Source organism: Arvicanthis niloticus, chromosome 23 (assembly GCF_011762505.2).
Source record: "Arvicanthis niloticus isolate mArvNil1 chromosome 23, mArvNil1.pat.X, whole genome shotgun sequence".
NCBI classification, from domain to species: Eukaryota; Metazoa; Chordata; class Mammalia; order Rodentia; family Muridae; genus Arvicanthis; species Arvicanthis niloticus.
Genome location: NC_133430.1, coordinates 29,647,370 through 29,790,566, shown reverse-complemented (window position 1 = coordinate 29,790,566; position 143,197 = coordinate 29,647,370). Strand labels below are relative to the sequence as shown.

Sequence of the window (143,197 nt, the reverse complement as noted above, 5' to 3'; positions counted from 1 at the left end):
AGAGAGAGAAGAAGATAGTGACTAGCTATAGTCACAATGAAAAGTTATAATTTTCCTTGGCAGCCAAAATGGCCTCCTTCCTGACACCATCTTTGATAAAGCTGAGCCTCCGGGGTTTCTTTGGCCTTGGCCTCTTTAACGCTCCCAGCCAGATGCAGGGATATTTTTCCATTCACATGACACGGGGTTAAGGCGGAAGAAAAGACGAGCTGTTCCCCGTTAGCAAATCTTTCCACCCCTTGATAGAATCTGCAGACCATTTGTGCAGCTGGCAGCGAATAAAGCAGCTGGGGTCGGGGCTACAAGCTTCGGGAAGCTTGGGCGCTTTTTCCATCTGGAATCCCGAGGCTGTCGGAGGCAGGGCCAATTGGAACCACGTTCTGTTTTGGGAGACAAAGCTTCCCTTGAAACTGACCGTGCCAATAAGAATATGAGGTTTGCCGGTACCCACAGCCAAGAGATAGTAGACTGAGATTTGGCTGGGAAATGCCATGGGCACGTGGCTCTGACGATGGGGAACTGAGCCCCGATTGTAACTTCTCAAAGGGCTTCCTTGATTTGATGAAAAAAAAAGAGAGAGAGAGAGAGAGACTTTAGAACTTTAAATTCAAGCGGGGGCATTGGAAAAACAGTTCGCAGCCAACCAATCTCCATCTCTCTTGCTGTCATCTCTCAGCTTGAGAGCAAACCTGCTACCAGAGCACAGGAGCACCGGAGCAAGGCTGGGACTCAAGTTACCGCGGAAAAATTTGTAAACGCTGAGTGTCCCTGTCGACACAACAAATGAGCATCCTCTACGATGCACCCAGCCAAATTCCGAGGTCTAATTAGAGACAGCGAACAATGATTTAATATAGATCCGTGTTTGCTTACAACTCCCGGCATCCAATTAGAGGTTTGGGGAGCAGATTTCCTGAGCACTGGAGATGAAAGCCATCTGTCACTGCCTGCTTCCCTAAGTCCACCCTTCCAGGAAAGCCCTCTGTGTCACCTAATAGAGCCAAAGAGAAACACCTCCTCCGCCTGGTCTCAAAGCCAGTCAGTCTTCTAACCTGAAATCAACGAACAAACGCAGGCCCCAGACCAGCTCAGCATCAGATCTGATTTTTAATTTTTTTCTCCCATAAAATGAGGTTGTTGGATGTGGCCTGGTGACTTTCAAACTTGTTAAGACAGTGGACACTGTCCCCGTGAGGAAAACTTTACAAGAGGACTCAATTTCTAAATATATCTATGTCACCGGGAAGAAATGTAGTGAGCGTCCCATCAGTCCGACAGCTGGAGGCAAAGAGCTTAGCTCTCCATGTCTTAAATTCCCAAGTAGATTATCAGGCCCTGTGTGCTGAATCACTGCCTAAATCACTGCCTGCGAGTATTAAGTGCACCGTAAATGTGGCGTAGGGAGGAGACTCGTGTAACATTGAAGCACATCCTTCCAGGTTATCCAGTTGTGATGCTAAGAGCGCTCTGGGGCTTTTGTTGCCTTTGAGCTGCTTTATGTATCAGTACCTGGAGAGAACCCATCTTTATTTCCAAGGCTTACGGATCAGTTCTGTCCTGTGGAGGTTCAACTGACTCCTTTTCCATCCCACAAGAGAATCATTTTCTTCTGTTGGTTCCAATTTACACTGGTTCAACTTATGATTTTAATTTTTAGATAGGGTAGCCCAGGCTACCCAAGCCTGGCCGGGGTAGCCTCAAACTATGTATGACGAAGTATGACCTCAAACTTCTGATTCTCCTACCTCCCAAGTACTAGAATTAGAGTTGTACAACACCACACCTGCCTTATTGTGGGGCAGTGGTCAGTGAGAGGAAGGCTGGTAAGGTCGAGCTAAGGCTTGAAGCCCTGAGGACCCTGAAGGAAGGGTAGGAGTTTTGCCTGCTCCGGGCACCAGGCCCCTGCCACGTCCCGCTCCCCCCTTAGAGAGAATTGTGGCCATCAGTCACGTAGGGGCAGCGCCCCCTAGCCCTTCCTTATGTAGATGAGGCATCCCTAACATCTCAGACCAAGCCAATAGGAAGCACTTACTGTGAGACTCCAACCCACCCCAAAACTGTATATAAGATCACAGTGTGAGAATTACTCCGTCCATCGTCCATTGTCTGAGAGCTGTAACGTTACCTAGGAAGAGAAGTGCTCTCCGGGAGCTTTCGCCACCAGAAGCTCCTCTGCACTCCACTCGCTGGCTAGCCAGCACCCCCTCAGCCCCCACCCCACTCCCCTGTCGGCGGCTCAGCCTGACTCTGCTCTGTGCAGCCAGTGCACCCTGTTCATGACCTTTCTCCTTCGCTTGAACCCTTCCACCTGGCCAGGCCAAAGATCTCTATGGATAGCCTCCAGTACACAGACCAGCTAGCAGCTTATGGAGTGCTCGGGGAGTGAAATCCCCAGATGTGGGCATGCTAGTTGGGACCCAAACTCAGGGCAAGCATTCTACTAGCTGAGATACACTCCCAGCTTCTAAACTTCAGAATTTTTTATTTCACCAATGGTGTGACAGACACACGAGCTCACTAGAAACCATGCTTCAAATTTTGAATTGTTGTCTTTTCTTAAGCTTGCCATTATGCAGTAAGGTGATTTCCCATGATGCTAGGCGGCAGCAGCGAGCTGCAGCCTTGTGGTCAGATGCGAGACTGTGGTACTCTGTGCTGTGTATTATTTGGAGAGTATGCATCCTGCTTAGCTTTTATTTTCAATTTAACACAACCCAGAGTCAGCTGATATCGTAGTTACTTTTCTATTGCTGTGAAGCGATACCATGACCAAGGTAGACTGACAGAAGAAAGGGTTTATTGGGCTTACAGTTCCAGAGAATAAGTTCAGGACCATCACGGTGGGGAGCATGGCAGCAAGCAGGAAGGCCTGGCACCAGAGAAATAGCTGCTGGCTTACATCCTTGTTTGCAGGTAGGAGGTAGAAAGAGATGGAGAGGGAGAAAGAGAGAGCTTGCATGCTCAAGAGAGAGTACTAATTTTGAAACCTCAAAGCCCACCTTCTCAACAAAGTCACACTTCTATTCCTTCCCAAACAGTTCCACCAGCTGGGGACCACACATTCAAACAGGTGAGCCTGGGAAGGAGGGCAGTGTTCTCGTTCAAACCTCCATACCTGGGATGATGGAAACTCGATTGTAGAATTGTCTCCGCCAGATTGGCCTGTGGGCATGTGTACGGGTCATTTTCTTAAATGCTAATTTATGTAGAAGCGCCCAGCCCACTACGGGCAGTGGGTATTATGCCTGGGTAGGTGTGGCTGAAGGTGGATTAAACCCACCATCAGGCTACTTCTGCATGGAAAGGAAGTTGGCAGTAACACAGAAATAAAAGGGAAAGCTGCTGCTAAGAAGATGCACAAGGAGAGTGGTGCTCATATCAACTTCCCAGAAGGGAGTTGTCCCGAGGGAATTATCGCTTTGGCTGGACAGACTAATGCCATCCTCAAAGCCTTTGCTACCACCATTGACAACTGGGAGAGGACATAAGCAGAGTTGTCAGGAGACCCCCAGTTACCTTACAGCTGGTGGTCCTTCCTAGTCAGTGTAGCTCTCTTATTGGAAAAGTTGGTTGCAGGGTCAAGGAAATGGCAGTCCAGGGCTTCAGGTCTAGGTGGCAGGGGATATGCTCCCCAACTCTACTGAACGAGAAATCATTATTGGTGGCATTCTGCAATACATCAGTGAGTATGTCAAACAGATCTGCATGGTCATATTGGAGACTCTCCCAGTATCCCTCCCCCACTCCAGGGGATGACCATCTCCATATGGGCCCAAGCCCTCCCTCAAGTTCTCCATTCATCTTTGTGTATGGTCAGGACAGACAGTGACAGTTTGAGCTTTCCCTACACCACCCTGTCCATGTGTCTCAACCCTGACCTGGAGGAAGCCATCTCTAGAGGCCTATACCATTCAAGGACAGCATGCCATTCCACACCCGGATATGACCAAGCTGCTGCAGTAGACAATGCTATAGTCTCATTTTCCCATGACCCATGGCAACACTTTATTCAGTGGCATTGAATCCTGCCCTCCAGAGGTGAAAGGCTATTGGGCAGGTTTGGATGTCTCTGTTCAAACTACTTCTCGTGAGTTCACCAATTCCAAATGATTTGATTGGCTACATAATTGGTTGCCAGGTTACCAAAATCAATGAGATCCATCAGATGTCTGGGTCAAAGATCAAAACTGAAGACCCAAAATGGAAGGACAGGAAGGTTTCCATTGCTGGATCTGCTGCCAGCATGAGCCTGGCTCAATGTCTAGTCAGGCTTTCCTCAGAGACAGGTGGCATGCAAAACAGCGAGAACAGTGCAGATTCATCCATGGTCCCTTTCTGGTGTTTACCACCACCCATGATCCATCTGTATAGTTTCTGAACACTCAGCGATTCAAGGGTTTAAGTTGTTTGTAAATTTTCAGTTTCCAGACACTTTGTCATCTACCTATGATATTTTAATTAAAGTGTTTAAATTCCTTCCTCAAAAAGAAAAGAAAAAAGATAACACAGCTTACCAAGAGTAAGACATTTTGAGGGGAAGTGATGGGGCCAACAGGACAGTAGATAGAGTCCCCTAAGGTGAAAGGTCAAGAGGAAGAGGAGTGACTCCAGCCTAAGGGGGAGGTCTGAGGCTCATGGCAGGAGCTAAGAGTTGAAATAGGAAAGCCACTAATAGGGCAACCCTAGTTGGGGCAACGTGGATAGAAACTGGTGTTCTGGTCTCTTCTCTTCCCTGCCAAACCCAGGCAGAACCAGGGTACTAACGAGAATTGATATACTCAGTGGTTTCAGCCTCTAGGGAACAGGGCAGGAGACATCACCGTCTTCAAGACAGACATGGGTAGCTTTCAGGTAAGAATCAAACCTTCCCAACTCATGTGACTCTATTCTACTATTTTCGTGAAACCAACCCTGGGATTCTGGAAGATGCTCACCCTGGGAGATAAGAACTAGTTCATCCCAGGAAGCTGACACGCCATTTCTTCTATTGGAAAAGAAGCATCCAAAAGCACTTTACACCAGAATTCTTTGAGGCCCCCAGATGGAAATCCTCACTCAGCTGCCTTGCCAGTCCTGGTCCTCACCAGCCACTTACTGCTGCGTTCTTTTCTCTCCTGCGCCTGCGCAGGGAGAGAAAGCCAAGGCTCTGAGGACCCAGGGACTCTCCTTGTTGTAGCCAAAGAAAGCCCAGCCTGGGTTTCCCAACAGTCTTCTCTGGCAACTGAGGCAGCTTCTGACAGAAAGGAACGCATTGGGATGCAGTGGTGTGCAGAGCCTGAACCACCCTGGGGACTTCCTCCCCCCTGGAGTTCAGTGGAGGAACGAGGCATTATTAGTCTTCCTATTTTCCCTATGCAGATGCAAAATCCAGAGTGCCAGGGCTGGAAAGGGTCCCAGAAATGATCTCATCTGTTCTTCCTTAAGGGATTAGGTCATTGGAGGGAGGTCAGCCAGTGGCTGGGATTGGAGCTCGTCTGAGCCAGGGGTCCTGCTTTCCTCGTTCTCCTGCCCACTCGTTTATTCTCCAACAGTCTTTTTCAGAACACCGGGCATGGTGCCACATGACAAGTGCTGGGAGTGAGGTCACTTCTTTGTGTTAAATTCCCTGTTTTTGCTTTCTGTACCTTTTAAGCAGATGTTGGGCTCCACTGTCTGTCCTCTATCCTGCAAGAGTTCCTAGCTTCCAAGCCTTGGGGTCCACACACATGTGAAGAGTGGAGAAGCAAGAGGAGAGAGAGAGAGAGAGAGAGAGAGAGAGAGAGAGAGAGAGAGAGAGAGAGAGAAAATCATCTTGGAAAGATTAATAATCTAGTCAAAGAAATCCTAGGTTGGAATTGGAAAAGAGAGGGTGGGAACAAAGAAAGAAGGAAAGAAAGAGGGAGGGAAGGGAGGGAGGATGGGAAGGAGGGATGGAGGGAGGGAAGAAAAGAGTGGTACCAGAATAGACTGTATCCTGCTCTGGGGCAAAGTTCCAGGATGCCCACAACAGACCTCTGGATGCCTGTGTGTCTGGGACCCTCCTGGGCTTAGAGGACAGAGTGGCCTCCATAACTGTCCAGGGCTATAGGGAAAAAGACCAAAGGACACATAAGGAGTGGCCAATAACAAATAATCAACACTCTGATGCTGCGAGGGTCTTGGTACCATTCAGACAATGAAACTGTATTGCACTGGTACTGCAGACACCAGAGCTGAGGAGACAGCACCTCTGAAACTGGAGAAAGAGGATAGAGCAGCTGTTCCCAACCTGTGGGTCACAACCCCATTGAGGGGAGAATGACCCTTTACAGGGACTGCATGTCAGACATCCTGCATATCAGATATTTATATTGTGATCCGTTACAGTTATGAAGTAACAACAAAAATAGTTTTACTGATGGGGTCACCACAACATGAGGAACTGTATTGAAAGGTCACACCATTAGGAAGGTGGAGAATCGCTAGGTAGAGAGAGATACCCCTCTCCTCTGCTGGTCTGCTCTGAGAACCGATACTAGAGGAAAGAGGACACCCAGCCTTGCAAAGAATTCCAGTCTGAACAAAAAGAAAGAAAAGGTTTGGTCCTTAACAAAAGGTGATCTGGAGCTGTGGATGAAAGAGTGAGTGAGAGATGCTTTGGAGAAGAGTTACCACCTTCTCTGTGGACAGGCAGTTTGTTTTGTTTTGTTTTGTTTGTTTTTGTTTTGTTTTGTTTTTGTTTTTCGAGACAGGGTTTCTCTGTATAGCCTTGGCTGTCCTGGAACTCACTCTGTAGACCAGGCTGGCCTCGAACTCAGAAATCCGCCTGCCTCTGCCTCCCAAGTGCTGGGATTAAAGACATGCGCCACCACCACCACCGCCCAGCCGGCCATGCAGTTCTCTGAGGGATTTACAAACTGCTTCTTTTCTGCCGCTGAGGGAGGACTCTCGAATGTGAGAGTTTTTAATCTCCATTTACAGAAAGAGGCAGAGCTGAGATGCCCTGCTTGCATCTGTTGTTCTTAGCTCAAAATGGTCCTGATGCCAAAGTGGCAGATTGGAAGAGAGCATACTCTGACACCCTTGCCCAGGAACAGGTTGGTCCAAAGGGTAACATGGTAGGCTGAGTCTGTCCTGGGAATCAGGGAGGGGGCCAAGGGAGGGAGGGAAGCCTGTGCATCCTCCCTCCCCCTCCCCCTCCCCCAGATTATTGACAGGACTGGGTATGATCTTGTGTGATCTTGTAGCTGTTTCCTGTCTCTCTATTTGCTGCCAGCCAGGTTGCAGGTCACAATCTTCCCTGCAGCTAATTAAGAGGACCAGAGCTTTAAAGTAAAGGAAGAGGGCCTAGAAGAGAGGAAAACAAGAGTGGAGCAAGCCCACAGACTGGCAGACAATGCAGACAGGAGGAGACAGAGGAAGTGAGTCACTAGTTAAGACTTTGTGGTGTCTGGGGCCTCTCATCCTTTAGGCCCTGAACTCTCACCTGGGGCCTGCCATCCGGGGCTTGGGAGGCCATTTGCTGTCTCTCTTCCTTGCAGCTCTGGAAATTTATACCTCCAATATTGGAAACCTCCAAGTGAAGTACCCTGAGATACCAGAATGCACTTGCTGAAGACAATGCTCAGCCTTTAGCTCTGAGGCGCCCCAACCCTGCCCTGGCACACCAGCTGAGGGACACCAGAGGCAGCTCTTTCCCAAAGTCTGCTGAAGATAAACCTTAAAACCAACCACGGAGTGCTCGCTTCAGCAGCACATATACTAAAAGTGGAACAATACGGAGAAGATTAGCATGGCCCCTGTGCAAGGATGAACGCAGTTCATGAAGTGTTCCATATTTAAACAACAACAACAACAACAAAACCCACAGAGTCAGGGACGATAGTAAATGCCTTCAGTTCTAACACTGGGGAGGCAGAGGCAAGTGGATCTCTGCAAGTTTGAGGCCAGCCTGGTTTACATAATGAGTTCTAGACAACCAGAGATGGCAAGACCTCATCTCACAAAAACAACAAGTGTGTGTGTGTGTGTGTGTGTGTGTGTGTGTGTGTGTGTGCGTGCGCACGCGCGTGCGAGCGTATGTTTATGCATGTATATATTCACAAATCACAGAGCTGGGGATATGGCTCAGTGGCTAAAGGATATGTTATATGACCATGATAATATGAATTTGGATCTCCAGAACCCACATTACAGCTGGATTTGGTAACATGTATCTGGAACCCCAGCACAACCACAGTGAGATGGAAGGGGAAGGCAGGAGAATCCCAGGCATATACAGTGATGAGCAAGAGACCCTGGTTTGAACAAGATGGAAGGCGAGAATTAACATGAGGTTATCCTCTTACCTCCAGATGCATGCCATTACACACACACACACACACACACACACACACACACACACACAGAGAGAGAGAGAGAGAGAGAGAGAGAGAGAGAGAGAGAGAGAGAGAGAGACTGTACATCTTAGGTCCTTTTCTGTTGCTGTGATAAAACATCATGACTGACCAAGGGCATTTACAGAAAGAAGGGTTTATTTGGAGCTTACAGTTCCAAAGGGATAGAGTTCACTGTCATCACTGCAGGGAGCATGGAAGCAGGCAGGCAGGACTGGCACTAGAGCAGCAACTGAGAACTCACCTCTTCATCCTCAAACAGGAAGCAGAGAAGCCAATTCAAAATGGCACTAGTCTTTTGAAACCTCAAAGCCCGCTCCAGTGACATACTTCCACCAGCATGGTCACACCCTCTAGTACTCCCCAAACAGCCACCAACTGGGGACGAAACATTCAGATGCGAGAGACTTTGTGGGACATCTCATTTAAGCCATCACACATTGCTAGGGTACCTTTCTTTTGCTTGTAATTTATAAATTAGGGAACATGGAGTGTAGGGGCTGGAGAGGTGGCTCAGTGGTTAAAAGCACTTGCTGCTCTTCCAGAGGACTAGAGTTAGGTTCCTAGTAGCCAGGCTGGATGGCTCACAATCAGCTATCACACCAGTTCTAGGGTGATACAGCACCCTCTTCTGGTACTCTGCGGGCACTGCATTAATGTACATTAATGTATCCCACCCACTCCCACAGACACAGTAACATAAATATTTTGAAAAATGGAGTGTAGGGATGAAAATTCCAAAGACGCACCTTTCCAGCCTTCTTTGCAAACAGAAGTAGCTTGGTGCACAACTCTAGTTAATGAAATTGGAGATGTGACCTGAACTTCCCAAAAAGAAGAAGGAGGGGGAGGGGGAGAGGAGGGGAGGGGGAGGGGGAGGGAAAGGGGGGAGGGGAGGGGGAGGGAAAGGGGGGAGGGGAGGGGGAGGGGGAGGGGGAGGGGAGGAGGAGGAGGAAGAGGAGGAGGAGGAGGAGGAGGAGGAGGAGGAGGAGGAGGAGGAGGAGGAGGAGGAGGAGGAGAAGAGCCATACCTGTGTTAAACAATCCACAAACCTGATTAGAACCTCCTGACTGAGGAGAATGGGGATGTTGCAAATATGGAAACGAACTTATAGAGTTATCTTTAGCCCTAAAAGCCATTCTCTATCACCTCTGTGTCTGACTTTACATGTTTGTGACTAAAGGGTAAAGCCTTTTGTGGTATCCTGGAATTCACCTATAGATCAGGCTGACCTCGAACTCAGAAATCTGCCAGCTCTGACTCCTCAATGCTGTGGTTAAAAGGGGGTCCCACCATGGTTCTGTCCTTGGGAATGTATTAACAGTCCACTAGCTTCCACCAGCCTCAAAACAAAGAATGTCATCAGACAGCACCTAAGACCTATTACAGAGATTTCCCTACTTGGCTACAACCCGTCTACCTGATATTCGCACCAATGTATTTGGAAAAAAAAATGTCTTTTTTCACTATCTTCTCTTGTCCCATGACCACAAAAACTTCCTGAAAACAATCCCACACTGGAAGATGTTGGAAGTGGGAAGAAACTGAATCTGTGTTCTGGGATACCGTCAGTCATAGTTGGTTCAAGAATAACTTGTCATTTCCTTTGCAGTGAAGGCTGTGTTTTAAACACTCTTGGGTGGCTTTGGGGAAAGTATCCTCCTCTCTGGTAGCAACAGGGGCAAGAGAAGACCTTTATTACCATGCTTGTCAGGAATGACAGTGGGAAGACACCATGCCTGGTGATTCCACCACAGAGAGCTGGCCAGCATGGAGACAGGGTGAGTGCTGAAGGAAGGCTGGCAGAAGCTGTCACCACCCAGCCCTCCTGCTGTTCAAGATAAGTGACTGGCTTTCTGACTGAAGCTACGCTTAGGTTCTACTTGTAGAACAGCGTTTGTAATGCCCAGCGCTGTGCTGGGATTGGCAGCAGGTACAAGACACAGGGAACCTGGGCTCTACCTTCTGTACCACAAGTTTACCACCGAAGCAGAGAAACTAGACCCGGGCGCCTGTGCTCAGCATCCTTTCAAATGAAACTTAAACCCAAGGCAACGGGAAGTCCGCTGCTGGAGAACTGAACTGCAAGGCAATTTGAGATGAGGATGCCTCCCTTAGGGTTCCTTCCCAGGCAAAGAACCAAAAGCTACAGGAGGAAAAAAGGTGGGGGAAGCTTTAAATGAAGCCAAGATATAAGGAAGGATGACACAGTCCTTTCCATTCTACTCCTGGGAGCTCCTAAAAGTGACGGCCTGCCTGCCCTGGGGGTTTTCTTTTAAACTCTAATAAAATTGTCCTCTTTGAATAAACGTTGGTTTTGTTTGACTTTATATTTATTAAATATGTATAATACCCAAGTATATACATATTTGTATATATATATTTGTGTGCATACATATTTATGTATATATACATATGTATATACATCTATATGTACATACTTGGATATGCACATATATATTTGTATATATGTATATATACATATGTATATACATCTATATGTACATACTTGGATATGCACATATATATTTGTATATATTTGTGATTTTATATATTATATATTTATTTTACATATTATAAATATATAAATACATGTATATTATACACAAATATAAATATGTTATATTTAAATATTTATATACTTATGTTTATATATTATGCAATATAGAAACATATATGTGTTTATAATAACATAAAATATAATATGAAAACAAATAAAATATAACATAAAAACATACAAAAATATAAAATAAATAGAAATACTTCATATATTTTTTATAAATATACATAATGCAATCAATTGGTAAGACCAGACATGTACTATGTACAATAGCTTATGATGTCCAGCTTATTAAAATTTACCAGTACTTATTGGGTACCAATTATATGCAAAGCAGTATGTTATATGAGAACAGGGATACACTTTCTGAGCTCTAGAACATTTGTTATCTGCCCACGCTCCCTGAAGTGATGCTATCTATATATGGAAGCAAAGCAGTGGATTGTAAATATTTGACTCATCTTAAAATTTTGAAGAAAAGCATGCTGTATTGTGTATGTTATATGCGGAGGAAGTAAGCCAGGCCTGGTGAATAGCACGGAGGTCCTGCCTAGAAATTGTCTCCTGCCTGATAAATTGCTGTCGGTGTAACATAGAAACCCAGTACAAACCAGAACAGTCTGTCATTCTCAAAGTCACAAACCTAGCAAACAATCTCTCGATGTCTAGCACACTTCACATCATAAGCAGAATTGTCCGCCTAAGTCCTGTGATGTACTGCCGGCTCTTTCACTTCAGCTGGTCTGACTTAACTCTTAACTCTTCTGCTTGGCCACTGGGTGCCAGCAAAACAGGTAGGTGTGAAAGAATGATTTCTACCAAAAATAGCCCGTATTTTTCTAACCCTCTTCCCCTTTGTGTTCACTAGCCAATTGTATTGGATTGTGAAGTCAAACTTGAACCAAGGAGCTGAAACATAGTCAACACCTGGGATGAACACATAAGGGATGAAAGACAGCAGCCATTTTGGCCGAGTGTGCTGCTCACTAGAGCAGTTTGCATTCTGGCACACACTCCTGTTTGCAAAAAGAAATCCTCTTGCTAAATTACCTCACTTTGTTAGTGTGTTCTGTATGCATAAAATTTATGCAGCCTACTTTTAATAAGGGTTCAATCTCTCCTCTAACCCATCATCCAGCAGAAGTGGTAGTGGAAGAGAAAAGTTATTAGGCCATGGGGGAAGTGGACCTGTTCAGCAATAGTTCTTTGGGGCAGGGGGCGAACTTGATCTTCTTTGGCAGAAGTTTAGTCCTGTAGCAGATACCAAATATGACTCAGTAGCAGCAGACCAGTCCTCCAGGCAGGCAGACAGCACACACAAACTGACAGCTAAAGATCTGTACTTTTGGCAGGCCGACACCAGGCACGAACCAGCATCTCTAGTTCAATCCTGAGGAAATGGTTAGACTTGTCAACCGGCCTGAAGTGAGGCTGCAGAATCAGCAAACTGCTGCAGAACCCTCCTGGGCAGTTCTTGGGCAAGCTTCTCTCAGTGGCAGCATTACCACAAGTTGAGCTCAACAACGCTATGTAAGGCAAACCAATACATGTGTGTCATTAGGGAAGAACAGTGAGGCGGAGCAAACCAAGCCAATGCTTAGTGCTCACCTCCCACTGTCTGTGGGGTCATATATATACCCCTTCATCAAGTGTCGTTTCGCTATATCAAAACAGCCTTTCACCTGTGTGCCCCAGCAAAACATCATTTGACATAACTAACTTTCCAAAGAAATGAGATGTTTCTACTTCAGTGTTTCCTTGTGGGACACCAAAATTATCCATTTCCTACAGCCTACATTAAAGTAACTGTTGTCACATTTAACACTGGAGAGTGGGGCAAGACGGCTGATATTTATTTCAGCAGCCAACTGGATCCGAGATCCACATGACTGGGATCAGCCCATGGTTGTGGGGTCTTTCTGGTTCTGTGCCTCTGAGTCACATCTGCTGAATTCTGTACTTTAGGGATCACCTCTCCTTCCACCTCCTATGACCACCCCAGATCTAGTGTGTTGGTGTGTGTGCACTGAGAGTTCTACCAAACATCGATGCATCACTGTTTTCTTGCTGTTTTGTTCTTACTCCCAAAGGCAGGACTCTCTTTTTCTGCTTAGGCTCTTGGTGGCTACCTTCAGAATCCCAACTTCTTCCTTTATTCGCTGAGCAAAAGGGTGTTGGAAGCCTGGCATATACCAGGCATTGTGTTAAATGCCAAGGAGAACACGGCCCTTAACTTCAGGAAGTTCATGGTTTCCTGGGAATGGGTGTATTCAAAAAGTTCAGTTAAACTCTTCTAGGTGCTCTGTAACCTCGGAAGTAATTTCAGAAGTACTGTAACTTCCTGCGTACTCCTTCCCCACCTTCCTCCACAGGTGACACCTTCTCTACAGTCACAGCACAAAAATTAAATTTCCGTTCCTCATACATTATCCAGCCTCAGGTGTAACAGCTTGAATGAACTATGTAGACACTAAATGTTCACTACGTTGGAACTATAGCCCATATGTAATTAGTGGGTAAGAAATCTACCGGGGTGTAACTATCCACTAACCTACAAGCCCTATTGGAAGTGAGCCATCTGTAAGTGCCCTTTAGTGGGCTAGTTAGTAATTACAACAATCTTAGGAAGTATCCAGGCAGTCCAGCTATAAGGCTCTGCCTCACCTCTTAGCATCAGCCAAGGCAGTGGGAACCTGCTCCTTTGCTCCTTCCTGCAGATCCTAACTGTGATAGCCCTACAACAAAGGCTGGAAGCCACTAACAGCTGTAGCACAATTGTTGTAGGCCCCCTCCTCTCTCAGACATTCACATCCAAGCTCCAAGTTTGTTTCCATGGCAAAGGCCTCCCAAAGGAAATGACCATTTCAATCAATGTCAGCGGAACAATGTCGGTGGGCTAACAAAGGCTGAGTTTGCAAACATTTCCCTGCAGGGGTTGGGGGCCACAACTTGACTTGAAATATTGTGACTCTCTAAAGGAAGTCTCTCTGTGAAAACCTTTCCAGAAACACAGGTGCAGTTAAAACAAACCCAAAACAAAGGCTTGAGGAAACAGGGTTTTCCCCTCAAAAATCAGACATTGTTCCTCACTGCTTCCTTCCCACAGAGGGAGTTAGGAACATGCCACATCAAAATAGGCCATCTGGCTGTAGCAACTATTTTGAGTCAGAGGCAAATGTAAAGCCAAACAAGGAGATCCCTCAAACCTTCCTTCTGTTTCTTGAAGCAGGAGGTGACATTTCCACACCACCAAGGCACTTACTACATCTGTCCGGTGGTACCTTCAGCAACAGTAGAAGTTCACAGTGGAGATGCTGGCTACTCAGAAGGCAGGAACAAGAGGATCAGGAGTTCTAGGTCATCCTCAGCTACACTCCAAGCTGGAATCCAGCTTGAGCTACACAAGACCCTGTCAAAAAGAAAAGAAAAGAAAAGAAAAGAAAAGAAAAGAAAAGAAAAGAAAAGAAAAGAAAAGAAGGAAGGAAGGAAAAGGGAAAGAAAGAAAGAGAGAGAGGAAGGAAGGAAGGAAGGAAGGAAGGAAGGAAGGAAGGAAGGAAGGAAGGAAGAAAGAAAGAAAGGAAGGAAGAGGGAAAGGGAAGAGGAAAAAGGATTAACAATGAGGAGGAGACTCTGTACAGACTGTTGTGCTCTCACCCCACCCCCTCCCTGACCCTTCCCATGTAATTTATTTCTACGAGACCTGACTACTCTCTATACAGTGTATAAATGTTCAACTCTAACTGCATTTGGGGGTCTTCTTCTTCCTCATGAAAGCTCCTGGATCATGTAAAACTTGCATGATGTAAGTCTGTATGCTTCCTTCTGTGTGTACACATGATTAATGTCATTTAACTGTCAGGCCTAGGACAGGAGAAATGGCTTAGTCGGTGAAGAAGCAGGGAGACCCGAGTAATCCTCAGAACCTACATAGAAGAAGCCAAGGGTGGTGGCCTACTTGTAATTCCAGGGTTTGGGAGACAGAGGCAGTGTTGGATTCTAAAGATCTAATACCACGGGACACACTCCCCCAGAGATACCCATGGACAGGACTCGCTGTAATAACATGAGGTTTATTGATGAATTGATAATAGCCGGCACCGGGGTTCTCCTTTATGAAGGCAAGAACCCTGAGCCAAAATTGGGAACAGTATTTATACCATATTCACAAGGCTCATAAAGGCAGTTTTACCTCTTAATCAATAACTACAAGGGCTGACTTTAACAGCTGTTCCCAAGCTTAGTTTTCGCTTCCAGGCCCAGTTGCTAAGTAACTTAAATTTACATCTTATTTTTAAAAGAAGGTCAGCTTAAGTAGCTTCTATTTACCCAGGTTTTACTGTGTTAAGGGCTAATAAACTCCTATCTTGGGTCTTTCTTCCTGGAATGTCTGTTTGAGTCTTTGGAATGTGCTCTTCCCGGGATGTGTCCCTCGGGGAAGTTAATGTTTGAGTGTAAAACCAAAATCAGAGCTTTTATTAATTTTAAGTTTCTACAGCAGGAGGATCCCTGGTGCTCACTGGCTAGCCAGCCTTGCCTGGTTAGTGAACCCTAGGCCAATGAAAGATCATGCCTGAAAAAAAAGAAAAGAGGAAAAAGATGGATGATTTCCCCGGCCTCCCAACTCAGATGGTAAAGATGTTTCTCTCCTGACAAAGGGAGGACCTTTTCCACTCCAGATTTCTTCTCCTTTGAGTGAGAAAGAAGTACCAAGTCTAAAGTTCTTCACAAGGCTACTGTCTTCCACCTGCCTTTACCTCAGAGTAGTCCACATGCCAGAGTATTGTCTTTAGGCGATGACACATACTTAACTCCTTCCAAATCAAATTTCAAATCTACACATCTAGACACTAACCCCAAGGAGATGGGGAAAGACAAAGCGCTAATTTTATTAGCACAGTGCCCAAGTAAATGCTATATATCATAGCAAAAGCCTGGGAATATCAAAAACAAGCTAACTACATGAATGGTAACCCATGTATTCACTGGAACAGCATGAAGGCACGAAGAATGAGGCCAGATACATTAATTTTATGGTGAGAAATAAAACATTAAAGAAAGACACATTTAAAGTGCATCCAGAGGTCAAACTGTCTGCCACCAAGCCTGGCACCTTAAATGAACCCAAGGACCCACATGGTAGAAGGAAGGTACAAATTCCCTCAAGTTGTCCTCTGACCTCTAAATGTGCAACCGTGGTTATGTGTGTGCATGCGCGCGCACACACACACACAAAACTAATTAATTAATTAATTAATTAAGTGTAGTTTTAGGATCTAAGCACACTCATTAATATAGGAAGGCAGGGAAACCTATTGTACAGTTAACACCACACAGCTGCAAATACAATCCTTTGTTTTTAAAAAAATGATACAAATGTGATCCTGTGTACTAAGGAGTGTCATATACCTACTGGGAAACTGGGATCATAAAACCACCAAATCATTAAAACTGGTGGCTTGTCCAGAGCCGTCACATGATGACTTTTATGAGCATGGGGCACCTTTGCCTTTATGAGCTGAGAATTCTATTTCATGATAGCATTGACATAAAGATGAGAGTAATCAGGTTTAAAGGACAGGCCTTCCCAGCGCCTGTGCAGTATGTTGCACCTTGCTAGAGGCATTATCCTATGTCAGGTTCGCCATTCATTTTCTCTGCTTTTAAGAGAAATGAAGACAATCTGTGGACCCTAGAGGACTGTGCTCTCCTGCTTGTTGGACATGTAGACCCTGGATTTTGTGTACTAGAACAGCTAATTTTTATTTTCTCTTCTACCTCCACCTTCATTTTCTAATTTTTAAATACCAGGGATTCTTTTATGCAAAACACTATTTGAGCCAAAAAAATTTTTGATAAACATAATTGCCCATTTATGTCATGTCAGCACACAACGGTGGAAGAGGTTGTAGCCTCTAGGGCAGGCAGCAGTTCTCAACCTGTGGATGACGACTTCTTTGTGGGGGTTGAACGACCCTTTCACGGGGGTCACCCAAGACCATCAGCAAACCCAGATGTTCACAATATGATTCATAATGGTAGCAAAATTACAGCTATGAAGTAGCAACAAAAACCAGTTTATGATTGGGGGGGTCACCACAACACGAGGGAATGTATTAAAGGGTCAGCATTAGGATGGTTGAGAACCACTGCCCCAGAAACAGCACCCTTCAGAGATCTTAAGTCACTGAGTTTGGCGTTTCTGATTTCATCCTTGCTAGGACCAACCAGCAAGACCAAACTTGTGGTTTTCCAGGCAAAGTATTCAGTGAGAATGGATCTGTCTGGTTCTTCAGCTACAGTGATGACACTGTCAGTCCACACTGGCCTTATTTCCAGGGGTGGGGGAGGGGCTGGTTTTATTCCATCCACGTTCTTTCATCCAGTCTGACAAGCATTTGGACAAGGAGGGCAGGTTTGGGTGACACTGGAGAAGCACTAGCCCAGCCCTTTCCCAGAAGTTCAGACATGAAACCAAACACATCATAAACTTGTGATCTTTGCCAAAGGTAGAGTTAGGTAAGACTTGATGGGTCTGATACTACAGGATCAGTCTGCCAAACATGTATTATTAATTTATACATCCACTCATAGGGTAATATGTTCAGCCACTTGATTGAGCACTTACTGGGCTCCAGACATGGTTCTAGGAGCAGGTAACACAATGGTACGTCACACAGACAGCCCCTGATCTCTCTCGTGATGTTAGAAGGACAGAAGTTGGGAGCAATGAAGGCTTAGAGGGTGTATGACAGCCAATAAATAGGAGTTGGCCAAGGAAGGAAAGGAAAGAGGAAAAATGGAGCAGGCAGGGAAACACACAAATAAATGCATAGAATCTAAGGCTCTAAGTCACTGAAGCAACTGAGGGTGTCTCCATAAGGTTTGAAGAGTTTTGTTGAAGGCAAGGCTAGAAAGGCAAGCAGGCAGAGCCAGAGACTGGGTGGCCATCTCTTTGAGCCTAGCTAAGGACCTGAGACTGTGTGCTGGCTAGTTTTATGTCAACTTGACACAAGCTAGAGTCATCAGAGAGGAGGGAAGCTCAATTGAAAAAAATGCCTCCGTAACACCAGGCTGTAGGCAAGCCTGGAGGGTTTTTTGTTTTGTTTTTAATTAGTGGTTGATGGAGGAGAGCCCGGAGCATTATGGTGGTGCTATCCCTGGGTGAATAGTTCTGGATTTTATAAGAAAGCATGATGAGCAAGCCAGTAAGCAGCATTCCTCCCATGGCCTCTGCGTCAGCTCCTGCCTCCAGTTCCTGCCCTTGCAGCTTTTGGTGATAAACTGTTGTTATATATGGAACAGTGAGTAAAATAAACCCTTTCCTCCCCAAGTTGCTTTTGGTGATGGTGTTTCACCACACCATTAGTAACCCTAATTAAGACAATTTTTTTTTTCATTGAAAGCCATCGCAGTTTGAAATGCCAGAGTTATGTTAGCTTTCTACCGCTGTGATAAAACACCCGAGACAAACAACTTAAAAGGAAGAAAAAGGTTTTATTTGGCCCACGGTTCCCGAAGTTTCGTTCCATGATCATTTGGGTCTGTTGCTTTGGGCCTGTGGCAGCACATCATATCACTGTGGAACACACGGAGAGGTTGCCTCTTCATCTTCTAGAGACCGAAAAACAAAAAGAGTGAGGGTCGAGGCACCAGTATGCCCAACTCCTAAAGGTTCTACCACCTCCCAGTAACACCACAGACTGGTGAGCAAACCCTCAATGCATAAAACTCTGGGGACACCCAGATCCAAATGAAAACAAAGGGCTTTGTTGGTATTTGGTGTAGTTCTTGGGTTGTGGGTAGAAGATGTCCCCTAGTGTGGTTCCCACCTGACAGGGAGCCTCCAGCCCAGTATGTGGTGAAACTCAGGCATTGATGGCAAGAGAGACACAGGGGGATGTGGATGCAGGAAAGCCTGGGCTTCGATAGCAAGAGCTCTTACTGTGACCAGACAGGAAAAGCAGCCAGTGGCAGCCTGCAGTGAGAACCCCTAGTAACTGGAACTGAGAGTAACTTTTTGACAGCTCTTCTCTTATTAGCCTTGTCCATCTCCATAGCCAGTCAGCGTCCAGCTGACTCACCATAAATGAAGATGTTCTATTGGCTACACTATGGGAAACCACCAGATCTCCACACACAAAAAAAGGAAGAGAGCTGCAGCCTGGCTCACTGAGTGAGGCTTCTACTGCCCACAGGGATCTGGCTGGAGCCAGCCTTCAGGATTTGACCAGTAGTAACAGGCAGAGGGATTTGGTTCTGCCCCAGCACCAGAGACATGTGACTTCAGCCTTAGAGACCCACTAGAGTCAGGACCTCTACTGCTAATCCCATCTGAGGCATACAGACTTGTTCTGTGAGGGACTCCTCAGCTGGTGCCTCAAAGCCCTCCAAGGGTACAGGGCTGTAACACCTGCAACAGCACAGCTCAGCAACCCAAAGCCTGATGAGAAGAACCAAGCTGGAGACAGGAGGCAGGATCTACCAACCACATCCTTTGGTAGTAGTCCTTGGCTCACTAGTGATGTCTGACATGAACACAAGTCCTGTGATTATGCACATTCCAATCTGGTTGAGACAATGACGAGATCCCATAGATGTGTCTGCAACCTTAGCTTTGTTCACACTACAATTCCAGGACCAACCCTCAGAACTACATAAACACTTAAAGCAGGCAAGGAGAGCAACACTGCATTCTCCTGCCACTACAACTTACAGTAAACCTTGGTTATTCCAGCATATTATATTCCTTCCCACTTTCTTCTTCTTCTTCTTCTTCTTCTTCTTCTTCTTCTTCTTCTTCTTCTTCTTCTTCTTCTTCTTCTTCTTCTTCTTCTTCTTCTTTTCCTTCTCCTTCTCCTCCTCCTCCTCTTCCTTCTCCTCCTCCTCCTCTTCTTCTCCTCCTCCTCTTTTTCCTCCTCCTCCTCCTCCTCCTCCTCCTCCTCCTCCTCCTTCTTCTTCTTCTTATTATTATTATTATCATCATCATTTTCTTCCTCCTCTTCCTCCTCCTTCTAAATTCTCATATTCTTCTTGGTCTTTTAAATAAATACTGTGTGTTTTGTATATGAGCTTATGAATTTCAACAAAAATAAAATCTACCAGAATACAGCAATAGTGGTACATGCCTTTAATCCCAGAGATCAGGAAGCAGAGGGAGGCCAGGTTCTGTGAGTTCTACATAGTGAGTTCAAGGCCAGCCAAAGCTAAATGGCTAAATGATGAAATGCACTCTCTCTCTCTCTCTCTCTCTCTCTCTCTCTCTCTCTCTCTCTCTCACACACACACACCAGTGTTTTGATAAGGATTACTTAGAATGTAAAGATTAATTCCAGTGCAACTCACATCTGTGCAGTCTTGAGTCTTTCTGTCCATAAACATGGAGTAGCCGTCAACTGATGAGCTCCCAATCTCTTTCAATGATCAACCCATTTTCAGTGAAGGGATCTTTTATTGGAAAAAACATTGTTAGGATGTTGCAATACACAAACATTAACAAAAATATTAATTGAATCAGATAATGTCTGGAGAAAATGCTTTGCAAACTGGCAAACATTATATGAACTTGGGGCGTTTTTCTTAACCAACATCACTAAGCACATCGTTTTGGAAAGCAGAATCACCCAGTGACTACCGATCAGGCCAGATGCTGAGGCCACACAACCAGTAAGGCATGTTGGTGACCAGGAAGAGAATTAATTTACTGCCTTGAAATAAACTAAAAAATTTCTATCTGAATGTCTTTTGTCCAACAGCCACTAGATGGCCTTGGAAGAAGAAATGTCATTATCCCTTATATCTCTAAAAGGGCTCACTGAATGGAAGAGCTCTCCAAACCACAGCTGAGGACCCAGCAGCTCTCGGTGAAGGGTTGAATTCTTTGAGATGATCCAATCTCTCCTGTCTTCACAGGGACCCTCAACTGCTAAAGGATAAAGATAAGGCATTATTGCTTCATTGCCTCCTGGAAACTCCTTGTTCTCTGACACTTGATGTCTCTGGGTCTAAACAGTGTGGCTCCCACCTCTCACAAGCCCCCCAGTGCCCTCCATCACTGACCCATCTCTGCCAGCCACATACAACCTAATTTCTCATCTCCTTCCTTGCTCCAATAATCTAGGGAAGAAAATGGCAAAGAACGAGTCTTGGGGACAGTCACATGACTTAAAAAACATATTCGAGTCTCTTGGGTCAAAGTAGCAATGAGTCTAGGATGGTGGCCCAGCAATTATGTCCAGATGACTGAGGGGCTCTCTAATCCAATCTGATTCCACAGAGACACGTGCGTTTGATTGACTATTTTATTTACCCTGTAAGGATAGAACTTAAATAGCAGAAAGATGATAATAATACAAATTATTCTTATTCATAGACACGTCTGATAGTCAGATTTTTAGCAATATAACGAAATACCTGAGGTAATCTACTTATGAAGCAAAAGGGCTTATTTTGGCTCCCACTTTGTCAGGTTTTAGGTGTCGATTGGTTGGCCTTTGCTTTTGGACCTGTGGCAGGCAGCGTGTCATGGAACCTGGAAGAGCAGAATTGCTCAGTTCATGAATAGGAAGCAAGAAGTGGGGCAAGGATCCCACAGTCCCCTTTGAGGACACACCCCTAATGGCCTAAGGACCTCTCACCAGATCCTATCTCTTAAAGGTGCCACCAACTCTTTTTAGTACCTCTCTGAGGATTAAGATAGGAGTCCTTGGGTCCACTCAAGACCCAAACTTTAGCACTACGCAAGTGAGTTTTGCTCAGTAGACTGTCTCTCTCTCTCTCTCTCTCTCTCTCTCTCTCTCTCTCTCTCTCTCTCTCCCTCTCATCTCTGTCTCTTTCTTATGAATGTTCATGTGTGTGCAGGTTCACAGATAAGCCAGAAGACAATCTCGGCTGTCTTCCTTAGACACCATCCCTATTGAGTTTTGATACAAGGCCTAATGCTGGCCTGGAACTCATGATCCAGTTAGGCTATCTGGCCAGTGGGCCCCAGGGATCTGCCAATCTCCACCTCCTAAGCTCTAGGATCACAACCGTGCACCTCTGCACTTCAGGCTTTTTATATGGGTAATGGGTTTGAACTCGGGTCCTCATGCTTGGCAGGCAAACACTCTAATGACTACGCTATCTTCTTGGCACTATATATGTCTCTTTAAATGTATCAGATTTTAATGACTCTCTAGTTCACTCATTAAGAAATGAAGTAAAATTTCTAACCGAAATTTATTTTATTTATTCATTCCATAGTCTTGCCCCCACTCCCTTTAAAGATTTGCTTATTTTATTTTATTTTATTTATTTTATTTTATTTTAAGTGCATGGGCATTTTCTCAGGATGTATGTCTGAGCACCACATATATACTTGCTTGGTCTCTGCAGAGGCCAAAAGAGAGTATCAGATCTTCTGGAAAAAGAGTTACAGACAGCTGTGAGTGCCATGCAGGTTCTGGGAATTGAACCCAGGTCTTCTGGAAGAGCAGACAGTGTTCTTAACCACTAAGCCATCTCCCCTGCTCCTTGCCTCTCCTTTTTAAATTTTCTGTTTATAATTTGTGTGTGTGCACGTGTGCACACACACACACACACACACTAATACACATGCATACACATGTGCTCACACATACACGTTCACACATACATGCACATGTGAACACACACATGTGAGTGCGCGCGCACACATGTGCATGTATGCACATACACTCACACATGATCACACGTGTGCACGTGCGCACGCGTGCATACACACACGCACACACACGCACTCACACACGCACAGGTGCGCACACACATGTGCACGAGTGTGTGCCTAAGCATGAGCTCATGAGATCAGCAGGTCACTTGTGGGACTCATTCTCTCCTCCTCCTGTATAGATCCCAGGGATTAAGCTCTGGTCGTCAAGCTTGGCTTCAAGCACCTTTACATGATGAGGAATCGCCACTGCCAAGTTCTGCCTTCTTGAGAATTATATTTTAGCATAATTCCCAATGTGCAGTCTCGGGCCAGCCAAAGGCTGCCTAGAGCTGATCAGAAATGTAGATTCTCAGAGGTCACCCAGACGTGGAAGAGTGATTTGTAGGGCAAAGCCCAGCCACAGTGTGTGAGAGGCCTAGAGATTATTCTGGAGTGTGCTCAATGTGAAGATGTGACTTCACACGCCAAACATTGTCAAGATGTCACTTTGGTCCTGGTTTGGTTGACTAAAACCCTAGAAGCTGATGGTCTTATGGTCTTTGACATAACCTGCCAGTGATGGGCAGGAACGGGCCAGTGATCCTTCCTTCTCATCTCCATGGACTGACTCAGTGATCCCATGCCTCACTCCTGTGCCTCTTCCCACAGTTGTCATGGAGTAAACGAAGGCCATATACAAACTTGACAGAACCTGAATATTGTCTGAATTGAAGGAAGTTGGCACCTGCTACCCTGTCCCTGAGAGGGCAAATCACCTCCCATAACTTTTATCGTCAGCATTCCCACAGGGGCTGTGTTCCCAAAGAGAAGAGATACAGACGGTCTCGGGGCCCAGTCCCACATACTGTGATTATTCTCTGCATCCTGCAATGATAGACTGTTATTTCACTGTGTGCAGATGCACAACCATAAGCCCATTGTGTGTCGAGCTGGAACACATATGCCACCCATTTGCCTGCCTGGGCATTCTGCCCTATTCCCAGGAAGCCCTCCCTGACTGCAGAACAACATACAAACTAGATAATTGCAGGGCACTGGGGGAGGAGCCACTAGAAACTGCCTTTCCTTCCTCGGCACAACTGATGGGCTACCTCCCACTCGATGCCTCACCACCAACCACTCCATCCTGCCAAGCCTGTTGGAACCAGCTGCCTCCCATAGGCCTCCTGTGCCTTCATTACAGAGAGACAATAAAGTCAGAGGTCAGCATACTGGGAAAGGGCATCCTGGGAAGCTAGCAAAACACAATGTTTTTTTTTTTTTTTAAGTGCTTAGCCAAGCTGTATTCAAATTATGTTTCTCTGCCACATCTAGCAAGACTAGAAACCTGGGCTTGTTGCATTTTTCTTCTGATGCTCATATTGTCCAGTGTAGAAAGAGACGTCAAGGACATCTTCTTCTGGGTGCTGTGAAGACCCCAGACCTCACAGTAATAAATTGTCGTCCTAGAACTGCTCCCCACCGTGCTGGGTGAGCATCTGTCGTTAGTGGTTATTGTTCATGATGAAGTGTATTCACTAAAAGGACCTTGAAGAGAAGGGACTTGAATCACAAACTGATCCCACAAGGGCTAGGGAGGAGCTGGGTACAGAAAAACCGTGATAGTTTCTGTTGCTGACTTCATGAAGTGGAGAGTCATCTGGGAAGAGAATCCCATTGAAGAACTGCCTAGATCAAGTTGGTCCTAGGGCATGTCTGTGGGAGATTATCTTAATTACCTGAAAGACCCGCCCACTATGGGTGTCATCATTCTCTAGGCAGGAGATTCTAAGCTGTATGAGTGGAGAACGAGAGCTGAGCATGGCAAGTTAATAAGTGAACATGCACTTATTCAATACCCTATCTTCCTGATTATGGATGTGATATAACTGACTCCCTCAAGCTCCTACCTCTGGGACTTCCTCCGTGATGGACTGTAACCTGAAACAGTGAACTAAAATAAGCCATTTCTCTCCTAAATGTACCTTTTGTCTGGATATTTTATTACAGCAGTAGACAATAAGGGAAAACAGAAATTGGTGCTCGAAGTGGGATTTTTTGTGATAAACCTGACTATTTGGCTTTTACGCCATTAGACTGTTTTGTGGGAGAAACGCAGAAGAAATTGGGATTTTGTGCCAGAAAAGCTATGGCAAGCCTTGGGCAGAGCTTAACTGGCCACTCTTACGGGAGCTTGGGAGATAAGAATGTCAGGAAAAGACATAGGCAGTGGAAGTGCATGTGGTTCAGTAAGAACAGGATTCTGTAAGGGACTGGGATGGGGTCATTCATGTGACGTTGTGGCCAAGAGTCTAGCTGCATTCTGCCTGTGTCCTGACAGCGTCAGAATGAAGGTGATGGGCTGATTTGTCTGGCAGAAGAAATTTCAAGGTGGGATAATGTCTTAGTTACTTTCTACTGCTGTGATAAAATATTCTTTGGTGTGATTATCCCTTGCTACGCCCTGGATCTTCCATTTTGAAAATAGAATGAGTGTTGAAAGTGTGTACTTGCTTTTTTGGTTCATAGGAACTCACAGTTAAGAAAATTTGGACTTGGAATGTTCTGGGATTTTTAAAGATAGTTTAGATCAAGTTGGCTTATAGGTGTGTCTGTGGTGGCAAGTCTTAATTACCTTAATTGGGGTGGAAAGCCACAGCCACCATTCACTGGGTGGAAAGACACGCCCACTATGGGTAGCACCATTCCCTAGGCAGAGATATTGAACTATGTAAGTGGAGAAAGTGAACCAAACACTAACATGCATGTATTCACACATTGCTTTCTGTTCTTGATTATAGATGTGATGTGACCAATTCCCTCAAGCTCCTGGCATGTGACTCTCCCACAGTGGATGAACTATAACCTGAAACTATTGGGGGAACTAAAACCTTTTGGACTAGAAAGGTGGCTCAGCAGTTAAGAGCTCTTGCTGTTCTTGCGGAGGATCTGGGTTTGGTTCCAACAGGACAGTTCATACCTAATGTAGCTCTAATTCCAGGAATTTGACACCCACTTCTGGCCCACATGCACTCAGAAATCACCATGCACATGGTGTGCACATATGCATGCAGGCAAAACACTCACACATGTAAAATTGAAATACTTTTTAAAAATAAATACATTGAAACTCTTTCCCCTAAGTTACTTTTGTCCACTATTTTTTTAATCACAGAAACAAAAATGAAACTAAAAGAGAAATCTTGTAATCCACGAACAGCCCTGAGTCTGTGGCCACTACAGGTTACCCTGTCCCCTGGAGTGAAAAGGACTTTCTTCTATAGGCACTAACCTTGTCTCTCACGGCTCAGCCACACCCGAAACAAACTCTCTGTGTCCATCGCTTCTGCCAAATTCTCAAGAGTTCTCCTCCTAGAGCCAACCTCTCCACAGCTAAAGAACACCTTAGGGAAGGTAGACTGAGCCAGGAATGAGTGGGGCCCAGAGTTCTGGTATGGTCCCACCACTAATGTCCATGGTATATGGATGTTGTATGGTTTGTTTATGGTATAGGGTTCGGTTCTTTTTAGTTTGTTTGTTCTTACTAAATGTATTTCTTTTTGGTGTGGGGGAGTACATGCAGAGGTCAAAGAGCAACATGTGAAGTTAATTCTCTCCCTTTGCCTTGTGAATCCCAGGGATTGAACTTAAGGAGTCAGACTTGGTAGCACCTCATCTGAAAGCCATCTTAACTGGCCTTTCTTTGTTTCTGGAGACAAGGTCCAATGCCATCCAGGATGGCTCTGAACTTACTCTGCAGCTGAGAATGACCTTGAACTCCAAATTGCCCTGCCTCCAAATGCTGAAACAGGTTGGTAATATGGTGCCTGGCTCCCTACCTGATCTGTCTGTGCAACCCTAAGCACATCGTAACACTTTGCTGAGCCTCAGCTCCCATCTGTGAAGCGAGAGCCAGGCAGGGAGCCTTTGTAAAGCTTCTTCCAGCAGTGACATCTCTCATTCTATCACTAGCCATTGCTTTGATCCCAATGTAGACCTGTTAAATGACAGGCAGACAAGACCTGATCCGTTCTGAGTCTGTCCCTTCCCTTCATCTAAGGTATAGATCTCCTATCATTGTATGAGGTGGTTCTCGGAGGACAACAGGGGGTAGTGTTCTTTGGAGTGGAACACAATGTGTCCTGTCTCTCCTGGGCCCTGGGAGACAAGGCCAGGCTGCCCAGGAAGTAAGTTCCTGGGTAGGGGCTCAAATTGCAAAGATACATGATGACACAGACAGACACTCTACCATCTCACAGGAATCCAAGCCAAGAATAGATAATGCATTCATTAAGCATGCACCCTAACTATTGGGTGCCTAGAGCTAAACTGCTCCAGGTACAGCAGTGTTCTCAGCTGCCTCTCCCAAATCCCTACGAGGAAGGAATTCACCAGCTTAAATAACTCCACTCCTAATCTCTCACCCCACATATCCCCAAATATCGCTCCCTTCTGGGATCCTCAGACTCTTGCTAAGAACAGGTGACAACTGTCAAGATTGTCTCAGCATTGGGACTTCCACTGACACACACAACAGGGGCTACACCTCACCTAACCGGAGATTTCTTCCCTAGGAGGGCCCAGGGCAGATTGAAGCTGCAAGCCTAGCTCATACTCTCAGCTATGGGATAGTGAGGGAGAAAGGGGAAACCCTGGACAGGGAATACCGGTTGCTCAAACTTAGACAAGTTAGAATCTTCAGCACTTATGACTCTACTTGTCTGGAAACTGGCGTCAGCTGTACTTGCCTTGCAAGGCTGCCCTGTGGCTTATTGAAAGCTGTGGGTGGAGCAACTGCCCTGTACAGTGTATTTGGTAAAGGGTGGTTATTTTTATAGAGATATCTCCCACTTAGCTTAGTAATGAACAAACCACAGAAACACTTTGAGAAAAAGTAATTGAAGTAGACCCCAAAGCAAGAAGCTTTCTTGGTGCTTCATTATAGAATAGACTAAATTCTCTTTGGATAGATGAAGGGTACATTTGTTCTCTAAAAATTCTGCTTTCAACTCAGGCAGATGCCAAATCTACAAAGGACTCTCTTGAGTTCATCTGAAGAACCCCGAGAAGGGGCTGGAGAGATAGTTCAGTGGTCAGGAGCATTGGCTTCTCTTTCAGAGGACCCAGGTTTGATACCTGGGTACATGGCAGCTCACAACTCAGTTGCCAGCACCCACATGGGAGCTCATAACTCCAGTTTCAGAAGATCTGATGCCTTCTTCTGGCCTCTGAAGGCAGCAAATATAACACATGGTGCACATACATACATCCAGTAATAATAATTTAAAAATTCAGAGTACTCAGGAGGGATGCAGGAGCATAAAATGTTGCTGGTCAGGCCAGAGTTCGTCTGCACAGTAGCATCATTCTCAAGTGTTCCTAGATTCTGGATACCAACCCAGTCCCAACCAATTTTTCAGCATCCTGCTGTTGGCTGGAGCTCAGGTATCGGTAACTTTGAGATCTCCCTAGGTGAGTCTAACTCGAGATCCACTTTGTCAAAGGCGCTCTAAGGTTCCTCCCAGGTGTCCCTGGAGACTGCGGTCCTGCTTGATGCTGGAAGTAGACACTTTGCATAAGTGAGTAAAGAGCACAACGACCCACAGCTTTTGTTGTTCCTATATTCATAATTAATGAGGTGAGACGGAAAAGGAGAAGTTACTGGGTGTGGTGGCACATGCCTGTAACCCCAGCACTCAGCAGGTGGAGGCAGAAAGATCAGGAGTTCAAGGTCAGCCATGGCTGTATAGTGAGTTTGAGAATAAATCAGATCTATGTGATTGTCAAACGAAGATTTGGGGTGGGAGAGCAGACGAAAGAAAGAAAACTTGAATTCTAAATGGAAATTGAAGAGAGCTTGAGTCTCCATGGTAATGAAAAGGTTCAGTAGCCTTTGCTCTTTCATCACAGTAACTCTGAGACATGACTACTAGATATTAGACACATAGGATATAGCTAGTGTGACTGGGGCTCTAGCTTTCCAACTTTATTTGGTGTTAAGTTTAAATTTAAAGACTTGCATATGACCTGTAGTCACATAGTAGATAATATACATATGGAGTGTCAATCAATTATAAACTCCATCTCTGCCTGTGCACTTCCTAACCTCTCTTTTACTAATAGCACCCCATTACTTTTAGGGCAGCCTCCTGCCCCCAATATCTATAGTCTGTAAAAGTAAGTTTTAATCACTTGATGTAATTGTTATCTCAGAAGTTTACTGACAAATAAACTCACCCTTACTAGTTCCTTCTGAACTCTGGCTGGCTGGTTCAACTCAGTTATTCTACCTGAAACTCTTCTCCAAGCTGACTGATTCAATCTGGCTTCTCTCAGATTCTCATTGCATTGCTCTGCTTGGCCTCAAGCTAACTCTGGCAATTTGTTCTAATCTTTTGGCTTCTTCTTATTCTCTGGCTTCAACTGCCTCTGTTGACGTGCACTGATCTACATGAACTCACACACGAACTCAACTCCACTGTACTGCTCTCACTGCACTGACTCCCAACTGACTGAACAGAAAACTAACTGAGTCTCTCTACCTTCACTGCTCTTAAATAGCCTCCCTTTCCTGTCTGTTCTCATGAGAATTGAGTGTATCCTATCTCTGACTCATTCTGTCAAATCTTTCTCTTATTCATCACTTTGTCTGCCTCTCAATTATACTGTCAAACATGGTTACTTCCATCTGCTAACTCACCTTACCTACATTGTTTGGGATTAAAGGTGTGGACTAAGAGTGTGACTGTATTCCAGCCAGAGCAGCTGGATTAAAATCTCTCTACAATGGTAATAGCTTGACATCTACTAAAATTGTCCTCCAGACATGTGATGGGCCCAGGACCCAAGCTAAGCCAGATTCTTCTCTCTGGGACTCTCAATCTAGGTTTATTGTCACAAATATAAAAAATGAGGGCCAAGGTGGGGTGCATGCCTTTAATCACAGCATTTGGGAGGCAGAAGCAGGCAGATTTCTAGGACTCAAGACCAACCTGGTCTACATATCAAGTTACAGGCCAGCCAGAGTTACATAGTGAGATTCTGACTTAGGGAAAGAAAGGGCAGGGGGAGGAGAGAAGAGGAGAGGAGAGGAGAGGAGAGGAGAGGAGAGGAGAGGAGAGGAGAGGAGAGGAGAAAAGAATTAATCAAAGTAGTCTGATATGAGTGCTAGTGCCCTAAGACACTTCATATTCATCTCTAGAGCTGTAGTTTAGAATGTAATAACTGTGATGTATATAATACGAACTTTATCTTCATCATCAAAATCACAGGTACCCAACTCTAATGTGCCAGCTCCTCTAATAGAGACACAATCTGTGCAGCCTGTTTTCATCTGCAACATGTAAATCACAACTCTTTGTTTTGAGATAGAGTCTTATGTAACTCAGACTGACTGTGAGTTCACTGTATATCTGAGGATGACCTTGAACTTCTGATCCTCCTGCCTCCACCTCCCCAGAGCTGGTGTGTACTACCACAACTGTTTTATGCAATGCTGGGGCCAAATTCAGGGCTTCATGCATGCTAGACAAACACTCTTTAACTAAGCAACACACCCCACCCCTTCTTCCCGAGATTTTATTTGGCTAGCAAAGAGGATCATGGTCATAACCACTTGGAACCAAAATAAGGAGTGGCGCAAGTGTCTCTTATAAATGTTGTTCTCAGGACACAAGGCTTGGAGGATTCCTGAGAAGGTCTGACAAAGAACCTAGGAGCTGGTCCCACTTCCCAAGCTATGCAACAATAGGCAAGACCCTTGTCCTCTCTGGACCTTTGTCTGAGACTGAGTGAGAGACATCCTCCAGGTTCTCCATTACCTAGTATGTTTGCACATCCCTTGCTGGACACATATCTCCTCACACTTCTAAACACACACACAAGCCAACCAATCCCCAGCCTGGACCATGCAGCTCTGTAGCCCTTTTCTTCTTTCTCCAGATTCCACCTCATTGAGAAGTGACCCTAGCTGTACACTCTCACAGTTGTCTACTCTCTGTCAGAGGACTTCATGGGAATCATGCCCAGCCTTCTCCTCCATTAGAAGACCATAAGGTCTGTTAGGACTAAGACCACATCCTTCTTGTTCATATCTGTATCCACAGTGCCTGGTACCCTTGTAGGTGTTCCCTAATGCTTATCCTTTGACGGTCTGAGTGAATATTCTGAGTCTATTTAGTATGCATTATGAACATACTGGGATCAAATCTATTTCCTTTTAGGAAATCTGCAGTGATAATTATCTGATGCTATGTCACAAATTACTGCTCATATTTACTTGCTTTATTAAAAAAAAAAATCACTTATTTCTATTTCTGTAAAATTCAGAAAGGATCCATATCGTTGATTTGTCTCTTGTTCCAGGCCTGAGACCTTGGGTATAAAAGCCAGAGGCAGGGGATGAATCTTCCATAAATTCAGTCTACCACCTATGTTGATTATCTTGGTTGTCTGAGGGTCTAGTGGGGGGGTCTCAGCCCAAACGCGTCACTTGACATTTGTATTCTTTATGCTTCCCCACAGCATGGAGGCTGGTGTCCTTTGACTGAAGAAAGCATCTCATTTCTGTGACATGGCCTTTAAGGGTCTCAGAGTATCACCTCCTCTAAGTCTGTTCATTAGAGACAAGACCTTAAGTTTAGCACATGGTCAGAGGAAGGGGGATCAGACTCAGATATTCACAAACGGATGACAGAGAACTTGCAAACATACTTTAAATTCCCCATGGGCATTGGGCAAACATGAAGCACCGGTGTCATTAGGCAAAAAGGAAGCATTGTAAGGAAGTCTCCTACTCATATTCTGGTTCTGCCCCTTGTCTCTGTGTGAGCTTGGGGAATTTACATCCTGAGATTCAGGCTTTCTTGTTTACACCATGAGAAGGTGACAGTTGTTAATCTCTGGTGGCATCTGCATGCCCAGACTCTTCTTACATCAGTGAGCTTAGGATGAGCCAGGCCTAACTTCCTTAGAGCCCTGGAACCTGGCCTTCTGGAAACATCATTAGCATTGACCACAGCTGGTTCCCAACACTGAAGGGGGTGAAAGGTTGTGACTGAAGCTCAGAAAGAAGACCTGACACCATGAGGAGCTTTAAGGAGCCAACGGGGAAGAGCTGAGGACCTGAGGAGTCTCCGGGGTCGTTTCTACTCTTGCTGTGGGTGCATGGCTTGGTATGTAATCCCAGCACTCCAGAGGCAGAGGCAGAAAAATCTCTGAGTTTGGGACCAACCTAGTCTACATACCAAGCTCCAGACCAACCGGTGCTATGTAGTGAGATCTGGTCTCTAAGTAAATAAATAAATATAAATGAGTAAACCAGTAAGCAGCACTCCTCCATGGTTTCTGTCTTGAGTTCCTGCCATGACCTCCCTCAGTAATGGACTGTGACCTGGAAGCATAGATCGAAATAAAGCCCCCTAAGTTGCTTTTGGCCAGTGTCTTATCATAGTAACAGAGATGAAATTAGGGTAGAGGGGATACTTGTAGCGTCCTAAACACACACACACACACACACACACACACACACACACACACACACAAAATGCCTCACCTCCCAAAGGTTGTGTGTGCCATGGTCAAACAGCACTATCTGGGGACACACAGGTTTTGGGGAGACCTTTAGTATCTAAGCTATGTATCAGTCAGGAACAGAAACACTTTTCCCAGATAACTGCCATTCGTACCAACTACTGGTAAGAGGAAAGAAAGTCTTACATTGCAAACTCAGTTGTAGACTCTTGGTAAAGTTCTTTTGTTTGGGAGTTACCTGCAGATTTCTGCTACTGGGAAAGGAGAGAGTACGTTGGGTCTCCAGAGTCCATGGGCCACACACAACTGTACTAATTCTGGGCAGGTCGACATTCCCCAAACACTGCTTCCCACCCTTATGTTGCTGTCCTGGTCCCATGATTGGGAAGGCTCATGTCTCCAGCCAGATGTCCAGGGCCAGAACTAGGGACACACTCCCAGGATCCCTTGCAAGCAACCAAGTGAAATGGAATGACTGCCAACCTCTACAAACCCTCCCTGAAGGAGCACTGCCAGAGGGCTAAGTTCATCCAGTATGATCTCTTGGTTGACAGATGGGGAAACTGAGGCCTGCAAAGGGGAGGGATTTACTGGAAGTCCCAAAGGAAGACAGGCATGAACGCCATCTAGAACTCGGGTCTTCAGGTCAGCATTCTTGCTTCTATAGCTGAAGTGTCTTTTCAGGAAATTCCCAACCGCCCGCCACAATTCCTTCCGCGCTAGGAATCCCCCAGGAGTTTGCGCTGTGTGGCAAGTTATAAACTTCCTTCGCAGCTCTGCAGTTCTCGGCACCCTAAGAGAGAGGTGAGACGCAAAAGAATGTCCAGGGCATCCCAGCAATAACTTGTAGCTGGAGGGTCCGGGGATGGTGGCAGCGGGACGACTCGGTGGGAATGCGCTGGCCCTTTAAGGGGGGGACGGAGCGCATGCGCGGCGCGGGCCGGAGTCGAGCCGGGTGGGCGGCGGGAGGACTGGTGACCCGGCCGGCGGCAGCGGTGGCTTCTGCTTCGCCGAGCTGGGACGCAGCGATCGGCCGATGGGCTGCACCTTCTCGGGCTGTTGCTCTCCCCGGGGATCCACGCACCGGCGCCCGCCCGGGCTTTGTCAGTCGATTCCAGCTGCCGCCGCGGGCGGAGCCTGAGGACCTGCGCTCGCGCCCCACACGCCCAGCTTCGCTCCGCTTGGCCGCGGGAGCCCTAGCGCAGCATCCTTTGCCCGCTCATGCTGCAGCTGGTGGCCAGCGGCGAAGCTGCGGCTGGAGCCTGCCTCTCAGTGACCTCAGCCCGGTCCCCGAGCTTCGCCCGAACCGCTTTCCACGATGGCTGAGCTTGGGGCTCCGCGCCCCGCTTTGGCTTGGCTGGGACCGTTCCGCGCCAGGTGCCCCCGGTGCCCCCGCTAAGCCGCTCCAGACCGGGTATCGCAGGGCCCGGCGCCCCTAGCCCTCGCCTCCCCGCCGCGCCCTTCCCCTCCCGCCCTCTCCGCTGCTGCTCCCCGGGGTTAGGGGCTAGGAGACCCAGACAAAGCCCCACTTTGTGAGGGAGGCAGGCTTGGAATGTGCGCGGCGGCGCGCGCCCCCTCCCCGCCCCACCAGCTGCGAGTCTTAGCTCCCGGGAGGGTCGCGACAGAGAAGTCACCTCGGGCGTCGCCCTCTACCCTTGCATCCCCGGCCCCCGTGGTCCAGACTTGGAGCTCACGCGGGCCCCTTCCACTCGCGCCAGTGTGAGTGAGCAAGGATTTCGTAGAGGAATTTGTTCTCTCCAAAACTGGGAGTGGGCACCGGTGCCTTGGCCCGCCTTTTTGGTGTAGCTGCAGGTCTGAGCTGTCTGGCCTCAGTCTCCCTACCCCGACCCCCACTTTTCTCCTCTCCTAGCCATCCTAGATCGCTGTGGGTCATTGTTCTCGCTGCCAAATGGGGGTGATTTGTACAGGCTGCCAAGTTGGGGTGTGTTCTCTTTATCCTGTTTTCCAAACAAAACAAGGCCTCTAAGGCCGACCCTGGGCAACCCACCTGGCCATCACTCCAGGTTGATGCTCTGAGTCTTACCAACTGGTATTTTATTGTACAGGAGCCACGCCCTGGTTTCTTAAAGGCGCCAGGCACTGTTTGACCATGTGTTATCTTTATAGCGGGTGTGTGGGAGGCCTCCTGTGAGGCACTTATCCCCACCCCACCCCACCCCCGCCTCCCTGATCATCCTCCCACCCCCCTCTGAGGATTTAGGAATGCCAGGGGGAAAGAAGGTGGTCCCAAGTGGCAGCAGCAGTGCCTCCCCGAACGCAGCCGCCACCACCACCGCCGCCGCTGCTGCTGCTGCTGCTGCCCACTCTGGCATTAAACGTTTGGAGACCACCGAAGGGGCCTCAGCACAGAGAGACGAGGAACCCGAAGAGGAAGGGGAAGAGGACCTACGAGATGGAGGTGTCCCTTTTTTCATCAACCGAGGTGGACTGCCCGTGGACGAGGCCACCTGGGAAAGGATGTGGAAGCATGTGGCCAAGATCCACCCAGATGGAGAGGAAGTGGCCCTGCGGATCCGTGGGGCCACCGACCTGCCCAAGGTAAGACATGAAGGGTCCAAGCACAATGAAGATGGGTTGTATTGACCTTGGAGCTAAGAAAGTAAACCACACACATCTTGTTGTTGATGAATGAAGTAGAGGGACCATTGCTGTGGTATAGGTAGGTGCCATCTGTCCAGAAGTTTCTTTCCAGTGCTTTTGGAGTCATCCGATGGAGGCTCAGTCTCCTATCTCCAGGAGGCCCTCCCCCCTCCCCCATGACTTCCTGAACAGGACCACAAATGAACTGGAGAACTGGTGTAGCTTGCCCTCTCTTTGGCTCAGGACACTGGAGAAGTAGAAAACTCTGAGGCTACATGCAGGGAGAGTGCAGGGCTTTGTACAATGAGAACACATTTTCCTATATTATCTACTGAGTTTAGCCAACAGCATTCCAAAGGGGGTGCAGTTTGGGTTCCCCATTTGAGATGAAAAACTCAAAAGGTACATGAGAAATAGCAGAGTTGGGGGTCCCACACCAGGTCTTGGGGTTCCATCTGCTCAGCTCTGGTGGGCACCAGATTTAGTGGCGTTAGCAGTGACCCTGTGGGGAAGAGATTAAGTTAAATATTCTCCTGCATGGACTGGAATTCCTCCACCACAACAGTGCCTCTGTAGGGCTGCTGAGTAAGGAGAGCCTCTGTCTCATTCATCTTTGTCTTCTTGAGGTCTCCTGTGTGCCTGGCACAGGGTGGACACTTATGTGTGCTTGCTAAATGAAAGGACATTTGGGGTGTGCTGTGCTGGGTAGTGCTATACCAAAACTGTGCAGGCTCGAGAGACAGAGAAGAGAGGAGAGGGAGAGAGAGAGAGAGAGAGAGAGAGAGAGAGAGAGAGAGAGAGAGAGAGAGAGAGAGAGAGAGAGAGAGAGAACTATTAATGTTTATGGTTCAATCTGAGAAAGCACTGTTGCTCCAAGTACCAAGGCCACTGGTCAGAAGCCAAAGCCTAAGGGTTAATCCTGAAGGAAGAGAGGGAGAATAATTACTGATACACAGGCCTGTTTTTCTCTTGGTAGAACCATCAGAAAAAAAAAATGTTTTTGGGAAAAGATAATCTGAGGTCTAAGGGTGAGCCGATGACTAATGTTCCCCAGGGGAATAACTCGATTGATTTTTGAACAGCTACATCATCATCTTCTCATTTATTTAGCTAATCTGAAACCGGACATTGTTTCCACCGTCTTATCCTTAAAACGAACACTGTGAAGAACATTCTAAAACACAAGTTTGGAGATCCAGCTTTGATTTTTGACCTTGGGATAGATAGCTGAACAAGAAAGTGTGACATCGTGGGTTTGGGGTCTTGTTTTGGATCGCCTACCTGCCTGTGTGACTTCAAGGCAATTCCCCCACCCCAGCCCTCAGCCTGCTTGAGTTACAGCTTTCTTATCTGTAAAATGGGTTGGTAGTGCAGAGGGTGAAATGAGAAACTATGTTAACCGTCAAACTGCAGATGGGGATTGTTTCGAGAAGAGAGATGGGATGCCATTCAGAGCATCTGACTGATGAGGCCAGAGTCACACACATGCTCCACAGTGTCTGGCCCTCTTGGTTCTGTCTGAATTAGACCATACATAGGGAGGTGGCACAATGGTCAGTGCTTTGGAGGACTCTGGCCATCAGTGTCTTCCATAGTGACGAGTCACTAATGTCATCTTCAGGCCTCGTGTTAGGAAAGGACATGTTTGAACAAATGAAGCCATTTTCTAGGGAAGAAAATATGGGGGCAGGAGTATGGGGGGGGGATTTTATGAGAGGTTTTGGACATTTCGAAACCTCATCTTTGAGCCTTGGGGAAAGTGAGGGAGCGTAAAGCTCAACTGTTACTTTGACTCAGGGAACCCTTAGGGTGCGGAGGTCATGGAGGAGCCCTGGAAACTATGGAGAAGAGCAGCAATATTGGGTGTCCTACTGGGAGCTGCAGAAAGGCCTCACCCTGACCTATCCCATGTGGCCTGCTGCAGAAGTCACACTGTCCCATGATGGGCCCTGGAAGGGTTTCTTAGGATACACGCTGTCTTAACAGACTTGCCTGAGCTACCGTTAACATTAGACTTCTCACACAGTGATCCATAACGTGGCATCTTTACAGGAAAGGAAGAGAAATGGGAACAGCAGGAGTCTGGCAGCTGCCAGGAGGGGCTGGGATGTGTTTTCCCCTCCCCCACTTTACTACAGCTTCCCATGACCCCACCCACCTTCCCTGAGTTTTACAGACTAAGTCTCTGCAGGAAGCTGGATCCACCGCAGCAGAGCAGTGCAGGCAAAGCCGAGCCCTGGAGGGGGAGCCATCATGTTGGCTCCCTTGCTATCTTGTAACTACTTATAAGAGGAGGCTGTGTCCTTGCCCCTTGGCATCCCCAGCTGTCAGTGGATCCGCAGCAATGCCCCTTTCATGGGGATACTGAGATGAACTGACAGCGGAAAGCGTGTTAACACCTCATTACGTGAGCATCTAATAGATCTGCAGTGTGCACAGAGTGGGCACCCAGCAAGCCATAGGTACTCGCAGACTTCAAGAGAGATGCCAAGCATAACAGTTTCTACAAGGATCCAGAAGCCAGTAGCAGGCTCTGCTCCTGCATCAGAATATCTCCTTGCCGTTTCCAGCCGCTGTCCCCTTTGAAAGCCCAGCAACCATTTACTTAAAACTGGCTGCTGTAGGCCTAACTGTGGCTTTGGCCACTGAACACCTGAAGATAGGAACCCAGGCACCTCTCGAGGGCCAGATAGCCTAGGGCAGTGTGTGCCCAACGGTCTTTGGCACATATCTGTAGCCAGGTGTTGGACAGTGCTCTGAAGTGTTGCTTGCAACAGCTCAATGATGCCCGCCAAGATGGATTCCGTTACTGCCCTTCCACGAGTGGGGCACATTCCCCTGTGAGACATCTGAGGCACCATTGTTCAGGAGTTCCCCTGAAACCATAGAGCTGGATTTCATAGCATGGCCGGTTCGGTCTGCTGTGTTCATCACTAAGTCTTCCCGTAGGGTTGTCCTAGAACCCTGGACTGTCTGGTGCTTGGACCAGGCTTTGCTCCTGGTAAGGTGGTCTCCAAGGCCATGCATAGGATCCTTGTCATTTCTGACTCTTCTTCCATGGTGGCCTTCTTGCCAGGCCCTTTGTGCGGCTTCTGTGGGTACCCCCGTTCCTGGCTTGAGTCTGTTCTCAAATCTCTCTGCCTGAGCTTTGGCAAGTGGTTCTGCTATGGTTCCTTCCCTGTCCATAGTAGTTCATGAACAGGTGGGTTCAGTCACGCAGCTCCAAGTTGCTGGGACCTACTTATCAAGAGGTGGTGACTGCTACACTGAGAATTCCCCACCACCACCACCACCACCAAGGTACGGTGACTTGGGTGGATGTGCATATCCTCCACCAGGATGGCCGGGCAGCTCCTGGAACAGTTCTGGTGTGCATTTGGCACAGAGTGATCAGGCTGGTGAAGGCAGGGCCCATCCTGAGCTTGTCTCCTGCTGGTGGCTGTGAGTGACAGTGCTGGTTTGAAGATGGGAGTGGTGTAAAAGGGGAAATAACCTCTCTGGGCTGTGGTATCTGCTGCTAGAGACTGCCTAGACAGGAAGCAAAGGGCCCTGGCGAGAGGAGAGGGAAGAAAGACATGCTAGACGGCATCCCTGAGCCAGGACCCTTCCTTCCTGCATCTCCGCCCTGTGGAGTGAGGCGGTATCTACTAGAGACACCACCCTGGTCCCCCACCATTCAAAGCACCCCAGAGACAAGTGTGTGGTGATAACCGTGTGTTACTTCCCTTCCTGATCGAGCCCAGCCAAAACTATGGCTGTTGTTTTCTAAATCGATTTAAAATTTGATTGTTTGATTTAAAAATCATCTGTAGGCCCAGCCTACCAAGGATGAATCCTTTCTTCTCCGTAGAGCCCCACCCTGAGTGTACCTAGGACACCTGATACCCCTTCTATTTACTCCTACCTTTACATTCACAGCTAAGTGGACAAGGGCAAGCCCCAGGTAGCCTTGGAGGGTCCAGTGGCAACCCACTGGGAAAGGGTAGGAGCCTACTGCTTAGGGATGGAGGGGGTGAGGAAGGGGCATTTTGAAGTAAGACCTGACCCATAATTTCCTTGGCCCACTGCCACACTCCTTGACCATTCAGGTTGGTGCTTTGGAAGCCCTGGCAGCCCTGTCAGGCCAGTGAGGTGGATGACACCCTTTGCTGAGGTTATATCCACCTGTTCAGGACAGATCCCCTAGTTTAGGGTGTCACCTGTAGAATGGAACACTGAGAAAAAAACAGTTGTAATCTAGTCCTCGAGCCAGAGTGTATTAGTCTGGTTTTCATAGCTATAACAAAATACCTGAGGCAGGACAATTATGAAGAAATGAGGTTTATTTAGCTTGCAGCCTTGGGGACTGAAGGGGCCCCCCGTTGGTTCGGACTCGGGTAATGGCGATGGATGGGATCATGACAAGAGCATGACAGATCACACTGGAAGCAAGAGGCAGAAGAAGGGGGAGCTGTGTGTTGCCCCTTTGATGACAACCCTGAAAACGGCCTTCTTCCTCTCCAAGGGCACACCTCCAGTTCCCTAATGCCTTCATCTGGAGCCCACTCAACATTACCAACCCAAGAACAAAGTCTCAACACCTTTGTTAAATCCAAGCCATAGACCATAGAACCCCAAACCCAAACAAATTAATCGCAATACAGACGTTCTCATTAAGTATTAATTCATGTATATTTTAAATTTAGTCAGTGGATCCTCCTATGCTTTCTAAAATTATTTAACAGCATAAAACTCCAAGGTCAACATACGCTCTACATTAAAAGTGCAGTCAGGTGTCAGGAATGGCTGAGCTGGGGCCTTGGGAGGAGGCTTGGGAGGGAGAGATTGCCAGGGGAAATGGCTCAGAGGTAGGAGCCTCCCCAAGGTAATGCTGCTGGGGGTGGAGGGGCTGGAAGCTCCAGGGTGTGCCTCTCCATGTGACAGAGATTTTTCTCCATCTGTCCCTAGATTCCCATACCAAGTGTGCCTACTTTCCAGCCGACGACGCCCATCCCTGAGCGCCTGGAAGCCGTGCAGCGCTACATCAGGGAGCTGCAGTATCCTCTCTCGGGTCCAGAGCTGTGACCACCACTTAGTGACAACCCCAAAGATCAAGTGGGACCTGGAGAGGGATCTGCAGGGTCAGCTCCCTCCCTTCTTCAGAGCTGCTATTCACTGGCATGGCATCGCTGTTCCCTGGAGCTGCTGAGGTTGTGTCTAAGTGCTGGACTCGCTCCAGCTTTTCCATCCCCATGCTGTGTGTGTGTGTGTGTGTGTGTGTGTGTGTGTGTCTATGTCTGAGTGTGTGTCAATATGTCTGTGTGTCTATATCTGTGTGTGTCTCTGTGTCTGTGTGTGTCTGTCAGTGTGTCTGTGTGTTAGTCTCTGTGTGTGTGTGTGTGTGTCTATGTCTGAGTGTGTGTCAGTATGTGTGTCTGTGTGTGTCAGTGTGTCTGTGTGTTAGTCTCTCTCTCTCTCTCTCTCTCTCTCTCTCTCTCTGTGTGTGTGTGTGTGTGTGTGTGTGTCTATGTCTGAGTGTGTGTCAGTATGTCTGTGTGTCTATATCTGTGTGTGTCTCTGTGTCTGTGTATGTCTGTCAGTGTATCTGTGTGTTAGTCTCTCTCTCTCTCTCTCTCTCTGTGTGTGTGTCTATGTCTGAGTGTGTCAGTGTGTCTGTGTGTTAGTCTCTCTCTCTCTCTCTCTCTCTCTGTGTGTGTGTGTGTGTGTGTGTGTGTGTACAGGAAGAGAAGGGGCTTCTAAGCACCTTGCTGAGGAAAGGGGGTGTCAGCTATAATTCATCATGCCCAAGCCAAGGGACAGAAGCAGCTCTTTGGGGTCACTACAGTGCTCGGTTTGGGGGGATGGGAGAGGGACAGGATCTTCTGCTCTAAGATATAACATCCACACCTTAAAGTTTTCTCCTAATTCTTGGCATTTTTCTTCTATGGCTGGAAGCCAGTTACCTAATGTCTCTGCCTTAGGCCCCAAGCTTCTGCCCAAGAGCTCCATGTGGGTCCTGTGCTTGTTTGCTTGCTCCATGTGGCTCATACAGTCTGCCTTCTTAAACACCCAGGAGCACCAACCCAGGGGTGGCACAACTCACGATGGGCTGGGACCCCTCCCTGCATCAATCAGTAATTAAGAAACTTCACCACAGGCCAGTCTAGTGAGGGCATTTTCACAATTGAGGTTTCCTGTTCCCAAATGACTCTAGCTGGTATCATGCTGACATAAAAGTAGCTGGCACAGGGGAAGTAAGTAGTGGTGGCCCCTCCAGCCTTCTTAGTTCTTTGGAAAGCCCAGCACTGCCAGGAACTGTCCCCAGCTAAGGCTGCTTTCTCAGCATGGCTGGGCTGGCTGCCCACTCAGTGTCCTCCCTGAGACAACAGGCCAAGAGGGAACAAGAGACATTGCCAAAGGGGGGTGGGGGGTGAGGGGCTAAGAGAGTGAGGTGAACCCCATGCCCTATCCTCCCCCTCTTCCTCGAGAACAAGTCCTCAGTGTCCTGTGGAGTGCTTTGGGGCAGATGTTCCCTGAGGCTTCTGTAGCCATCCTAGGGTCTACAGCCTTCCAGACGAGGCCAGGAAGTCCTTAACCACTGTCCCCAGGTACAATCACACAGGGACACAGTTCTTTGAAATTAAGAAGAGCAGACCTCTGACAGGGTAAGTACAGAGCCACTGGGTTTGCTCCCTTAGGGAACCTCTGTGGTTTGCATTCTAGTGACAGCTTAAGGGGTTGGCAGGGACTTTCCTGAGGAAAGCCAGCTATGGGGTGGGGGAAGGGTGCTACCCTGGGGCCCTAAGGAAATCCCAATGAGATAGCCACCCAAGGCTGATGAAAGGAAGCACAGTTGAGCTCTTAGGGTAGCCCCCTAGCCCCACCCCAGCCCCAGCCTCTCAGCCCTGCTTGTGAGATGTGGGAGGGAGCAGGGAATACCATTTCCCTTTTTCTTTCCTTGAAGCCTCCCGTGTACTCTGCATTATATGGTACCTACAAGAAAAAAAACTGCTTCTCTCACCCCTTAGTCCATCATGACTCAGCATGCAGACTTGCACTGAATCTCTTGTTCTAGACAGTTTAAGATGCTTATTTACTTAATCGTGGGGAAATATCCTGAGTTGCTTATCTGTTTAATTAATTGCCCCCCTCTTGAAGCCCTTGGGTGGAACCACATTCTCTAATTCCGGGCTTTGCTCCTGACCTACACTTGCTGCCGTGTGCTGATGCCCCAGTCCATCCTCTGGTAGGATGCAGGTGACCCAAAGCAGTGGCTAGGCTGAGCCCCTAGACCTGGACAATAGGCTATTTTGATAAAGCCTCAATTCCAAGTTCAGGGGTAGGCAGGCAAGACGAGTGACAGCTGTCAGCCTGAGATCCTACATCCAGGCTACAGAGAGTATTTTCCATCATTGGCAGTTGGCACGTTCTTTGGGCAGCTTTGGCTAGTTGAGGCGTATCTGCTGTGCTCAGGAAGGGACCCCATCAATGCCAAGCTTCTCCCCTCCCAAGCCCTACTGCCATGGGAGAAGGCGTGAGCTCCTCAGATCCCGGCTCCTCTCCTCCAGTCTTTGAGCAGCAGCCAGGCCAGGAAAGAGGAAGTGAAGGGAAAGAAGGAGAGACAGTAGGCCTATTTCCAGATCCCCAGTGCTTGCCTGCTTACCTGCCCCCCTCCCCACGCAGACTTTAGACTTGGGAGAGGGAAGGAAACACCAGACCTGGGGGAAGGCGGCCTGGAGGCAAGTCTCTGCCTTAATCTTTCTGGCTCATCACCAAATAGGGCCTGAAAGGGTTGGAGACAGTCTCCACACAGCTCCGCCTCCCTTTCTCATAGGCTGATGGACCTGGCCAAGGAAATGACCAAAGAGGCTCTGCCAATCAAATGCCTGGAAGCTGTGATCCTGGGAATGTATCCTTCCTCAGGCCTGGGAGAGACTGGCTCAGACTGGCCCAGCCTTGGCTGCTTGCTGTGGAATGGGAGGGTCCTAAGGGCTTCCTGTGCAAACATCTGTTGACCCGCAGCTTGGAGTAGCCTCCCAAGGTGGAGGAGTCTCTGTCAAAGGGAGTTTCCTTGGAGAGGTCTTCCTCTCCGTGCCTCTTGCTACTTTCCCGGGCTGGCTGGAGAGCTTGTTTTTGAGTTCCATGGTCAAGGTGACCCTGTTTTTGGAACTCACAGTGTTATACCCTGGCTGTTGTGCCATTTCTAAGAAACACTCTGGGAAAAGCTGCACAGAGGCCCAGTGTTGGCATGCCCAGGTAGCACTGATTTATAGAGATGACAGATGGGGTTTTGGAAGCAGAACTACCTAAAAAAGATGCACACGGTTTCTCAGCCAGCCCCGCAAGGGCAAAGGGGCACCTAGGAAGACTGACAAGCGCCTAGGAGAAGTGGCTCTCTGCAGGATCCCACTCAGGGCTGGGGAGCAGACTGGTATATATGGCCAGTTTGTCTTCTGAAGGGGCTCTTTGGCACACATAACCACCCTGACCTAACCCTTTCCTTAGCACACTGATGGACCAGTTACCTCACCAACAGCATGCCCACCCTGGAACGCTTCCCCATCAGCTTCAAGACCTATTTCTCAGGGAACTACTTCCGCCACATTGTGCTGGGGGTGAACTTTGGGGGCCGCTACGGAGCCCTGGGCATGAGCCGAAGGGAAGACCTGATGTACAAACCCCCAGCCTTCCGCACGCTCAGCGAGCTCGTGCTGGACTATGAAGCAGCCTATGGCCGCTGCTGGCATGTTCTGAAGAAGGTAAAGCTGGGTCAGTGTGTCTCCCACGACCCCCACAGTGTGGAACAGATCGATTGGAAGCACTCAGTGCTGGATGTCGAGAGGCTGGGGCGGGAAGACTTCCGCAAGGAGCTGGAGCGTCATGCCCGAGACATGCGTCTCAAGGTTAGCATCAGCAGTGGTCCATGGGGCCGGTGCCAGTCAACTGCTGCTTCCTCATGGGATCCCTTCCATGCCTTTCTTACCCGGTTGTCCTGACCAGTAGGGGTTGCCTGAAGATGAAGTCTCTACTTGGACTCAGGATTGGGCATTACTTAAACGTTCTGTTGCTAAAGTCCCTTCAAGGTGGGCATTGCAAGCACTGCTGAAGAAGTAGGGAAGGGGTGAGCTGGGTTTGCAGTCATAGGTCTGTGCAGTTGGACATGTGAAGGATGGCGACATGGTACTCTAGGCCTGGGTGCTTTGAATGGAAGAAGCAGACACCTGGCCTGTCTGAGAATGGGGTAGGATTGGGTAGTGAGCAGCCCCCACGCCTCCTATCCATCTCGACTCCTGAGTCCCTAAGCTCCCTGCCGGCAGTAAAGGACTAAGAGGAGATGGGCAGAAACGGGAAGGTCCACTTATGGGGAAGACACTGAGGGTGGTGGGCCCTCCCCTTCTCTTCCACAACTCAGAGTTGGAGGATTGTCACGGACCAAGAACAGTAGACGCAGATCCCAAGGAGTTGGCTCCCAGGGGCTTCTAGTAGACAGAATTGGTGAGGGGGCTGTCAATCTTCCTGGACTGGAGATACCTTTCCTAGGGCCTGCCAGGGCTCTCCCCAGAGGGGTCAGCCCCTCTGTATTACTCAGCCCTCCCGCACTGTGACCTGCTCCCCCAAACCGCTACAGTTAACACTGCCTTCCCCTAAGGTGGAAGCTGTCATAGGTCTGTATTACAGAGGGGCTTTTCTGTGCCTGGGCCACTGCCTTCCCCCAGCTTGATAAGCCTGCACCCCACCCACCCACCCCCACTCCGCCGGCTCTCACTGTTGGGAGCATGGTAGCGTTTTCCAGGCAGCCCCAAGATAAAGATGGAGCTTACGATTCCTTTCTTGAGTGCTGTTAATCTCCAGACAGCTCAGCGCCGGACTCCTCATGTTGCTTCGTTTTCGGCTACGTTTGAGCTGAGGAAACTCAAAGCAGGCTGATCATCCTACATAAGGGATGGTTTGGGTTTGGGGTTTTTTGTTGGTGGTGATGGGGGGGGGGGAGGATTGTTGTTGTTTAATGTTTTGTTGTTGTTGTTTTGGTTGGTTTGGTTTGGTTCTTTTTTGAATCAGAGATCCAGCTCCCAGTCTGACATCTGATTAGCCTGAGATAGTGTCACTGTCAGGCTGGAAGGACCTGTCTCAGCTCAGTATTTGCCATATCCCCAGCTGGCACATTGACCTACCCTGGGTAAAAAGGTCTCCCTACAAAGGTGTTTTCCAGTCCTATGACAGCCCAGTGATGCCTCTCACACTTATGTTTGGGGACCTTCAGGAACAGCCCTACCGAGGATCTGCTGCCCCAGTGGCTTTAGTGCCAGGGATGACCCAGAGGTGGGGTAAAGGCCACCTGAGGCTTGGAGTACAGACTGCATGGGGTGATGGCTTCCAGGGACTGTGGCTCCTAGCAGGACAGAGTGGGCCATGCGGCAGCTCAGAACATCCTTTTCTTTCTTCCTCCCTATCCAGATTGGTAAGGGGACAGGCCCTCCTTCTCCCACCAAGGACCGGAAGAAGGATGTTTCCTCCCCACAGAGGGCCCAGTCCAGCCCCCATCGCAGGAACAGCCGCAGTGAGAGACGGTGAGGAAGGAGACCAAGCACAGTCTTTCCCTTTTCCCCTCTTCACTTCTCCTTTCTCTTCCCCATCCTTCGCTCTTTGAGAAGTCACTTGGGACGATGGGTCCAGGTGTTTATGTGTTGGCAGCCTAACGGCACTTCGGTGCCATTTCCCTAAAGAAAAGGCCCTTCAGCTGGGTCTGGATGCACTGGGCCTGGCCAGAAGGTTTGAAGACAGGAGGTCTGAGGCAGGGAGCAGAATGGACTGAGGAGGAAGGAAGGACCCAGTGGGGCTCCCACAAGGCCCTGAGCTCTCTTAAAGTTTGTTGAAAGGCCTCTGTATATGACCAGAGGCTGTGCAGCCAGGACCGAAGGCTTTGAACACAACTGTTGTCTCCTAGGCTCTGGGTTTGTGTCTGTGTCCAAATGGCAAGATTTGCTATTTAAAATATCAGGCCTCTCGCTCTGACTCCCCTCCTCTCCCACACACTTTAATGATAACTGTGCCTCTGGAGCCGCCTCTCTGCTGTGAAGTGAGGGGGTGCTGAGCAGGCCTCTGGTGCTGAAATACTCACTGCCCCTGCCTTTGATCTAGGAGGCTTTCTTAGGGAGCCAGTTCCAGGTTGTACATGAAGCTGGTGCCCACAAGTTGTCAGTCTAGTAACCGCCATCAGAAAGCAGGAGGGTGTGTGACCACAGGGGTCCAATCATCTAGGACCTTTAGGCTGGCTCCTGATTCCACAAACATTCCCCACACCCTCTGCTGCAGCTACATGGGCCCCTTAGAGGGGGAAAGCCAGTGGGACAGCTCTCCCTTCCTCCCCCCTCCCTTTCTCTATTTCCCTAGTAACCACTGGCTCTTCTTCTGTACCCTCTGCTTTTCTTCCTTGCAGGCCTTCAGGGGAGAAGAAGCCTGCAGAGCCGAAAGCCATGCCAGACCTCAGTGGGTACCAGATCCGGGTGTGAGGCAGATGCCAGCATCCCCAGGCCTCCTCTGCTTCTGGAGGCCCAGACCCACCTGCACGAACGAACCTACTTCATTCAGGCAGGGGCTGGTGATGGGGCTGGCTTGGGGTGGGAGGCAAGAAGGATGCCTTGCCCATTCAGCCCCAAGTGACCTCCCCTCCCATGAAGCCACGCCCCTAACTGTGGGTCAAGAAGCAGTTAGTATTTTATTTGGAGTTTTAGCTCTACAACTGAAGTATAAGATGTGAAGGCAAAGACAAATGGACATGTTGGTAGCTGTCAGGGTCTGCTCTCTCTTTCTCTCTCTGAGCACTGCGTGGCTTGGGGAGGAGGGCTGCCTGGTGCTCCTTCTCTCAACAGTGGTCAGGGTTTGTGAGCCTCACCTGCCAGTGGGGTGAGGGTGGGGTGGTATGGGAATGGAGGTATTTTCTCCAGCTGGGCCTGTCCTGGCAGAATTATGACCCAGGGAAAGGGAAGCAGGGTAGGAGTTCTCCTGAGAAAGATCCGTTTATTTTTCAAATCAGGAACTTGGCAGAAGCCACATCTGCCTAAGGTGGAAGCCCATGGCCCAGGAGAGCCTTTTAGACAGCACTGTTTCCCCCAATATCCCTCTACATCTTCACCACGGCCAGTTTGGGATTAGGCTACAGGAGAACCAGGAGAAGACCGCAGTGAGAAGAGTTCTGGCCCCTAGCACATCTACTGGTTCTGTCCAGTGACTACTGCTACAGCCCAGGGGCTCCTTGCAGAAGGGCTGGGCTTCATAGAGTACCCAGACTTGTACTGGGGACACCATGACCTTAAGAAACTGGCTGGGCATGGGTTAGTTGAATGGAGCCCCCTAGTTGTGTAGGAGTGGGGTCTTCTCTCCTCTTCTTAAAAGCTCAGCACTTGCTGGAGAAACAAGACCATACCAGGCTGCCTATCCCCCGGTGCACCTTCCCTGCCTTAGCTGCCTGTTTAGGCTTGGAGTAGCAGCCAGTTTTAGCAGCTCCTTGGGACACTGACGGGGGGAGCCCAGGCAATAGGAGTTGTCTGTCCCTGAACCTGGGGCACAAGATCCCTGGTAGGAAAGTGAGGTGTGGAGAGTGGTGAGAGACGGGCTGGGGGAAGAGAGCCAGGCCTTGAGTTGGGAGTGTAAGTGAGAAGGGCTGAGGGAGGCAGTTCAGGATGGGGCTGCGTGGGGACTGTGTGGGGACCAAGTTCCCTGCAGCACAGGTGGCACTTGTCAGGTTGCTGGAGGCTTCAAGTGACAGACGGCAGCTGGATGAGGTGACCCATTAAGGGGCTTTACTGAGAGGTGGAGTCAGCCTGGGCAGCTGCCCATAAAGCTGCAGAGGGCTGAAGGCTGGTTTGGATAAGTGTTAGAGACCTAGGGACTCAAATGCCGACAGGGCCAGCAGGGGACAAAGAAGAGGGCTGGGTGGGGACTGTGTCCCACCAAAGAGAGCATATCCCATTAAAGTGGGATGCTGCCACTGTACAGTCCCACAGTGCAGGCCCTAAGGGGTATTGGCCTTTTTTTTACTTCCTTTTATTTTTTAGGCCAGGGCTCTAAATTAATATATGAATTGTAATTTTTAAAAGTTTAACCAGTTCAAGAAATGATCACCATGGCTGAGAGAATACCAATCTACAGTGTCTGGGGTAGAGAGCATGGCCCGGTCGTGGGGAGACTCCTGCTGCACTATGGGTGGAAAATGTGACAGTTTAAAGTTTCCCAACGGCCAAAAGGACCACTTCCGGTGTCTCCCTCCTGGCCCCATCCTGCAGGCAGAGGCTGTGTTTGTGCTTGTTGGGTACAGTGGGACTGAATGGTGAAACTCTAGCCTGCCCAGAAATGGATGGTAGCCAGGGGGAGGAGGAGGAAGAAGAAGAGGAGGAGGAGGAGGGATGCCCTTGTTGGTGGCATGTGTGGCTACGAATCACACCAATAGCTCTGGGCCCAGAGCCAGGCCCATTGGGGCCCAGCACAGGAACCATGGGAGTCTGGCTGTTTAGTCCCTTGTCTTGCCCCTTGGAAAGTCCTTCTCCTAGGCTGCGCCCCTAGCCAGACCCATGAAAGGGACCTGACACTATCTGATCCATCTCAGAGTTCAGGGAGTAGGGATGGTAGTAGTCCCAGTAGCTCCCATGCCTACCTTGAGAGGTGCAAGTCTGGACAAGATCTTTTTTGGGGTCTGAATGCAGCTGCTTCTCCTTGGGAAGGCAGCGTTTTATGTCTCTGGGAACTTCAAGATACGACAGACTATGGGAGAGAGGTGAGAGGAGAGCTGGAGTCAGGTGTATCTGGAGAACACCTCCAGGTCCCAGAGCCTTAGGACAGGAGCTCTGAGGCCCAGGAAAGAAGGGAGCAGGTCGAGCCCTGACTTTTCAGGATATGAGGGAGCAGCTGATGGCCAGGGGTACACACACCCCTGCTGTTCACCTCTCCCAAGCTAAGGGCCTCCAGCCTATGGAGACCGTCATAGGCTGCCATAGGCCACAGTGGTGCTTTTTTTTTTTTTTTTTTTTTTTTTTTAATTTTTTATTCTTCCTCATATGTAGCAAGCCACCCTTCCCTCTGCGGCCATTTACCCAGGCTGTGCTCTCTGGGGCTGGCCTGGCTGTCTGGTTTCCGGGGAGGCAGAGGCAGGGACTTTGAGGCCTTAGTCACCATCCATGATATCACCTCATCTCACTTCCTATAAGAGACAGGGATCTGGCAGATGTCTCCAGACCTCCTGACTCAGGCCTGCCTTTCAGCTTTTCTGCCCCACTCTCAGGGGCTGAAGAGGGTCAAGGTGAGGTCAGAGGAGGCTGGTTGGTGGAGGTGGCATGGACAGAGGTTCCTCGTGCTTGGTGTTGAGTCAAAACACTGGGAAGCTGGCTTCCGAGAACCTTCCTCTCCATCCAGCTACCTGCCAGACCTTTCCCTTCCATAGCCTCACCTTTCCATGCTCCCCTGGCCCCTCATGCTAGTCACCCATCCTTAGTGGGCATGGCCAAGTGGGCAGAATGGCGGCCTGCTGGCCCCAGACTTGATGATGAAGCCTAGAGACTAGGTACTGAGGAGCAGACTCAGGAAACTGACCGTGGCTGATGTCAAAGCCAGTCAGATCATGCCCTGACCCCTTTCCACCTGGGAAAATGTCCTGGCTCAGGGGAGTAGGTCTAATGATAGCTGCACAGGCTTTGTGCCCTGAGGTCTGTACATGTGTACCCCTGGCTTTCCTGCCTGGAATGAGTTAGGGCTTTATACATCACCGACCCACCCTGACATGCTGTCTGTGGTGTTCGGGTGCAAGGATGCCCAGGTGGGGACCAACAAGCTAGAAGTGTGAAGGGCAAGGGTATCCTCTGAGGGAGTGTAGGCAGGAGTTAAGGATTCACCTTACCGGGTGCCACAGCCTTCCCCGGCATCTCCAGCCAGGTAGGGCTGCCACCGTACTAGCTGCAAGTCCTGAGCTAGGACCCTCTCACTCCAGTTTGGTGCTTTGGGGTCCCAAGCTTCCTTGTTAAGTCTGAAAGGAAATCTGGGTACACTTGACCCCTGGGCCAGTGATGACGGACCACCCATCCCCTGTGCTTTGTTGGGCTCTTGTGTTGTCCCTGATGCCATTATTCTGTCCTTGTATCAGTATTACCCCTGCCTTTCAGTGCACACTTTGTCTCATTCCTTTCTCACCTTCCCCTGAAATGAATAAAGTCTCCCGGCTCCCATCGTATGGGCTGGCAGAAATTACATGAAACCTTGTCTGCTCTCCTTTGGGTGCTGCAGCCCAGGCCCATTCCCACCTTCGTCAGCCACTCCAGCTGCAGGAAGAAGCCAAGCTCCCAGTAGATGGGAGGATAACCAAACTGGGGAACAGGAAGCCTCCTGGCCCTGCATTCTGACTCTCAGTCGGTCAAGGCTGTTTAGCTCCTCCCATCCCTACTTTCCCATCCTGCTGTGAGGTGCCTCTTCCTCACCCAGTTCCCAGGATATAGCCAGGCCATATCTCCACAGTCAATCAGGATAAAAGAGAAAGACAGTTCATTTCAGAAAACCACAGCAACCAAGATTTGAAGTTCCTTCTCATCAGTTGCCCATCCACGGCTCTGAGAAAACCTTTGGCTCCACCACTTTGTCCTTTGGCTCTAGACCTCTTAGCCACCCACACTAAGGAAAGAGCCACACTGGAAACCAAACCAACACACACAAGAATGATCTCTTAGAGCCCACAGCATTTGTCAGCAGAAATCATTCCTCACATGTCTCTTCTTGGGCTTAAGGGTAAAACTCAGTCTTAAGAGAGGGGGCCATGTCACAGACCAGCCAAACCCCACCAAGTCCTAGGTAGGACAGTGTAGCACAAAAAGCCTCTGTCATTTGCAGTGGTTGGGGTCAGCATGGCAGTTAGAGAGTAGAGCCATCTGTTAGTATCTGGGAGTAGCTTGAACTATATACACTTAGAGACACTTTTGTTGCCAGCTAAACTATACCCCCAGATTTTTTTTTTTTTTAAACACACAACACACACATTTACACAAAGGTAATCAGAATTTGTGAATATGGTGACTGCATGGTATTCCATGGGGACATGTTGTTTAAACATGTAATTCCAGTTACAGTGAAACACATCAGAGAACTTGGTAGAGAACCCCAATGGTACAGACCCACACTGGGCCAACTGCTCTTGAACTGAGGGATAGGGATGGCCTGGGGTGAGCCTAGGCCATCATGGTCATGCTAAGCCAGTTCCATAGAATGCAGATATGTTGCTGCTGACCTCTGGGCTGCCCAGAACCCAGTTTCCTGGGGGAAAGCAGTTGCTTTAGTCTCTGCTGCCCAGGTTTTCCCAAGCACATAGCCTGGTGCTATCTCATTTAGGCATATGACTAAACTGACTTTTCCCAAAAGCCCTAAAGAGACTGATGGACTAACTCCTCCTCCCCATCTGCCAGGACCTAGCATTTTTGACGGCTGCTGTGGAGGGCAGTGACAAAGGGAAGCAATTGTCATACCAAGGACTAAGACTGACCCAGATGCAGGTTGCCTGGCAACACTTAGTATTTGCCAAGGTAGGGTGGAGAACCAGCTGTCAAGACCTGGCAAGTGGAGCAGACAGGTCAACTCTTTGAGCCAGCTCAGGAGACAACTCTTTTCAATCCCTAGCCAGTGAGAACTTGTTAATGGGAAACAAAATGTCCAAGAATTTAGGTGTAATAACATGTAAGAAGTCACTTTCTTCTGGGCTCAGTAGGTCATAGGGACAGAAGGGCCAACCCCGCAGCAAGACACATAGAATTCAGTTTTCTGCCCCAGGCTGAACTGATCTGCACCACCACCAGGCTTTCTAGATGGCCCTTGTCTTCAACAATTAAAGGACAGGCAAGAGTGTACCAGGCTGTTGAGGGGAGGTGAGTACTGGGTCCCAGACAGCTCCTTCCTGGTAGAAGCCAGAGATGGGCCTTATGTCATGCCTTGGGAAAAGAGAAACTGCATCATGCATTACTTTACACACTAAAACCCAATTCTCCAATGAGTCACTACGTACCAGCATAGGAACTAGAAAGAAAAAGCAAGCAAAGCTGGTTGATAGTAGCCTTTCCTGGTCTCCAGCTAAAAGCTGTTTCTGAGCTTAACTCCCAGACGCTGCCCCATGATAGGTAACCTACAATGCTTGGCTCCCCTGTTTCTCTGGAAAGGCTATGTCTGAGAAGCATAGGCCAGCAAGAGATTAAGTGAAGATCCTAGATTCTGGGCTTGTCGCTGGGTCTCTGCTTCCTCTGCTGCAAGAGGCTATAGAGACATCCCTATTGCCTCCTAGCTATGCTGTTTCTTTCCCCTGAAGTGAGAGCGGGAAATCACTCAGTAGAATGTTTGCTATACAAGCATGAGGACCTGCATTGGATCCTTGGAACCAATGTAGAATTGAACATGGCTCATACTTGTAACCCCAGCAGTGGGGAGGCAGAGAGGTGGATTCCTGCAGCTCACTGGTCAGCCAGGCTGGATTGCTTTATGAGCTCATTGGCTTAGAAAACTCAAAAAAACCAAGCTGGATGGATCCTGAGGAATGACCAGTTAGTTGATCGATGATTGCCACATGTATGTACACGCGTGCGCGCGCACACACACAGAGAAGCTCAGCATGAACTGTTAACCAAAATTCTGAGTGTATGTTTGGTGACTGAGGCGAGGCACTGGGGGATCCTCCATGCAAGGAAAGAGCACTAGAACTCGAAGCTTGGAGCTTTCAGATACATCCCAGCCCACAGGGCCAGACATCCCACCTTTCTGGGGACAACCATTGGGTTCAGTCTCCTACCACAAGTGTCTGGCATTCAGCACGCTTTCCTTGCCATGGCATAAGCAATACAGACCTAAAAAGCCCTCACAAGTATTTCAACTTCCTTTCACTAAAGGATGCAAACTCAAAGGCAGAGGGATTAACTGATTTACCTAGAGAGAGACCTAAGTAATAGCAGTTAGGCCCAGCAAGGAAGAGAAGTGTTCCAACGACAGATGGGCCCCAGCTCAGCCCTGGCTCGACCGAGAGAGATGATCAGAAATAGATCCCAGCAAGAGGCATCTGCGACACACGTCATGCCTCACGGAGCTGCTGCTGCTTTGACCGGGAACACCCCACTTTCCATGCCAACCCGTCTGTAAAAGTCTACAGAGACACGAGGCAGCAGATGGAATTAGCAAAAAGCAGCTAAATTAGAGCCCTTCTTTTCTCACATGGGGACAGAGAAGGCAGCTGCACCCTGTGAAGGGCAGGGCAGGGCAGGGCAGGGGACTTCACTCAACCCCTGTTCCTCCCAAGCTTCCGAGCACAGGGAAGACAACGGAGACAGATGGCAAAAATGTCTGTTCTCCATTTAGATCCTGAGGCCCCACCCTCAGGACGAAAGCTCCTCAGACCCTTTCCCTGCCCACCACATTCTCCAGCTCTCTCTCAAACCCCATGCTTTTCAGAGTCCTAATAATAAGACCAACAATGTAGGGGGCATGATAAGCCTTTATTTGGAAAAAAAACATTGCCTGGTGCTGCCAGCTCCAGGGTGCAGTTTAAATGCCATTTAAACCCCCACACTTCATTTCTAAAACAGAAACAAAGAAGAAAACAAGGAAAAGATAAACCATCAAGCTCTGGCCCTCCACCTCCTTCAGCAGTTGAACCTGCATTTCCTGGCAGAGGGAACAATCACTGGCCCTTGTTCTGAGAACCAACAGGGACGGTTGTGGAACCATCTCAGGAGGTGCCCAGAGAGCTACCATGAAAAGTGGGCTGTGGACAGATGGGCCTGGGGCTCAGACAGGCAGATGTCCAGTACCCAGAAAACAAAACTTAAAAATAGACACACACAGGAAAAGAAGTCCCCCAGACCTGAGCATGGAAAGCTGAGAGTCAGCAGTGCAGCAGTAGCATTCCAGCCCGGTCTCTGGCTTTCAAATCAAGGGAAGGATGTAACTTCTGCTCCACCGTGCCTAACCAGCCTCAGTCAATTCCCTAGTCTCTGGGCCAGCAGATATTCTGAGTTAAAGCTATGTAGAGGCTCTGACCTAGGCTGCACCTCAGCAGTGAATAAGGCATGCAGGTGACACAGTTTGGGCTACAGTTCAATAGGTTAGGGGAGCCCATGTTTTGGAGGGGAAGGCAGAGCAAATGGGCAAGCACCACCACCTTGAGTTCTTAGACCTAATTTGCCCAAAGCCAGGCTTCTGTTGAGATGTTTTGGCCTGAGCTAAACAGCAGGCTTCTCCAGAGAGAAAATGGGAGGGGTGGGGGATGAGAAGAAGAAAACAAACTATCTTAGGTGCACAGAGGTCAGAGATCAAGCCCTCTGGGGCCCCAGTGCTGGCTAAGGCTGCTGTAGAACCTCCGGCTCTTTCTACTGGGACTCCAACTCTTACCCAGTTCTTCAGAGTCTGGTGAGACAACAGTTCTCTGAAGGTTCAGTCTCCTCATCCTTAAAATGCCTTAAAGCTTCCCAGCGCTGTGCTAGCTCAGTGAACCTCGCACGAGGCATCAACCCGCCTTCCTCAAGGAAATCAGTGAGGAGATCTGGGGTATAGGGTATTCCTGAGCTGCTGCTCCAGGCTGTGGGCCAATTTGTCTCCAAAAATAACAAGTGTGCCCAGGATGCCTAGATGACTGACAGGGAGAAAAGGGCCCCACACCTACTGCCTCCTAACGGCACCCAGCTACTATGTCATGCTCTTGCTTGTTGCCAGCCCAGCACCTCATGGTAGCACACGGACTAGGCAGAGGCTGTGCTGGGCAGTCCCACCCCAAGGGAACTCATGCTTCACACACACCTTGCATGTGCATGCCAGAGCCCAGAGGTCATGAAAGGAAGGGGAAGGTTGGGTCAGAGGGTGCCACCAAGAAGTGTCCTGAAACGAATAACCAATGAGATCAATAACTCCCGCAACCCTGGTCATTAAAAATCAATGGGGGGAGGGGGTGCTGGGTACATGGAAGAAAGAGGAATGCTCTCCACCTCTCCCCGGGCCACCTAGCATGTGGCACAGGATTAGGAAGAGGTTGGGGCAGGGCAGGGACCACAGGCCGAGAACATGGACAGGCCTGGAGAAAGTCAACCACGGGCAGGAGGGAACGAGGGAAGGGACGTAAGTTTCCACAGCACGGGGCATTTGCAGTCGTCGATCCAGTGAGCTCTTTCCCTGGGGGCCCTCATGGGGCAGCGACTTCCATGCCGAAGCTGGCAAGCAAGCAGAGATGGTCTGAAGAGTAGAAAGGGTTGGGTAAGCCATTGGCAGCCCAGAGAATCTCTTCAGAGAGGAGGGAGAGGCGGCCCAGGAGCTTGAGAGTTCCATCTCCATCCAGCCTGTGATCTGGGGCACAAAGCAGAAGCCAGTAGGTAGAGTAGCCACCAGCCATTCTGCATGGTAGAACTTTCACTTTAAATTAAATGGTCTACACACACAGGCACACGTATGCGCATGCATGCACGCGCGCGTGCACATACACACATACACACACACACACACACACACACACACACACACACACACACACCACCTGGTATTCTGACTAGAAGGCTCCCCTGTGATAACATCAGCGAATGAAGACAGGTACAGGGGCACAGGGATAAATGGGATACAGGTAGGTCCTGTGCCTAACATTACAAGGTTTCTGATTTTTTCAGGAGGTACAGAAATATAGATTCCTTATATAAAATGATTCTAAACATAGACAATTAATTCAAACAATGTAAAATAATAAGCAGACTAGGCGTGGGGCTAGTGAACTGCTCATCATGACTATTGGCAAGACAAAACAGGGTCTAACCGTATCAGTCCCCCACTTCTGCCCTTAGACAAGTCTAATTACGTCTAGTGCTGTACTTTTACCTCCGTGATGAAGACTCCCTGCCCCAGCCCTGACACTGCAGGAAAGAAGGACAAGTAAGGTAGGTGGCCTGCATGAAGAATGAGAACAAAGCTGATACCATGTCTGCTGCTTTCATGTTCAGGCTCCTGGACCCAAGCCAAGCCACCAAAATGCAACCTACCATCAACAATCCCCAGGCACCCTGGGGTGGCTTCTAGAAACCCCTGGCTCAATGGGCTTACCAGTTCTGTTCTCATTCTCACAGGATTCAGCTGAGAAAAAAATGTAATCCACTGTCATCCCAAGACCTAAGGGCATCGTGGTGACCTCTGGGCGGCCATGCTGGGGCAGGAAATGGGTATAGACCGAGGTCAGGTGGAGGCAGTGCTGGATGGTGCCTATTGTCCTACAAGGACAGAAGAAAGAAGTCAGCTAACAAAACACATCACATTTTCCACAGGCCGATTTCTCTGTGGGTTTCATGAAGATTTTTTAAAGGATAATCCCTAATGATGGGTTCAGATGCAGCTGACACCACATCTGTAATGCATAGCAGTGTTATTGATCCTGTAAGGGAGGTTCTTTGAGGCTGTGTAAGGTTGTGGAGATAAAGTCTGAGTTTCCATGGAGACCCCAGGTGTGGTACTTGGAATGAGAATGGCCCCCCATAGGCTCATGTTTGAATACTTGGTCCCCAGTTAGTAGAACTGTTTGAGAAGGATTAGGAGTTAGGAGGTGTAGCCTTCTCGGAGGTGGTGTGTAACTGAGGGTGGGTTTTGAGTTTCAAAAGCCCACAATAGGCCCATAGGCCTAGTCAAAGTCTCAGTCTCTGTCTCTGTCTCTGTCTCTGTCTCTGTCTCTGTCTCTCTCTCTCTCTCTCCCCCCTCTCTCTCCCTTCCCCCAATCTGTGTGTCTATGTCCGTGTCTATCTCTCTCTCTCTGTGTCTCCTCTCCTCCTTTCTTCTCTTTCCCTCTGTCCTCTGATCAAAATGTAAGCTCTCAGCTACCGCTCCACCACTATGCGTGCCTTCCTTCAACCATGTTCCCTGCCATGATGGCCATGAACTCACCCTCTGAAAGTGTAAGCAACCCCCAATTCAATGCTTCTTTTTAAATCTGCCTTGGCCGTGGTGTTTCATCTCAGCAACAGAACAGTAACTAAGACAGCAGGACAGTGGAGATGCCATGACTATGGTATGTCCACCAAGGAAAGCCAGATGTGTGAAGCAGAACTGGCCCCAGGGAGAATCAATGTGTGCTGCAGGCAGCAAGCTGGAGAAGTGGGGCTACTGAGTCTTTTGGAGTCCAGATGATTCTATCATGAGCCCCAGATGCCAATGTGGAGCTGCAGTTAGTGTTTTCCCTGTTGGGTCCTGGTTTTTTGGAAGGGGAGTGTTTACTCTGTGTCATTCTCTGTTGGAAATACATAATTTCTTCTGCTGTGTTGTTGTTGTTGTTTGGATTTTGTTTTGCTTCACCTTTGAGTTTTTTTGTTTTGTTTTTGTTGTTCTGAGACCATGCAGCTCTGACTGGCCTAGAATTCATTATGTAGAGCAGGCTGATTTTAAGTGCTTCAATTAAAGGTGTGTGCCTCCACATCCACTTCTTTTTACTATATAGAGGCTTGCTTACACTTAAGAGATTTCCTGAGTTTCAAGGAGACTCGTTATTTACACCTTTAAATAGTGTTAGAATTGTTAGACTGTGGGGACTTAGGAGGTTGGGCTGAATACATTTGCCTTATGCACCTGTCATGAACCTATGGGGACAGAGGGAACAAAGAGGTGGCTTAGAAGTGATGTAGTTCATTGTCCTGGTGACACGGGTGAGAGCTGCCATGGTTAATGCTGTCAACCTGACAGGATCTTAGAATCACCCCTGGATGTGCCTGTGAGGAATTATATAGACTGAGACAGGAAGACCAATGTGAACAGCACCCTTCCATGGGCAGAGACCTTGTCAGTCGCTATGACTTTGCCATCTGTATAATAAACCATTTCTCCCTTATGTGCTTTTATCAGAGTATTTTATCACAGCAACAGGAAAATCAATACATTATTCAGTTGCAGCAAATCCCTTCCCATACTAAGAGGCTGGCGATCTCAGCCTAGAGACAGACAGACGAATGCTGAGACCCTGATACTCCTTGTCCCTGTTGTCCATTCTCCTGATAAAGAACACCAGTGTCTCATATGTGGGCCAGCAAGTTTGCTGGGAGGCTTTCTCCCTCAAGGCAAGGCTACTCGGGCCTTTCACCGGCAAGCCCGTCACCTTGGCTTTTGCATGTATGTATCCCTCTATAAACTTATCATGGAAGACAGAGCTTAGCAAAAAGTATTCCCAGTCAGCCTCAGTACTGCCAGTGCTCTCTCATGCTCAGACCAAAACTGCAAACAAGTTTACCTGGGGAAGACAGGCTCAAGTTCAGATATCTCTTCCTCAAAGATACACTCGGCCCAACCAGCAGGTCGATCTGTAGGAAGCCAGAGAAAAAAGGGTTTTGTTTTCCATAGACAGTACAGCAGCAGAGTCAGAGCCGTTCACCTTTAGATCCTTCTCAGACCCTGGCTGCACTGCTCCTGAAGGTTGGAGGAGGGAAGGAAAGAGAAACAGTCGTGAGGGGAGATGAGCTGGAAAGCCGAGGTCCCTAACTCTGCACCTTTTACATAGCTCATACAGCCATGGTTCAAAGATCAAAATAAAGAAAATCAGTCAAGAGTCCCTCCCACTCACCCCCTGCCTTTCATTTTTCTTGTACAGGGAGAAGCAGTGTTATCAAATTCCTTACACTTTCCTCTAGAAATTTTCTATCACACACCATCCATTGTGTAGTACATATGTAGAAACACATGTTCATACACACGTCTATGTTGTATATGCATTCTTAAGGAAAAATACAAATGCCAACATCAGAAAAAACAAGTGATATTACTATAAATCTCACTATCCCAGTCCAGTTTCTATTGCTGTGACACACACCAGAATGAACAGCAACCTGTGGAAGGAAAGGGGCTTTGGCTTACATGCTCGATCACTGAGGGAAGTCAGGGCAGGGACTCAAGACAGGAACCTACAAGCAGGAACTGAAGCAGAGGCTGTGGAGGGATGCTGCTTACTGTAGCTCAGCCTGCTTTCTAGACAATCCAGGACCACCTGCCCAGGGGTAGCACCACCCACAATAGGCTGGGCCTACCCACACCAACTATTAACCAAGAAAATACACGCCCCCGCCCCCAGGCTTCCTACAGGATGGAGACTTTTTCTCAACTGAGGTTCCCAGGTCCCAGATGACCCTAGCTTTTCTTTAGGTGACAACTAACCGCACACTTGCTGATATTAATAAGATAACAAGGGTTAACACTGACAAATTCTTAGCAATCAAATTACTAAACTCAAGAATAGAAGAGGGCCTCAGCTGGGCCTCAGTGTAAAGTACAGAGCCCAGAACTTAAAAACAAAAAGAAAAGGGGGTGTGGGGGTGGTGAGTTAATTCATTATTCATAATATATAGGGAAAATCTATACGCTAACACTGTAAACTATACAAATAAATTACAGGGAGGTGGCACAGTGGGTAATGGTACTTACTACCAAGCCTGACAACCAGAGATCATCCCAGGAACCCACAGGGTAGAGAGAAGAGACTCCCACAAATTGTCTCTAACCTCCATATGCTTTATGACAGTGAAACTATCATAAAGATATGTAGAAAACCTGGTCTAGTTAGCACCAGGCCAGCTACAGCTACAGTGAAACCTTGACTCAAAAACGTAAACAAAGGGCACATGACTTTAATTCCAGCGAAGGAGATGGACCTAAGTTCAAGGCCAGCCTGTTCTACAGAGTGAGTTCCTAGACGAGGGCTACACAGAGAAACCCTGTCTCAAAACAAACAAAAAGTAAATAAATGAAAAAATTAAAAATATATAACTTACATAAAATGAAAAAACCTAGAGAGACACAAGCTAACACAAACTTAAGAAACAGCACATTTGATTGGGCCTTTAACAAATAAAGAGACTGAATCAGCAAGGAGATCGCAGACTTTGGTGGCTTCACTGGGGAACTCTACCAGACATTTCACTAAGAGTTCATCTAAATCCTGTTGTGGTTTTGGTTTGGCTTTGGTTTGGTTTAGGTTTCGAGACAGGGTTTCTCTGTGTAGCCCTGGCTGTCTTAGAACTCCCTCTATAGACAGATTGACCTGAAATTCAGAGATCAGCCCGCCTCTGCCTCCTGAGTGCTGGGATTAAAGGCGTGTGCCACTGCTGCCTAGCAGAATTCATATAAATCTTTTGCATTCAAATTTAGAGGTGATATTTTCCAGTTCGTTCTATGAACTGATTAATAGTGCCATTACTCTCATATATATAAGTATATCACAAAGAAAACTAAAGACTAACATCCCTTATGAATACAATAAAATCCAGAAAAATGCAATAAAATACAAATCCAGAAAACTATAAATATGATTGTATACTGAGATCACATGATATATCCCAACAACTTAAGCTAACAGACTAGATAAGAAAACAGGATACATCTTTTTGCTGCATCCAAGAAATACATCTTACCACTAAGAACAGTCATCAATCATCTCCAGGTAAAAGGATGGAAAAAAGTAATCCAAGTAAATTGACCCAAAAAGTAAGAAGTATATCTAACTTAGTATCAGACAAAGCTAATCAGAAGAGGTGGGAAAGGACAGAACACACTCATCAAAGGAAAAACCCACCAAGACTATATGCAGGTCTAGACATTTCTGCACAAACACACGGGCACCCAGGTTCATAAAAGAAACAGTAATACAACTGAAGTCACATACTGAACCTAATACCATGATCGTGGTTAACACCAATAACCCACTCCCAACAACAGACAGGTTATCCAAACAAAGATTAAACAGAAAAATGCTAGAGTTCAATAATATCATAAATCAAACGGACTAGCAGACATCTATAGACATTCTACCTAAACACTAAAGAATATACTTTCTCAGCAGCCCATGGAACTTTCTCCAAAATGGACCACATATTAAGGCAGAAATCAAGTCTCAACAGATATTTTAAAAATTGAAATAACACCCTGTGTCCTATCTCACCACTATGGACTACGCTGGATATCAACACAATAGAGACAGCAGACAGTATACAAACTCGCTACTCAATGAAAATTGGGTCAAAACAGAAATCATGAAGAAAATTTTAAACTTTTTACAATTGAATGAAAATGGAAACACAACATAACCAAACCTGTGGGACACAACAAAGGTGCGTCTAAGAGGCAAGCTCACAGCCTATGTTAAATAACCTGGAAAACCTCATATTAATTATTATACACAGTTGAAATCAATGAAATAGAAACAAACAAAAAAAGAATCAATGAAACAAAGAGTTGGGTTTTGAAAAAGGTCAACAGGACTGGCAAACGTGTAGCTAAATTAACTGAAAGACACAGATGAGATCCAAATTAATACTGGGTGTGATGATGCAAGCCTTTAGTCTTAGGATTGGGGAGGCAGAGGCAGGAGGTTCTCTTAGTTCAAGACCAGCCTGATCTACAGAGTAGGTTCCAGGATAGCCAGAGCTACACAGAGAAACCCTGTTTCAAAACACACACACACACACACACACACACACACACACACACACTACAAACACACAACACACACACACACTCCCTCTCTCTCTCTCCCTCCCTCTCTCCCTTTCTCTCTCTCTCTCTCTCTCTCTCTCTCTCTCTCTCTCTCTCTCTCTCTCTCTCTCTCTCTCTCTCTCACACACACACACACACACACTACACACACTCCAAATTAGTAGGAAATGGAAAGGAAGACATTCATGATAGCCAGCACTGAAGAATTCAGAGAATTATGAGGGCATACTTTTTAATTATATTCCAAATGAGAAAACCTAAAATCAATTACAAAAATACTTTTGAGACAGGGTTTCACTATGTAGCCCTGGCTGGCCTGGAACTCACAGAGCTCTGCCTAGCTCTGCTGGAATTAAAGATAAACACCATCACACCCACCAAATGTCTTGATATTTATGACCCCCCAAAGTAGGTCATAAGTAAATGAAATAAACAATTTAAACAGATACTGGTGAAATAGAAGCAGTAATTAAAAGTTTCCGAACCAAAATAAGCCCAGGGCCAGAAGAATTAGCACAGAATTCTACCAGACCTTCAAAGAAGAACACTAATATTCCTCAAGTTATTCTGCAAAATAGAAACTGAAGGAACATTGCCTAATTCTTTTTATGAAGCCACTATTACCTTGATACCAAAACCACAAAAGACCTAACAACAAAAAGAAAATTACAGACCACATCTCTTATGAAATACATGTAAAAGTTCTCCATAAAATACTTGCGAACTGAATTCAAGAACAATCAAAAAGATTATCCACCATGATTAGGTTGGGCTTCATCTCAAAGATGAAGGGGCAGCTCAACATATGTAGTTCAATAAATGTAATCCACCACATAAACAGGCTTAAAGGCAAACTCACATGTTCAACTTAGTAGGTGCAGAAAAGTCACCTGACAAAATCCAACATTTCTTTATGATAAAAGTGTGGGAGAGACAAGGGTACCAGGGTCACACCTCAACAGAATAAAGGCATTGTAGAGCAAGCTCCCAGCCAACGTTATCCTACATGGAAAGAAACCCAAAGCTTCATGACTAAAGCCAGGACCCACAATCCAGCTACGCCACTCACAGGCATCCACCCAAGGGACTCTGTCTTACTAAAGAGATACTTGCTTGTCCATGTTCACTGCTGCTCTATTTATAAAGCCAGAGACTACAAACAGTTCATCAGCTCATGAATATATAATGAAAATGAGTACATTTACACAATGGAACGTCACTGCGTATGTATTTAGAACAGTTTGTTTAAAAACTGAAACTTGTAAGTAAGGGGGTAGCCCTGGAAACAATGCTCCCGATGGGACCGGAGCGTCACTCAGCCCTCAGGGAGAAGCCTCTTCTTGCAGTGGACAGGGATTAACACAGAGATGTGCGGCGAGACAGTATGTAGAGAGTGAGAGACTTTGGAGCACAGTCCTAAATGGGGTGCTCTTCACCAAACCCTCCTCTCAAGGCTCCGCATCTATGAAGCGGAGACAGAAAGATTACAAGAGCCAGAGGTGGTGGGTGACTCCAAGGAAACACTGTCCTCCAGACTCAGCAGAACTGAGGTCCATGTGACCTCACAGCGGCTGTGACTGCACATCCAGGACCTACACAGGTCAAAAACCCCAGCACTGAGACAGGGAATGGACACAAAGTCCCACCCCTAACGGAGAAGCTATTTGCAACTGAAACCTGGTGGGAAGGGAAAATCAGTTTTCCCCAGTGGAGTGTCAGCCACATTCTAGGGCCCGTGCCCAGGCGTAGCCAGGCAACACAAAGGGGACTCCATGGGTTTTGTTCACTTTTTCTTTCATTTTGATCTTATAGGTTTTTTTTCTTTCTTTCTTTCTTTCTTTCTTTCTTTCTTTCTTTCTTTCTTTTTTTAAATTTGTTTTTTTGCCCTTTTTTAAAGAAAGGAACATGAAGTTGGTGGGTAGGAAGCTGAGGAAGATCTGGGAGGAGTTGGGGAAAAAGAAAGAATAAAATTATACTTTATAGTATGAAAAATATTTTAAAACGTCAAGAGTCCATGAATTACACATCTATAGCCCCTCGGGTTTTGACATGGGGAAGATGAATGGAAACTGACTGACTACCAATGTGTGTGAAAGTTCTTTGGGTGATGATAAAAATGTTCTACAATTAACATTCAGAATTTTTAGCTCAGGGACAGAGTTGCTTGCTTAGCAAACACAAGGCGCGCTCCCTAGGCTTGGTCCCCAGTAAGACGTGTGTCAGGGGACAAAAACAAACTGTTTTAAAATTATAGTGGAGATGGCTACACCAACTCTGAAATACACTAAGAGCCAGTGAACTTTATAGACAAGTATATTTTATAATGTATGAATTTCATCTAAATAAGTTGGGTTTTTTAAAAGATTTTGTTTATTTTATGTATGTGTTTATTTTATGTATGTATGGTGTTCAGACACACCAGAAGAGGACATCAGATCCCATCACAGATGGTTGTGAGCTACCATTTAGGTCGCTGGGAATTGAACTCGGGACCTCTGGAAGAGCAGTCAGTGCTCTTAACTGCTGAGCCATCTCTCGAGCCCCTAAATGAGTACTTTTAATTAAAAGGATAAAAAACTATTATAAACAACTTTGGCCAAAAATTGGTAAGTCAGATGAAAGGAAATCTGTATTTATTTTATATTTCTCCTATCATTTATTTTGTTGTTGTTCCTCCTACAAGTAGGGTCTTGTCCTCATTATATCTTTTAACAAAACAAGAATATTTAAATGAGACTATTGCTAATTGCAACATATTAATTTTATAGCTATCTACTTTCCAGGATTGTCTTAATTTTAATGCTATTGGTCTTAGTTGATTCTCTTGACCAATTACATAGAGGTATTGTTAACAAGAACCAGCCTAAACCTCTTTCCTTATGCTTTTATTTTCCACTTCTCTTTTTGTTGGTGGTTGTATTCCAACACAAATAACAGTAGGTGTTCCTATCCTGTCCCTCACTCTAACAGGCATGCCTCTGAAGCTTCTTTAGGCAAAATGCTGTTTGGGGAGCTGCAGTGGCTTTGCTTTGAGTGTTTGTTCTTCCAGTGCTGGATGTTGAATACTTCTGTTTTAAACAAAGCACCTTGTATTGCAGACTGTGAACCATAAATTAAAACTCTGCCTCATGAGTCAAACTGTGGTTAATAATGTGGTATTACTTGGAATGCCAACATTCTAACACTAAATCTTCGCCTTGAGTTGCTTAGTCACTACAATAGACAGGGCAAATTACAGCAGCCACAGGCTGTTCGTGCGTTTCTCTGTTTTTCTTGGTGGTGCTGGAGACTGGACCCACCAGAGTCCTGCGCATGCTGGGTGAACACTGTGCTTCTGAGCTACACCTCAGTCCTTTCTGCTTCCTGTCTTCTTCTCAGCAATACTGGGGTTGGGAGGAGGGTTGTTCTTTTGTTTGTTTGTTTTTGGTTTTTTTTTTTTTTTTTTTTGCTTTTTGTTTGTTTGTTTGGTTGGTTTGGTTTGTTTTTGAAGCAGGGTCTATCTTTATTAGCCCTGGCTGTCTTGGTACTTGTTAGGTAGACCAGGATGTCCTCAAAGTCATAGAGATCCTCTGCCTCTGCCTCCCAAGGGCTGGGATTAAAGATATATGCCACTACATCTGGCTTTTCAATAAAACTGTAAAGAATGTTTCCCGTAATACCTCCCATGCATGCAGTACTATGTACAAATAGTACTGCTCTGGTAGTTAAAACAGGACTCGTGCCTCACAGGCACTACAGTTGTCTCTACAAAGCTGCAACACCTCCCCCCTCCCCCAAGTAGCCAACCAAACAAGTACTCAGAAGGAAATCCTAGGTTAGATTATACATAAGGGGTGACCATTAAAGTCGGTGTCACAGACATGTTGGCATGCTTTGATATGTAGTTAAGACTGGAAAATTCTGGTATTAAACCAGAAATTGTATCTGTTTTAACATATTTAAACATTCTCTAGAAGACCATTTGCACTTTTCATTTCTGGTCTAAAGTGATACAAGCTTTTCAGATTTAGAGTCTCTAATGGGATTCCACAGCAGCCTGTTCAGCCCTGGGTGGAAGGCACTGAGCCAAGGAGCAGGGAACAGAATATGTGGTACACACGTGTGCTTACTCAGGTTCAATCTCAAATGTGAAAACATTACCATTATTTTGCACTGTTAGTGAATCATCCCCATTATAAACCTTTTTCTGACCCAAGATCTTGTTTTGTAGTTTAGGCTTGAATGGCCTGTTGTCTGCTCCCCCTCAGCCTCCTCAGCACTACCATGCCCAGTAGAACAGGACTACCTGGTTGTCAGTGTGGAGATTAAAGGCCTTGGTCTAATTTTGTTTGCAATTAAATGCAATCAGCATTGTTTTATGCTTCATTTAAGCACAGCATTCACATCTTAAGATAATCTTTTTTTTGGTTTTGGTTTTTTTTTTTTTTTTTTTTTGTTTTTCAAGGCAGGGTTTCTCTGTGTAGTCCTGGCTGTCCTGGAACCCCCTTTGTAGACCAGGCTGGCCTCGAACTCAGAAATCTGCCTGTCTCTGCCTCCCAAGTGCTGGGATTAAAGGCATGTGCCACCACTGCCAGGCTAAGATAATCTATCCTTAATATAGCTATCTATGTGGGGCTGATATTGCTTTACTTTGGGATTTTGTAATCTTTAAACTCTGAGCTGAGCTGCTGGCCTACCTGAGACATCCAGAGCATCTCCTCCAAGGTCCTGTGCCAAGCAAATGCTCCACTACTGAGCACGCCTCAGCTTTCCACTTCTATTCTGAGCTCCAGACTTTAGTTTTCACCTTCTGATGTCTTGTTATGTGCCTGAACCAACTTTATAAACACAAGTGTTTTGCTTCTCGCAGTGTTTTATAATCATTTCTTTTGTTTGAGAACTTCATATGTCCATATAAGGTGTGTGTGTGTGTGTGTGTGTGTGTGTGTGTGTGTGTGTGTTGATCAGGCCACCCAGCTGTCCCTCTCTTCCAATGCGCATGCAGCCCCATCACTAATCCCTCCCAGTTTGCTGAGTTCTTTTTTTAAAACCTATTGGGTCCACTTAGTGCTGCCACTATATGCCTGATTCTACCGCCATCTACTGGATCCTGGGCAGTCTCACAGAGGCCACATCCGGAAAGAAAACACTCTCCCTCTCCCAGTGCTTGCTATCAACTGCTAACAGCTCCCCAGCTAGGGACCATTCATCTTTCTATTCATGGAGAAATAATCATAATTTCCATATACTCCAATGCTTAGCTTTGAAGCACTCTTATTTATCTTTCTTTTCTAAAGCATGGCTACCTGCCTTCTGGTTTTCTATTTCTTTGTATATTTCACTATAGAGTCCATAGTATTGCCAGGCGGTGGTGGTGCACGCCTTTAATCCCAGCACTTGGGAGGCAGAGGCAGGTGGATTTCTGAGTTCGAGGCCAGCCTGGTCTACAGAGTGAGTTCCAGGACAGCCAGGACACAGAGAAACCCTGTCAAAAAAAAAAAAAAAAAAATTCCATAGTATTACTTTGAGCAAGGTCAGCTTTAAGTTAGCTACATTATTCTATGCCGGCTAGTTATCTGAAGTTTATATAAAGGAAACAATCTGCATATATTTCAAATAATAAGAACTTTGCTTTTTATATAGGGTTGTGCATGGAGCATTTCAATCTTCATTTCTCTAGAACCAGAGGGCACTGCAGCTCTGAAAGAACTGCCTTTGCTCCTTAGACACTTGAACAGGCTGTGTACTGAAAACATGGCTGATTCCCTGCATGAGTCTCCACACACTGCCTTTCAGGAGCAAAGCCGACTACAGGCTTTTCTATCACAATGTATGCATTCTACTCTGCTCGGGGTGAAAAAACAAGAGGTTTGTGGTCCCTCAAAAGGTGTGCCTCTCCTTGGGGAAACGCACAGCGCTGTTCAGTCTGACACCTATACAGCCCGTAGGTGAGACTTGCCATATTGCCCCAGGCACCGCTAGCCCATCTCCTCTTGCATCAGTTACAAACTCACTGTGCCTCACAGCTTCAGATATGGTTTTGGGAAAAAATGATGTTTGCCTCTGGCTTGCTTTCCTTGTCTTCCTTATTACTTCAAAGTAGTTTCAGAGACAAGAAGTTGAAGCCACCAAAGATACTCTGCATATCCAAACTGGAAGCTCTCCACAGGAGCAAGGTTTCCTTGTGATCAAGCCTTTCACCTCACAAATCTCAAAGCCCTGTGATACATGCACCTTCTCCCCTGCAAACACTAAACACATGCTTGAATCAGCAGCTAAGCCTAAAAACGTTAGTTGCTACTCAAACTCCCAGAGCTGGCAGGAACCCAGGGCTCTTGGTTTATGGTCCAGTGCTCCATCCAGTGCTTGGATGCAAAATACACATCCAAGCATGAACTCTGCTCACCTTCTTTCTTCTAAACTCATCAGAAGCTGGTCAAAAATTAGATTTAGAAGAGACTAGGAACAGGATGGAGAGATGGCTCAGTGGTTAGAAGCACTGGCTGCTTTTGAAGAGGACCCAGATCAGTTCCCAGTACCCACATTAGGCAGCTCACGGCCACCTGTAAACTCTAGCTCCAGAGGATCTGATGCCCTCTTCAGTCCTCTGCCTACACCTGTAGGCACATGGTATTTATTCATTCACACACATAAATAGACTAAGCTTTTGAAAGAGAAAGAGAGAGGCCTAGGAAACAAGAACTTATAAATGTCAGGGGTAAAGAAAGATAAGGGCCAAGAAAACAGAACTTATAAATGTCAGGAGTGAAGAAAGATAAAGGCCCAGAAAGCAGGTTTCCTGTTACCTGGCTTAGTGTCTGTCACTCCTTCCATGAGAACCAGTCCTACTGGTCGCTGACAAGCAAGGTCGCAGAAGCGGAATCGTAGTAGGAAGTCTCGGCCATATTTTAGTCTCTCTATAAACCAGGAAATGCCATATGGTAAAAGAAAGGAGTTCCATGTACCTAGAACGTTCTAGTGTAACAACACAGAGGAAATCTGACTCTGAGGACAGGGACATTGTTCCAACAGCTGCAACTGGAATTTGTCCATTTCACTTGGTGACATATGGAGCACAATGAGGACAACGGGGAACACGCTAAGAACATCAAGGAGATTACACTCTCTCTCATTATTAAGAACAAACTTTTGCTCCACATGAACAAGAAGACACAACAAATCAGCAATGTGATGTATGAGCCAAGCATGGTGGTGCTTTTAATCCCGGCACTGGGGAGGCAGAGGTGAGTGCTCTGAGATCGAAGCCAGCCTGGTCTACACGGTGGATTCCTGGAGCCAGCCTAGTCTACACGGTGGATTCCTGGACAGCTAGATCTATGTAGAGAGATCCTGCCTCAAAAGATAACAACAACAAAAAGAATGTGCTACGTGAACACTGAAGGATGGCTTGGCCAGAAAAGCACCAACTATTCTTGAAAAGTGCCAAAGTCTGGTTCCCAGCACCCACGTGACAGCCCACAACCATCTGTTAGTACGAGTGTCAAGGGACCTGGGGCCTCCTTCTAGCCTGTACAGCTACCAGGCACACACAGGGTGCACATACAAGCACCCAGGCAAAGAGACAAAACAAAAAACACAAAGAAGAAAAAGTGTGCTTACCTGATCTCTTGGGATGACAGGAGGTGACATATTGACAGCAATCAGTGATGCCCAGAGAGCTGGGCCACAGTGGGGCCTGCAGCTTCCTCTGATAAAGCTGATGAGAGAAGTCTTCCTGTCCAGAAACCTACCAAAAAAAAAAAAAAAAGAAAAAGAAAGAAAGAAAAGAAAAAGCCAGGTGGGCATGAGGAAGCCACGACAGAAAAAAGGAAATGACTTATGATTTGGGACATCTGAACAAATACAAACACACACAATCAGACAAGAGTGTACACATGAAATAAGCAAGCCACGTAAAAATCTCCAGGGAAGGCGACAATAGGGAACTAATTATAACTTTACTTTCTCACTAAGAACACATAAATGTCCTGTGATAGAGAACAGTGAACAGAGTGAGGACCAAGTCAAGGAAAACGGAACTATACAGCATGTGGTCCTGAGGTTCACCTCAGAAAAATGTACACAATGCTGCACAAGGGAGACCAACTCTCGGCAGGTCTTAACTGGTAACCCACACAGGTTGATCCTGTCATCCCCAACTTGGCATCTTCTAAATCAAAGTCAATTCCTTGAATCTGGTATTGGGAAAACACAGGGTAAAACCAAATGGGAGATGCAGCAAGCACTTTACCGTTTCTATGTCACCATCCTCTGCCAAAGTCATGAGCAGCCTGGGAATGGACAGAGCGTGTAGGGGAAACATCCAGCAATGTCAGTCATCTGCACATCTCCACGTGGGCAGCAAAATTCCCTTTATTTCATTTAACAGTAAATATATGAATGCCAACTATGTGCATGGCACTGGGATAGACTAGTGATAGACACCATTCCCCTGCCCTCAAAGGGCATAAACATTCAGTGTGCAATCCAAAGTAAGAGACTAACGACCCTCTCCTGTACAGATGTAGCAGATGTGCAGCTTGGTCATCATGCGGGTCCCCCGAACAACTGGAGCGGGGACTGTCCCTGAATCTGTTGCCTGCCTGTGGATCCTGTTCCTCTACCTGGGCCACTTTGTCTGGCCTCAGTGGGAGAGGAGGCACCTGGTTCTGCAGTTACCTGTTGTGCTGGGGGATGGGGGAGGCTCTCCCTTCTCAGAGAAGAGGGGGAAGTATGGGGAAGATCTGTGTGAAGGGGTACTGGGAGGAGGGGTGGGGCTGATATTGGAATGTAAAGTACATAAATAAATATTTTTAAAAGGAATTAATGGCCACTTAAAGGCTGTGACTTTGGACAAGTCATTTAGTCTTCTTTAAGTTAATATTATTTACTAAGAACATTAATACCATATACAATTAAAAACCTTACACGAATAATAACCATTAGCAATTACTGACTGTTCCCTTTGAACAAGGCACTAAAAACCCTCACATGCATTATTTCATATGATCCTAAGGTATCCACCATTGGTCCCACTAGACCCTCAGCATACAGATGAAGCAGAGGGGGCCTGAGAAAGTTCCATAAGTGGCCAAAAGATGACAGATCAGGGATTTGAAATCAAGGCTGTCTGGTTTCAAAACAAGTGTTCTCACAGCCCATCCTTAACAGCGCCTGCCTGTCATTTGGTAGGCACTCAGCAAATTCTCCTGCCCCTGAGCTCCTTGTAGACAGGTCCTTTAGAGCAGGCTAACAACCTGTTCTAGGACATCACCAGCACTTAGTAACCTCACTGAAATAAAAGCCCAAGTACTCAATAATGGTTCAGTCATTTTGTGTCCCTGCTCCATTGTGTTTTGCCAAAAATTAAACAATAATGTGGATCAGAAGAAACAAAACAGGAACAAAGAGATTAAGTGGCAGGAGCTAGAGTCGACACAAGCTAATAAACTATGAGCTATCTATCTATGCTACCAATGTTTGGCAGCTATAAGAAATTAAATTCAAATGTAAATTATTGACAAACAAAAACAGTGCTGTGCTGTATTTTTAAGGCACATAGGTAGATTTATATATCTCCTGTTGTGGTGATTACAGCATGGTATCAGAAGCCAGGCTGCCTGGCTACAGTTCTTGGCCCCACCCCCCACTAACTGTAATGACCTAATCAAAATTATTTAGCATCTCTCTGCCTTAGTGTCTTGGGATAGTATTTGGCAGCAAAAATACCACTGTAACTGCACAGAGAATGACTTGAGAGAAGTGCTGTACACTCAGAAGAGTCATCAGGTCACTTTGGGTGGGACCACAGGGTGATAATAAAAGGGTATTTTCTCTTATTTTGTCTTAATTGTTAAATAACTCATAGGAATTGCCCGCAAATTAAACCATGCTGAAAATGGGAAGATGTTCAGTGTACCAGAGGTACTCATGTGCTGTTCATCTCCAGGAGCTGACACAGCCATCCAGCAGCAGCAGCAACAGGAGGGAGGTAAACAGTGCCCCACCACACAAGCAGCACTTGATGCCAATGCCCAGCCCTCTCCCGAGCCCATGCTTCCACCCCACCGTGGCTGTCCCACTTCACCTTCCAGGCTGGCATCCCATTGTACTGGAGCTCGCCATCCCTGATGAAGTTGTAGAGAGGTGAGTCAGGGACAGAATTCAGGTCCCCACACAAGATGATAGGACAGTGGCTACCATCTGACAACCTGGCCACCTTGTCCACCTCAGCCAGAAGAATGGCCATCTGGGCCAGCTTGACATCACCCCGACGTGGGTTGTACAGGACATGGGTATTTGCCACACACAGGGGAGCCACTGAGACTTGCCCCAGACCTTCGGGCACTAGTGGCTGCAGCAGCAACACTAAGCCCACATTGTCCCGATTGAGGAGCTCCAACCCAGGCCGGAAGTACTCCACAGGGCTGGCACAGAGCAGACGGAACCTGGTGGGCTTGTAGCACACAGCGCAGCCATCTGTTTTACACCCAGTCCTCCTCTTGTAAAAACAGGTGAAGCCTGTAAGGAAATACCACCACAGAGATGGGTCAGAGTCAGGGAAGCCTGAATCCCTTCCAACCCCTGCAGCAAGCACAAAGGGCCTGAGTCTAAGGCACCAATCCTGGGAAGCCATGAGAGAGGCCTCGCCACCTCTGTGGTCCTGCAGAGATTCCCTTACAACTATAGCCAGAGCCTGAGGGATGAGAAGGGGAAGAAGGGGAAACAGGACAAGCAACAAACAGGAAAGAACAGAGGGGTCCTGTAACCCAGTAGGCTCCCTAGTGGCTTCCCCAGTCCCTGGTCCCTTAGATCTAGAGTCAGGTAAGTAGAAGTCCTGGCTCCACAACCTACTAGTTTTGTAGTTTGGGGGGTTGGGGCAAGTCACAACAACTTTTGGAACCGGTTTCTCATCTGTAGAATGGGATCAATAACATGCAGCCTCATGGAGTTCATGGAGTTGGTTACTTCAAAGGTTTAAAAACCTAGAACTCTACCTCCTCACAGACACACACACACTAAAGGAACTAGCCCACAGGCAGGGCTGATGGTTTACTAGGACACAAAGAAGAGGTGGACTCTGCAGGGCTGGAGGAAGAGGGGCTGGCAAACATGTTGTGGGGAGCTGCAGTACCCATCATCCGCAGAGAGGGCTCCAGCTGCTCCCAGTAATGGTCTTCCTGGACTTCCTGAAGACACAGGATCTGGGGAATTGACAAGGTAACCAATCACTCCAGAGGTCCAGAAACAATATAACTCCCACTCCCTAGGAACAGAACCCCAGACCAGATTGAGGGTCAGAGAGAAACTTCCCACAGGGCTGACTTTCCAGACAGACAGCCACCAGCAGCAGCAAGCACAGGCCCAGACTGAAGCTTGAGGCGACCAGACATGCATGTTAGATTTCCCCACCCTTTGAATCCCTGCACAAGGGTGCTGGAAAGTGTACACTCTGGAGAATCATCTTGGCATCTGCCCAAAATGCTTAACTCCAGGGCAGGCAAGCTCAAACCTGTCATCCTCAGAGCCAAAGCTAATCTTAGCTCATCTGGCACAACTGGCATCATCTGGATAGCTCTGGAATAGGAACTCATTCTCTCTGAGTGTCAGAGAACAGCTTAGGTCTGCACCTATGCAAGATGGCACATCTCCCTCTTCACTCACATCCGGGTCCCAATGCTGGAATTCCTGCATGAGGTTGGCAAAGCGGTAATTCCAGTTGAGGATGTCTGGATGGCAATGCAGATAGAGCTCTGAGCTCTGCTGCATCAGGTCCTGGGCCAGGATATTATATGACATCAGAGTAAACTGGAACTGAGGGCCATCTCCTGCCTCCAGACCCTGAGCATCTGGCTGTGTGGAGAAATCCTCCCATTCTCGCCACAGGATTTCTGCAAAGGGGTCAAGAGAAGAGTTCCAGAAGACATGCAGTCGCCAAGCCATTACTACCAAGTGTCACCATATCATGCCTGGGATTTCTTGCTCCACTGCCTCTGCCACCCATCCATCTAAGGGCATTTTTCAGAGCTGACAGTAAACTCCTCAGTGCCAGAGACAATCTTGACCTGTCCATCACTGTATCCCCTGGTTATCTATCTCCTAGCATATGCTCAAGAATACTTATGAGTCTAAGAAGCTCCCACATATAACAATGGGTCTCAAGAGATTCATGCAATGGGGTGTCATTAATAGTCTCCTAGAGTTAAAGACATGTCTAGAGTAATTTCAGCCTTGGGTGCTTTCTGTACTTGTACCTGGTTTCTGGTTATACTGGGAGGTATCTGAGTAGATTTCAAACCTACTCAGCCATAGAACTTTCTTCACATCATCAAAGACTACCAATATATGTAATGGAAATGAAAGCAGAGTTATTCTCCAAGGCAGAGCGAAGGCCCTGAGGCCTCTGTACCCCTGCCTCCACAAAGCCCTGTGTCATACCTGCAGAACAACAATGTAGAGTGAATATCAGAACTAAGTTTGAGCCCCAGTTCTCTCACTGCCTAACTACAAGACACTGGACATGTCCCATGCTTCTCTGCACTGTGACTTTTCATCTGTGGATGCATGAGGACAGACTTGATGACTTTTAAGACACTGCCAATATCTGAGCCTGCAAAGGTCTCAGAAAAACTAGATGTGGCAGCAGAACTCACACCATAAACTCTTTTCTGGATAACCTGCAACCTGGGCTCACTATGCTGGCCGTCAGACTCACCATGATAAGGTATTTCCATTGGGGGAGGCTGCAGCTGTTCCAGGCCTTCAAAGGGCCACATGGAAGTTTCTTCCTGGGGCATAGGCTCCGGTGCTATGCTCCAGGCCACCATTGCAGGGTCCTCTTCCCATTGTTCTGCAGCCATTGCACCCATTGGGAGAACAGCACAGTCTGCATACTGGGGGCCTGACTGTACCGGAACAGCTGCCCACAAAGGACCCTCAACCTCAGCCAGAGGCTCTTCCCCTAGCACCTCAGGGAAAGGCTGGTCCAGGTTCTCTGCTGCCCGAAGGTCACTCAGTTGCCTGCTGGACCACTTGTCCTCCGAGGCAGCATCCTGTTCTCCAGAATTATCCATCAGGAGTGCCAGACTGCTTTCAGCTAGTCCCTTATCTGCAAGAGGACCCTCACTTGCAGTTGAGAGTGCCTGGTTCCACCCTTCTTCTCGCCACTGCTGCAGCAGGCCCTCACACTCCTCTTGGTCAGGCCCCCGAGGGGCCATGGCAAAGTTACCCTCTACCTGGGGGGACGAGCTCTTCGCCAGAAGGGCATTTTTTCGACATGTAAAGAAAGCATCTAGAAAAGAAGCCAAAATATCGGGTTATAAGAAGATAACAAACTCATTCCACAGTATTCTCCAGCTGGAATAGAAGCCACGTGTGAACCATGATCGTCTCCACCTTGCCCAGCCTTGTACTGCCACTGCCTTCCCAACTTAATTCATCTCAGCAGCGCTTGTGATGTGCCAGACACTGTTGTAATCGCTTTACAAGTATTAACCAATTTGCAAGGCAGGGACCTGATAAATTTCAATACAAGAATGAAAGATTATCCCCGAGATTATCTAGATTATCCCAGAGATAATCTAGAACACAGATCAGTACATACAGCCTCATCTCTTTTCCTGGAGAAAACACTCCTTTTTAAATTTTAATTTATTCTATGTATAGGAGTGTTCTGTCTACATGTATGTCTGTGTATCATGTGTGTGCCTGGTACCTACAGAGGTCAGAGAAGGCTTTGTTGGATCCCCTGGACCGGGAGTTACAGAGTATGGTATGCTACCATGTGGAGGTTGAGAATCAATCACACCTGGGTCCCTAGAAACACAGCCAGTGCTCTTAACTACTGAGCCATTTCTCCAGCCCCGAAAACTCAACTTTTAACATCAACTCTCGAGTCCTGAAAACCACATTACATTAGAACTAGCAATTGTGAAATAATACCGAGAACTGTACTCTTACAACAAAATTAACAAAACTGACTCTAAGCAACGTTCCTTCAGACTGACTTACTCTTGACTTTAAGATGAGAACCAGAGAAGTTGAAACTAGGTAACCCGAGAGTGTTCTAGGTCTATAAGCTCTATGAAAGTATTCCAAAAATACTACTACTACTAAAGTGGGAGGCCTTAAAACCAACTTACTTTTTAACAGAACCCCTAGGCTTCTTCCCAGGGCTGTTCATGCCACCCATAACCTTTCCACAAACCTCACTGCTTTCTCGATCCATAACACACCAGAGGCTGCAAATTAGACGGTACCTGCAACTGACAGTTATAAGACGGCTGTCATCTATGCTATAGCCCCCACGATGACAGCCCAGCCGGCAATAAAGTAGGCAAAGAGCTCGAAAACTACAGCTTCAAAGTCCTGTTCTGATGACAGAAGTTAAGTCCCCTCCCCCTCACACATGCACACAGACCAGAGCACTTATTTACATCCCAGGACAAATGGCATGCACACAGTGACAGTCCATAACCACCTGACACTCCTTTTATTGGCAATTTGTTAACTATATTAATTGATGTCTCTCTAAATCAGTGGTAAATCTGGCCCAGCAAGATGGCTCGGCGAGGAAAGGTACTTGCCACAAAGGAGGAAGAAACCAAATCCTCAAAGGTGACCTCTGACTTCCACACATGCCATGGAAGTAGTCTACCATCACTACACACACACTCTTAAAAATTAAGTCAGTGTTTTTCAACGAGGTGAGAAAGGCAGATTTTTTGCCCTGAGGGAACAACAATCTCCAGAGCTGCTGAGGAACTATGACTGTCGGGGTGCCACCAAGCATCCTACAATGCACGGGACAGACCCACAATAAACAGTCTGCTTAAAATGTCAAGAATGCTCTCAGCCAACAGGCCGGGTTTCTGGGATTTAGTAAAGAACTTACTATCTGGCCCTTGAAACATGTAACACGTGCCAGAGGAGCTTTATGATAGGAATATAGCCCCTCACTCTCAAATTTAGCAGATAATATTGGTGGAGATGCTTTACTAAACAAATCTTTTACAAACTATCAAATATACACAATTAATCTAACTGTCACATGTGGATTGGAGGGCTCCTCTAAAGTCTCTAAAATTTTACTAATTGGGAAACCTGTGAGCTAACAGTAAGACTGTTATTGTGGCCACTAGATAGCCACATAAGTGAAGGAATATGCTGGGTACTCTGAACACAGTGACTTCTGTAGGACTTCCCATTCCTGAGAAACAGACAGCCAAGGCCTTCCTGAACCCTCTGGAGACCCATGACTGCCAGCAAGTCCCGTGTTAGCATAAGATCCCATGAACATATGGGCAAGCCCCTGCTCTGTTGAAGCTGGCAGTCTAGCGGCAACACTGTAAAAAAAAAAATAATAATAATCTAATGTTTGATATAAAACTACAGTAACCAACCTCCCAGATAGTGCAGTTCCAGAAAGAAAAAGCACCGGCTGCAGTTGGGCGACCTATTTCTAAGAAAACCCTTCTTGGTACTGCCCCTCAGTTACAGGAAAAAAGTCTGGGGATTCTGTGGAACCACAAAGAAAAACTGGGCTTCTGTGAAAGCCTACGGATTTCAAAAGCAGAGCGAAGGCAGATTGTACAGAAGTAACAACCACCCCCTCACTAAAGCATCAGCCTATCACAACTCTCTCTAAACACTTGCTCCAAAACTGAGGTTTTAAACGCTTCTAGCTTCTGAGCGTGTCTATTTTTCAACTAGAGTCTGCTCAAAGAGGACAGCATTTGACTGGCCGCAGGGGGTGGGGGGGAACCGTGAGAAGTGAGCCCACCCGCCTAAAGGCACATCCCTCCCTAACTCTACCCGCCGAGAAGTCCGGTCCTCGCCTGTCCGGGGTTGCCACTGCTCCCGACCCCCGGGAGTGTCTGAGCCTGCCCCAGGACCACCGCCACAGTCAAGGAGGACACCCCCTCCCCAGCCCTGGGTCCACGTTAACCGTGGCCCGACGTCACTAGACCACAGCGTGAGGAGGGGCTGCCCACGAGAGTCGCCAGCCAGCCCGAGCCTCGTGGGGCCAGGACGGCCCGCGGACCGCCTGACACTTTGGCACCAGCGGAGGACCGCGGTCGTGAGGCCTGACGCTCCGCCCCAGGGCCCGTGGATCCCAATAGGGGCAGTCCCGGCTCCCGCCCATCAGGACGCAAGGCCGGTACCTGAGAGGAAGCGGAAGAGGCGCGCGGCCGGCAGCAGCAGGTAATATAGGCAGGACGCGATCATGGCCGGCCGCCTGCCCGCGCCGCCGCCCCTCCACACTGCCGCACACCGGTCTCCTCTGTTCGGCCCCGCCCCGCGCCACCGAGGCCCCGCCCCTACGCCGCCAAGGCTCCTCCCTCACACCATCAAGACTGTGCCTTGAGCCGCCTAGGCTCCGCCTCCTCACCACCCAGGCCCCGCCCCAGGTCGTCGCTTCAACAACAACTTTATTGGGAACAAGAGGAAGTGGGGTGGGTTGCAAGGGGAGGGGCTGCGTTAGAAGACACCAGCTTCTATGGCAACAGAACAGCCTAGCATGAAACCCATTACTCTCTATGCTAACTTTAAAAGTTTATTTAAATAAATATAAATAATAAAATATTAAGGGGCTTGTAGGAGTCTCTAAGGTATCTTTAAGACACCACTGTTTTAGTCTCAATTTTGCCTCTAACTAGGGGTCTACCTCAAGAACATCATATCCCCTTTGTATCTCTAATACAAAGGACTGGACTTTTCACAAAGACTTTTGCTGACCATAACTTTTATAGTTAGCCCTTCTGAGCCAAGAGTACATTGAGTAAAATGGTCCCCATCTACCTCCAGCACTTTAATACTTTGTCCCCAGTTGGTGGCCCTTTGGGGAGGATTAGGCTGCTGCAGTGGCCTTGCTTGAGAAGTCTCACTGGGGGCTGGCTTTGCTATTTCCACTTAGTTCTCTTTGCTGCTTGCAGCTTGACATGTGAACCTTCAGCTCTCAGCTTCTGTTCATCCACTTGCCTGCTGCCTGCTGCCTCTACTTTGCCATCATAGACTCATCTCTCTGGAACTGTAAGCTTCAAATAAACCCTTCCTTGTAAGAACTGCAGTGGCCATAATGTTTTATTACAGCAATACAAAGCTAAAGCTGGACATGGCAGATCACACCTTTAATCCTAGCTCTCTGAAGAGGGAGTGGATCTCTGTGGGTTCAAGGTGAGACAGGGCTACATAATGAGACCTTATGGGTGGATGGATAGATACATACATACATAGTATACATAGATGCATAGATAGATAGATAGATAGATAGATAGATAGATACATACATACATACATACATAGTATACATAGATGAATAGATAGATACATAGATACATGGATAGATAGATACATGGATAGATAGATAGATACATACATACATACATACATACATACATACATACATAGTATACATAGATGAATAGATAGATACATAGATACATGGATAGATAGATAGATAGATAGATAGATAGAAACATACATACATACACAGATACATACAGAGGATAGATAGATACATACATACATACATACATACATACATACATACATAGTATACATAGATGAATAGATAGATACATAGATACATGGATAGATAGATAGATAGATAGATAGATAGAAACATACATACATACACAGATACATACAGAGGATAGATAGATAGATAGATAGATAGATAGATAGATAGATAGATAGATAGATAGATAGAGATAGAGAGATAGATAGAGATAGATACTTGGATACACAGATATATAGATTGAGAATTACATACATAGTCAGTCACATAGACTTTATTCACTAATGATTGAATAAAGTATGTGTTGCTTAAATGAAGGGCAGTTCCTGCATCAAGTCTGTGCTAATGAAAGACCTCTTTGAATTTTTCTTCACCTGTCTACTACCCTCAGTCCTCTGCCCCAGCCATGATTTAAAGGAAGGACTACATAGTACACCTAGTTCCAGTACCCAGTGTCTGAGCTGTGCCATTTCCAATTTGTGGCTGGAGCCTTGGCTGTTCAGAGAAGCCCTCTGGGGAGTCACCAGATCCTGGACCAGCTGGATACATCATAACACTGACGGGCTAAAAGGAGGAAGAAGGAGAGAATCAGTGATCGGCTTTCCTGTGATTCCCTTTTCATTATCTGCTTGCAGCTACGTTCATCCCTTTACCTGAGATAAACTCCAGAAACCTAAAGGTTGGAGAGCCATTTAGAAGTCAGCATACAACTGTTGGTGCTAGCTAAGGAACCCCAAGATCAAGCTCACTCCTTCAACATGGCTTAAATAAACTCTTCACTTTCTCCCAAGATCTAGCTGGAAGTCCAAGTTCCAAATCAGGTTTTAAATCAAGAACTTTGCATATCATTTTGCAAAACAATGGTCCTTGCATTTACTTGAAAATGTCTTTAGAGTACAGACATCTAGGCCCCCTTCCCAGAGTTGTTCTTCACAGGTCTGAGGTTCTTAAATATTCATCAAGTTGGGAGACAGGGTGTTGGTGTTGGTGTCTGTCTGTGTGTGTGTGTGTGTGTGTGTGTGTGTCCCTCTGTGTAGTCCTGGCTGTCCTGGAACTCACTCTGTAGACGAAGCTGGCCTCAAACTCAGGGATCTGCCTGCCTCTGCTTCCCAGATGCTGGAATTAAAGGTGTGCACCACCATGCACAGCTATCTTCGAGTTATTTTGAAATAGGAAACTTCCGCAGAAGGAGCTAGACCTGGACTCAGCTGCTCAGGACTCAATTGTGGACACAGTGCAACGAGCTTACTGATGGCCACGTTCTTCCAGTTTTCTCTGGAGCTAGCGAAGCTTGGCTTCTCTCTTTGTTTCCTGACTTATAATGAGCTACTTTATTTAGAAAGCGAAGGGTGATCGAAGAATCGCACATGCTTTGGAGTTTGACCGCATGAATTCAGAAACTGGCTCTACCGTTTTTCCTCCCCTTGAAGCCTCATGGGTAATCTCTTAGAACCTCAGTTTCCACACTCATACTGAGCCAAAGTTGGCCCACAATATTTTCCTTTTCTTTCTTTTTATTTCAAATACGGTCTCATGTATCCCAGAATGACCTTAACCTTGCTCCAAGAATGTATCCAAGGATAACTTTAAACTTCAGATCTGCCTGCCTCCACCTCCCAAGTATTGAAAGTACAGATTTGCACCACCACTCCCAGTATGCATTGGTGGAGACAAAACCTGGAATTTTGGCAATGCTGAGCATCTATTTATGGTTTTTAAACTTGGACAAGCTGGGCAGTGGTGGCGCATGCCTTTAATCCCAGCACTTGGGAGGCAAAGGCAGGCGGATTTCTGAGTTCCAGGCCAGCCTGGTCTACAGAGTGAGTTCCAGGACAGCCAAAGCTACACAGAGAAACCCTGTCTTGAAAAACCAAAAATAAAATAAAATAAACTTGGACAAAAGCCATCTATAGTTATGAATGTTGGGTCTTCCTCCATAATGTGTGGCTAACATACTGTTCTTTACACTGTAACACTGAATTGCCAAAAGAGCCAATTACACACACACACACACACACACACACACACGTATATATTACATGTTATATACAATTTAATATATTATATATAAGTACTCGAGAGGCAGAGGCAGATAAATCCCTGAGTTTGAGACCAGCCTGGTGTACAAAGTAAATTCCAGGACAGCCAGGGTTACACATAGGAAAGCACAAAACAAAACAACAATAAAATACACACATACACATGGATGGAGATATATAGATATCTCATATGTAATTTGAATAAAAAATTTCACATCTGGACTGACAAAAGCAGCTTTCTTTGTGTGGTTGGTCAGGGTTATCCAAAAACTCCCAAAACATTATAGATATTGCTGTTGCCCTCAGAGATGGAAGGTGAATCCCTGTTGCTGATGATAACCGTGTACACAGGACCCAGAGGACCTGAGCTATATTGGACCTGAAAGTCTCATCTCTGGGAATTAGCTTTCATGATACCAGAAGGCACCATGCAAGCTTCCAAGGAGGGAACCAACCAGCAGTCCTGCCCAGTTATGACACCTGTGACCCACAGTTTCTCAGCCAAAGGGAAATTCCAAGCATGATCTTCACTGTATCCCAGCTTCAGCATATCAGAAATAATCCGAGGGATGAGCACTGTAATTAACTCAGCTGTGATGACAAAGGCTTTGAGGAGCACCTGCATTCTTTATCAGCATGCCTTCAAGGTGCATATACTAACCACCTAACAGCGGAAGAAACGGCTTTGCGATACTTGGAAGAATTCAACTTGGCACATGTGAAAAGTCGGCTGCCTGTAACCTGTGCCAATTGCCTTTAGGATTGTGATGTTAATGACCAAGGCCTGGCAAGTACTGCTCACCACACCAAAAAATTGTAAACCACGTGTGTAGCCTAAATTTTTAATCTTCGGGAGCTGAAGAGATAGCTCAGTAGCCAAGAGCTACCTGCTCATTCAGCGGACCTAGGTTTAAATCCCAGCATCTACATGGCAGCTCACAACTATAACTCCAGTCCCAGGGGCTCCAGTGCCCTCTTCTGGCATTGTAGGCACCAGGCACACACATAGTCCGCACATATATACAAACAAAGCATCAATAAATATAAAATAATAATAGTAAATGTTTTTTTTAATGTATACTGGAGAGATGACTCAGCAGTTAAGAACACTGACTGCTCTTCCAGAGGACATGGGTTCAATTCCCAGCAACCACATGGTGGTTCACAGTCATCTGTAACAGCACTCTTCTAGCCTCTGTAGGCACCAGGCATATAAGTGGTACATAAACCTAGATTCAGCCAAGGCATCTGTACACATAGAATAAAATAAAAGCAAAAAAATATATACTAGTGTCTGAGGGTGTAACTTAATGGTGAAGCATTTGCCTGCCATGTACAAGGCCTTGGGTTTGATCCCCAGTACAGAAAAAAAGAAAGAAAGAAAAAGAAATTCAGATAGATAGATAGATAGACAGACAGACAGACAGATAGATCAAAAGTAAAAAAGTGGGCTTGGATATAGCTCAGTAATAGATCAGTTATCTAGTATTCATAAGATTCTGTATTTAATCCAAGCATCACACAAAGAAAAGGAAAGCATAAATAAGTAAATAAAACAAGTAAAATCAGTTTTAATAATCTTTAATTCAACCCTATAGATAAAAAATATTTAACTACCATTTATACTTTTAAATGAGGGAGGGTTACATTTATTTTTGTACTTAGTCTTTGAAACCAAGTCTGCATGTTATTCAGGCATCATGTCTCAATATGAAGTAGCCACATTCCAAGAACTCAAGAACTACCAGGACTTAGTCAGTTGGTGGTTTCCATATTGAACTGCACAGGTCTAGAGAGCTCTCTCGGCTGCTCTAAATAAGATCGACTAAAAAGCATTGCCTCTTCGACTTTTTTGTTAACTCAAAAAAAAAAAAAAAAATCTTGCTTTTCTGAGCCTAGTGTTTCCTCCAACATGTCAGAACTGATGACTAGACATTTCCAAAATGATCCTAACTTAGTGTCTTAGTTAGAGTTTCATTGCTGTGAAGAGTCACCATGACCACAGCAACCCTTATAAAGGACAACATTTCATTGGGGCTGGCTTACAGGTTCAGAGGTTCCATTCATTATCATTATAGCAGGAAGCATGGCAGTGTTCAAGCAGACATGGCACTGGAGATGCTGAGAGTTCTACCTCTAGGTAGCTAGAAGACTGCCCCCCCACACACACACCCCCACAAGGCAAGGAGGAGGGTCTCAAAGCCCACTCCCACAATAACACACTTCTCCAGCAAGGCCACACCTACTCCAGCAAAGCCACACCTACTCCAACAAGGCTACACCTCCTAATAGTGCCGCCACCACCACAATCAGTCAGCATGTCCTGAAAGCGTGTTTGCAATGGGCATTTCTCACACTCAATGCTCTTCAGCTCCTCGTGTCTGTCCTCTGGCTTTCTACCTTGTCCCTTTCCTTGCTCTTGAGAGACCAGTTCCCCATCAACTTTATAAAAATGGAAGAACCACCAAGAATAAACCCTTTGCTCCATACTATCACAATAGGGTGTGGAACAAGATCTCGCACTGCCTTTCTGCCCTTGCCCCACAATACAGCAGCCAGCCCTTCCACCCAGCTCAGGATCGCCATCTTCCTCCCAGAGATGGAGCCCCCAATCCTTTCCCACCAACTCCTCACATCAATCCTTAGGACATTCAGTCATTCCTACACTATGCCACTTCCGTCCCCTTCTGGCTATCGCTCTGCCTCCTCGCCTCTCCTCCAGAGCCAACTGTCTTTCTTGAAAGAATTGTGTACCCCAATGTCTGTACTTCAGTAACTCTCATTCATTCACGTGCATTTCTCAGAAATCCAGCTTCCGTCACTCAGCTGAACCTTCCTCACCAATGTACCCTCTGCCTTCCCTGTGGGGACACTGGAAAGCCATAGAAAAGATAAATTCCAGGTCTTGATTATTGGTTCCTGACTACTCTGCAATTTTGCCTGCTTTGCCATCTTGGTTTCTGTGATGTGTTTGTTTCCCTATCTCTGTGGCCATTTCTGTCCCCTTGCCTCCTTTGTGCTCCCCTGAGCATCCTCCTTTCACTGTGCCTAGAACCTCACTTTTATCCTCTCCTACCCCACAGTCTCTCCTTAAGAGAAAGTTCTACCACTTCAATAGCTGCAAATATATATTCAATAGCCTCATTCATATATGAATGGTAGCCCATACATGACAACTCTCATACTTGTGGAGGGTTTTTGCCAGAAGTATTAAGTTATTCTTTTTTCTTTCTTTCTTTCTTTTTTTTTTTTTTTTTTTTTTTTTTTTTTTTTTTTTTTTTTGAGAAGGTCTCCTGTATCCAAGGCTGACCTTGAACTCACCGTGTAGCCTAAGATGACCTAGAGCTTGTGGATGCCCCACCTCTATCTCCTTGAGTGTTAAGATTACCGACCACCTCACCCAGCTTTATGCATTGCTGGGGATCCAATCCAGACACTCACACACACCAGTAAAGCACTCTGCCAACCGAGTTCCATCCATGGCCCTCGTGTCTGTTGTTTTGTTTACCCAAGTTCTTTTCATGGCCCACAGACAAATCCTTCTGACTTCAGTCCTCTTCAATGGATGTCCGAGGGATATCTCACAGACTGAACACACCCAAAGTGCACTCCACCAAAGACCTCCTGTCTGTTGTCCCATCCCACAGACCACACATTCCAGTGTCTGCCTTTTTTTCTGAAGGACACAACCATTTCCTGAGTTACCTTGTTCTCCATTAGCTCTTCTCACTGGAGGCCAAATAGATTGGTCGCCTTTGTATCTAATCCACCCACATCATCCTTTAGCCACGCCTAACTGGTGCTGATCCCCCTCCTAGCCCTGATCCACATTCTGCAGTGCCCCCAGAGCACGCTTTCCAATGTGCAAGATCCGCTAGGTCATTCTGTTGCTTAAAGTCTTCCTGCACGGCTGCATGGATGTCAGGATGCAAGTCTGGCTGCTTGGCACAGCATGACAGGCCTCCTCGACTTCCCAGCTCTTTCCACAGCACTTCCTCCCCTAGTGGGAGTCATGCCCCAGCCTTACCATGCTATGATGACTTAGTACCTGTTTTTCTTTGTTGGTGGTTGGCCTTAAATACTCCTCCCCACCCTTATCCACTTACCCTGGCTATGCTGTCTAGTGGATCTTTGAATCTCAGCCTAGACATCGTTTCCTCAAGTTTCTCAGATCTCTGCCGTGCACACACAGACACAATACTGCTCCTAGTATAGACTTGCAGTACTGGTTGGCCCCTGTAGCATACTCCTCCTCCCTGGACTCAATACAGTCACTGTTTGTGCATTTACCTGTGCTCTTCAGGAAGTTGCATACTCCACGAGGTTAGCCCTCTTATCCCCATCATCCTACCCAGTGCCCGAGATCTCCATAACTGAATGTTTCTTTTATGTTTCTTTGTTTAAACTTGGTTCCCAGCTGGCCTTGCCAGTCTAGAAGCCAGTGTAGTGCTTGTGGGAGATAGACCCTAACTGCAGGAAGTGGGTTGATGGAGCCTGGCCTTGAGGTTTTATAGGCAACTCCCATTTCCTGTCTACTCTGCTTCCTGACTACAGGCACAATGTGACCAGCCTCCTCACCCTCTTGCCAAATGCCCTCCCCTGCTGCAGCAGACTGTGACTCTATAAACTGTAAGCCAAAAGTGCCCTTCCATCCTTAAGTCCTTCTTCCCAGGGATTTTGTCACAGGAATAAGATAGGTAATTATTTCAAATCCCACATGTAAAATCTGATCATTTAAAAGTATCATTTTTTAAAATCCTAGTGCTAGGAAGATGGCTTAGTGGGCAAGCGTGATGGCTTGAGTTTGATCCTCCAGCATCCACATAAAAAGCAAGGTGCCTCTGGAATCACAACACTGTTTGGTGAAGACAGGAGGAGCCTGGGATTCACTAGCCAGCTGGTTTAGCCAGTCAGTGAGTTCCAAGTTCAGTGAGAGACCCTGTATCAAAAACAAAAACAAAAACAAAAACAAAAACAAAAACAAAAAAAACCCAAGTGGAAAATGGGGCTGAGGAGATGGTTAAGAACATACACTTCTCTTACAGCAATTCCAAGCTTGGTTCCCAGCACCTGCCTCAGGAAGCTCAGAGCTGCCAGTGGTTCCAGCTCCAGAAGATTTGATGCCCTCTTTTGTCCTTCAAGGGCATTGCACTCACATGCACACACACACACACACACACACACAAGTACAGACACATACACACAAACACACATGAATTTAAAAAAAAAAAAATAATAATAATGTGTAAGGCAGTAGAACATTAACCTCTGTTGTGTGGTATCTTTACACACATACACTCACACACACACATGTATACATGCATGAGCACACACACACACAACAACAACAGCAACATCAGCAAAGAATCCCAAGCCTGACGTGATCGCACACATTTGTAATGTCAGCACTTAGGAGCCTGAGGCAGGGTAAACACCACGAGCTCAAAGCCAACCTGGATTACATATCAAAATAATAAATAAATAAATAAATAACTTTAAAATAAAATCAGGCATCATTACAACTAACACAACCACCTCTGTTCCTTTCTTAGGTTGTTTCCTTCTAATGTGGTTTCTGCTAACTTCCTCCCTTTGTCTCCATTCTCTTCCCTCTAAGACATCAGATTTTCCTCCCTCATCATCTTATCCAATTGCTGTCAAATACCAAACACACTTTCTTAAGGAACCTGATTGGAAGTACTTTGGGCTTTATATAGAGTTCTGAAAGCAGCCAGAGGCTATGCCTAAGTGGGCTGAAATGACCATGTGTCAATAAAACTTTATAAAAACAAATCATGGCCCAGCTTTAACCAGTGAACTATATGGTTCACCTATCCCGAAATCAAGCACTTGAGCACAATGTTGCCCCGGAGACAAAGCAACCTTGTTTTATTCAAATACAGATGTCATTGCAGAGGCAGCATGGGCTCTGAAGCCAGAGAGATTCCGTTTCCATCCTCACTCCCATCACCTACTAACTTTGTGAACTTGGACCACTTACTCAATCCCCTCAGTCTCCTCTTCTGCAAAACAGGAATAATAGAGTTGTCGGGTAGCTCAAATGCACCGAAACATACAAAGTCCATGGAACAGAGTCTGACACTTATCAGGCTATAAAAATGCTAGCATAAAGGACACTCCCTCTGCTTTTAGCCTCACCGGTGAGCAGAAATAATGGTTATGAAGAAGCTGGGATCGGAGGGATGTCTCAGTGGGATAAGAGTATCCTGTTGGCTATTCTTGGTTGTCAATTGACTACATCTGGAATTAACTACAAAACCCTCATAGTATGCCCAGTGACTTGTGTTTTTAGTCCCTGTGATAGCTATTCCAGATGTAGTCAAGTTGGGAACTAAGAGCGGCCATCACAAGTACTTATGGCAAAAGCGAAAGGACCTGAGTTTAAATCTTTAACGCCTATATGAAAACCAGGCCTGGTCATGGTAACTCCAGTGTTGGAAGGCCGATCCTGTGAGCTTGCTGACCAGCCAGTCTAGCCCCAAAGAAAACAAAAAAGCCATCAAGCATCCAAAAAAAAAAAAAAAGTAGGGGCTGGAAAGATTCCTCAGTAGTTAAAGGCAATGGATGCTCTTTCAGAGGACCCAGGTCCCATTCCCAGCCCCCAAAAGATAACTATCTATAACTCTAGTTCCAGGAAATCCAATGCCCTCTTCTGGCCTCTTCATGCCTGCCATAGCCAGGCAATGCATGTGATGCATAGACATGCATGCAGGCAAAACACCCATAACACATAAAATTGAAGATTCCTGAAATCCCCCACTCTGTCCTTTGCATATATATGTAAGGGCACACACACACACACAGAAGCACACACACTCATACACACCACAAAAACAGAGAGAGAGAAAAGAGAAAGTTATTCCCTTTTCTTTTTTTTTCCAAAGATATATTTATTTTATGTAAATGAGTCTTCTGCCTACAGATATGTCTGTGACCTGTGTGTGTGCCTGGTGCCTGCAGGAGTCAGATGAGCCTGGGGTTGTCAGATTCTTGTGAGCTACCATGTGGATGCTGGAAATAAAACCTGGGTCCTCGGGAAGAACAGTCTGTGCTCTTGACTACTAAGCCAACTCTCCAGCCCCCTCTTTTCATATTTTTAAAGTGAACATCATTTTTGGAGGGTGAGGTTAGTGTACAACAGGCAAGTGAGAATCAAAGGACAGCTTTTGGGATTCCATTCTCTCCTTCCACCAAGTGGGTTCCAAGGGTCCAACCCACATGGTGTAAACAGTCTTGGTGGTGGCAAGAGCCTTTAACCACTGAGTCACCTTGATGGTCCAATTGTCATTCTCTTAGTATTTGACATCCAAATGGTACCCCCAAAAGACAATCCTCTTGGATTTACTCCAAGCCAAAATTATAGCACCCTGCTCTTTGAATTACCTGCAGCATCCATTACTCTCTCAAGTGCCCTCAGGGCCCCCTCCCGGCATTGCAGGAGGCTATCTCACAAACTCGTTATCTCAAAGCACTGGTCTAATTAGACGGTACAAGGCTGCATTCTGATTGTGAGGTTTGGTTTTGTTTGAAACACTCTAGTCCAAGCTGGCCTTGAACTTGGGATCCTCCCAGCTCTGCCTCCTGGGTGTTGGGATTACAAGCAAGTGCCACCAAGACTGGCTGGTTATGACAGAAGAAAAAGGACACAATCTCAACAATGGATGAAAGACTTCGATGGAGAGAGAAGGGTCCTCTCAATAACTGTGCTGCAACAATCTGAACAGGCGCATGCGCAAATGACTCTCCATCTCACGTACAAAGATGAACTCAAATGCCTGATGACCTGAGTTCAGTCCCCAAAACCTATGGAAAAATGCAGGTGCGGTGGTGGGCATCTGTAATCCCAGCATTCCTGTGGCACGTTGAGTAGTGGAGACAGGAAAATTGGCCTATTTCATGGACCAGCCACCCTGGAGTACATTGTAGTATACAACACAGAAACACAAGACTTTGCCTCACACTCAAGATGGATGAAGAGAAAGGGCTCCTGAGAGGTGTCCCCTTGGTTACACATACACACATATAACTATATTTTCCAAAGCCAGATTTCTAGAACTTCATCTTGCAAATGACCAAAAGGGAGACTTTCCCTCGCCCTCCCCTAACTCTTCCACTGACCTGACTGTTGACGCCCTGAAGCCTTAATCAAGGAGCAACGGACAAGCCCTTGGGTTCTGTCGACGCCGCACCTCGAGTGAACTTCAACTCCACATGTGAGCACAGCTGAGTGTGGGAATGCTGGCCTGAAGTTAAACAGCTCAGGAGTCTGGCGTGACCAATGCTGTGGTAGCACCAAATCGTGGTGATAGGACATATGCTTGTGGTGCTTTGGTTTTTTTTGTTCTTCTGTGCCAAGGTTGAAGATGCTCTCCCACGGGTGCAAGCAAAGAGGAAAGACTGGGTAGAAGAAACCTGACTTCACCCATCACTGAAATACTTCGTACCTGAAGCGCAGCCACCTTGAGAGAAAAACATGGTGGCGGCGCTTCACGGTCACCTGACTAAGAGCCTTGAGTTTGGTGCTAACTCAGAAGGAAATAGGCTGTCACTAAGAGGTCCCCCTACAGCACCGGAGCACTCACAGCCAAGTCTGGGTTTAGACCCAGCAAACATATGAGAAAAGATGACCACCAGAGCCACCAAAAGGGTGGGAGGCCTACTGTTGCCAGGTCCACCCTCGTAGATCACAATGACTGTGTGAGATCATGGAATGTTGAAGATAAAAGGCAAGTGGCTCTTATGTCACAAAGTCATAAGCAGGTGGGCATCCTTTTTGACCAGGGTCCGAAGAATTGAGCTCTACCATTGTCCCTGATGAGCCCCAGGCCTAGCTGGTGACAAATCCATACATGCCGGATTTCCATCAAGGCCGGCTCTCCCCCAAGCTTACTGGGATGAAGAAATAGCTACGGATTCCCTTGGGATTCACCCTCAAGAGAGCAGTGCACATAGTTTGAAACAGAACCTAATGGACAGGTGTGCATCTTAGGGAAGCAGCTACCAGGGGACAAGAAGCTGTCACCAGCCCCCAAGGGAGTCCTGGCAGCATGGACAACGACGATGATAATGAGCCTCTTGAGTCCGAGACCAAAGGTGAAAAGGTTCCCAGTTCTCACCCTTCCCAGGGTTGTGTCCAATGACCTGGTAGACTCCCAAGTGCCCTTCTCTCTCTGCCCGAGTCTCTGCAATGGAGGTGGTGTGTGACATTAGGAACAGGGTTCAGAAACCACTCAAATAGTGAGATGTGACGCTAGACTCGGCTCTCAGGAGCTCTTGCCAGTCTTCATTTTCATTTTGTGGACTGGTTGACATCACACTGATAGAGGTCAGCCACGTTGGGACTGTTTACACCACGTGGGTTGGACAACAGCTGCTAAGTTGCTAGAGTCCCTCGGTTGAGTGGAATTCTACAACTGTTTGAGGGGTTGAAGAGATGGATTGGCACTTAGAACATTCCACTCTTCCGGAGGACTTTAGTTCAGTCCCCAATAACTTAATAACCTGTAATGCCAACCTATAATGACAGACTTGATACTGTCTTCTGGCTTCCACAGGCACTGCAAACACACACACACACACAATTTGTTCTATCTCTTTTTTTCTCTTCTCCCTCCTCCCTTTCTCTCTTATTGTTTGACATATAAAGAAACTGAGACTTAGAAATTCACCGCTTTCCTCAGAGCACAGAGCCACAGACTGGTCTGCTCACAGTTGCATCCTTCCTGATTCCTGAGCTGCTGCTGCTGCTGCTGCTGCTGCTGCTGCTGCTGTTACTCAGATTACATGTTACATGAAAGCTCGTCACAGAGGCTTGGGAATATTGGGACCTGACTCTGTGAGCAAAAACTAAGACATACACCTACTTGGGGTCATTAAGGAGTCCACCTTCTAGAATCTGAATTGCGAAGGTAGGAGTATGTAATACTAGTCCACTGAAAAAGCAGACAGCTATATGTGTAGGAAACTCTCAAAGAGTAAAAATAAAATAAACAGGCAGAAAAAAAAAAAAAAAAGAAGGAAAGGAATAGGCTAGCCCTATCTACTAGGCTTTCTAGAAGCACAAATATGACTTCCTAAAGCACTGGGGCCTGCTGCTGCTGGAGGATTCTTCTCTGAATGTTGTGTGTGGCTTTCAGGGGCCCATCATGCAATGGCCCAATGAACAAACCACATCTAGCAAGTGTAAGGACCAGTGTGAAGGACACACTGTTGCTCTCAGCAGAGCCTCATTCAATGAGGAGAATTAGCTTGGGAGACATCTTCAAGCCTCTCCTTCATAGTCCCAGGAACAGTTCTGGGCTTGAAGGAAGAGAAGCTAGGCCAACTTCCCAGAGTGTGATTGTCTCCCCTGCTCTTTGGCACACACCTCCATCTGGGTTTCCCTTTGCATCCGGTCCCAGTCCTGACCTGTTCTGCCCTTCACCTACCTCTCAGCAGCACAGTGTGTGACCGTGAATAAGTCCAGGCTTTGGGACACATCCTTTCACTAGAAAGAGTAACAGGCTCAACTGGCAGATGCCAAAATCCTTTCATGCAAATGATGAGGGAGGAGTGTGGGCCAGGGCCCCACCGAAAGCGGGCAGGGCAGATCAGGGAAGGGGACTGGATGGAGCAGCCAGTTCACAAAGAACATAAGGACCCCACCAATTCAGCCATAAGAAGGAGTTTTCCCTGACAAGGTTGCTATGTGAAGCTATGGGACAAAGGCTGCAGACAAGACATGAAGGCTGAAGAGAGAGGCAGAGACTAATGGTGTCAGTGGTAGGTGTCACTTAATACACTGCAGGTTTAATTCCCAGAATGGGATATGGTTTTTTGTTTGTTTTTTTTGTTTTGTTTTGTTTTGTTTTGTTTTGTTTTTTCCCAGATGAGACTGAAGCTGCATTGGCACCTCAGAACAGTGATGACACCCTCTACTGTGAAGCTGAAGCCCTTCCAAGTGTTGAGAAAGAGAAAGCTAACCGGGAGGATTCCGAAACTGACCTGGAAATTGAAGGTGAGGTGACATCTGAGGAGAGGTGGGTGGCAAACCAGCTTCCTCAGAAACTGGAGAGATTGGGTTCCACCAGAGTGTTCCTCTCTGTCCTGCTAGAAGATTGTAGCTGGAAAGCAGTGCTCAATTCTAGACTGCCTTGTCCTCCTGGCTGGCTGGGGGCAGAAGACACAGGACCTTCTGAGCAGGACCCACCTCAGCTTGTTGCTAAGACCTAAACCAACATGCAAAAGTGTCTAATCTTTACATCTCTCTCACATGATTTCTTTTAAAGTGAGTGTGTGTGTGTGTGTGTGTGTGTGTGTGTGTGTGTGTGTGTGTGTACAAGAGTACACGTGTTTTAGGAAGCCAGAATTATCAGATTCCCACCTGTAACTTGAGTTACAGGCAGTTGCAAGCCTCTTCTGGCGATTAAATTCAGATCCTCTGGAAAAGCAGTATGTGCTTTCAACCTCTGAGCTACCTCTTCAGCCTCACCTTGCCCTGCCCCATGTAACTCTTACATGATTTTCATAGTCCCAGGAGGCAGACTTTATCACATCTTTTCTAGAAAGGGAACAGAGGCTTAACAATTGTGAGAGTCACCCAAAGTCACCAACGTTACATAAGCTGACACCGTTTGACCTGTCTTCAGCATTCAGTACCCCATCCTGTGCTATAGAGTGTCTCTACAGCCCCAATTAAGTGACTTTCTGGTCACTTATTTCTCCTTCTTATTTCTCCTGCTTCAGAGTTCCAAGTTTCATCTCAACAAATCAAGCATTCCTGGTTACCCTAGCTGATGGAGCTCAGACAGACTCTGTTCTTGCAAACAACACTTTCAGCATCCCCTTCTTCTTAAATATCCCTTAGGTGAGGGATGCCAAAAAGATCATTCGTGAGCACCTGTGAAGGAAGGGAAAATGATGCTGGTCTCATTGGCTGAGAATAGCCTCCAGCTTTGCAAGCTTAGGCTAGCCCAAAGTCACCCTTCTTTTGTTGGTTCTGTTTTATTGAAAGAGGGTTTCATGCAGTCCAGAGTGACCTTGAACTCATTACATTGCCAAGGATGACCTTGAATTCTTGATTCCCCCCATCTCCAAGTGCTGTGATTACTTCTAATGCATCATTATCCCCCTCTTCTTGTGTGTTCTTAAATACAGATGGCAGGTGATTCCTAGGCCACAGGAATGGGGAGATGAGGCAATGTGAACCTTACCCACAATATCAGCTTATAAGACCTTCCCAGCATTCAACATGCAAATCCCCTCTTCTACTCAGACCGCCTTTCCACTTGTGATCGTTTGAATAAAAATGACCAACACCCCACCCCCACCCCCAGGCCCATAAAAAGTCTCACTATTAGGAGGTGTGGCCTTGTTGGAGTAGGTGTGTCTCTGGGTGTGAGCTTTGAAATCTCAGGTGCTCAAATCAGGCCCAGTGTGTCTCAGTCTCTTCCTGCTGCCTGCTGATCTGGATGTAGACATCTCAGCTCCTTCTCCAGCACCATGTCTGCCTGTGTGCTGCCATGCTTCCCATCATGAAGATAATGGACCAAACCTCTGAACTGTAAGCTAGCCCCAATTAAGTGCTTTCCTTTATAAGGATTGCTGTGGTCATAGTGTCTCTTCACGGCAATAGAAACCCTAACTACTCCCCAGAAATTGTTTCTTGCTTCTTCTGCACTTTAAGGCTGCTGTTAGTTTTGCTTTCAGCATCTTATTTTACCTAATTGGAAGATGTGACAAAGAGCAACACTGGATGTTTTGCCTGATGTTCCTAGTTCCATCTTAGTCTCCATCATCCAGGAAGGCTTGGTGCCCACTCACCGTGGGTCAGGCTGGACTGAAGTCTAAGGATCAAGGAGCCCAAGGGCTCTCAATAGAGAGACGGTGTTCTCCTTCTGTTAGTATGGTCCAGCTGTGTGACATCTGTGTCTCCATTTGTCACTAGGGAAGTAGAGTTAAAGGTGGGAAAGCCCACCAGGATGGGAAATCCCACTCTGGTGTAAGCTGGCTTATTCTCAGACAATTTCCTATTTCCTGCCTTGGGCTAATGTATTGTCTTGAGACTGTTACGAGAGTTTTTAGGGTCAAAACCCTGGTTGTTGGTGGCCCCGACAACCTTAAAAACTGGGCTCAATCACCCATCCTCAATAGGCCCACTAAAGACACAATTAATAATGAGAAGCAGAAAAGGGGAGATTTATTTATTCAATATGGACATATTATGGAGAAGAGTAAATAAAGAAATCTAGTGGCCCACCTTTGCCAAGTCCATTTTCAGGATCCCAGTGTAAGGTTTGGGTTTAAACAGAGAGCAAGGTATATGCACAGCTGGGCAATCCAAGGCCAGATGTGGTCCAGCGCCTCATCAATGGCTCTGCTCCTCTCTCCTTCAAGGTGGTCTGACTACTTGTCAAAACTCTGTGGCCTCTCTTTCCAGGATACAAGCTTCTACTCTGGCTGGCTCCAGCTTCAACCTTTTCCCGATCCTTACATGAGACTCATAGAGAAAACTAATTCCATTGGGTTCATTGTTTAAATAATCTGATGGCCAAAGGGAGGGATACAAGTGTCTCTAAAACAAACAAACAAACAAAAAACAGCTTTCTACTTAAGCAGGTGCTTCCCTAAATATTTGGCAAAGCTCCATCCATGGTTTTTGCTTTTGTGTGGTGCTGTGGAATCAAGCCAGGGCCTCACATATCCATATCACTGGAGTCATCACATGTGTGACTGTAAATTCATTTGTGAACATCATGCCTTCGGAAAACTTTTACTGCGGTCAGTTTCTGGTGACCCCAACATCTGATCACACTCCTGTATACACATCGTCACCCACAGCCAGAAAAGCTGGGTTCTGGAGCACATATCCACAAGCCCAGATCCCAGGCAGAGGAAAGTCCAGCCAGAAGAGCATGTCCCCTGGGGCTAAGACAGACCAGAAGAGAAACCTGATTTCACTCTGATTTTTTATACAGACACAGAGAAATTCTTCAACATCGGACAGAAGGAGCTGTACCTGGAGGCCTGCAAACTGGTGGGTGTGGTGCCCGCCTCCTACTTCATCCGGAACATGGAAGAGTCCTGCGTGAACCTCAACCACCATGGTCTGGGCCCCCTGGGTACCAAAGCCATTGCTATAACTCTGGTGGTGAGCATGCTGGCCAGTGAAACACATCGAACCTGACAAAAGAGGACTAACAGGGTGGCTGTTTTGAGATTCAGAGGGAACCCTCTTTGGTGTCTAAAGAGCAACCTACCCTGGACCCTTCTTAGTCATTGGCCATTTTAGTCATTTTCCCTGTTAGCTCCTGGAAGAGGCTGTAGTTCGAAGACTGTGAGTCCTAGGAAAAATGTACGGGCTAGAACCAGGCCCAAGAGTTACTGCAATTACAAAATGTAGGCCTGGGTCTCCATTCCAAAACTGACTCTGGCCATGCAGAGAGTCACTACTGAGCCAGTCCACTCAACATCTATCTTTCATATTAATATTCTTAGACATCCTATTGCAGAGTTAATTGCATTTTCCCTCATGGGTAACATTAGCTCTTGCCTTACCACAATCAAACAAGGACCTGACCTTGGCTTCATCACAGATAAAACTGGCCATGTCCACAGAGACTTTGACAACTGCACATCACTGTCTCCGTGACTGTTGACTTAAGAAGGTGAAGAGAAAGTTTGATTTCAGAGAAAGCCCAGCAAAGTAAATAGGCAGATGTTCTGAGGAGGGGGCATCCAAAAACCAGTAAGAAAGAGATGGCTCAGTTGGTAGAGCACCTGCCACACAAGCATGAGAAGAACAGGTCAGATCCCCAACACTCATGTAAAAGCCAGGCTTTGTGGTATCTATCTATAACCCTGGCCCAGGTGGGACAAGGACGTGCAGATCCCTGTAACTGGCTGTATGCTTTATAAGTCTAGCCAATCATGAGCTCTGGATTCTGTGAGAGACTGTCAACAATACAGTGGCAGCTTTGCACAGTAGGGAATGCCTAAATTTAATCTCAGCACTTGGAAGGCAGAGGCTGACAGAACTCCAGGAGTTAAGGCCAAACTGGTCTCCATAGAAAATGCCAAGCCAACCAGGGATATCCAGTGAGCCCCTGTCTCAAAACCTGGGAGGTGGGACTGTTGAGCAATAGAGTAAGACATCTTGACATCAACTTCTGGCTTCCTCATGCTGTGCACACAGGAGCACATGCACAACATTTACATTCATGCACATGCATGTACACACTTAGGTATGCATGCACACCAGGCAGTGGCAGCACATGCCTTTACTCCCAGCACTCAGGAGGCAGAGGCAGGTGGATCTCTGTGAGTTCCAGGCCAGCCTGGTCTACAGAAAGAGTTCCAGGACAGCCAGTGCCACACAGAGAAACCCTGTCTCAAAACCCTGCCTTCCCCCCCCCCCGCCCCCAATTACTATCACCTTCCACCTGGCCCCACTTTCCTATTACAGATTTATTTTTATTTACGTGTATATGGAGGGGCCAGGAGCATGTGGATGCATGTGCCTGCAGAGAGCAAAGGAGTCAGATCCCCTGGAGATGCAGCCACAGACAGCTGTGAGTCACCCACTGTGGGTCCTGAGAATGCAACTTAGGTCCACTGCAAAAGCAGTATGCACTCCTAACAGGAAGTCATCTCTCTATCTCCTGGGCCCTACTTCTTAGAGTTCTCAGTATGTGTGTCTGTGTGTGTGTGTTTTCAGAGGTTGATGTCCGATATCTTCCTATATAGCTCTTACACAGGATCTCTCACTGAACATGAAGTTCACAGATTTGGCTAGACTTGGCTAGCCAGCAAGCCTCAGGGATCCTCAGTCTCCACCTTTCCCATGCTAGGATCACAGGCATGCCTCAGTACATGAGGTTGATGAGGAAGATCTGAACTCAGGTCCTCTGTTTGCCTGGCAAGCACATTATCTCCAGAGCCATCTCTTACAGACACCATGATCTCACTAACTCTTATACATTGCCACACTGAAAACGAGACCTCTGACACAGCACCCTCTTTCATGGTTGGAATATTCTAGAGAGAAGCCAAACTCAAGCAGAGGGGACAGAGAACCAATTTAGCTACTAACCACTTCCTCTGTTTCTCTTCCTCTCCCATTGTGATGGCCAAAGTCCAACACCACAGTTCTCAAACTGGAGCTGGAAGACAACTGCATCCAGCAGGAAGGCATCCTAAGTCTAATGGAGATGCTGCATGAGAACTACTACCTACAGGAGCTGGTAGGGCGCCCTCCTCCTCCAGCTCCTCCTGGCACACCTGGGGACTCAGAACCACTCAAGCCAAGCCAGAAACCCAACCCCCCACCCCACGCCCAGGTCAGCTTTGGGCAATCTCTAACCAGTCTGTGGGGGTCCTCCTCTCTAGACACAACTTCTCAGAGGAGGGCCATGCTTCAGAGGCTGGCTCGCGGGCACTGTACCCTGTAGCTGTGGGGAAATCTGAAGAGCCATTTCCAGCTGTGCAAGTCCCCACAAGGAATAATTTACCCATGCTAACAGAAGTGAGCTTTCTTCTCTGGAAAGCAGGGACCTGCTGAGATGGCTCATTTTCAGATTCTCCAAATGAATCTTCCTTAAGTTTCTAAGGTTGTTTAGAAGAACCAACATCTAAAGTAACAGGGCTAAATTGAGGGAGTTGTGTGTCAGTAACGACAATATTGGAGGGGAAAGAAAATGAGATATTGTGAGAGACGTTAGAGAAGCCATTTTGGAAACACGCTTTCTTGCCTTCTCTTCTCTCTGTCCTTCGCATTACCTTAATCCTAAGCCTTTCACACCAACCCTACTCTCTCCGTCATCCCCTGAGCAGCCCCGCTTGGTTTTGAGAGCCTCTTTGTGTGAGTCTTCCCTGCAGGCACATGTGTTCTTACCTCTCAGAACGTGTCAAACAATGGCCTTGGTTTGGAAGGAGCCAGGATCATCTCGGACTTCCTCCAGGAGAATAACTCTTCGCTATGGAAACTAAAACTTTCAGGTGAGCCCTTGGACAGGGAGAAGAATACACTGAGAATCAAAGGAAAGAACGGAGGCTTCTAGGGTCCGAATGTACTAGGCCAGAACAGAACAGGACCCTGCATCTTTCCCTTGCTGGACTAAGCAGCCTTCCCCTTGAAGAGCCACACCAACATCCTGCTCTCCTTAGCAAGCCTCTCTCTGCAGCACTCATCTTAGTCATCTCCGCTTTCCGGGGTCTGCCTGGCTTCTACGCCTTCCTTTCTTATGCTGTTTGTGTTTCACTCTCGTGACATGTTTTATTTATTATTTATTTATTTATTTTTGATTTTTGAGACAGGGTCTCTCTATGTAACCCTGGCTGTCCTAGAACTAGAGATCCTCTGTCTTTGCCTCCCAAGTGCTGGGACTAAAGGCATGTGCCGCCACCACCGCCCGACTCATGTCATCCTTTAAAGGGAATTCTCTGATCTCTATCTCGACAGCACTGCTCTACCATCACTCTCTACCCTGTTTCTCCAGCTGTCTTAATGTTCATCAATTACTTGATGTATACTCTAACATGAGCGATAACCTATCTGTTATTGGGCTAACAGGATCACTTGGATATTCTAGTACTAAACACACCCTCACTTGGGTTTGCAGCTGTATGCTATCTGCAGGCCTCTGGAACATCTATGCTAAGAAAAGAGTGTAAGAGGCCCTTGTGCTGAACAATGGGGCCTCTTTGGAGGACAAGTCTTTAGCCAGTTGATTTGGGATTTTCACAGATAAGTCCCAGGCCAGGTGTCCTGCAAAATTCCAAAACTGACAAAGAAAAAAACTTTAAAAGAAGACCCTTGAGAGGGCACAGAGACAGTATCCAAATTAACAAAATTAACCAAAAAAAAAAAAAAAAATAGAAACTGAGGAAATTCAAGAAATCATCAGATCCTACTACAAAAGCCTATACTTAATAAAACTGGAAAATCTGGATGAAATTGACAATTTTCTACACAGATACCAGATACTAAAGTTAAATCAGGAGCAGATAAACCATCTAAACAGTTCCATAACCCCTAACAAAAAATATAGAAACAGTCATTAAAAGTCTCCCAACCAAAAAAAAAAAAAAAAAAAAAAGCCCAGGACCAGATGGGTTTAGCACAAAATTCTATCAGACCTTGAAAGAAGACCTAATACCAATACTCTTCAAACTATTCCACAAAGTAGAAACAGAAGGAACACCACCTAATTCATTCTATGAAGCCACAGTTACACTGCGTATTCTCCCTTGGAGATGGAACAGTTTCTGTGTAATCAGGAACTTGTCACAATTTCTTTTCATAGAGGACTTCATAGGAGACTTTTTTCTACTTCTACCATATTTAATGTTCCAAATAGATTTTAAAAACTGGCTGAGCACATATTACTTTTAGCTTCAGAAGATATCATGTATATTTAAGAGGCATTTAACTATTATAAATTATTTTGATGCCGGGCGGTGGTGGCGCACACCTTTACTCCCAGCACTTGGGAGGCAGAGGCAGGCGGATTTCTGAGTTCGAGGCCAGCCTGGTCTACAGAGTGAGTTCCAGGACAGCCAGAGATACACAGAGAAACCCTGTCTCGAAAAACCAAAAAAAAAAAAAAAAATATTTTGATGACTTAAAAATGTCAATCCTGAGTTATACAATTTATTTATTTTAAAATAAATTTTATTAGTTAAAAAGAAAGTATACCCTTGAGCCAGGTGGTGGAGGTGCATGCCCTTAGTCCCAGCACTTGGGAGGCAGAGGCAGGTGGATCTCTGAGTTTGAGGCCAGTCTGGTCTACAGAGTGAATTTCAGGACAGCCAGGGCTATTCAGAGAAACCCTGTCTCGAAAACAAACAAAGAAGTGGACACTTGCAGTTTCAGAAAGTGGAGCTCTCGGACACAGACTATGCATCACTTACTTTTCTGTTGCTGTGATAAAATATTGTGACCTACGGAAGAAAAATCCCCAAGTATCTGCTTACAAAGCATGAGGACCTGAGGTCAGACCCCAGCCCCCATGTGAAAGCCAGATACAGGTAGCTTACATCTGTAACTCCCAAGGGAGGAAAAGTGTTACGCACATCCAGGGATCTCTTCAGCCAACCTAGCCAAAATGGCTGGCTCTGAGGTTCTGTGAGAGATCATATCTCAAAAGATAGGTATGGAGTGATAGAGAAAGGTCTTCAGGCACTGCATAGGTATGGGCACAAACACACACATGCATACATACACACATACACACACATGCACATACACACACACATCTGTGCGTGCATAATCACACACACAAAATAACAAAATTCAAAAAAAAATCCACATCTGAATTTTTCAATGAAAAAAAAAAGCTCTTAAGATACAAAGAGGTATCTTAAAATACCCCACATCTTAAAAGTATCCAGAAAAAAAACAGGATGCTTATTTTAATACAAATCCTATTGTATGTTTGGTATTCCTTTGTTTCCTTGAGTTTCACTTGTTTTTGTGTAAATGCATTTTCCCTGTGGCGGAACCCATAGACAGCTCTCATTCTCTGAATGGCACTTCATGCTGTTAGAGAGATAGCATGTCTTATTAGCATCCCAGTACTGAAGGGACAGTGATAGGTCCTGTCCAGTTTTCAAGCTCCCCATTAATGTTTCAAAGGACTTTCTTGCATGCACATCTTTTGGGCATACATTGGTGTATCTAGATGGACACCCTAGGGTGTCATGAGTGCATATATCCACCTTTGTGAAGTTCAGTTTCTGCATTTCCCCTTAAGAAGCCTATAGCAGGTTACAATTCTACCATGAACGATCACCCTGTTCTACTACAGAAGAGGATTAACCAAGATATTTGTGAACCACATAGTCAAGAGTGTAGGCATTAAAGTCACAGTGCATGGGTCTGAGTCTGGTACCTATCTACCCTTTTGTTCAGTTGACCTCATTCTTCTCGTGCATAAACCTTTAAGAACTACATACTTTAGCGTAGACAGTGGTTTTGAGGACTAAGTGAATTACAGTCTAAAGTGCCTACACCAGCTGGGGTATTGAGACATACTCATCACTAGTAGTTCACATTGATGTTGAGATGGAACATCTTCTCAGATGTCTGTTGCTTCCTGGATTTCCTCTTCTATGAAATGTCAGTTGTTAGTTAGATGGGGCTCCTTTATGCTTGTTAGGCATTCAGTTTTGGATTTAAAAAAAAAAAAAAAAAAACTTTTGTGTGGGGATATTGTACCTGCATGTATGTCTGTACACCACTTGTGTACCATGGAAATCAGAAGAGGGCACTGGATCCCCTGGAACTAGAGTCACAGGTGGTTGTGAGCCTCCATGCTGAAAAATGAACCTGGCTCTTATGGAAGAACAGCCGGAGCTCTTAACCGCTGAGCCATCCCTCCGTTCTAAATGTTAGCCATTCTTAATACAGTATAGATATTCATATTATATTTGACATCAGATAGGAGGAAGGAGATGGGCAACAGTCTCCCCCTACTCCTTGTGTCTACCTATTGGCTTCAAGTGCGTGCCTGTGTGCGTGTGTGCGTGTTCCATCAAAGGGAAAGTGCCAGGCAGGCAGATATGGGAGGACCAGGGAGCATGGTGTGGAGTAAATTGTTAATGAAGCACCCTCCCTACAGGAAACAAGTTCAAGGAAGAATGTGCTTTACTTTTATGCCAAGCCCTGTCGGTAAGGAGCGTGTGGGGATGTCCCTTCACAAGTCTGGGTGACCTGGGGATGCTCTGGGCAAAGCCACTTGTGTGGTTTGGGGAACTAATATATGTTTGGTCTCTGCAAAAGCTTCAGTAAGTCATAGGGCTTTCTGAGTAGCAATAATTCTCCCAGGAAGCATTAACAGTTAAACTGAAAAAGCATGTCGGAAATCATTTGCTAAGAACCCGGGCCCACTCAGTTTCAGGTTCCTAGGAGCCCTCTTTCACTCTGCCCCAAGGTTAACTGAAAAACTTGAGGTCAACCTCTTGCTTGGACATGATGGCCCATGTTTGTAATCCCAGAACTAAGAGGGCTAAGGCAGAAGGATGGAGAGTTCAAAGCCAGCCTGTAATATGTAGTGATATATCCTGTCTCAAATTAAATAAATAAGCAGATGAAATTAACCTTTCTTTCTACAATGTGTCCCTCCAGTCCAATTACAGAATCAGGTCACTGAACCTCAGCCACAACGAATTCTCTGATACTGGAGGGGAGTACCTGGGACAGATGCTGGGTATGTCCCCGTGGACAGAAGTGAACCAGACAAGGGAGGTGGGGAGGAGCTGGGGTGAGGGACTGGGAACGGGCCACATAGAGCTGGATTTCCCTTTTAATTAATTTACTAATTTCTATAGGTGTGGGTGTTTTGCCTTTGTGTATGTCTGTGTGAGGGTGTTGATCCACTGGAACTGGCATTACAGACAGCTACCAACGCTCTTTCCCTTGATTTTTAACTTGACCTTGAATGTTTTCTTTGTGGGGGTTTGTTCTGTTGGTTTTTCTTTTGATTTGGTTTTAGTTGTTGCTGCTGATGTTGTGTTTTGGGGTGGTTTTTTTTTTTTTTTTTGGTTGTTTGTTTGTTTGTTTGTTTTGTTTTGTTTTGCTTTGTTTTTCGAGACAGGGTTTCTCTGTGTAGCCCTGGCTGTCCTGGAACTCACTCTGTAGACCAGGCTGGCCTCAAACTCAGAAATCTGCCTGCCTCTGCCTCCCAAGTGCTGGGATTAAAGGCGTGCACCACCACTGCCCGGCATGTTTTGGGTTGTTTGTTTGTTTGTTTGTTTGTTTGTTTGTTTTTGTAGTTTTGGTGGCTTTTTGCAACTCTGTCTCACTGTTACTATATCCCAGGCTGACCTTGTACTTAAGGTCCTCCCGCCTTCCAAGTGTTTGGGTCCTAGGTGTATATGTCCTGAATGTTCCCATCATAAAAGAGGTACAGATCATGCTCAGAATACTAAAAGAAAGCAACCATCTGGATGTGAGAAGCAAAACTCGCCAGGTATTAGCAGATCAGAGAGAGAGCAGTTTGCATGAGGGCTGGAGAGACGGCTCAGCAACTGAGTGCTTACTGCTCTTCTAGAAGACCAGAGTTCTGTTCCTAGCACCGGAATCAGGCAACGCCCCCATGACTCCAACTCCTGAGGATCAACACCCTCTTCTGGCCTCTTTGGTCAGCCACACATACGGCATACGTTCACACAGATACACACACACACAAGATAAAATAAATCTTAGGGCTGGAGAGATGACTCAGCAGTTAAGAGCACTTGCTGCTCTTGCAGAGGACCTGAGTTAGATTCCCAGCACCCACGAGGTGGCTCACAACTGTCTATAACTCCAGTTCTGGGGCATCGGATGCCATCTTCTGACCTCCACAGCTACCAAGCGTGCAAGTGGTACACATACATACATGCAGGCAAAACATTCACAAATAAAACAAAAATGAATATGTTAATAAAAAATTTTAAATTCATAGAAAATAATTAAACAAATCTCTAAAAAGAAAAAAGCAGTCAGCTGCCATGGGGTAGATTGGTTACTACATTTCACACTGGTAACATAAACTGCACCTAAACAATTCACATGTTTTATAGAAATATATTTAAAATATACATGTGATAAAAGATTATTTCTTTTTGGTAAATTTTATTATTTGATTTTGCTCTTTTGAGAGACAGTGTCTCTCTATGTAGCCCTGGCTGTCCTGGAACTTGGTCTATAGATCAGGCTGGCCTTGAACTCTCAGAGACCGGGAGGTCTCTGCCTCTGCCTCCCGAGTATTGGGGGCTATGGTGCCACCACACCCAGCTCTATCATTTTAATTTGGAGTGTTGTTGTTTGCCTGTTGAGACAAGATTTCCCCTCAAACTCCTGGTCTCCCTGCTTCCACCTCTCAAGTTCAAGGATTAAAGGGATGCACTACTATGTATGACCAGCAGTCAAGGACAAATTTAAAAGACAAGCAAGGATGGGGGAGTGACAAGATCCAAGAGGAGATGCGAGGGGCTAAGGCTTGATCTCTACCCAGTGAGTTCCAAGCCAGCTTAGAGGTTACAGAGTCTGTTGACCTCTAAGCATGGAGGTGTGGGCCTATAGTCCCACCTGCTTGGGAGACTAAGACTAGAAAACCATGAGTCGGGGCTGGAGAAACAGGCTCAGTGGTTAAATTGAGGACCCAAGTTCAAATCCCTGAACCCGCATGGGGGCTTACAACCATTCTATGTGTGAACTGGGCATGGTGGTGCACATCTCTAATCCCAGCACTCAGGAGGCAGAGGCACAGGCAGGAAGACTGCCACAATTACATAGCCAGTTTTAGACCAATGATAGCTATATGCTGAGGCCCTTTCTAAAATACAAATAAGTTTTCAAAGTGTGTTGGCTGTACAAACCTCTAACTTCTATCCATCTTTAGATAACTGTGTCCACAAGTCAGTCAGTCTCTCTCTCTTTCTCTTTCTCTCTCTCTCTCTCTCTCTCTCTCTCTCTCTCTCTCTCTCTCTCTCTCTGAAACAAAGTCTTATATAATCCAAACTGGCCCAGAAGTTGCCATATATTTAAGGATGAGCTTGCATTTCTGATTCTCCTGCCTCTACCTTTTTAGTGCTAAGATTACTCCCATGCACAACCATGCCCAGTTTATTCGGTGCTGAAGATCAAACTCAAGGCCTCATGCATGCTAGGTAAGCCCTCTACCAACTGAGTCACAGCCCTCAAGGTCCCAGACGGACACTTAAGATACTTCACTGTATTTGTGACTTCAGGGTAAACATCTGTAAGAACAGAGTCCTGCCACATTCTGTGTTGTTCTCTTAGGTAGCGTCTCAAAGTGCACACCTCTTCATGGGAGAACATCTGTGCTCACTTAATTATTTACCAGGTAGATCATGCCACCTGCCCTCTGCACTGTGTCATCTTTCCCAGAATTACAGGTCATTGTTCAATCAAGTACCTAAGTAACTAACAGAAACTTATCACCTGGCCGCGCATGGTGGCATGTGACTTTAATCCCAGCACTTGGAAGGCATAGATGGACCTCTGTGAGTTCCAGGCCAGCCAGGCTACATAGTGAAACTTTGTCTTTAAAAGAAATTTTTATTAAGCTCTCAGCTAAGGGGGCTTCTAGCTTGCATACCCATCTCCAATGCTGAGGCTGGGTCTCAGGGAGGTGGGGGATGCCAAGCTGACTCACTGCCCCTCCCAGCCCTTAATGTAGGGCTCCAGTCATTGAACCTGAGCTGGAATCATTTCAACATTCGGGGAGCTGTGGCCCTGTGCAATGGTCTCCGGGTAAGTCACACTGAGAGGCATACTAAGCTGCTTTCTTGTGATCACCGTGGGTTCAGGTCTACAGAGCACTCAGTGAGGGTCTTTTGAGTTGTTGGGCTTCCTTCCGTGATTCCTGGATGGGCACTACTATTTTATAAGTCCTCCCTACTGAGGCCTGAGTACCACTATGAGGGGCACTTTTAGGGGACAGTTTAGCTAAAGGGCAGGGAGATGAAATTCCAAAAGGAACGAATCTCAGGAGAACTTGAGAATGAGCCCTACCAGGAGAGGACAGTAATGACCACATAGATCTGTCTCTGCTGAAAGTCACTGGGCTGTGGGTTAGGGGGAAGAGGAGGAGGGTGAAGGTGAAGTAAGGGTTACACTTGGCCGGGCGGGGTTAAGGTAAGAGTTGTGGAGGGTGACAATAGGGCGATGTTATGATAGGGCAGTGATAAGGGTTAGGGTTTAGATCGATTAGGATGGGAGTGAGGGTTGGGGCTGGGCTGGCACTCCAGGCATTTTCCTGGGGAAGTCTCACTCCATCTTGATGCTACTGTTGTTCCCCTCCCTTGGAGTCTAACGTGACCCTGAAGAAACTGGACGTGTCCATGAACGGCTTTGGGAATGATGGAGCTCTGGCTCTGGGGGACGCCCTCAGACTCAACAGCTGTCTGGTCTACGTTGATGTCAGTAGTAATGGCATCACCAATGAGGGGGCCTCCAGAATCAGCAAGGGCCTGGAAAACAACGAGTGTCTCCAAGTGCTGAAGGTAGGCTCACCGAGCTGGCACAAGCTCTCTGTGTCTATATGCCATGCGTATCTGCCTATGTGTCCATGAGTGTGTGCGCATGAATGTGTACATGTACATATGTTTATATGTATGTGATGCATCTGTCCGTCTGTGTTGTAGGGAAGCAGGGTAGTAGAACTGGACTGGGTACTGCTGGGGAGGATCATCATCCCTCCGGTACCTCTGTGTGCACACGTGTGCTTGTGCTATAGACCCAGGGCTGCCTCTGCTTTCTGGTGACACAAGTGCTTCTAAACACATCTTCCCTCGTGCCATCTAGGTGTCTCTTGGGATTTCCTTCATGCTAAGGCCATATTATGCTTTGGGGATACTAATCCTAGATCCCAGTGGTTTCTTGCACTACAGCCTAGTCCTCTGCAGCCTCCGCTCACCCCTGTCCTCCATTGTTCTCTCTGGCCTCTGACTCCTCCTCTCCTTCTTAGCACCTGCTTTCGTGCCTGCTCTGCTGAAGAGCATAGCACACAAAGGTCCGTGACTACCTTCGACCTCCTGAATGAGGGGACTGCTACCAGCACTCTACTCTCCCCTCCCTGCAGAACCCACTGTGATTCCTAACTATACTCTCATTTGAATGTGAAGTCTTCCTAAGGACAAGGATGTTTGGTGATCATTGGCCATGATCACACCGCTCATGCCCAGTATGGTGCTGGAAGCACAGTGAATCTATAGAAAGTGGATGGATGGATGGATGGATGGATGGATGGATGGATGGGTGGATGGATTGATAGATGAATGGATGGATTAATATTTTGTTATAAATTAGGTTACTTTGTGGAAACTGTTTATGACCCAGGCTGTTGGACAGTTTGAAAACAGATGCAAAAGGACTTCTGTTTCTGGGTCCTCTCTTTGGGCTCTTTCAAGGCACACCCTACATTGGATGGATGTGCTAATTCATCAGTCATTACCCAGTGTGGCCAATTATCTCTGCCAGCTCCAGTTTCCAAATGGGAGAACAGAGGCTAAGTGACTTATTCAGACCACATAACTATGAAGAGAGTGGACACTTGTATCTGGCTTTCTAAGGCCATTCGAATACCACCCCCCCCCCAAGGGGACATGGAGGCATGGCATCCCAATGGAGGCATGACAGGTGTTGGGGCCCTTACTGATGGAGGAACAGACATGAGAAAACTGAAGATGAGTCCTGCTGCAGAGATGCTGGTAAGGGGTCAAGAGGACACCAGATTCTGGCAGAGAGAGTATGGACATGGCCAGTAGAACCAGAGTGGCCATCTAGGGCATGAAAAGTAGAGGTCCCCGCTGGAGTGGAATGGGACTGCTCGGCTCAGAGAGGTGGTCCAGGCTGTAAGTGACTCAGCCTCCAAGTCCAGGGGAACCTAGAATGGTTGGACAAACCTGAACCTTTTTAAAGGTTCTTTTGACTTAAGAAGTCAGGCTGGCAAGATGGCTCAGTGGGCACTGCCATTTGCTGCCAGGCTTAACGACCTGAGTTCAATCCCTAGAACCACAAGCTAGAAGGAGAAAAACTGACTTCTAAAAGTTGTCCTCTGACCTCCACATGCACAGCATGGCATACATGTACACATGTATACACACAAACACATATACACATACATACACACAAATACATACATACATACATGTATATACACACATATATACATACAAACAGAAACATACATACACAAATACACATACATGCACAGAGACACATACATACACACACAAACACACACACACACACACACACACATATATATATATATACACATAAACACACACACATTTTTTTCTAATGTTTTAAATGAAAGAAAAACTTAGAATATTTCCAGTGGGAATTCTACTGTTCTCTACACCCATTCTCCTCAATCCTCAGTCTTGGGAAATTAAGAAATGTCCCTGGGAAATGCGTCCCACCAAGGCCAGATGCCAAGCTGTTTAAGCATGGGGTTTTATCGTCAGAGAGCAACAGAGCCTGGGAAACTGGCCCACAGTAAACGCTCAATAAGACCTGTGGCTTCCCTCCTAATACAGCCAACTGAAGTGGCCTTCAGAAGCAGCAGCCACCACTCAGATGCTGCTGCTGTGCACTGGGTACCTCCTTGGATGCCTGGGATGAATTATCAGGTTGGGCCCTTGAAACAATTCCTCTGTGGTAATAGGTATAGAGAAGCCCGTGAGTCAGACCCAAGGCTGGCTGACTACACACTCCCTCTTCCTAACTTACATCCATCCTGCAGTGGCTTGCCCTGGTAACAATAACCTAAGCCCACAGATTCACCATGGTATGACCTTTCCTGGCTTTGGGGCCCCCTCTGATTCTGCTTACAGAACATGTGCTATCACCCAACCCCCATGCTGCTCCACCTTCATCCTTTTCTGCTTTTTTTCTTCTTTGGTGAATCTCTTCCTGGCTCTGCTCCTGCTCCCATCAGATATGATTAATCCTCCCCCACATCCCAGCAAGGCTTCCCTCAAGGCTCCCCTACTTGTGCTGGACCTTCCTTTCTTGGTTCCTACAGTATGTCCCTCTGTCACTGCTGTCATCCTATATTTGATGCCATTTGCTTGTTTAATCTGTCTCCTCTAACTAGAGTGACATTATCTGAGGACAGACCCTTGTCATGTCTTCCTGGGCTCAGATCACTGTCCAATACACAGTGGGCCTCAATATTTGCTGGAGGATGAGTGGATGGGAGGGTGGGTGGTGGGTGAGATGGATTGAGGAGTAGGTTGGTGGGTGGATGAGTAGTAAGGTAAGATGGATAAATGCATGGATGCATGGATAGATAGACGGGTAGGTGGGTGGATGAATGGATGAATGCATGGATAGATGCATGGATGGATGAATGGATGCATGTATGCATGCATGCATGCACAGATGGATGCATGGATGGATACATGGATGGATGGATGAATGGATGGATGGATGGACAGATGGATAAATGGATGGATGCAATCATGCACGGACAGATGGATGGATGGATGGATGAATAGATGGATGGATGAATAGATGGATGGATGAATAGATGGATGGATGAATAGATGGATGGATGAATAGATGGATGGATGAATAGATGGATGGATGAATAGATGGATGGATGAATAGATGGATGGATGAATAGATGGATGGATGAATAGATGGATGGATGAATGGATGGATGCAATCATGCACGGACAGATGGATGGATGGATGGATGGATGGATGGATGGATGGATGGATGAACAGACGGATGGATATGTAGGCATATATTTTTCACAACCTATTTTAATAAGGGTTCAACCTTCCCTCTAGTTCACTGCCCACCAGAGGTAGTGGAAAAGAAAGGGTATTAGGATATGGTGGAAGTGGACCTGTTGAGAAATAGTTCTTTGGGGCAATTCCAGCCTTCATTGTTCTCAGTCCAGTCGACTAGCAAATACCAAACATGAATTGCAACTACAGCTCAGTCCCTCAGCAGACACCACACATGTGAATCAGCAGCAGTTCTATCCAGAAGAACTGAGAGACCTGCCAATTGTCCTGAGTCTGAGGAAGCAGCAAGGAGCTGCAAGAATCTCCTGAGTTCTTTGGTGAGCTTCTCTCTATAAAGCCACCACAAGGGAAGCTCAGCAACCCAGTATAAGGCAAACCAGTGCATGCACGACATCAGCAGAGACTAGTGAAGCAGAGCAAGGCAGACCCGTGCTGGAGCTCCCACTGTCTGTGGGGTCACATTTATATTCTTTCTAAACATGGCTCATCCTTTCACGTGTTTGCTATACCAGAACATCCCTTCAGCTGTGTCAGCTTCAGCAAAAACATCATTTGATATAACCGACTTTCCAAAGAAACCAGAAGTCTCCACTTCACGGATGAATGGACGGATGATGAGAGAGAGGCTGATGAGTGTTGGGTGAATGAATGGATTGATGGTGAGAGAGATTAATTAGTGGATTCGTGGGCAGATGAATGGAAGGTGAAGCGAACTGATGAGTAGATGAATGGATGGATGATAGACGGAGAAAGGGATGGATTAATAGATTACAGGTGGGTAGTAAATGAATAGATAAACGGGGGCTGAGTTTGGCTGGAAAGATGGAAGGACATATGGTCAGAAAGATGGAATAGATTGAAGGAATAGATGGAGGAGTCGCAAGCTAACACAGCCTCTCCTGCCCCCGTCTCAGCCTCCTCCTGCTGCTGTGTTCTTCACCTACAGCTTTTCCTGAACCCTATAAGCTTGGAGGGGGCGTATTCTCTTATCATGGCCATCAAGAGGAACCCAAAATCCAGGATGGAAGACCTTGACATTTCTGTAAGTGATCAAATACCAGTCACTTGTGCTGGGGAGCACAAGCTAGTTACCATTCTGCCACCAGTGCCACCAGCTGTGTCCCTCCCAGGCCCTCACACACAAGAGGCAAGGGGCTGAGTGATAGAAGTAGCTCTCCAGTCAGTATCACCACAATGCGGAATAATTTATTCGATCCTGGGAACCCAGGATCTGAGCACCCAAGGGTGTCAATGAGGAAAAAACAAAAAGAGAGGTGGGTGACTCCAGAACAGAATTTGTGCACTGCCAAATTCAGTAATAAATGGACTGAGTCTCGGAATGTTTCAGAATCCCAGAATTTTTTTTTTCCAGCTCTGGCTTCCCTGAAACTGCCTGCCTCTGCCTCCCAGAATGCTGGGATTAAAGGACTGTACCACATACCTAGCCAGAATCCCAGGATCTTTAGGACCCATCTCATGAGTGCATTTTTGTTTCAAGACTTGTGGCCTGTTGTGCTCAGAGCTGTACCTATAAGTGATCCTTTCCTGAAGGAGAAAAGTGGACCAACCGACCTTCCACCAGGGACTTGCCAGATCACCACAAAGATGGCAGCTGGTACTAACAACATCCTATACTTTTGATCACTGGTGCTTTTTGTCCCAAAGTAATTTTATTATCGCAGCTCCCCGATTGCTACTCTAGGAGGTTGGCAGGGTGCTGTGATCATTTCCAGGATGACTATACCAAAGTAACACAAATCACGTGACTTGTGGGCTGGTGGGTTCTTTCTCTGGACTTAAGGAGGAATCTGCCCTTGAATTCTCTCCTAGCATCTGCAGTTGCTAGCCATTATTGACACCCCTTGGCTTGCAGACTTATCACCCCAAATCCTGCCTTTTTCTTGGCATTTTCCTTGAATGTATGTCTAACTCTAAGCAAAAGCCCTTTTTCTTTTTGGTAAGGATTTTGTCATATTAGGTCAGGGCCCACCCTAAGTGATGTCATTCACCCCAGTGATGTCATTCCATCCAATGATGTTAGTTTGTTCAGATGACATCATTTCACCCTGATAGCTTGAGTATCTCTAACAAAGAGCCGATTTCATGAGATGAGGTCATATCTACAGGGCTGACTTCGAACCCACTTAGCATAGTGGTGCATGCCTTTAATTCTAGCACTTTGGAGGCAGAGGCAGGTGGATCTCTGTGAGTTCAAGGCCAGCCTGGTCTACAGAATGAGATCCACAACAGACAAGTGAGACCCAGTCTCGAAAACAAAACAAAAACGACTTCAAGCCCCCCTTTGGTGTGTATAATTTGTTGCTATTGCTGTGACATACTACCCTGACAAGCAGTGAGGAAAAGGTTTGTTCCAGGTTATAGTTCAGTGTAGCAAAGAAGTCACAGTGGTAGGAGCTTGAAGCATTTGGTCACATCACATTCACATGACCATAGGCATGTTTGGTTCTTGGCTAGCCCTCTCTCCTCTTACATAGCCCAGACCCCCAAACCAGGGAATGGTCTGGGTCTTCTCACATCAATTAAGACACGACAATCCGATACAGCCTGCAAGCCAACCTGATCTAGCCAGTCCCTCCTTCAGACCCTCTTCCCCAGCGAGTCTCAGGTTATGGCAGGTTAACATTTAAAACTTACCATCAGGAGGACAGGAGCACAAACTCAGCCTGTCACACATACTTTCCCGAGTTTCCCACTTTAACTACAAGGAAAGCAGAAGCATAGCCATTAGGTCATTTTCCCAGTACCCATTAGCCAACTAGAAACACCTAGGTGTAAGCCAGGACCCTACCTTCTCCTCCAGTCCAGTGAAGATAGTGACATGAGAATCCCTTTCTTCCGGGGAATGGTGGCACACACCTTTAATCCCAGCACTTGGGAGGCAGAGGCGGGTGGATTTCTGAGTTTGAGGCCAGCCTGGTCTATAGAGTGAGTTCCAGGATAGCCAGGGCTATACAGAGAAACCCTGTCTTGAAAAACCAAGAAAGAAAGAAAGAAAGAAAGAAAGAAAGAAAGAAAGAAAGAAAGAAAGGAAGGAAGGAAGGAAGAAAGAAAGAAAGAGAGAGAAGGGAGACTCTCTTTCTTTCACTAAAGCTTCTCAATGATGTCTTGTAAGATTACCCTGATGCTTGCAGTGATCTGAGTCATGATACTTTAATATCTGAAGCTAAATACCTCTCCTCTGGAAGGTGCTGCTGTTCTTCTTTCCCACTGTGCTCCCTCACCCAACCCTTCCCATTCCTCCTCCTCCCTCAGAGGTCCCATCTCTCCACACTCACACTATAGCTATGACTGCATCAGGATACAAAGCCCCTCCTCCTCCACCCACACTGCCCCAGCATCTCGGGCACATTCAGATTTCATGGCCATTTGCCCACCTGACTGGGTCAAGTGTAAAACATAGATCCAGGTTTGGTACACTTGAGAGAACTGTAAAAATGTACTTCTTAGGGCTTAGATGGCACCTCAGATGACACAGGGGTCTATGAGCCACAGCCTAACTGCCATTAAAGAAGCCTGCCACAGCCGGTGGATGGAGTTAGCCAGTTGGTGTCTTTTCTCGTGCCGTGATGGAACAGATGGAGCCAGTATGCTATGAAGAAAGGATTCCTATTTAGTTCACATCGCCAGAGGCCGAATGACCCAGTAGCCTGGCACCAGCTCTGGTGAGGGCCCTCTTGATCACCTCACCGTATGGCAGATGGCATCATACTGGTCTTGTTTATGGGAAGGAAAAGATGCTGCATGGAGAGACAGGAAGCCAGAGACTCCGCGTTATGTGCAGACAACTCCTCCTTTTTTATTTTATATTTAGTTGGTGTGTGTTTGTTTGTTTGTAGACAGCGTTTCTTTGTGTAGAACCAGCTGTCTTGGAACTCACTCTGTAGACCAGGCTGACCTCAAACTCAGAGACATGACTGCCTCTGCCTCCCGAGGGCTGGGATTAAAGGTGTGTTCCACCACTACCTGGCCGGATAACCCTTGAACTAACAGGTCCCCTGAGTATGATGCCTGTTCCTGTGAGGGTGGTGACCCCCGTGTCCCAATCTCCTCCCACTAGGCTCCATCCCTGAAAGGTCCCATTACTCCTCATCTGCCACCCTGGGCACCAAGGTCCTAAACTCTTGTCAACAGTGGTGATATAACTCTAAATGGTCCTGGAATCCCAGCTTTGTGGATGCTCCTGGGACCAGAGTCTCCACAAAACCTTCAGCGCTTAAACATAAATTCCATCCTTTGAAAAGGAAAGAGGTACTCAGAACCACATCTGAAGAAACCGAGGATTGTGTACAAGATGGAAAGCAGGCTAGATCACTCTTCCAAAGCACACACATTCTCCATGTCCTGGAAGTTAGCTCCAACTTCTTCCAAAAGAGTAGTTTCTTGTTCACTGTGAGCCATAGCAGGATGGTCGGGCATCAGGGATCCTGGGTACCAGCTCTGAGTAACAACATCCATCAAATGTGGGCACTTACAGCTACCATCTCAGAGAAAAATGAGCCGATTGCATGTGATGAGCCACCAGAACACAATGAAAATATCTAATCAAAACCTCCTAGGAGACCTGAGCATATGGACACAGGCCTATAATCCTAGTACTCAGGGGTCAAGCAGAAGGAGCACCATGAGTTCATACTCCCATGCTCCATAGTGAGTTCAGGGCCAGTCCAGGCTACAGAGTAAGGCCATATACACATACATACATATATACACATATATACATACATATACATAATATATACACACATATACATATATACACATATATACATGTATACGTGTATATGTGTATATATGTATGTATTTTATATATTTGCATTTAATATAAAAATTAATATTACATATATAATTTTTTTTAACCTGGGAAACTTACCAGTTAAGTTATAAGATACATAACACCAGATCAGTGCTGAGGATGTAGCTAAGTTTGGTAGACTAAGTGGAGACAGGAGGATTACCATGAGTCCAAGGCTATATTAGATGACTTTTACGAATCAGTCCCAAGGTAGAAAACACCGGCCATGCCAGTTCAGAAGCAGAACAAACCAGAAAGGACCGAAGTGCCTGAACTTGGGTTGGCAGGGAGGGATGGGTACTCTACTCATCAGGCAAATGACTCAATGACAGCACCCCCACCATGACCCTTCTCTTCCTGCTGCAGAATGTTCTGGTATCAGATCAGTTCGTCAAAGTCCTGGATGGGGTCTGTGCCATTCACCCCCAGCTGGATGTGTTATACAAGGGATTGCAGGGTCTCTCCTCCAAGAAAACCATTGCCCTGGGGACCAGCCCCATGAAGCTGATCCAGGTGAGCCCTGCCTCCCTCTTAGAGCCTCAGAGAGCCCTGGAGGAAGCTGCCACATGGCCCCAAGTCATCCGTCCAGCACTGGCTCCCTCTCAGTGTCTATGTGAGCCTTGCTTGCTTGCTTGCTTGCTTGCTTGCTTGCTTGCTTGCTTGCTTGCTTGCTTTTTGTTGTTTTTGTTTTGTTGTTTTGTTTTGTTTTTGAGACAGGATTTCTCTGTGTAGCTTTGGCTGTCCTGGAACTTATTCTGTAGACCAGGTTGGCCTTGAACTCAAAGAGATCCACCTGCCTCTGTCTCTAAGTGCTGAGATTAAAGGCAGGCACCACCACTGCCTGGCTCCATATAATCCTTTCTAATAAGGTTCCTTAAAATGAAGACCTGAAATATTTCCCCAACATATTGGGTCACTGAATATTGCTTCTCACCCCAATATAGGCATGTGCTGAGATCTGGTGGAAGTAAGAGATGGAGACACAGGACAGAGCCCACTACTTTTAATCTGCCTTTTACTAATGTGCCAACAAGGCAGTCACCAAGGCCTTCTTGCCTTGGTATTTTCACCTGGAAAATGGGAACAGAGTAGAAGGGTGTCTGTGAAAGACCAAATTACTTAATAGGTGTGAGGTGTTCAGAGCAACGCCTGGATCTAATAAATGCCTAGTGCTTGCAGCTTCTTTTTGAGGCTGGATGCCAAGTCAGGCCATGCTTAACAAGGTCCTTTCTTTCTCAAAAACACATCTGGCTTGACTCCTTTTTTTTTTTTCATCTGTCTCCAGAAACACACACACACACACAAGAAATAGGTACAGTCATGAAAGTTTAGGAATCTAGTGAATTTTGAAACCAAAAGTAGCATTGCAGCCTGAGTAAGGGGCTTCTCGGGTGTGGCAGCACCTCCACTGGCTGCCATCTGAGCGTGCTGTGCAAAAGCAGTTCCTGTGGGTATGCCCCACTCAGTCTGCCTCTGGCCTCTGGTTGGTCTGCTCTGTGCCCCAGTTTCCAAAAGAAATCTAAAGAGGTCATACATGAAAGGTATTGTGTGCAACGTTCTAGAAGATGAAGGTATGGGGTTTGTTTAGGAAGGAGATGACTCTATGGTAACCAGTGGAAATGGGAAGCTGGGTGCAGACTGAGAATCTCACCCCTTGCTTTAAAAGAATACAGACATAGTGACGTGAGCAGACAGCTGCTAAAGACTCAGAGCCAGACTGGGAGATCTCAAGTGGTGGCTCAGGCCTGCAATCACCTGTCTGGACTACAGAGTGGGCTCAAGGCCAGCCTGGGCAACTTAATGAGACCCTGTCTCAAAATCCTAAGTAAAAAGAGGCCCAGCTAGATGCCTAGCTTTGTGGTAATGCATTTGTTTAACGTGTGTGAAGTCCCAACACCACAAAGAGAAAAAAAAAGAATGTGTAGAAAAAAGAATCTTCAGATAGAGAGCAAATAAGACATCAATAAGACATCAGTGTAAACTCTAGTTGGGAAGAGGCAACCACGTGGCTGGAAAGACGGGACAGATTCAGTAATGACCCAAAGAAAATGTCATAGGAGAAATAGCACAAAAGCAGTGACAGCCACAAGCCTGTATTGATTGGGGTGAGATGCTCTGATTGCATCAGAATCTGAATCATAGAGACACTGCAGGATGAGCAAAGAGAAGAGGAAGATTTCCTGGCAGAGGTGGGACTTGGGGAAGGCCCCAGAAGAATCAGAAGGATTAGAGTGAGCATGGAGCATCGAAGATGGTTCTAGCCAGATGGTTTCCACCATCAGAGCAGGGATGGGCGTAGCCAGCCTGCAGGGAAACTGGGGTGGGGTGGGAGGTAAACCCTGAGAGTTCAGCCGAGAAACCCTGGGACTCTAGACTCATAAAGAACCCTGAAGGGCAAAGCTGGACAGAAAGCCTGGGCCAGATGCAAATTTCAAACCTCAAGCTGGGGTTCCTCAAGCTGGGACGGGGGCAGGGGGTGATTCCATCTGACATAGGGAGCCACGGGGAACCGTTGAGCCATAGAAGTGATGAGCACCCACCAGGACTAATGGGTGACCTTTCAGACACAAGAGGACGTAAATAAAAAATACTACTGTTAAGGTTTCCAAGCGAAGCACCTCTCCCTGTGGACATCTGTGGGGAACTGTGAGAACCCTAGAAATGGCTAAAGCCTGTCCAAGCCATCATGCTGCAGGATTGTGGCTCAGTCATGTGATCTCTAGGCTGAAAGAAGCCCCACACCCCCCACACATCCCCATCCACAGGGCACCAACTGTAGGAGTGTTAACAGAGGCCATTTCAAAGCTGAATCACAGACTTAGATCTGGTCACCATCCATACTCCTGTGATAACTGGGGCAGCTAGCAGCTTTGGTTGGTGGTTGGTGTCCCTCTGTGAAGCCAGGGAATGGATGGAATGAGTAGAGCCTCCGTTGGGTTGGGGTGAGGTTGCTGGGAACTGGAAAGATACAGGAACCATCATCACTCCACAGCATGCACTTGGTACTTGCTCTAAAGCAGTGACTAAAACAGATGCCTCAAGCTGGAGCTGCCTTCTCCTATTCTCCGGGCATTTCTGGGCTGAGACGTTTGGATCATCCTTTGGTGAACAAGCGGGAAGGTATGATTGCTGTAATAAAACCAACTGTTTGCGCCTCGTGTCTCCCACTTCCCTCAGAACTACGCAGACCAAAAGAAGATCTCCGTAGCCGAGTTCTTCAAGGGCTTGAATCCTTCAGGATTAATGACAATGCCTGTGGGGGACTTCCGGAAAGCCATGATCCAGGTGTGCTGATTCCCAGACTTTGGGTAGTGTGAGGTAGACGGTGGACAGGCGGGCATATGCTTGCGTTATCTCATAGTGCTCTCTAGGATTGGTTGAAGACGCTCCCCTCATTCATCTAAACTCAGAGGGAAACTCAACAGCCCCCTTAACTCCCTGCTCAGATCTCTGTCATTGTGACCCAAGGCTACTCCTCACCCCAGATGCACACATATATCTCAGAGACTTTTCCCCCATTGCATTTGGCATCTAGGAAGATAGAAAGAGACTGGGAGACAAGACACCCCCTCCCCATAGCTCCCACATTCTGCCTTTAGCCTTACCAGCCTACCTAACCCTCCACATTCCCTCTTACCAATATAGTGAATAGAATGGAGGCCCTGGAGGTCCCCTGAAATGTATGCATGAAAGGTTCACTGTGACAGCACCCTGGGAAGGCCTTGGGCCTGGGAGAATGGTCTAGGGGCCTGAGCAGGGATGAATGCTTAGTTCCCCAGGGCCATAGAGCAAGAGGGCTAGCCAAGACTAGGTAGCTGGGAGCAAAAATATCCTCCACATGCTAAAGACTACAGTTCCAGTCCACCTCAGCAGGCCACTCATTGCATCTGCTCCTTAGCCTCCCCAGAAGCTAAGGTCCTCTGGAGGCAGGGTGATGCCATAGAAAGCGGCTGCCTCCAGTACCTCCCTGTGATAGGGGTAGCCACCTCTGAGCCCTCAGCTGCCACCAGTGATCCCAAGAGGAGCGAGACATTGTGTGGGTCACTGGGTGTGAAGGAGCAAAGGGCTCCAGAACTCATTCCATCCATCCTCTCAGCAAAGCTACATCCCCATCAACCGGTACCAGGTGAGGGAGCTGATAAAGAAACTGGATGAGAAGAAGGGTATGGTGAACTTCAGGTGAGCATGGCCCTCAGTCCTTTCCACCGCTTGCCAGTGGGCCCTAGTGGGATGTGCATCAGTCCTGGAGCACTCCATCTGTGTTCCAAGAGATACAGGACACTACCTACAGACTATCAGATGCCTCATCCCAGATCCCACGGCCAGGCCCCAAAGCTCACCTTGCCTCTTATCCTCAGTTCACTCACATAGGAAGACTTGAGCAAGACACTGGGACCGATGCGTGAGGAACTCCAGTCCACATGACAAAGGGACAATGCTCAGAACTCCAAGGTGAGAACAGGAGGTACTAGGGGAGGTGTGCAGGGGCCAGAGGGGGGCCATCACTTGACACTGCTTCCACTACAGTCTGGTAAGATGGGTAGACACACATGCCACATTTCGATTAGAGAGGTTGAGGAAAACTTGTGGGGTCACCACTCCCATGACATGGATTCTGGGGATCAAACTCAGGTTGTCTGGCTTCTGGCTAGGGCAGTCAGCTGCTGAGCCATTTCACTGGCGCGCGTGCGTGCGTGCGTGCGTGCGTGCGTGTGTGTGTGTGTGTGTGTGTGTGTGTGTGTCTGCACATGTGCATGCGCCTGAGCATTCGTGCCGTCTGACCAGTGAGCTTCCCGCCCTAGCTGTAGCACTAGCGTACCACCACACTAGTTTTTCTGTGGGTATCAGGGATCCAAACTCAGATCCTCATTGTCTTGCATGTCTGCTTGCATGGCAGATGGCTCATTGTCTCCCCAGCCCGGCACTCATCATATTTTCTTACCTTTCAAAGCAGTTTCTTAAAAGCCCAGAAGTCACAACAGCTGGTCAGGTCTGAAGAGAAGTAAGTGCCAGACAAAGAAGTTCTGGCAAGTTGTGTGGCTATGAGGAGACCAAAGGCCAGATGGAGAGATGCCATGACCAGAACTAAGTGTGAGCAAATAAAATCTGGCTTGATTCTGGGCATCTGTGTGCTGCTGCCGAGGTTGTTCTCTTCAGTGGGGGGAACACTCCAGGTGACGTGGAAACGTAAGGGTTCTTTGGAAACTCAGTTGTGTTGGATGGTGTTTTGCCGGGGCAAACACGTGAAGGAACGTTTCACTGAAGCGAACACAGGTGAAAGACCAAGGCAGACCCGTGAAGAAACATTTTGCTGAAACTGGCACAAGAGAAAGGATGTTCTGCTAAAGCAATCATGTAAAAGTGATAAAGGATTCTTTGCTAAACACGTGCAGGCATTGGTCTGCCTTACATTGCATAGGTGAGCTGCGTTTGTCAGGACTCTATAGAGAAAAACTCAGCAAAAAACTTCTGGTGGTGTGCTGCAGTTTCTTGCCGCTTCTTCGGACTTCGGGCTGATGGACAGAGTGATGTCACTTGAGACAGACTCACGTGCTGAGGCAAGACCTGTGGAGAAAACGTGATGTTTGGAGGGAGTATAAATAGGACGTGATAGTTGGTAGCAGAGGCTGGGCTAGGCTTGCTTTTATAGAGCTAGCTTGTTGGTCTTCTCTGACCGTCGCTTATCTGAGAGAGGCACAGCCAAGAACTTTTCCTGGCGTTCCTGTTGGCACTGGTCCCTCCTCCTGACTGGTGCTGAGGCCGGGGCCTGGCTGTCTCTGCTAGGTCTTGTAACTACTGCTGATCTGGGTTTGCTATCCCGACTCTACTGAACTGGACTGCTGGTGTATCTATGAAGTGTTTGCAAGTGGATCAAGCTGCTGCTGCTGACCTGTGAACTGAACTGCCGATTTCCAGACAACACAGACAGGAGTTGCTCCTAAGAACCTTTCTAACCAGGTCCACTTCCCCTGTATCCTTTCTTTCCCACTCCCTCCAGTGGGTGGTGGGCTAGGAGGGAGGCTAAACCATTTAAGAACCATCATTAAAAATGGGTTTTGAAAAAAAATTACAATTATATCTGAGTTTAGTGACCATCAAGGGGACATAGTCTAGGTGGCCTCATTTATAGCCACAAGGATTAACTGTAAGCGTAGGATTGTCAGACAGAAGGAAAAGAGCCTACAGGGACCAGGTTAAGGCACAAAAGCAGTGGTCATGGGCATTGTAAAACCACGTCACAGCACAGCCTGGTCATGTGACCTCAGAGCCTCCAGCAAAAATGAAACTTCTCCGGCTGCTCCCGAGCTCAGCGTTCTGTGTTGCATCTTGAGAGGGCCAGCAAGGTGGCTCAGGGGGCAAAAATACTCGCCACATGATCCAGGTTACCTGAATTCAATCCTGGAACCAATGATGAGAGGAGGTAAAGTCCTGAAAGCCTCTCCTGCATGTGCATACTGTGGTGCACACACACACACACTCACACACACACACACACACACACACACACTCACACACACACACGCACACACACAAAATAATATAAAAATCTTCAAGTCTTGAGAAAGGAGGCAGATAAAGCTAGGCCGCCCGCCATCCCAGCTCTCTGGAAGCCAAGACAGAAAAGTCTATTACCGTAAGCTGGAGGTTAGCTTAGCCTACATAGCCTACTAGCCTAGGCTAGTCTCAAAAAAACAAAAGGGGTCAGAGAGATGACTCAGGAGTTAGGAGTATTGTGGCACACACACCTACACTCACATACATGAACACAAACAAAAAATGGGGAGGGAAAGAAGAGATAAGAAAGGCAGAGTGCAAGAGTTTAGCGAAAAGAAGAAAAGAAAGAGCTGTGAGCACACGTGGGGCTCCGGTGGGTTGGCCAGGCTTGTAGCATGCTAGGGGATGCCAAGTATAACATCACCAGTTACCACTGTGGAGCAACCAGGGCAGACGGTGCATGTCTCTGCACATGATAATCAGACAGAGAGATGATTGACAGGTCAGTGCCACAGACGGCTCAACCCTCAGCTGAAATTGAGTGTCCATTAGCTGGGTGGTGAAATAAGAGCTCAGGGTCACTGAAGTGGAAATGCCTAGTTCTTTGAGAAGTTAGTTATGTCAAATGATGTTTTGCTGGGGCACACAGGTAAAAGGATATCTGTTAAAGCAAACATGGGAAAGAAAGTTTTCCTGAAGATACAGAAGAAAGCATGTTTTGCTGGACCAGACACAGGAAAGGATGTTTTCCTGAAGCAGACACAAGTGGAAGGATGTTTTGATATAGCAAACAAATGCGAAAGGACCCGGGATGAAGAAGTAACATTGGTTTGGTTTTCTCCGCCTCGCTATTGACGTGGATGAATTGGGTCACCTTACATAGCATTCTTGAGCTTAACTTGTGTAACACCCGCCATTTTGAGAAACTCCCCCCAAAGAACTACCCATGAGGTTCCTGAGGCAGCTTGCCACTCCCAAGGCCTCACCTTAGGCCGGTTGGAGAGCCTGGCTGTTACTCCAGGATTGAACTACAGCTGCCTGGCGTCTACTTGCTGAAAGGACTGGACTGTAGCTGTTGATTCGTGCCTGGTGTCTGCCTGCCTAGAGGACCGGTCTGCAGCTGCTGAGTCGTATTTGGTGTTTGCTCTGGGACTGAACTCCTGCCATAAAAGATCCAGCTCGCCGGCAAAGAACTATTGCCGAACAGGTCCACTTCCCCCATAGCCTAATAACTGTTCTCTTCCACTATCTCTGCTGGGTGGTCGGCTAGAGGAGAGGTTGAACCTTATTGTAAGTAGGCTGCAAAAATGTATGCTTACAGGTCCCAGTTAGGATGGTGGAGAAAAAGCAAAGGGGACGACATATCGGGGTGTTCTGCTGCTGTTGGAACTGTCTCCACCAAGAAAGGCGAGGTGTCTGAAGTCAGGGGTCAAATTGTTACAGAGCTTGCATAACTCACGGGGCCTAGGGGAACCCTAAGGATTGTGTGGCTGGAAAGAACATCCAAATGTGTAAGGGAAAAGAAAGAAAATCAGAACGGCTACACATAAATGAAAACTTCCTGTTCTTTCTCTTCATCTTGGTATAAAAGAAAATTCAAACAATTTTCCTTCAGGCTGATTTCTGGGCATGATAGAGATTCTATAGAGCCAAAAATCTACCCCTGTGACCACCTCCAGTGCTCTAAGTTACCCTTCGGCACTGATACTCCACCCTAAGTCACTGACAGACAGATGGCCAAATCCAAACCTTCCCCCAGTATCCCGAGAGGCCTCCCAAACTGCTTTTAGCAATTCCCAGAGGTGGCGTCATTCCCATTTGTAGCCACTAGATGTCAGGTCAGCTTCAAAAGTCTTCACCTTCACTGAGCTCTTGAGAGATACTCCCTAAACTTGGAATCTTCCCTGCATTTCCTTCAACATCCTCATCGTCTGCCTCTGGAACACAGCTTGATCAGCCCCAGGCATCCCGCAGCCCAAACCTGCGCACACGCCTCCGAGGCTCCGAGTTCTCACCGTCCATCGGGGTTGCTAAGAACTACCGTGCGCTTCTGTAGTGGGGAAGAAAAGCTGGCACCTGAGCAGTTAGTTCTACAGCCAGTTCCCTATATAGCCAGCCCACTAGGCAACAGAAGGCACCACTGAGCAGATCTGCCTGAGCACTGGCAAGCCCAGTCCATGAAGCAAGCCTGCAGGAGCCCGGATGTGGGAGGGGCAGCGGCAACTCTATCTCCACATGTAAACAGGAGAACACTGCAGGAATAGCAGGGGCCATCAAGGTGAGAGAGAGCCTAGGGGTCTAGGAAACAGTAGCCTGTTTACCCATCCTTCCATATGCCAACTGGGCTTTGAGAATCAGCTCCACATCCTCCCAGGACTGTAGCATTGAAAAGGCTAGGCTAATTCCACGACAGGCTTCAAATTGGCAGTTAAGGAGGCTAGGCCTAAATCTCTGTCTCCAAGAACTGGGCAGTTCCAGGCAAGTCCAGGCCTCAGAAGCTGCCGGCCACCTAGCCTGAGCCAAGAACAATGGGTCAGCAGCAGTTTCCAGACTTCCTCAGCTCCGTCCTCAGTAACAGTGCCCAGACCTCCCCAGCAAGTTTCCAGCCCCTCACAACCCAGTAATGGAATGTCCATAGAGATGGACCCAACAGATTAACATAGAAGTCACCTACCCCTGAATTCCCTAAGGTGTTTTAAATCAGGCCTGCAAGCTCACTTGGGTATATCTCTATTCTGATAATGGGATACCCCAGCATGCCGGACTTCTGCAGAATAAAACACTCTATGCGTTTACATACTATTTGAGTCCGGGGTATCATTCTTTGAAGAATCATGGACCCTTACAAAATAAGAACTGTTAAATTTCTCAACGAGAGTTCAGCATCCTGCCCGCGATCTCCAGAGTCACAAAGAGCAATGTGTCTTAACCATGACCCTTCCCTGTCCCTCTGAGGTTGCCTTGCACCTTTGCACCACCAGGGGGCAGGGTAAACACTCTTCTGCAGACATCAAAGTGGGAACTACATTGTTAAGGCCGGAATGGCTTGTGGGAGGGAGGGAGGGAAGGAGGGAAGGAGACAAAGGTGGCCACGCCAAATACTCAATGCTCAGCACTCCGTACTCTGCAGTGGCCAAATCCTTACAGAGAAGGTTGATGATTCCTGCTGATCCCCACCCCTGGCCTTCCCCCCCTCCACCCCCCGTAGGACTGAGCTACCCCACTGGGGAAACTAAAGGGGCAGAAAGCTGGATAGATACCTCTGTGTGTTAGAACCACATTGTCATCAACACATGTAAAATCTGAAATTCTGCAATTCTGTGTTTGAAATCTACCTAGCTTTATCTCAGTGACCTTGAGCAGTGGGCTCCATGTTTCTGGCCTCTGTTTTCCTCATCTATAAATGGGGAATGATGATAATAAACAGAGACCTGTGAAGAGATCATGAAATGATGAATATGAAACCCTTTCTTGTTTTCAGGCCTGTGAGTAGCTTATAACTTACCAAGACCCTTCATCCGTGCTGCTGATGGAGAGCTGCCTTCTCTCTCAACCTCATGACAGTGGTGTTCCACTCCTGACAAAGAGCTATAGAGAGGATACAGACAGGGTCATCTCAACACAAAGTACCGAGTCTTAAAAATGCTGTGGAGAAGTTTCAACCTCAGGCCTTTGGCTTAAGGCTCGTATGCAAACAGTCCATGGTTTTAAGAATAACAGAGGTCATTCTTAATCCCAGCACCCGGGAGGCAGAGGCAGGTGGATTTCTATGAATTCAAGGCCAGCCTGGTCTGCAAAGGAAGTTCCAGGACAGCCATGGAAGGCTATTATACAGAGAAACAATGTCTTAAGAAACAAACAAACAAAAAAAGACAGGGAAACAGAAGGTGGGAACTACAGTGCTAGATTACATGATGGAGCAGTGCTAGCTTGCAGACGAACAGGGCAGGATATCAGCACATCTGGACGGAGGGAACTCCCCCCCCCCCCTTAAGTCCCCAGGAAGGCACAGACTCCAAATGCTGGACCTTCCATCCTAGCAAGCAAGCACCATAGCCCAGTTGTTCCTCAGAGCCGTCGTGGTCACGGTCAGGAACAGGTGAGAGTGTTCATACAGGCCACAACCTCTAAAATCAGTCCTGGTGGCAGCACTAGTGTCCTCAGGAGATCAAGCCTGCCCTGCCAAGCTGGGGCTTGGGATTTGTTATTTTTTGTTTTAAACAAAAGAAAACAATGGCTGGCAAAGCTAGCCTGTGTCCTAAGACCCTGGCTCCTGACCAAGAGCCTTGAACCAAAATGAGGAGAAAGCTCTCAGGGAGTCCGCATCACATTCCAGCGGGAGAGGAAGGCAGGGCAGCTGAGAGAGCTGGCTTCCAGCCCAGCAAGCCCCACAGGGGTGAAGAGCACTGTGATGCTCAGAGGGTCTTCTCTTCTGTTTCTCTCTGTATGGTTCTCTCTTTCCCTCCCTCCCTCCGTCCCTCCCTCCCTCTCTTCTCATACTATAGTCCAGACTGGCCTCAAATGCTCTGCACTCTTCCTGTCAGCCTCCTGAGGGTTAGGCTTTGGCTCTGACTTGCCTCCGCTTTTGAGAGTGCTTGAAGATGCCAGGGTAACTGGCTGGCTGCTATGAGTTCAAGATGCCTGGGACACAACATTCCTACTTATAAAAAATGTGTGCAAATACAATTTGCAAAAAAAAAAAAAAAGACAAAGAAAAAGAAAATTGACAGATTGAGGCCAGGCCAGGATACAGAGAAACCCCTCATTCCTCAGCTTTAAATAATAAGTTAGTCTTTTCCCCCCAGGTCCTTGGGCAAGAGCGTCAAACGCCTTGGAATTTCCTGAGAAGAGAAGCCTTTGTTATGCTAATGGTGATTCCTACAGCCCTCAGATGGCTTAGGGATGGGAGCTGATCTCCAGAAAGACCAAAGAGCTGGGCCTTCCAGTCCAGCCTCAGACATCTCCTTCCCAGGGGTGGCCTGGAGGTGGGGTTTAATCCTCTGGCCTCCTTCAGTCAATCATGTTGAACTCATGAAACTTTATAAAACCCTGGCTCTTGAAGTTCCTGGTGATAAACAAGCCAATACAGGGGAGGGTGGTGGTGTCCAGACTCTACAAGGAGGGAACCAAGTGTCAGCACTTAGATCTTGCTCTTCTAAGCCCACCTTCACTTGGCTGTCTCAGTGTGACGTCTTTATGAGTCTGGTTTATTTTTTATAGTGTGTGTGTGTGTTTCTGGGTATCTGCATGTTAACAGTATGCATGTAGAGGTCAGAAGACAACCTCAGGTGTGGGTCCTCAACTCCACCATGTTTGATAGAGACTCCTTCCTGTTTGCTGGTTGGTTGAGCACTTCTGGTGAGCTGGTGGACAAGCTTCCTATTTCCTTCCACCTTACCATGGGACGAGTACAATAACAGATTCACACTACCTTATCTGGCTTTTTCGAGCATTTCCAGGATCCAAATTCAGGTTTCCAGGCTTGGGTGACAAGCAAATTTACCCAACAAGTCACTTCCCCTTTATGAGGAAATTAACTGTTGTTGTAGCAATCTGGGGAGGGAAAACAGGACCCTCAGATCTTTATATGGCCAGTCAGAAATGCAGATATCCTAGGGAACCCACTGGCAGCTGGCACCTTAAGTAGCAGTCCTGTGGAGGACTGAGCCCTTAAACCATTGGGGTTATGGTGCAGGGAGGGTCCAGGGTGAGTAGGGTCAATGAGAAAATTGCTGTAGACCCATTGGAGTTAGTGCAAGTTAAGTGAGAAACACAAGCATGCTCATATCTAAGCTTGTCAGAGCCTGAAGCCCAGGGGAACTTGCCTCCCTGAGAGTCCTGCTGAGTCTCTCCGAGAAATACTTTGCCCAGCAGGCGGCGCTCCAACCTTACAAGCCCTCTGTCTGGGCTGTTTAATCCGTTCTCTGATTGGAAGCAGGAAAAAGAAAATAGAACTCCAACTGGCTCAGGAAAATTAGAAAGAGTGGGTGTGTCACTGTGGGCGTGGGCTTTAAGACCTTTGTCCTAGCTGCCTAAAAACCAGTTTTCTGCTAGCTGCCTTCAGAACAAGAGATGGAGCTCTCAGCTCCTCCAGCCCCACATCTACCTGGATGCTGCCATGCTCCTCCTGCCTTGATGATAATGGACTGAACCTCTGAACCTGTAAGCCAGCCCCAATTAAATGTTATCCTTATAAGAGTTGCCTTGGTCATGGTTTCTGTTCACAAGAGTAAAACCCTAAGATACCCTGTCTCTTTTTTTTGCAGGCCAGAAGAGGGCACCAGATCTCACTATAGATGGCTATGAGCCATGTGGTTGCTGGGAATTGAACCCAGGACCTCTGGAAGAGCAGACAGTACTCTTAATCTCTGAGCCATCTCTCTGGCCTAACACCCTGTCTCAAAACAAACAAAATAAACCATAAGGGATAGGGAGCAAGCACTATAAAATCAATGACATGGGAGGAACCAATACCCAACTTTCCAAAATAGCTTTGCATATTAAATGGCCTCAATTCTTTAACCAAATGACACAGACTAATGGATTCAGTCAAAAAGCAAAAGCCATTTATTTGTTGCCTCCAAGAAATGCATCTCACTATTACAGATATACAGAGAAACTCATGCACATAAAATTAAGAATAAAAATTTTCACAATAATTATCAGCAATGTTAGTTGTGCCACAGTTGAAACCCTTCACTAGAGGGGCGGGGGGGGGGTGACTTCTTCCCACTCAGTGGCCCCTACCCTTCTTCTGTCTTCTACTGAGACAGAGCTGAACCCTGTAAGTCTATTCCCCACTCTCTTAGTTTGCTTCTCTGTTGATGTAAAATAAATAAATAAATAAATAAATAAATAAATTAAAAAAAAAAAAAAAAAAAAAAAAAACAACAGTGACCAAATACAAGCTGGGATGGAAATGGTTTATTTCCAGCAGGACTCCTCAGAGTCCCTAATGAAGGCAAGGCAAGTCAAGAACTGTCTCAGTTAGGGTTTTACTTCTGTGAACAGACACCATGACCAAGGCAACTCTTAAAAGTACAACATTTAATTGGGACTGGCTAACAGGTTCAGAGGTTCAGTCCATTATCATCAAGGCAGGAACATGGCAGCATCCAGGCAGGCATGGTGCTGGAGGAGCTAAGAGTTCTACATCTTGTCCTGAAGGCAAACAGAAGACTGGCTTCCAGACAGCTAGGATGAGGATCTTAAACCCACACCCACAGTGACACACCTACTCCAACAAGGCTACACCTCCTAAAAGCCCCACTCCCTGGGTCAAGAGTATTCAAACCACCACAGGAACTCAAGTCAGGAACTGAAACAGAAGTCACAGAGGAACACTACTTATTACCTTGTTCCCTGTGGCTTGCTTTCTAATATAACCCAAGACCACCTGCCCAGGGCTGGCACCACCCACAGTGAGCTGGACCCTCCTACATCAATCATCAATCAAGAAAATGTCCCCACAGACATGCTGTCCCCACAGACATGCCACAGGCCAATGAGATGGAGCCAATTCCTCAACTGAAGTTCTCTCTTCCAGGTGACTCTAACTTGGGCCACATTGACAAAAACTAACCAGAACACCCAGCTTCCCTTGCAGCTAGTCATTCTTATGGGACCCAGCTAATCCAGTGGGATGTAAAGAGACACACACCAGGGACCTCCGATAAAGGAATAGGTGCAGGAGGGTCGTTTGCCTTCCACGCCCGGTTGCCATGATTGTGGGAGGATGTGGTGCTGGGAACTGTGACATCCATCTTGGAAATTGTAGGTGGTGTCACCAATCATGCTAAGGATGGAGAGGCAGAAAGACGACCATCTCTGCAGTCTTTGATGACACCACTAAGTTGCTAGGCAACCCTACCCCACACCCTTGTTGTGAAGTGAGCCAATAGACATTTCTGGGCTACTTTGAGTCACTTCTCTGCTACCTGTAGCCAAAAGCATCCTAGGAAATGCAGAACACACATACACACACACATACACACACACACACACACACACACACATACACACACACACACCATGCTCTTCTTGCATATGAACACCCTGTGTATTCAGAATCTAGTGACATCATCCTCCCTTGTGAACTTGGACTTGGAGCTCCTTGAGTTCTGGCCATGGTTCCCTACTGCTCTCTGTGCCTAGGACCTTGCCTGAGACAGTGGGTTTTCCCAAGTGTGTCTACCTGGCAGTGCTTGTGTACCCTTGGGTGAATGTCCTCAAGTCCTCAGGATGACAGAAGGGATAGCCTGACTATCAGCCTGGATAGGCTGAAGCTCCAACAAAATTGTAAGAGCAATGGCCGAAAAGATGGCTCAGTGGTTTCGAGTACTGGCTGCTGAGGACCCAGGTTTGATTCCCAGCACCCATACGGATAACTACAACTGCCTATTGCTCCAGTTCCAGGGAATCTGTCCAATGTCCTCTTCTGACCTCTGAGGACACCCCTTTACTTAGGCACATACACATAAAATTTTATAAATGAAAATGGAACTGTAAGAACAGACACCCAGCTGCATCAGGGCGCTAAGGACTCACCTTCCATGGGCAGGGCTGGAAGCACACCCGGAATGCAGGAATCTCTTCCAGAAAAGACAAAACCGTTGACACCATCCCTCCCCAGCCTTCCTCAGCCCTGTGTTACAGAGTTTGGGAGGCAATGAGTCAATCCAGTTAGACCCAGGGGTCTCCCATGAAGTGGGACATATCTGATGCCATGGAGTGAGGATGTCTGTTGAGGACAGGGCCTTCCTCCTGCTCTTCTTAAGCTTCTTCCGAAAAGCCAAGATCAATCCAGTACCTTGCCAGCTCAGGCCAGATACAGGCCCCCATTTGAATTTGTTCCTAGAATATTTATTTATTTATTTATTTATTTATTTATTTATTTATTTATTTTGATGCGAGTACACTGTTGCTGTCTTCAGACACACCAGAAGAGGGCGTCAGATCCCATTACAGATGGTTGTGAGCCACCATGTAGTTGCTGAGAATTGAACTCAGGACCTCTGGAAGAGCAGTCAGTGCTCTTAACTGTAGAGCCATCTCTTCAGCCCCCTGGAATCTTTCCTAACCCTCAAAAGTTTTTCAGGGAACAGTGAGGGGTTGGTGAGGAGACACTGCATAGTGGTTAGGGCATGAGCTTGGCACCAGTTGACTTGGGTTGGATTCCTTATTGTGTATGTTTATTATCTTATTATTGTACTCCTTATTCTGTGTTCCTTATTATCTCATCGAGTGCCAGGCATTGTGTGTAACACCAACCTGGGCTACAGCCTTGGAGGCTCATCACAGATATGAGGGAATTCACGTGCCGGCTCTACTCTGTAGCATGGAATACAAAGCCCCACAGAGGCATGTTAAATCAGTGGTCACCTAAGCAGTCCCGTGGTAAGGACCTCCATAGAAGACAGTCCAGAAGCCAAGTAGCAGCTGTGTGGATGAGCTATTTGCTTGTCAAACTGAACCCCACTATTGTGACTCCTAGGAGCCCAACTAAGCACGTCCTAATGGAAAAGTAGAGATGCAAATGACAGGCCTGAGAGACTGGACTCGGCCATGAGAGCAGGGTCTTGGAGTTGGCTGTGGCCGCAGCAGCCTGTCCGAGCCAAGTGTTGGCCCATCTACCTACAGGGCCTCGTCTTTCTCTGCACTGACTTTGCCCAGTTGCCTGACAGAGCCGACCCACCCTCCTACATCAAGACACTTTGGAGTACAAACCCAGGTCCCTGCCTTCCCGGTGGCTTAGGGGACTGCACAGCCCCAAAAGCAGTCAAGGCACCTGGCTTGTAGGAGCCCAGCTACTGTGTAACCACAAGAACAACAGCAGACAGGGCTCTGTCAACACAGAGCCTGTCCACTGGGACTGTCAATGCAGTCTAGTGCTGCCTAGCTTCCTTCCTTCCCTCAGGGACAATGACTCTAATGGGTAACCATAGACTGGCCTGGACTTTATCTTCGTGCCCACCAAGAGCACTGATTGACACTTGTCAGCAGCTGAGGGCCCAAGAGCCCAGAATCCATCCCCAACAGCCAGTCCCTCCCCTGGCCAGCTGGAATGGGTGGTACTGCAAACAGTTGGAAAGCCTAGGGGCTCCCTGTTACCTCAGTTTCCCTGGTGTTCATGGGAACGTAAAACCTTCCACTGAAAATGTGTAGATGTGAGAAGAGCAGTGGGTGGGTGACTCTACAGGCAAGCTCTTAAAAGCATATCTAGGAAAAGTGGTGGGGCAGGGGAGGGCCAGCGTTTTCTGGGGACTCTGTTTTATGGGTTCACAAGCCCCACAATGAGTTTCAGGCCCTGTTGGTACTATTTTAAACTTTTCTTTTCTTTCTTTCCTTTCCTTTTCTTTTTTGAGACAGGGTTTCTCTATGTAGCCCTGGCTGTCCTGATCTTGCTCTGTAGACCAGGCTGGCCTCAAACTCAAGAGATTCTCCTTCTGCCTCCCGAGTACTGGGATTAAATTTCTGGCTGTGAAACATTTTAATTTTTAAACAAATGGCCTCCAAAATTATACAACCCATCATGTCTGGGGGAGGACCTTTGTTTTGTTTTGTTTTGATCACAGGCTGACAGGATTCTCCTTCCTCTGCCTCCCAAGTACTGGGATTGCAGAGAACAGGGATTAAAAATTTGCCACCACATCTGGTGTCCGTGGCGCTGGAGAGCTAACCCAAGGCTCTGTGCCTGCTAGGTGCTCTACCAGCTGAGCCAACTCCCAAGCCCTGATGGAAGGATTGAACATGGCTGCCTGGAGATGAGATTAGTGATGACACGGTGACAACTAACACTGTGCCAATCAAGCATCTCTGGGAATGGTGGAGAGTGTAGCCAGGCCTCCTCCTGAACTTGACAGAGGTCAGAGGTGGGGTTCAGGACTGACCTCAGCAGGTGGCAGGTACAGTCAGGGAGGAAGCAGAGGGCCAGCAGCTCACCCTGAGATCCCGGGTGGCCTCCTCTATCCACTGTGTGGGTAGGTTGTGTGTACAGCTGACAACCCCGGTGAGCTGGCAGCGCCTCTGGAGGAGCCTGCAGAGCAGAGCCTGGTGAGGATACAACACGGAGGACAGAGGAAGTGGTGGTGAAGCCTGGAGCCAGGAGGTCTTTAGAGTTCCAGTCAGCAGGGCCAGCCCAGGCCTGCTTTGGCCTCTGGTCTCCAGCCAGTGGGTAATTCAGAAACTCCTCCAGATTGCTGCTGGGGCCTGCTTGCCTTGCTCCTCCTAGCTCCAGCCTTGGCAGACATCTCGGACATACCTTCCAGATGTGTCTCCCTGTATTCAAAGCTGGTCCAGAGTCAGTCAGTACCTGGAACCTGGGCTGGTAGGAGGGAAGGATCCAGGTTCCATAGAAGAGACGAAGAGAGGGGCCCCACCTGGGGATGGGGCCTCCGTGTGCTGGGATGAGGACAGTGGAGAGCTGTCTTCAAACCTGTCTTCAGTTCATCCTGGAGCCTGGATGGATCTCGGAAGCCAGACAGCAGAAAGCCCCCCCCCCCCCCAGGCAGCACCACCCAATTTTCAACACCCACCTTCTATCCAGAGGGCTGAAAACCTGGTCTTAGACTCCTCCCTTGGCATCTCCAAAGATGGCCTGTTAGTCCCCTCCCTGTTCAAATGCAAACAGAAGGAATTGATACACTGGGATTCTTAGTCCTTCACTCTTGTGAAGAATTCCAACACCACCTGAATTGCCGGTGAGGGCACACCAGGGCTAGATTTGGGGAAAATAGAGAAACAGGCCCAGAAATGTTACATAAAGTCAACAGCTAAATAGGTAACTACCCTAGGCAAGATCTCCTCAGCCATCTCTCCTAAGCTCTCCAGGAAAAGGCAGACTCCAGTTTTGGTACTTACCGATCACAGGCTGTTGGACAAGCTGTAGCTTTCTCACTGAAAGGGAGAAGGGCTAAAGCAAGGGTCACCGTGTCCTGCCTGGCTCCCCAGACCCAACCTTCTTCCAACACAGCCATTCTGTCCCCTCCGACTTAACCTTGTCCCCACATTCCTGTAGCACAGGCAACCCCAGGCCTGCTTCTCAGACTGAACATGTTTGCAGGCCCAGAGGGATGAAGGAACCTTATCCTTGGATAAGTTCCCAAGATTTCAGTTGGAATTCTAACCTGGCCTTTTCTAGAGCACTGGGTGCCATCTCCACAGACATAGAACCTGTTCTGGTAACTCTAAAGGGCCCATTTCTGTTGTCTATCTTTGTTGAAAGAACTGAGCCATATCCTGACTCATTTCTAGGAGTTCAAATCGTTCCTCCTCACCTTTAAGAACAAGAGATGGGAGGGACCATAACAAGATAGCACAGGCCTTTCCTCTCAGCATTGGGGAGATAGAGGCAGGTGGAACTCACTGGATTCATCTACATAATGACTACAAGGCCTGCCAGGATATACAATGAGACCTTGTCGAAGAAGAAGAAGGAGAAGGAGAAGGAGAAGGAGGGGGAGGGGGAGGGGAGGGGGAGGGGGAGGAGAGGAAGACGATGAGGAGGAGAGGAACAAGAGATGGGAGGGACCATAACAAGATAGCACAGGCCTTTCCTCTCAGCATTGGGGAGATAGAGGCAGGTGGAACTCACTGGATTCATCTACATAATGACTACAAGGCCTGCCAGGATATACAATGAGACCTTGTCGAAGAAGGAGAAGGAGAAGGAGAAGGAGGGGGAGGGGGAGGGGAGGGGAGGGGAGGGGAGGGGAGGGGAGGGGAGGGGAGGGGAGGGGGAGGAGAGGAAGACGATGAGGAGGAGAGGAAGAAGAGGAGGAGGAGAAGAAGAAGAGGAGGAGGAGGAGAGGAAGAAGAGGAGAAGGAGAAGAAGAAGAAGAGGAGGAGGAGGAGAGGAAGAAGAGGAGAAGGAGAAGAAGAGGAGGAGGAGAGGAAGAAGAGGAGGAAAGGAAGGAGGAGGAGAAAGAGGAGGAGGAGAAGCCAGAGGGGCTTCTCTAGCCCCTGTCTCTACAGGGTCTTGTGGTATCTGAGAGCAAAGCTTGCCCTCTCTGCTTGCCTGAGGAGAAGCTCTACCATTGTTCCCCACTGACCAGAAACTGACTAACGTGGCCCAGGCATCTGTCACCCTGGCTGCTGAAGCTCTAGGTCTTTTTGCTGACTCAGTTTCCCTGTGAGCGGAGCTCCCTCTTAATTCCGCTCACCTCCTGTCCTATTTATTTTCGCTCTTTTGAGACAGGGTCTCAGGTATCCTAGTCTGGCTTTGAGCTCAGTATGTAGCCAACGGTGGGTGAACTTGATGGTGACAAAACTTCAACATAGTGTCTCTAACTGCACCCAACCAGGGTTGTGAACTAGAGGGATGGTTCGGTGGGTAAAGGCACTTGCTGCAGAGCCTGACGACCTGCATTTGATCTCCAGAACCCACATGGCAGAAGGAGAGAACCAACTTCACAACAAGTGGTTCTCTCGCCCCCACATGACTGTCATGTATGTACACATCCTCCTGCCTCTACCTCCCAAGCCCTCTTCACACTGTGCTGGTTTTCATGCACGCTAGACAAGCACTCCACCAACCAGACTGTACCCAGCCCACTCGTCTGACAGTTGCTAGGCATCTTGACTTGTTCTGTTTTTGTTTGGGGCTTTGGTTTTAGTTTTGGTTTGGCTTTGAGTCAGACTCTCGCTATGTAGCCCAGATTCTCCTGCCTCAGCCTCTCAAGTACTGGTGTCATAGCTGTGGGCCACTATGCCATCCCTCCCCATTCCTACTCCCGCCCCACCCCAGGGACACGCAGCAATGTCTAAAGGCACTTTTTTTTTTATTGACATAAGGGAGGTGTGCTATGGGCACCCAGTGAGTGGAGGCCAGGGATGCTGTCAAATGTCCTGTACAGCAGAGGACAGTCCCTACAACAGAGCACGTGGTGACCTTGAGTGCCATTAGAACTGAGAAGCCCTGCTGAGGCACATCAGTTCTGCACGTTGTTCAAGGCATTCTTCTAGAACCCACACACACACAAATCTAAAGTTTGTTTTTTTTTTTTAAGTTAGAGGGCTATGGCTGTAGCTCACTGGTAAAATGCCTATTTAATATGTGCAAGGACTTACGCTTAATCTCAGTACCACAAAAATAAAATGTAAAATACTATGTCTTGATATTAGAAAGTGGGAGGGGGGAGCACAGCCAGAAAACAAACAAACAAACAAACAAACAAACAAACAAACAAAAAGAAATCAATGCTGGGTCAGGGTGTTGGTGGCCTTGAGGTATCTCTCTGGGTGCTGGATTCAGGCTGAGGTATTGGGACAGTGTTGACGGGTTTAGGGACAGCTGTGTACCAGCTAAAATGGACGTCTTTCAATGTGTTTAGCATGCCATATAGGTTGCATAGTGTCCCTCCTATAGACATCAGTCCCCAGCTGAGGAGCCAAGGGAATAGACCCTTGCCACCTTAGAACTATATCCAGAGAGGATACACCTGGCCCTTCCTCCCTCTGATCAACTGTAAGGACACCTGGGTACAAGGTGGTGGAAGAAGATAGTAAAAGCCAAAGAACAAGGCTTCGGACTCTAAACTCTCTGTGTCACCAGACCATGAGCCACCCAAGGCCTCAGCTCATCCTGTCCATTCCTGTGGCCTGCAGTGACTTTGCTATTTAAGCTTTGAAGTGAGTCTACAGTAACCCTACCCAGGAGCCTGGTATTGCATGCTGTGTCCACACAGAGGAGTTTCCAAAATAGATGCCCTCCAGGAGGAGCAAGGAAGGGACGTTCATCTCCCCCAACACATCTCTCACATCAGTCCAAGTTTAAATTTAACCTTTTTTTTTTTTTTAAACAAATGTGATCGTTTGACAGACAGTCACCTTTAATTCGACCACTTGAGAGACAGAGGAAGGTGGGTCTCTGTGAGTTCAAGGCCAGCCAGGGCTACACAGAAAAACCCTGTCTCGAAAAAACAAATAACAAACAAACAAACAACAACAAAATAAATAAATAAATAAATAAATAAATAAATAAATAAATAAATAAAATAAAAAGGGTGAGCATTGTAAGGGCTGAAGAGAGGGCTTAGCAGTTAAAAGTGAGAATACTGTTCCTGCAGAGGACCTGAGTCAGGCTCCCAGCATCCACACAGAGCAGCTCACAGCTGCCTGTAACTCCAGCTCCAGGGTGTCTGATACCCTTGTCTGGACTCCATGGGTACCTGCTCTCATAGGCACATACCCACACGGCACACCCATATTCACTTCATTTAAAAATCAAAATGGTGATGCACACTTTTAATCCCAGCACTAGCAGGGCACAGGCAGGGCTTTGTAGAAATGCTTCAATAGGTTGAAACAGAGCCAGATTGTTGACAATATGGGAGAAACTGAGGTAGTTCCCAGACTCTCTTCCTCTACCCTAAGCACCCATACGAGGCTCAGCATCTCCTGCAAACGAGTGTCGACCAAGCCCATGTGTTTTGTGTATAACACCACTGTGAAGCATCTGAACTGCAGGGCCTCAAAGCAACCCCATCCTAGCCAGGCCTCCTAACATAGGTAAGCTCACCCTTCCACATGGAAGCACAAGACCTAGGCTGAGCAGAGCACAGAGGGAGGAATGGGAAGAGACCAGGAGACATGTCTTTCCAGCCTCAACTTCTGACTCTGAGTATTTTAGCTACTTGTCCTAGGCTGACCTCTATTTTTGGGATCGCCTTAGGCATAGTTCCTAATCCTTCTGCAAACTGCATAGACCAAAGAGTAAGAGGCATCCCACTGGCCCCACTCAGCCATTCAGCCCTCCTCCACTGCTGTCCAGGGCAGGGACAGGCTAAGGTGAAGTAAGATCAGACATGCCCCGGAAACATTTAGAAACTTCTCCAGCCAGAGTGGCTTCATAATAGTTTACCCACTTCAACAGAATAATAGGACTCCTATCTTGTAGGGTGCTTTTTTTTGTCTTTCATCTTTCTAGAAATTTCTTCTTATTCTTTATGAAGGAAGCAGCCTGTGAATGACAGGAATTAGAATAACACATTAAGTCCACCACACATGCTGGGAGACACTCTGCCTCAAGTGTCTTCTCAGCTTGGTCTAAGTTACCTCCACGTCAACACATTATGTTAAAATGTCACTTAGAGGGACAGGCTGGGGGTTGCCCTCTGACAATGTGCCTGGTCCAGGCTTGCTGGAACTCAGAGACTCGTCTGCCTCTGCCTCCTGAGTGCTGAGATGAAAGGTGTGGGCCACCGCCACCCTGCTTCAGCTTGCCTATCTTAGCAGGTCAGATGGGGACAGTCATCCTTGAGAGACCCTTCTGTTAACCAGCTCTCAACACTATCTCCTCCAGGATTCTTTGTCTCCGTCAGTCATCTGGCAATTTACCCAATTAAAATATAATAATTGAGTCCCAGGCTTGGTCCTTCGGAACCCAGCATGAGTCTCCCACAACTTGTGAAATCTGTTCTTTTGCGGTGTTTTCTTGTTGTTGTTGTTTTGTTTTAAATGTGGGTTCTGGAGAATAAACTTGAGTCATCAATCTTGTGTGGTTAGCCTTTAACAACTGAGCCATCTCCTTGACTTTCTACTTACTTATTATATATGCCACCACATATACACATACACACACACACACACATACACATGTACATAAACATTACCCATGCCCTGGGATCACAGGCATGTGCCACCCCTCAGACCCAGCCACAGTGGGTGTTCTGATCTTCACATAAACCCTGTGAGACATGTGCTGCTACACAAACACAAATAAATCCACTAAACTGTGGAGGTGTTTGTTTGTTTGTTTGTTTGAGGGGGGGTTGTTTTGTTTGGGCTTTTTGGGTTTTTCGAGACAGGGTTTCTCTGTATAGCCCTGGCTGTCCTGGAACTCACGCTGTAGGGCAGGCTGGCCTTGAACTCAGAAATCTGCCTGCCTTGACTCCCAAGTGCTGGGATTAAAGGCGTGCGCCACCACTGCATGGCTAGAGTGTGGTTTTTATCCCAGCACTTTGTAGGCAAAGACAGGCAGGTCTCTGTGAGTTCAAGGGCAGCCTGGTTTGCATAGCAAGTTCCAGGCCAGTGAGTACTATATACTATGATCATGTTAAAAACAAAAACAAAAAAACTTAAGACAGATGTGGTGACACATACCTTCAATCCCAGTACTTGGGAGGCAGAAGAAGGCAGGTTACTGAGTTCAAGGCTAGCCTGGTCTACAGAGCAAGTTTCAGGACAGCCAGGGCTACAATAGAGAGAGCTTGTCTCAAAAATAAATAAAAAGTAGGCCAGGGAGATGACTCTGCTGTTAAAGGCAAGCCACACAAGCTTGATGACCCAAGTTCATTCCCCAGAACCCACATTTAAAACAAAACAACAGCAATAAAAACAAAAACCAGACGCAGTATCACAAATCTGTAATCCCAGCATTCCTATGACAAGACAGGAGAATCACCCAGAAGCCCTCAGGCCTGCCAGCCTGTAGGACATAGTACGGCAGAAACAAGGGAGATCCTGCCTCAACAAGGGAGAAAATTGTCTTCTGACTTCACATGCACCATGGGACACACACACGCATGCACAATTTTTTAAAGATTTATTTATTTTTACTTATATGAGTACACTATAGCTGTCTTCACACACATCAGATCCCATTACAGATGGTTGTGAGCCACCATGTGGATGCTGGGAATTGAACTCAGGACCTCTGGAAGACCAGCTAGTCTTCTCAACCATTGAGCCATCTCTCCAGCCCCTCTCCCCCTACTACTTTAAAGAATAAAAAAGATGGGCAGTGGTTGAGGACAACAGCTGATGTTGACTTCAGACCGCTAAATGCACGCATGCTCACACTCACACACACGCAAAGGAAAGGAAGCAAGAAAAGGTTCCCCAAACTACCCAACTGACTGCTGCTTTTGCCATATAAGTTCTGATGTGTCACCTAGGATCGTGGGCAATCTGTATACTCACAGCATGTTGTTTAAATCAGGTCATGTTGCTATCAAGCAAACCCACAGTACTGGTGAGAAATAAGGATCAGAATAGCATTGGACAAGCCCTGGACAGCCATGTCTGCTAGTATTGTGGGGGAGGTAGCCTAAAGCCATCTTCTGGGAGCATCAAGCAGAACCCCAACTCCAAGTGGAACCTGGAGACATCCCTAAGCGTCTGAGCTCCTGTCTCCCATAAAGATAAATGCCTGTTTCTCGATGTTTCCAGGGAAATTACCAAACTCTCATGCTGGGTAGACACTCAACAAATGCTGATTCTTCTCTTGCTTTCAGAGACTGCTCACGTGACTGTTTCCAGTCCTCTCCTGGGCAAGCTCCCTGGATCTACTGAGAAAGGCTCAGTTCCAGGAACAGGCACAGAATCCCATTATGTCATGGCCACATGGTGGACAATGGGTCCTTTTCCTCAGGGCTCTGGACTACCTTCTCCCAGCACTCTAGTAAGTCCGCAATTGTGGCAGACATGGGGAACTCTCCATTCCCTCTCATCGCCTCAGGAGGACACAGAGGGAACTAAGCAAAGCCTCGCTTACAGAGCCAGGCTTCAAGTGTTCAGTACTGACCCTCAGGGCCCTCTAGCTTCCTGCCTTCCAGGATCCTCCAGGCATGGCTGAAGAAACTGGAACTCTGGGGGGGTAAGACTTACCACAAAGATCTTTATATAGCTGAAAAGGGAAGCACAGAAATGTTCAAGAGGCTAGGTCACAAAGGGACACTGCAGACACGGACTCAACTCTAAACCCTGAAGGAGAAGCCTGCTCCACCTACTTAGCCCAAGATAGCCCAAAGTGCTTCTCTATCCCCACCACACTGTACTTCTGTGCTTCAGGAGAGCTTTGCTGATCCAGCACTATCTATACAGATTGGTGAGCTTGTCTACAGCACAAAGGAATGGGGGAGGGTAACAAGACAAAACAGTGGCCCCCAAAGATGAACATACTTCAATCCCTTAAATATTGGATGTGCCACATAATACCAATGGCAAAAGGGACTCACTTGTGTGACAAAGTTAAGGATTTTTTTCCATGAAAAGATTGTCCTGCAATCCAGATAAACCATAATCACAAGAGTTCTCAGATAAGAAAGACAGGACAGCGGTGGAAGGACGTGGGACAAGGACACAGAGATGGAACTGCTCACTCTGAAGTGGAGGAAAAGGGCTACAAACCCAGGCACTCTAGCAATTCCTAGAAGCTCAACAAGCCAAGGGAATGGACTCTACTGGTTGTGTGAACTCTGGCCCTTGACCTCTGCCTTACAAGGCTGATTCTGAGCCAGGCACACCCGGAGCTTAGAAGGCTTGAAGTAAGACGATCTTGAATTTGAGGTGAGCCTGGGCTACAAAGCCTAGACCCTTGTCTCGAAACAAACAAATACACAAGATTCATTTTGATTCCATACTGTAAGAGTTCTAAGTGAACATTTTAGCCACTGAAGCAGAGGCTAAAAAGACAGGTGTTAATAGACAAAGGGGAAAAAAGTTCAGGCAAGGATGGTGACCTTCTCATCCATCCCAAGACCTGGAGATTTTCCCTGGGCTCCTGACACAGCCCTGAACTCCCTCACCTCCCTTCTCTACCCTTCACCCAGCTCTAACACACTTCCCCTGGCAGCTTTACCTGAGCTAACCCAGCCCACTAGGGCTCATTAAACCCGTGCCTGGCACCACAAGAAATCTGCCCATATCTCTGGATTCTAGAAGGCCCCAATTTGATGGTCTAGTTTTCTGACTGTGTGTCTGTCTCGGTCTTTCATTAGCTGGGGAGCTGTTTGGGAGTGGGGCTATAGACATGGGATAGAAATGGGTTAATGGCATGTGCTACCCTACCTGGTTAAGAAATGTCAAGGACAGGATGGGTGGCTGAGCAGATAAGGGCACTCACAGCCAAGCCTGACAATCTATGTTTAACCCCAAGAACCCACATAGTGGAAAGAGAGAACAGACTCCCACAAGCTGTCCTCTAACCTCCACAGATCACCGTGGCCCCTCCCTCAAATAGATAAATATGAAATGTCAGAGTAGATGTTGTCATGCAAGAGTATCAGGAGGTGGAAGCAGGAAGATCAAGAGTTCAAGGCCATCCTTGACCTCATAGTGAGTCTGAGGTCTCAGCCTGAGATACATACATGAGACTCTCACAATCAAAAGTGAAGACAAAACAAAATACAACTGTGTCAGGGGTAATGCCAGCATCTCCTTGAGGTCAAAGCTAGCCTAGGCTACATAGAAACACCCTGCCTTTAAAACTGTTAGATGGAATAGATTAAAAGCCTTCCCTTCCTTCATCCCTCCCTCCCTTCCTCCCTCCTCCTTCCCTCCTTCCCAACCTAGCCCCCATTCAGAGCTTCCCAGACAGCAGCTCTCAGATGTGGATGTACAAGCCCAGAGGGCATAGCTGGCTTGACTTCTGGTTCTTTTCATTTTTATTTGTTTAAATTTTTTTTGAGATAATCTCTTATATCTTGAGGCTTAGCCTCAAACTTCCAATATAGCAGAAGATGACCTTCAATTTCTGATCCTCCTGCCTCTACCTCCCAATCCCTCTTCACACTGTGCTGGTTTTCATGCACGCTAGATAAGCACTCCACCAACCAGACTGTACCCAGCCCACTCATCTGACAGTTGCTAGGCATCTTGACTTGTTCTGTTTTTGTTTGGGGCTTTGGTTTTAGTTTTGGTTTGGCTTTGAGTCAGACTCTTGCTATGTAGCCCAGATTCTCCTGCCTCAGCCTCTCAAGTACTGGTGTCATAGCTGTGGGCCACTATGCCATCCCTCCCCATTCCTACTCCCGCCCCACCCCAGGGACACGCAGCAATGTCTAAAGGCACTTTTTTTATTGACATAAGGGAGGTGTGCTATGGGCACCCAGTGCATGGAGGCCAGGGATGCTGTCAAATGTCCTGTACAGCAGAGGACAGTCCCTACAACAGAGCACGTGGTGACCTTGAGTGCCATTAGAACTGAGAAGCCCTGCTGAGGCACATCAGTTCTGCACGTTGTTCAAGGCATTCTTCTAGAACTATCTGTGTCTGCAGTCACATCCTCTATTGCAGGCTTTGACACTGCTTGGTTGAACCTGCGAGACTGTATGGTAATTTGAATAAGAAATGCTCAGATTTATGAACACTTGGTCCCCAGTTGGAGACTTTGTTTGGGGAGGCTTCTGGAGGAAGCACAGAGGGCAAGATTTATAGCCTTTACAATCTTTTCCAACTTCCAGCTTGTCCTCTCTGCTTCACGCTTGCGATTGAAGATGTGAGCTCTCAGCCACCACACACCTGCCGCTTGCCGCCATGTTTCCCCCGCCATGATGGATTGATGCCCTCTGGAACCATAGACCCAAATAAACTCTTTCTTCTATAAGTTGTCTTGGTCATGGTGTTTTATCCCAGCAATAGAAAAGTAACCAATACAGACTGGCTCTACAAGAGCAGTAAAGAGTTGAGAATTCAGCCCTAGAGGTTACTCATAAACGTTGGACCCATATGCTTTGTGATCCTGACTCGGGTCTAATTACAGCTCTGTGTCCTTAACAGCCCAGGAGGTATCAGTGATGGTGATGCTGGATCTTTAGAAGGGTGTCCACACACAGAACAGACCCTTCTCTGGGACAGCAGTAACAGTTATGGTTAAAACAAATGCTATGGTTATAACGAGTGCTAGCGTAAAAATGGCAAGAGCAGACACCCCGAGGAAGAGAAGTAGAGATACTTATGGCTGACTGTGAACTGGCCAAACTGACCAAAGGAGAGGCATGCCAGCCAAAGCTCTGGGATCACAGATAAGCTTTCTTAGCAGGCTCTGCCCGGCTCCCATGAAGGCCATTCTCCTCTCCTGAGGAACCCTGGGCAAGTAGTCACACTTGTATGCATATACTTTTTTTTAAAAGATTTATTTATTTATTATATATACAGTATTCTGCTTGCATGTATGCCTACATGCTAGAAGAGGGCATCAGATCCCAGTATAGATGATTGTGAGCCACCATGTGGTTGCTGGGAATTGAACTCAGAACCTCTGGAAGAACAGCCAGTGCTCTTAAACTTTGAACCATATCTCCAGCCCTGCACATAATTTTTAAATTAAATTAAATTTATGTATGCATTTATTTAGTCTGTGTGTGTGGGTTCCTGTACCCCTACACCTTGTCTCTTTCTCTCATGTGAGTGTGTGTGTGTGTGTGTGTGTGTGTGTGTGTGTATCCACTATATGGGCCCCAGATAGCTAAAGACAGATAATCCATCTTGCTAGCCTTTTAATACATATCATTGCATCTATGCATCTTTTTGTAACATATTGAATTATGGGTAAGGATGGCTTCTAAAGGAACCTCCACCTGTTCCAGGAAGAAGACCAGTGTAGATGGTCTCCCGTAGACCACGACTTCCTAAGTGCAAGCGGCAGAGGCAGCAATTTGCCCCACCTTGGAGGGCACACTTCACTTTTACTCTCTTCTCTTTTAATTCGTTTGATTAAAAACGGAAAGAGAAAGACCCCCTGTTTCCTCTACTTGTGTGATTTCTTCTCCCTCAGCAGCATAAGAACAGAAACTACCGCTATAGTTTGGGTGAGAGGGAATTAGGGAGGAGGTGGCTCCCCGTCCAGCGCATTGGTGCCACCGGGGAGTTTCCGGATGCCTAATCAGTCCCTGGCAACACTGCACTTTAAGCATGTGTTCTGCATCCGTTGGGTCTGGCATCTTTGTCTTCAGCTTCCCTGTGTTCTGGTTCCTGGCCAGACCTCATACTTCATTCTGCATTTGTCTTTGATATCCCAACTTGTCTCTACACCTCCTGTTTCCCTTCCTTTGGGAAGACACAAAAATAATAAGCCCCCTTTCCCCTTCTGGGGTTTCCATGGTGGTCTGTCTGGACAAGCAGGTCATGCTGGTGACCTCTGGGCAATTGAGGTTTTACCATATTTGGCCCTGGAATG

The 143,197-nt window shown here is 47.1% G+C and overlaps 3 protein-coding genes, 1 non-coding gene and 1 pseudogene across 10 annotated transcripts; 4 read left to right on the top strand and 1 right to left on the bottom strand.

The window, feature by feature from the left end:
- The first annotated feature begins 2,593 nt into the window (after window positions 1–2,593).
- Window positions 2,594–3,756, top strand: LOC143436581 (poly(rC)-binding protein 2-like; annotated as a pseudogene).
- A 3,939-nt stretch (window positions 3,757–7,695) lies between these two features.
- Window positions 7,696–7,800, top strand: LOC143437190 (U6 spliceosomal RNA). The gene has a single exon (XR_013106805.1). It is a non-coding gene; the product is annotated as a U6 spliceosomal RNA (small nuclear RNA).
- A 26,486-nt stretch (window positions 7,801–34,286) lies between these two features.
- Vash1 (vasohibin 1) lies at window positions 34,287–49,907 on the top strand. The gene is made up of 7 exons (XM_076921592.1): window positions 34,287–34,669; window positions 39,659–39,747; window positions 41,299–41,355; window positions 42,525–42,599; window positions 43,212–43,593; window positions 45,146–45,258; window positions 46,128–49,907. The coding sequence occupies exons 1-7, from the start codon at window positions 34,334–34,336 to the stop codon at window positions 46,198–46,200; spliced, it is 1,125 nt and encodes a 374-aa protein (XP_076777707.1). The 5' UTR covers window positions 34,287–34,333; the 3' UTR covers window positions 46,201–49,907.
- Window positions 49,908–53,171: 3,264 nt separating this feature from the next.
- Angel1 (angel homolog 1) lies at window positions 53,172–89,435 on the bottom strand. Of its 4 annotated transcripts, XM_076921587.1 has the most exons (11): window positions 88,859–89,435; window positions 79,130–79,244; window positions 73,878–74,453; window positions 72,827–73,053; window positions 72,297–72,366; window positions 71,250–71,683; window positions 68,783–68,909; window positions 67,969–68,079; window positions 57,933–58,002; window positions 55,772–55,935; window positions 53,172–55,030 (listed from the first exon to the last, which is right to left on the bottom strand). In XM_076921587.1, the coding sequence occupies exons 2-11, from the start codon at window positions 79,230–79,232 to the stop codon at window positions 54,870–54,872; spliced, it is 2,043 nt and encodes a 680-aa protein (XP_076777702.1). In that variant the 5' UTR covers window positions 79,233–79,244; window positions 88,859–89,435; the 3' UTR covers window positions 53,172–54,869. The 4 variants fall into 4 exon arrangements, with proteins under 4 accessions (XP_076777702.1, XP_076777703.1, XP_076777705.1 ...); XM_076921588.1 differs by lacking the exons at window positions 79,130–79,244; window positions 88,859–89,435 and adding an exon at window positions 77,326–77,463; XM_076921590.1 differs by lacking the exons at window positions 79,130–79,244; window positions 88,859–89,435 and adding an exon at window positions 76,976–77,130.
- Window positions 89,436–89,479: 44 nt separating this feature from the next.
- Window positions 89,480–118,935, top strand: Lrrc74a (leucine rich repeat containing 74A). Of its 4 annotated transcripts, none has more exons than XM_076921586.1 (16): window positions 89,493–89,833; window positions 90,421–90,648; window positions 91,608–91,736; window positions 94,696–94,868; window positions 96,853–96,960; window positions 97,618–97,714; window positions 101,338–101,387; window positions 101,844–101,925; window positions 104,893–104,978; window positions 105,536–105,730; window positions 109,939–110,034; window positions 114,172–114,318; window positions 116,983–117,090; window positions 117,902–117,984; window positions 118,164–118,257; window positions 118,757–118,933. In XM_076921586.1, the coding sequence occupies exons 4-15, from the start codon at window positions 94,791–94,793 to the stop codon at window positions 118,174–118,176; spliced, it is 1,143 nt and encodes a 380-aa protein (XP_076777701.1). In that variant the 5' UTR covers window positions 89,493–89,833; window positions 90,421–90,648; window positions 91,608–91,736; window positions 94,696–94,790; the 3' UTR covers window positions 118,177–118,257; window positions 118,757–118,933. The 4 variants fall into 4 exon arrangements, with proteins under 4 accessions (XP_076777699.1, XP_076777698.1, XP_076777701.1 ...); XM_076921585.1 differs by having other exon boundaries at window positions 96,853–97,056; window positions 118,760–118,927; XM_076921584.1 differs by lacking the exon at window positions 90,421–90,648 and having other exon boundaries at window positions 89,480–89,833; window positions 118,760–118,935.
- Window positions 118,936–143,197: the final 24,262 nt, after the last annotated feature.

Coding starts and splice junctions, on each gene's coding strand:
- Angel1 (XM_076921587.1), bottom strand. CDS start 79,232: ATGATGTATCCAGCTGGTCCAGGATCTGGTGACTCCCCAGAGGGCTTC. Junction 73,054..73,877: donor AATGGAAATACCTTATCATG/GTGAGTCTGACG, acceptor ACCCCTTTGCAG/AAATCCTGTGGCGAGAATGG. Junction 72,367..72,826: donor TCCAGCATTGGGACCCGGAT/GTGAGTGAAGAG, acceptor TCAATTCCCCAG/ATCCTGTGTCTTCAGGAAGT.
- Vash1 (XM_076921592.1), top strand. CDS start 34,334: ATGCCAGGGGGAAAGAAGGTGGTCCCAAGTGGCAGCAGCAGTGCCTCC. Junction 34,670..39,658: donor GGGCCACCGACCTGCCCAAG/GTAAGACATGAA, acceptor ATCTGTCCCTAG/ATTCCCATACCAAGTGTGCC. Junction 39,748..41,298: donor CGCTACATCAGGGAGCTGCA/GTATCCTCTCTC, acceptor CACTGTCCCCAG/GTACAATCACACAGGGACAC.
- Lrrc74a (XM_076921583.1), top strand. CDS start 89,788: ATGGACAACGACGATGATAATGAGCCTCTTGAGTCCGAGACCAAAG. Junction 97,057..97,617: donor ACCCCCCACCCCACGCCCAG/GTCAGCTTTGGG, acceptor CTTACCTCTCAG/AACGTGTCAAACAATGGCCT. Junction 101,388..101,843: donor TTTTATGCCAAGCCCTGTCG/GTAAGGAGCGTG, acceptor GTGTCCCTCCAG/TCCAATTACAGAATCAGGTC.